Source organism: Malaclemys terrapin, chromosome 3, assembly GCF_027887155.1.
Source record: "Malaclemys terrapin pileata isolate rMalTer1 chromosome 3, rMalTer1.hap1, whole genome shotgun sequence".
Lineage (NCBI taxonomy): Eukaryota > Metazoa > Chordata > Testudines > Emydidae > Malaclemys > Malaclemys terrapin.
In genome coordinates this window covers 197,348,889-197,493,067 of record NC_071507.1, presented here as the reverse complement: position 1 = coordinate 197,493,067, position 144,179 = coordinate 197,348,889, and the positions used below count along the sequence as shown (strand labels likewise).

The window sequence follows — 144,179 nt, the reverse complement described above, 5'->3', positions numbered from 1 at the left end:
CTTGAGCTGTTTTTTGTAATAAAGAAACCTGAAAAGTTGTCCCATTCATAGGGTTCTGTATTTCTTCATGACACAGGTGACACAGCCTTGGAAGTAACACCTGTTCAACTCAAAGGTCATGTGTTCCCCATCAGTGATGGTATAACTATCTAGAAATTGGGGTCCTAACTGTAATTCTCCTGTAACACATGCCATATCTTAATATTTTCTTTGTATGCAGTATACCCACAGCCATAGAAGAAGGGATGTTGAATATCAGTTTTTTTGTCTGTGATAGTTGTCTGGAAGGAGAAATGCTACGGTGCTCGAATGTAAAAACATAAATATGGTGTGATGTTATATGATTAAAATATGATCAAGTAGATCATTGTTGCTACCACTATTATATAATGACAGCAAATCTTGTACAAAGTATGTTGTGTAAGGTGTCTATGGAAAAGTTATGATTTGCTTAATATGATTATCCTATTTGTAAGCACGTATCATTTGTATTTGGAATTATGCATATTAACTATGTACCTGTATTTCAAATGTGTTTGCTCCTGGGTAACACCCACAAGGTACTTACATATAGTCTAGCCAGCACATTGTGAAGGAACTATTCAAGTTGAATGGCCCATTGAAGAACACTTAACTCATAATGGGCCATAAAAGAAGCCTATCCACACCTGATGGACTTTCTTGAGGATGTTCTAGCTAGAGTATGGGTAATGGCTGCCCTGATTCGTCAAAGTATGCAAGGGCATGTGACTAGAGCATATGGTGCTAAACTCCATCTTGTGTGCTTGTAATTTTCCACAAACTATGCTAAGGGCTTTGTTTGGGACACTGAAATTTCCATCCGCATGGCAAAAGCTATAAAAGGACCTGGAAACATTTCCATTTTGCCTCTTTCCTGGATAGGCGTCTCTGGACTATGGACTTATACTAATGAGAGCATTCTAACCAACAGACCAAGGACCTTCCAATTATTTAGGAGCAACCAGAGACATAACCAGTTAGCAGACATAACCAGTTAGCCATCACTGCTTCAAGGCTGAGCCAAGAACTTTGCAATTATTGTATGTATTTGATTCCTTTAACCAATTTTAACTCTCACCTCTTTCTTTCTTTTTATAAATAAACCTTTAGATATTAGATACTAAAAGACTGGCTGCAAGCATTTATTTGGATAAGATCTGAAATATTCATTAACTTGGTTTGTAATGTGTCCGATCCTTTGGGATTGGTAGAACTTTTTATACGATGAACAAGATTTTCAATAATCCTCATCATATTTGACTTGGCTGTCTGGGTGGAAACCCAAGGTTGGGTTGCTTTAAGGGAACTGTGTTTTGGGCTTCTCAGTAACCACTAAGGTATTATAGAATCTGTTTTGTTGATAGCTTGGTGGATCTAAGTATTGGAATAACCACCAGTTTTGGGGATTGTCTTCCCCATTCTTTGCAGTTTGCCCTAATTAAGCAATCTTAGCGTGGCTCCCCTGGGACCCCAGTCAGAGTGGCATAGTTGGACTAGGATACACATTACCACAGGTTAATTGGGGTTTTGGATCAGAACCACACACTTGTCAAAAATTATTTTTGATATTGGAGAGTTTAAAGGTTAATGATCAATTACAATGCGTGACTTATGATCATATGAAGATCCTGACAGAAAAATCCTTGAATAATTGTTCTTGCAGAGGGGGTTGATTTTTAGGAAAAAAGCCCCAAAGCAAGATTTTGCAAATACTTACAAGTGTTTGCAGATTGGGTGATTGACCTAACCCAATGAAAATACCTTTTGATGTAGGGAATTGTGAACTGGGCTGGGAACCATGAATTGGAATCTAACATCTTTTGCTGATTAGGATGAAATATTTAGGTCTTTTTATGTACTTTATTATTAAATGTTATCTCATGTCTGAATGAGAAAATATACAGTCTGTGAATAGAAACCAGATCTGTCATGTGGCAGATCATTTTAACAATGTCTTAGCCATACTGTTCCCCAGGAATAATCTGCCGTATTTGTGTGTTTGGCTTCATTACTTGAAATGACATTGTGTGGGGTTGGAAAAGTTCCTGCAGAAATGACAGTGCATCTGTATTATTTCTGTTTGTTGTTGTTGTCATTATTATTAATTATTATTATTATTATTTATAATACAGTTAGCGCTCAGGAGCCCCAGTCATGGACTGGGACCCCATTGTCTCAGGTTCTGTTCTACTGTACAGAAAAGGCAAGCTCCCTGCTCCAAAGAATTTACTATCCAAGTATCAGACAAGGGAGGAAACACAGGCAGATAGGTGGAGCACAAGGAGGCAATTAGACACTACTGTTTAGATCTTGGGCTGATATCTGTGAGTAGTGGATACTTTAAGGAACGCATGGCTAAAATCTAGTTTAAAATATTCTAATCTAAATATCGTAAAGGACATTTTGGGCTACATTCTCAAAAGGACCCCGGCCTCTGTGGAATGTCTAAACCTGGCAATTGGTCACCGAGAAAATATTCTCACAGACAATCAGGCATTCAAACTGCAAGGGACTGGTTCAAACCTTCTCTTTCTAAAAGTTCCAGCCACGCAACCCAGTGCTGAGCTGGTTCAACCCTGCTCAGCCAATCAACAATTATGATACTGCCTAGTACATCACTGTTAGGAATCAGAGTGAGTCAAAACCACTGCAGCAGAAAGTATGAGATGTTGGTGATGCAGGCAGCTGCCTTCTTTCAATCAGGTACAGGTGTGGGGCTCTGAAGGATGTCCACGCTCAGTGCTATGGTTCAGAAGCGTGCAGTTGGGGAGCCGGCACATCTACTGAATTAACTCGCTCTGTTCAGTTCTTAGGGATAGCCATTGAATGGACATAGAACTACAGACATTTACATATTATTATCAAAGATATAGTGAAAGGAAGCACAGGAAGATAACTGGGCTGATATGACCCGGTCTTATTGAATGGGAATGTCAGTTAACGAGAAATGCCCATTATGCTGCAATCACAGCTCCTGTGAATGAAAATCAAGACTCTTATTTTTCTGTGCAGGATTCACCCAGGATAAACCCAGTATTCCTAAGCCCACTAATGTCATAGAATGTATACGTGCTGGGGGCATCTGCTTCGGTAGCTGTCTTTCCCCTTTTAGACCGATCAGAACCTGCAATTTTAGGGTCCCTTGCTGTAAGTTCAGTATTCCACAAGGCAGACATTACTGTGTAAACAGAATATTTATGTCTCTAATTGTTATAGCTGCTGTTTAACAACCTTGATGGCTCAGAACACACGGCACCATACTGGGACATGGGAAAAAGGAAAATTTTGTGTTGCCCTCATTCTGGACTATCTGGAGTTCACATATTAGAATGACCTCACAGCTGCTTTACCCCGGCTGCTGTAACCCATGTCTACTGGGTTTGGTGCTCTGGTCCCCTCTAGTGGCAACTATATCACTTAGAAATTGAATCTGCTACAGCTATGGCTTTTAGCTCATGCAGTAGAGGCTCATACACTAAGCTTCAGAGGTCCCAAGTTCGATCCTGCCTGCTAAGGACAGGGGTCTGTTGGCGTTACACTGCTAGGGCTGTCCACAGTCTGAGGCAGCTCAGAGTCTCCACAATGCTCAGTGCTACTGAGATTGCCTCTGTGAGACCTGATAATACCCACCACCACCCCAGGACAGTGCTTGCAAGAAGGGCAGCATAGGGACAATTATGTGAGGCATGTATTGCTGTAACGTTTCCTCAACCTCTTGTAAAGCGCCTCAGTATTGCCAGCATAGCATCATACGAACAGGGTGTGTGGCCAGACTCACCCCTATGCTTACACTGTTGTTTCTTTTTAGAATGTGGAAAACAACAGGGAAGGACAAAAGTAAAGTCCCCAGGAGAGAGCATGGGGATGTGTGTCCTTTGTATCATTGTGCAGCACCTCTGAGTCCAAAATGGCTGCCCTTTACAATTTTAATGCTTAGTTTACCAACAACAACAACAAAGTGTGTACAAGTTTTGAGCTATCTTACACTCTGTGTGTGTGTGTGGAGGGGGGTATGTCTATATAAAATGATCGAATCTATCACAGAAAAACTGGGCTACCTGGCTACATGTTGGCTTCTGATGGATGCTTATATTTTTAAACCTTTCAGGATTTTTATATGTCACTCTCCCAGTCACTGACAGAAGGATCCTATTTTCAGTAACTAGCTTAGGATAGATTCAACTATAGAATTTTCTTGGTATCACTCACCATAATGACAGCTGCCAATCTGATTCCATTAAAATCCTTTCTTCTTCAATGCTTGTTCATTACTGGAAAGGTCTCCTGGGCATCATTTCTGGATATGAAAGCGCTGGTGTCCTTAGACTGAGGGGAGCTGGTGGGACCTGTTGTGAGTCCCTCTGGCAAGAAAGAGAGCATGGAAGACCCCGACAGCTGTTCTTGACAAATAGAAATGACTTAAAAATGAAACCTGCAAAGCAAACTGGGAGGAGCTCAGAGAAGAAGTGGATGGAGGAGAATTAGGGCTTCCCACATGAAAACATCAGATGGGTAGACATGTTCATTCAGCCCCTCAGGAAGCATCTATAGCAGAGAGAGTTTTGATTATTTTTTTCTTTTTTGACTTTCATTTGCCCAAGATGGGGGAGGTTTTGGTTCAGCTGGGGGCTAAATCACTCACCCAACAGGGGAAACTGAGGTACTGGCAAAGGCTGATGATATCGTAAGCTGCTCCCTTACAGCATGGGTATAACTATGATATCCCCATAGTAACACATTATTTTCAAACCACTCCACTCAAAAATGTGAGAACATGGAAACTCAATTTGTGGCCTGGTCCTCACTACCAAGTCCATCCAGAATGACTCAGTGTGAAAAATTGGAAATGATGAACTTGTGAAAGTTGCAGCTCCAGTAGGTTCAGTGCAGCATTCTTGCATCTGTATTGCAGAACATCTGTGTCAAGATCCTGCAAATATGACGAACTGCGTCGAACATAAATTTGTTCCTGTGGGCTTCTGCAGGACGGAGGTGCTTTTGAACACATATGTGATGGCTGCCATGCCTGCTTGGCCAACACTCTGTGGTTTGAACAAGAGCCCTCCAGAGCTAAATGCTCAAGTGTCTTCAGCTTGAACAAAGGAGCCAGCCTCTAGCTGGAGGCTGTAACAGACTCGCAGCCTACACCGAGGGGGTTGTATGATACATACTGACTGTGGGGCATACATGTATATTATCAGATGGGCTCAATCTCCAATGCAATTCAGTAAGCAAGAGTGCACTTTAAGGATTGATACTGTTTACTGTCCTTAAGGTAGCTCAGTACATACTCTGAGCCTTTGCATTTCTCCTTTTAGAATTCCAGAGCAATTACAAACCTTGGTGACTTCAATGCTAGCATTGCTCAGAATTTCTTTTTACTGGTTTAAACATGAAGATTCCTAGAGTAAGGTTAACTTGGTCACATTTCTGATCTGTAGTATATTCTCTCCCTGTTCTTCTTGTTACCTGCCGAATCTCCCTTTAAACTACACAAGATGCCCAGCCTGGACAAATTAATGTTGCAGCAGGGGCAGGACTCAAAGAAGAAAATGGGAGGGGTGAGAGACTTTCCCAGGCAGTATGTGCTTGTCTACACATAAACTGCTACTGTGGCACAGCGGCACCACTGCTGCAGTGCCGAAGTGCTTCAGTGATGATCCTGTGTATGGCAAGCTGAGGGCTTCTCCCACTTGTATAGATACTCCACCTCCCAGAGAGGTGGTAGCTAGGTCAATGGGAGAATGCTCCCATCCACCTTGTGCTGTCCCCTTCAGTGGTTAGGTTGGTTTAATTGTGACATTCAGGAGTGTTGATTTTTTTATACTCCTAAGTGACATAGATTTGCTGACATAATCTCCTGGTGTGGACCAGGCCTAAAACACCAGAGAGGCAGCTTGAGGGCAGGGAATGTGAAGACGGAATCTCCAGGCTAGCAACTGCCATGCCATGCCAGCCTAAAAAATATTTCTGAATGGAATGATAGTCCTGAAACTCAGTACAATTGGTAGAGGGCAATGGGAGGAATTCTTAGAGAAATCACATGCCATAGATGGCTTTCAGTCACATGAACATGTAATACTCTCAGGGAGTGGAGTTTATGGTGGCTGGTAGGTGGGGCCTTGTGGGTTAGGAAGTGGGACCTATGTGTGAGTGACAGTAGATCCCTCGACTACTGTCTTGAAATTCCTTGCCTTCACTAGATAAAATGGGTGTTTTTAATATGGGAAATTACAAGTTAATCTTCTTGTATAGACAAAGCAGTTGTACTTCATGACTACTTGTTAACTGGTTGAACCACAGTCTCCATGGCAAAGAGTGGTAGGAGAAGCTCTTAGACTGGGTCACATGCCAACTCTTGCTTCCAGTTACATGTCAGTCTCCACCCTGGAACTTGCCCTAATTGGTTAAACTCCCTCTTGGGGCAGGCCTATCAGTCACCCAACAGACTAGAGACAGGCATAGAATCCAGGTCTCCTATGTCCCAGTCTGCTGCTATAGCTACAACACTGCACTGCCTTTCCTGTTCCTTTATTAATGCCTTTTCTGACACAATGTCTTTTCCCAGTAAGAACAAGCCCCTCCAGTGCTGGTCCCTGTAGAGGTCATGGTAAGGGCTATGAGGGAGAGCTAGGAGCAGGGCAGGGGGAAGCCAAGGCACTTGCCTGATGCCAGTACTCTTCCCCTGCCGAAGTTCAAGTACTGATACATGCTATGGAGGCATTTATTGAATTCTTTTAAAAAGTGAGAATAAATTATAGAATAATAATAATACATATGGACTAAAATATAAAATACATTATTATAATGTAATGTATTAATTGTCCCTTTTAATTGAGGGTGACAAATATTGCTCGATATTACCCTTCTATTTTATATACCTCTTCCCTGGTGCAATCTGGAGCATGAAGACAAAAACTGCAAAGAGAAGGTAAAATACCTATATGGCTTAAGTTCAGCTGGGCGCTTAGTCTGACTAGAGAGAAGAGGAACTAAGATAGAGAGGAGAAAGAGAGTCCTTGTAGCATAGAGGTGCAGCAGTCCAATTATAGTTAAGGTTACATCATGATTTCTGTTTAAAGGTCAGCCTTTCTAAAGGCTTCTGAAATCAACTTGGTTAGTCAAATTTGGTGTGCATCGTGATGGTGTAGGGTGTTGGGACGGTGCCAAATTATTATGAATTGTTATGATTGATATGAATGCGGTAAACATGAGTTTAGTGTGGCTTGGGATGTCTGAATTGGCTAAAGGATTCTGGGAGCAGGAGTCTCTTAGCATCAGACACTTGGTATGGAAATTTACTAAGAGTAGTGAGATTGCACTTGTAAATTTGTAATATATCAGCTGGAGGTCAGCTCACTAAGTAAAGAAAACGCAAAAACACGCCATCAGTGAGCTTGGTACAGGCTGACCCAGGTCAAAATGACCCCTCTGGATGGCATCACGCTAAGAGTTCAAGTGAATGATTGATGAAAGGGTAAACATCAATTGATCATCATTGATTTTGATCTGTCTCCATTTTACAGTCCCTTCTGAAATATTAATTAAAGAAAACCCATAATGCAACACCTACAGGGCATATTTCTGGGACATGTGACTCTTTGAGAACAAAAGATATAAATGCTAAGCAGAGCAAATTAGTTTGTTAGTTCCCCAATTAACATCTGAAGAAGTCCATGACACTGTGAGACAGAAGGTCTCGGGATAAGCAATAGCCTGCTACAAGGGACTTTTGTGGGACTTTTGAACCAGAGGGCCTCCGGGTAACCAAGACCCTGCTTTGGGGCACATTTGACAGACCAAGTACATGAGAGGGGAGAAGAAGAGAAGAAAAGAAGTCTCCATCTAGGACTGGTAGCTATACCTGCTTCGTTTGCTAATCAGGATATTGTGTAAGGCCAACGGAGTTACTTAGTGTTTATGCTTGGGAATTGAGGCCTGCTAGGGAGATTATATAACCTTTCTGCTTGTGTGATTCTTTCTCAAATAAATTACTGTGCATTGAGCATACTATTTCCAAATTTTCACTGGTACCGATAACAATTTGCCCAGCTGTGGGCCATTAAAGATCCGTTTCAACACAGGGTAAAGTTAGTAACCCAAATGTGGGGTCATTTTGAGTTAGGAGTTCCACAGATGTAACCCCCATGCCCCCCAAAATAGCTATTTAAAAAAAAACATTTCTAGGGATATATTTTTGTGCAGAGCAACAGATAGAACTATTGATGTGATGAGGGTCAAAATGGTCTCACTCTCTTGAGTTTTACAGAAGGAAATTCATGGCCCCTACTACATCTTTGGGAGACCTAAATTGAGAATGGGGAGTGGTGTCTGAGCCCCTCTCGTTTTCCCCTGTGTGTGTGTGTGCCAATATCAAGGAGGCTTGTGTCTGATTTTCAGGCATCTGAGTTTGGCTCAGCATAGTGTTCTGCAGGGGGACGACATACCACCAAGCAACATTAACTCTGCATTAACACAGGTTCTTTACCATTAAATTCATAGGGCTCTGGGGATTGTGATAAGCTGAACAGCAGACATTTGTTTTATGCAAGTGATATTTATCAGACCCATGTGCTGCAATCTGTTCATTACAATTATTTTTATGTGCACGGCACCATCAAAATTCCTGGAACATTTCAGGGAAATACAATTGAAAAGTCCCTGCCTGGAAGAAGTGGCACCTTGTTAAACTCTATTGTGTGGTCCAATGCCCCCCTGAAATCAGCGGTAAAGCTCCCATTGACTTCATTAGGCTTTGGCAGAGAGAGGAATTGCAGGAAACGGGTCTCTGTGGGCAGAGGCTTGGCAGTAAGTTGTGTGCTTGCTGTGAACAAATTGTATCAATTTCCTTTGTGTATTTAGGGTGTTTTCCTATTTTTATGCATCCAAACCTAGGGGAGGGAGGGAGATTGCTGCAAACAGGATTGTAGAGGGATAGGAGGGGGAACAAGGAGAGCTACTGAGACTGGGGTAGGGCCAGCCAGCTCCAGGGCGGGAAATGGGGTCTCAGCAGTTCCTACCTGCTCCCTGGCCTGATCCCAGGCATGGTCAGGCCTATCCACCCCGCCAAGTCCTGCTATTGCTTCCATGGCACCCAGCCCCTTGCACATGTGTGAGTTTTCTTAGGGGCAGTGCTGCCACAGGACTTCTGCTGCAGGGGGATTAGTCCCCCCACCAACCACATGTACCACCACCCTTGTGCAAACCCTTTACAGAGCGGTGTCAGAGCCTTAGAAATGGAAAATAATGATAGTGAAAATACGCTCCCAAGTGCAGAGTTTGTTTGATTTCTGTAAATCTAAACTAATGAATTTTACAATTTTTGCCTGGGAAAAGAAAACAAAATCTCACTCTACTTTTCTTGCGTTTTCTTGCAGTAACAACCAGCAGTGTTAAAATAAAAGGGAAAAGTACAGACTCAAAATGTTGATGCTTTGGACATGTGAGAGCCAATGTCCCCTGCAGATACTAAGCAACTTTTCAGGATTTGTCTCATTCAAAGTATTGAGAGAGGAGAGAATGGGAAGTGACTGGGCTACATCTGCAGGCAGGGACACTGAAGAACCGAAGAACATTTTCCTACACCTCAATGATCCTACCCAAATCCCCCAGTGAGCACGAAGAGGACCAGCTCCTTTATAGAACCCATAAATTACTAATCCTGATAATGGTTAGTTTTTCACTTAGGGTAGGTCTACACTTACCCGGTAGTTCGGCGGCAAGCAAATCAAACTTCTGGGTTCGACTTATCGCGTCTTGTCTGGACGAGATAAGTCGAACCCGGAAGTGCTCGCCGTCGACTGCGGTACTCCAGCTCGGCGAGAGGAGTATGCGAAGTCGACGGGGGAGCCTGCCTGCCGCGTCTGGACCGAGGTAAGTTCGAACTAAGGTACTTTGAACTTCAGCTACGTTATTCACGTAGCTGAAGTTGCGTACCTTAGTTCGAATTGGGGGGTTAGTGTAGACCTGCCCTTAGTGAAGGAGACCTGCTAATTTTTAAGGGCAAGGCTCTGGCCCACTTACATGACGTCATGCCATACCTCAACTACATCCATAAGGATTTCAGTATCACCGTTCACAGAACAAGAACTACTCCGTGTGAGGGAAGGTGGCAGAATCTGGCCGTGTGTCCAGTCACTGTGCACCATGTGCTTCTTGTGCCGCTGTTGGAGCTCTGGGATCAATCCTGGCAAACCTTACCCTGTCCAAGGCAGAGTGGGTGATGTTAACCATTACATTCATCTCCTCCATATCCCAGCTTCTTATGGTATGAGCTTGCAGTGACACTGCCTGGTGCAACTAGCCACTGACTGGTTGTTAGGAATAGAACTGTAATTATCAAATAAAAATAAAAATGAAAAGCATGTAAATAACACATGACAAATAAATACTCACTGCAAGCTGCCTAGAAAGGTATCAGCTTCTTCTCTCGAAAGGCATCATCTTCTTTGTGGATGATCACAGGGCTGGATGCAGGGAAGGGTTTGCAAACCTCTGAAAGTCTGTAATGTGCATTCATTTCTGATGTGTGATGCTTTTCATTTTTATTTGGTAATTACAGGATCAAAATTACAGTTAATTCATGTATGGAAGGAGCTTCCAGCTGCCTTGAGGGAAGATGTTAATGGGTGTCAAGCATTTCCATTATTAACTTATCATAATTATATCAGTCCTATTAGTTGAGAATGTTCAATGTAACTCTAGAGGTGCTGGGTATCTGCCAGTATAATTAAATCTTGGCGTGTCAGGATCTGCCTCTGTGTGGAACTGGAGCTGTGTTGAGAGCTGCTCAGAAGACAGGTGGCTGCTAACTTGAGTAGGTGTGTGTGTGGGGGGAGGGCGTTCTAAACAACGTGCAAGTTTTCTTTACTTAAGTCAAAGTCTAGTATTTTGTTAAGGAAATCCAAATTGGTGTCTGGGGACTCTTTAAAACACAACTAGAGAAACCTGCAACATTCAGGCCAATTAACCCATCTCTCCCTCTCTTTTTTTTATAAACATACATGCCCATGCGCGCGCGCGCGCACACACACACACACACACACACCATAGCCCTCCTCCTCACAAGAGGCCCAGGTACCTTTCTTCCAAATTTCTGCACATACTGTTTCACCCCAGATCATGTAATTTCTATGAACAAAGCCAAGCACAGAGTGTGGCAGATGTTTTCTGTGAAACAGTGTTGCTAAAACACTGAAACAAGGGTAAGCCATATTTAGGCCCTACCAAATTCATGGCTATCAAAAACGCATCATGGACCGTGAAATATGGTCTCCCCCATGAAATCTGCCTATCGTAGGGGAGTCACAGTACTGCTACCCTTACTACTCTGCTGCCTTTAGCGCTGGACAGCCGGAGAACGGCGGCTACTAGGCAGGCACCGAGCTTTGAAAGCAGTGCCACGGCCAGCAGCAAGGCAAAAGTGAGGGAGGCATGGTATGGGGGGGGATGGTCACTTTTGGGGTGGGCAGGGCTGGTTTTATGGGTAGGTGACGTGAGCTACCACCCAGGGCGCTGTGGTCAGGGGGGTGCCATGGTCACCCCACCACACACACATTCAGCCAGCCCAAGGTCCCTTTAACTCCGAGTGCTGGGCCCAGTGCCAGGGAGGGGCAGGGCTGGGGGCACCATGGCTGGAGGCTCCTACCATCTGCCAGGCTCCAGCTGCTAGTCCTGGCCAGGCTGAGGAGGGATGGGGCTTCCTCTTACCCAGCACGGGCTACTCCTGGGGCTGGGAAAGACCCACCTCAGAGAACCTCTTCTGGCTGCATTGTGGCTGCTGGCTGAGAGCCCAGCCGTGAAGGCAACACTGCCACCAGCAGCAGCGTAGAAGTAAGAGTGTCAATCTGGACCCCCACAATAGCCTTGTGACACCCCCCCCCAACTGCCTTTTAAGGTCAGGACCCCCACAGTTACAGCAGCATGAAATTTCAGATTTAGATATCTGAAACCATGACATTTATGATTTTTAACATTCTCTGACTGTTAAATTTACCAAAATGGAGCATACATTTGGTACGGCACTAGCCATATTAGAGGTTTGGGAATTATTTCCAGCTTGAGTAAACTCTCAGCAAAGCATGAAGTGTGGGTTTCCAATGCAGAGTGTGAAGGGAACAGAACTGCTAACACTATTCAGCGGAGGAAGTTAGAATTTAATTCATGATCTCCTGGTTCCCATCTTTCCTGAAAGAAAATATTCTTAAAGGAACAAGGATAGCAATGGAGGTTTCATTTTGTCTGTGGCCCATACAGATTTTCATTTCCGTGTGCTAGGCAGAATCAAGAGCATGCTCAATGTAAAGAGAATGTTGGGGGTTTAGTAGCAAACCTCTAGCAAGAGGAAAAACGGAGGGAAAATGGAAACATTTTGACCAGTCAAAATTCAGTCATGTCTGAACCTTCCCAATCCCAGGACTATTCCCCTGTCAAAGTTCACCAAAATGCTTACTACAGTCAAAGGGATGCTGTCCTTTGACTTCGATAGGCTATGGACCAGACCAGGCGTATTTACAAGGTATATATAACCAGAGTGTAGCTCGCTTAACAACTCACATGGCAAGGACCTGTGAGTTGTAAGGAAGATACAGAAAATGTGGAATTTGTTAGTATTATTAATGCCATATTCATCTATGAATAGGCCGGAATACGGGGCATAACTTAGGCCAAAGCCTTTAAACCTCATCAACTAGCAGTGACTGCTTCTGATTCTATCTTTTTTTTTGGCCATATTATATGCTTTATGCCTATACGTTCATAACGGAGATACAGGCTATGTCTACACTGCCGCGGTAAGTCGACCTACAGTACGCAACTCCAGCTATGTCAATAACGTAGCTGGAGTCGACGTACCTTAGGTCGAGTTACCGCGGGGTCTACACCACAGGGGATTGACGGGAGAAAATCTCCCATTGACTTACCTTACTCTTCTCATCGGGGGTAGAGTAGAAGGGTCGACTGGAAAGCAATCTGCAGTTGATTTGGCAGGTCTCTACAATCGGTAGATCGATCTCAGAGCATCAATCTCTGCTGTAGAGTAGACCGTCTGGCAGTAGATTAAGCTCTTATTTGCTATGGCAGTATAATTTATAATTTTATGAGAGGGAGACGAGACATTTAAAAATTGTCAATTACAATTTAAGAAACAATATAGGCATTTGAAAGCTATGTTGAGGATTCTGTAACAGAGACCTTGATTTATTCATTGATTTATTTTATTAAATTAGAAATCTACAAATAAAGTGTAGAGAATAATCTGTTACCAGCAGAGAGGAATACACAGCTGTTTTGTTGTACTATTCCATTACCTGTTACACACATTATTGGTGGTAAGCCAAGCAAATCAGTTAAATGACTTTATGTTGCTGTATGATGAGCTGTGAAACAAGGACCCAGTCATAAAGGAACGTGAAAAGACCTTGTTCTGTTGACCCAAGATCCTGCAATGATGCAAATTATCATGCTCAATGGCTGATTAAAAGAAAACGTTGGCACAAGAACAAAGGTGTATAACGTAGCTATGAACAAACTCAGGCTGCAAATTAAAGGAAGGTTTGTAACCATGAAAGGAGTGAGGTTCTGGAATAGCTTCCCAATAGGAGTTGTGGGCACAAACAACTTATTTGATTTTAAGAAAGAGCTGGACAAATTTATGAGTGTGATTGTCTGATCTTTTTTTTTTTTTTTTTTTTTTTTTATTGTAGAGAGCAGAATTCAAGATCTCTGGGACTGACTTCTGTTTCATGGCTTACTTTTCTAAAAACTCATGCTTCAAGGTTTCAGCTAGCCACCCACAACAGCCAAAAAGGGATTCCACCCCTCCCCATGGCAGTGTATTTTGAGACTTTTTTTTTTTTTGGTCTCCTTCCTCTGATGCATCAGAAATGACCATGGCTGGAGACGACACATTGGATGGTGTGGGCCAAGACTCTGAGGTGGCACTGAACATTTTCAGGGGCTTGGCTGGCTGATCCCTGCTCACATGCTCAGGCATTTACTGATCACCAAATGTGAGGTTAGGAAGGAATTTTCCCTCAGACCAGACTGGCAGTGATTTTGGGGGTGGTGGGGTTGCCTTCCTCTGCAGTGTGTGCGTGCAGGGTATGGAATGCAGAACATATGGGTGATTGGATTTATTGGGCAGCTGCTGGGCAGTGTTGGTGGCCTGTGATATACAAAAGGTCAGACTAGATTTTTCTTGTATCTGGAACAGTTCACCCATCCCCACCTGTGACACCCACATTCTCCAGCCTCTCCCAAAGCCAGGCATGGATGTCAGTGCGACAATTAGGTGCCAGTTAAAGCAGATCCTTGGGTTCAAGTCAGCATATTTCATACACAGAGAGACAGTTGAAATAGAGGGCATTGACTGGGAGATGAGAGGGACAGCTCACTGCCCTGTCACAGCTCCTCATTCCCCTGTTGATTCCCCTCCTCCCCCTGGATTCTCATTCTTGGTCCCCTCCCTCAACATTTTGTATTTGGTGCCTCCAAGTGGGTGGAAATAGGATGGAGAAAGGAAGAGAAGAAGATGACTTGGAGGGATATTCCAAAGGGATTGTGAAACTTTGTGGGGGGTTGTATTTTGTAGGCTCTGGTCCCTGGTTACAAGGAGTCCACCAGGGAATGCTGAGGTTTCAAACTCCTCAATAGATTCCTTAGAAATGTTCTTACATTTTCCTGACTGCAGTTTAAGCCATTAACCTCTTTGTAATGGGTTATGATGCATTAAATTCAGAAATTTCCCTAAATACGTGTAAAATATTTATAAATATTGTACGAAACAAATACACAAATGCACACACCTTTCTGCCAATGCTTCCTAGGTGTTCTGTAATTTCTATCTGCAGTAGAGTCCTCATTTAAATTTAATAGGAAGCTTTACATTGTTTTCGAAGGGATTTCGACCAGACAACACACATTTGCTAGGTGTAAATATTCATATTGTAACTTCCTCAAAGCAGGAATTTTTCAACTGTATTTCCCTGAAATTCTCTAAGAATTATTATGTACAAATAATAATCATTATTATTAACAGGTTGTATCATAAACTTAACATATGTGACATGCTTCAAAACAAGATTTCAACAGATCCACATTTCACAATTTCCAGCAGACCATAAATAGAGTCTCTCCATCTCCTGTCTATCTTGGAGTCTCTTCTCTCCAGTGACATTGAGTTCCCAACCAAACTTCAGCCATGAAGATACTTTATGTTCTCTTTGCTGTCTTCTTCCTGGTGCTGCAAAGCTCTCCAGGTAAGATCTTAATGAAATGAAGGGAGAATATAGAAGGACATTTGTGAGTCTGTACTAATGTTTTCTCAAACTTTGTATCATAATTTTTTCCAACTTTTTTTCTAAAGAACTCTAGTGTTTACATAATTTGCAGCAGATACTTGACATTTGATTGGAGAAGAGTCCTGGTTTCAGAAAGGTGCCTTTAATGTGCCCTATAAAATCCATTGAGATTTAGCTGAACTATGACCTGTAATTATATCCCCAAAATTTGACCAAGTGAAGTCCCACAGGGATTGATTCTTGACATTACACCAATCAACATTTTTCTCAAGGACCTGAAAGAAAACATAAAATCATCGCCAATAAAGTTTCCAGGTGACAAAAATTAATGGACTGGTCACTGATACAGAGTGATATGGATCACTTGGTTAGCTGTTCGTGAGCAATTGAACAGCTAAACATGAGTGCATGGATCTAGGAACAAAGAAGGTTGGCCACCGTTACAGGATGAGGGACTCGATCCTGGGAAGCAGTAACCCTGAGAAGAGATTTTGGGGTTGTGGGTTGATAATCAGCTGAAAATGAGCTTCCAGTGCAATCCTGTTGCTAAAAGAGTTAATCCAATCCCTGGATGCATTAAGAGGGGAATCTGAAGGAGGAGTGGAGAGGTTATTTTACCTCTGTATTTTGAACCTCCAGTTGTGACCATTTTTGGAATACTCTGTTTAGTTTTGGTGTCCGCTAGTCAAGAATGTGAATCTATCAGCAATGAGAGTGCGGTGAATCTATCAGAACTGAGCATGCATTGCTTGGAATGCTTCAGAATGCCAAACAGAACTGGACGTCTGTATGGGACACATACCAAATGTGTCCTCTTCCTCTGGCCTAACCCAATGAAAAAAATACTTTGGGCTAGGGGATTGTAAACTGGGCTGAGAATTGGAATCTAGTTTTTTCTGCTGATTAGGGTGTTCTATTTAGGTACTTTATTATTAGGCATTGTCTCAGCCCCAGTGACAGAATGCACAGTCTGGGAATAGAAACCAAATCTATGATGTGCCAGACCACTTTCCCAATAATGCCATTTTGGGGGATTCAACACTTTCTGCAGAAATGGAAAAATACATATATTATTGTTGTTTAATCCTCCATGAATTTATCTAGTTCTTTTTTGAACCCTGTTATAGTATTGGCCTTCACAACATCCTCTGGCAATGAGTTCCAAAGGTTGACTGTGCATTGTGTGAAGAAATACTTCCTTTTGTTTGTTTTAAACCTGCTTCTTATTCATTTCATTTGGTGACCCCCTAGTTCTTGTGTAATGAAGGAGGAAGGAGGAAATAGCAATTCCTTATTTACTTTCTCCACACCAGTCATGATTTTATAGACCTCAATCATATCCCCACTTAGTCCTCTCTTGTCCAAGCTGAAAAGCCCCAATATTATTACTCTCCCCTCAGACAGAAGCTGTTCCATATCCCTAATAAATTGCTTTGCCCTTTTCTGAACCTTTTCACATATATATATATACACCTCTACCCTAATGTCACCTATAACATGGTAAGATTGTTTAGCTCCAAAGGACAGTGTTATATCGGGGTAGAGGTGTATATCTATATATATATTTGAGATGGGGCGACCACATCTGCACACAGTATTCAAGATGTGGGTGTACCATGGATTTATATAGAGGCAATATATTTTGTCTTATTACTATCCCTTTCTAAATGATTACCAACATTCTGTTATCTTTTTTGACTGTCACTGCACATTGAGTAGATGTTTTCAGAGAACTATCCACAATGACTCCAAGATCTCCTTCTTGAGTAGTGACAGCTAATTTAGACCCCATCATTGTATATTTATAGTTGGGATTATGCTTTCCAATGTGCATTATTTTGCATTTATCAACATCGAATTTCATCTGCCATTTCGTTGCCCAGTCACTCAATTTTGAGAGATCCCTTTGTAGCTCGTCGCAGTCTGCTTTGGACTTAACTATCTTAAGTAGTTTTGTATCATCGCACATTTTGCCACTTCACTGTTTACCCCTTTTTCCAGATCATTTATGAATATGTTGAATAGGACTGGTAGCAGTACAGACCCCTGGGGGACGCCACTATTTACCTCTCTCCATTCTGAAAACTGACCATTTATTCCTACCCTTTGTTTCCTATCTTTCAACCAGTTACCAATCCATGAGAGGTCCTTCCCTCTTCTCCCATGACAGCTTACTTTGCTTAGGAACCTTTGGTGAGGGACCTTGTCGAAGGCTTTCTGAAAATCTAAATACACTATATCCATTGGATCCCCCTTGTCCACATGCTTGTTGTCAAAGAATTATAGTAGGTTGGTGAGGCATGATTTCCCTTTACAAAAACCATGTTGACTGTTCCCCTACAAATTATGTTCATCTATGTACATCTATCTACCCTTCTGTTTTGAAAAGTTCCATCTATCCTACCCAGTGCTGAGCTGATTTAACCATGCCCAGCCCAATCAGTATTTAGATACTGCCTGGAACATCACTGTTAGCCATCAGAAAGAGTCAAAACCACGGCAGTGGTAATTGTGAGAAATTGGCGATGCAGGCAGGTACCTGCTTTCCATCGTGTACAGGCGTGGGGCTTTGAAGGATACCCATGCTCAGTGCACATCTGCTTAATTAACTCTTTTCAGTTCTTAGGGGCATCTGTTGAATGGGCCCAGAACTACAGACATTTACGTCTGATCAACGATCTAGTGAAAGGGGGCACAGGAAGATAACTGGGCACACTTGGCCTGAGCTCAGTGAATTGGAAATTCAGTTAATGGGAAATGCTGCAATCACAGCTCTTGTTTACCCTGCTGTGTGAATGAAAATAAAGACACTTTTTATCTGTGCAGGATTCACCCAGGATTCTCCCTCATACCCCGAAGCATGTATAGGTGCTGGGGGCTTCTGCCAATTTAATTGTCCCCCACTTTCCACACCAATTGGAATCTGCGGTTTTGTGGAGAGTTGCTGTAAATGGGGGTAATTTCAGACAATGCAGACATTACTGTATAAACAGAATATTTTGGTCTCCAATTTCTATAGCTGCTGTTTAATAATCTTTGAAGCCAGAATACGCGTCACAATCCTGTGACATGGGACAAAGGAAACATTTTGCTGCCCTAATTCTGGACTATCTGGGGTTCATATGTTGGACTAAAATTTCACCTGCTTTACCCAGGCTACCTATGGCCTGTCGACAGCCTGGAGCAGCCCAGAGTCTCCACAATGCTCAGTGCTATGAAGATTGCACCTCTTAGACTCCATAACACCCAGCCCCAATCCAGGACAGTGCTTACAAGGAGAGTAGCACAGGGGAAATTCTGTGAGCCATTTATTGTGCATGTATTGCAGTTGGTCTCCCCCAACCCCTTTTAAAGCATCTCTGTGTTGCCAGCTTGGCATCATATGAGCAGGGTCTATGAACAGACTCAACCCTATGTCTACATTGTTGTTTCATTGAAGACTATGGAAAACAAAAAGGAAGGACAAAAGGAAACCTTCCAGGAGAGAGCATGGGGGATGTGTCTCCTTTGTATCATTGTGCAACTTCTATGAGAACAAAATGGTGGCTCTTTACAAGTTTAACGCTTAGTTTGCTAAAAAGAAATGTGTACACGTTTTGAGCTATTTTACATGGTGTGTGTGTGTGTATGGTCTGTCATATCTCAGTCTAAAATGGTTGCATCTATCACAGAAAAACTAGAATCAGTAGCCACATGTTCTGATTGATGTTTATACTTTTAAGCCTTTCAGGATTTTTATATGTCACTCTCCCAGTCACTGATGAAAGGATCCTATTTTCAACAAGTAGCTGAGGACAGATTCAACTATAGAATTTTCTTGATAGCACTCATCATGATGACAGCTGCCAATCTGATTCCATTATAACCCCTTTTTCTCACATGCTTGTCCATTTCTGGATAGGTCTCCTTTCTGGATATCATTTTTGGATATGAAAGGCCTGATGTCCTCAGACTGAGGGGAATTGGTAGGACCTGTTGTGAGTCTCTCTGGCAAGAAAGAGAGCAGGGAAGAGGAGACAAGCTGTTCTTGACAAAAACAAACCAGGAGGAGATCAGAGAAGAGCTAAGTAGAGGTGAATGTGGGAACCTTATGTGAAAACAGCTGAGGGATAGAAATGTTCACTCAGCCCCTGAGGCAGAGTCTCTAGCCCAGGTAGGGTTTTTTTTTTTTTTTTTTTTTTTTGAGTTTTGAGTTTTGTTTGCCCCAGATGGGGGAAGTTTTGGTTCACCTGGGGGCTAAACCACTCACTGAACAGTGGAAACTGGGGCACTCACCAAGTGTGATGATAGCAAGGTAAGCGGCACCCTTCCAGTAGGATATAAGCATAATTTTCTATAGTAAAAAAGTATTTTGAAATCTCTTCTTGCAAAAATGGCAGAACATTGAAACTCAGTTTGTGGCCTGGTTCTCACTACAGAATCCATCCAGAGTGACCCAGTGTGAAAAATTGGAAATGAACTAAATAATGACCATGTGAGAATTGCAGATTCAGCAAGTGCAGACAAGCATTATTGGAGCTGTCTTACAGAACTTCTGGGTACAGAGCCCTCAAATATGATGAGCTGCATTGAGCATAAAATTGCTCCTATGTGTAGGGTGACCTGACGTCCCGATTTTGTCGGGACTGTCCCGATATTTGCTCGTTTGTCCCACGTCCCGACCAATGTTTGGTCGGGACACTGGACAAACAAGCAATTTTTGCCCTCCGCTCTGGCTCGCGCCCCCTCCCTCGCCCCAACTCCGCCCCCTCCTTCCCCCATTGGATAGCTCCCCAAATCCTCGCCCTGGCCCCACCCCCTCAACTGCCCCATTGGATCCCTCCCCAAATCCCCGCCTCTTTCCGAAGCACGCCGCATTCCTCCTCCCTCCCAGGCAAGCGCTGGAGGGAGGAGGCCCGGGGGACAGCGGGGTGAGTCCGGCCTGGCCCTGGCCCAATCGCAGGCAGGAGGGCGGGGGGTACCTGCAGGGGGGCAGCCCTGGGTCCAGCCTGGGGAACCGGCTCCCTACGCGCCCATGGGTGGGGGGGCAGCAGCTGTCCGCGTGGGGACTCTGGTTCCTCGGGGCTTCACCTCCGCCACGTGCGCCCCGGCCCCGGAGGGGTGTAGTTGGTGCTGGGTACCAGGCACATGCCTCTGCCTGACATGCGGCGAGGGAGAGGCGGAGGAGCGGCTGGAAGGGCCGGTCGGGCGGCGGCTCCGCCGCGGTGCCGGGGGGCAGGGCGGGGGGAGCAGTGCGTGCCTGGCTGGGTGTGCGACCCTAGGTGAGGCGATCCCGTCCCACGATGCTTGGGCGAGTCCCGGCCTGGGGGCCGCGGCAAGGTCCCGCTTCTCCAGCGGGGTGTAGCCCAGTGGCGTGAAGGTCGCTACAGCTTCGCACTCCCGGGCCCGCGGGGAGCTGAAGCCTGCCAGGGAAGTCTCCGCGCAGGGACTTGGCGGGGGTGATCCCCCTGTCCGTGCCCATCTCCGCGGCATCAGACTCCGGGTGGGGGTTGTTGCATCCCGGGACCCGGGGGCCGCTGTTTACATCTGCGTGTGGCCGGCACCAGCCTAGGCGCTTCCCGCTTGTTCGTGCTTTTTTTTTTTTATCTCCCTACCGGCTTTTTTATTTTTTTGGCTCCGCCCCCTCCCCCCACCCCCCCGCGTCCCGATATTTCGCCTCTGTGATCTGGTCACCCTACCTATGTGTGTTTGTGGGATAGAGGCACTTCTGAGCACACGTGTGATGACTGCCATGCCTTCTTGGCCAGCTCTCTGTGGTTTGAACCAGAGCCCTCCAGAGCTAAATGCTCCAGAGTTTGAACTAAAGAGCCAGCCTCTAGCAGGAAACTGTAACAGACTCACAGTCTTCACCGAGGGGGATGTATAACACACACTGATCAGTGGGACACAAATCTATATAGTCAGAAGCGCTCACTCTTTAATGCAATTCAATAAGCACCAGTGCACTTTAAGGATTTATGCAATTTTCAGTCCTTAAGATAGCTGAATATATACTCGGAGCCTTTTCATTTCTCCTTTAGAATTCCAGAGTACTTACAAACCTTTCTGACTTTGGTGTTAATATTGCACAGAATTTTTTTTTACTGGTTTAAACATGAAGTTTCCTAGAGTAAAATTAACTTAGATGCATTGTATATCTGTAGCCCATTCCATCCCTGTTCTTCTTCTTACCTGCTGGATCTCCCCTTAAACTACGCAGGATGTCCAGCATGCTCAAATTAATGTCGCAGCAGGGACAACAGGACTCAGAGAGGAAGTTGGGAGGGGTGAGAAACTTTCCCGGGCGCTATGGGCTTGTCAACATATAAATCGCTACTGGCACAGCAACACCGCTGCAGCTGAGCCAAAGCGCTTCAGTGAAGACGTTACCTGCACCGACGGGAGGGGTTGTCCCATCTATGTAGGCGCTGCAGCTCCCTGAGAGGTGGTAGGTGCGTCAATGGATAATGCACCCATCAACCTAGCGCTGTCTTCACCAGGGGTTAGGTCGGTTTCACTGTGTCACTCCTGAGTGACGTCGTTACATCAACTAAATTTCCTAGTGTAGACCAGGCCTAAAGCATCATAGAGGCAGTTTTGGGGTAGGAGAGGTGAAGGTAGGATCTCCGTGGTAACAACTGCACTGCTACTCACCTGACCGCTTCACTGAGCATGTACAGAGATCATCAGCAGATAGGGAAATGCCATGTGAATAGGATCAGGCTTTAGGCTTACGTGAGCCTGAAGTAGGGTGACCAGATAGCAAGTGTAAAAAATCGGGACGGGGGTGGGGGGTAATAGGTGCCTATTTAAGACAAAGCCCCCAAAATCGGGACTGTCCCTATAAAATCAGGACATCTGGTCACCCTAGCCTGAAGACAGAATAGTCCAGGCATTCTTTAAGAATAACTTATTTATCCTCTAATTAAATATTTATTGTTTTAGTTTTAGCAATGGACAAAAGTGTGTATTAAAGTAACACTGTACATGGATGTGAGTCACGTTGTTCTGCCCCTTACATATGTTTGGTTTTATTTTATATATATCTTGGAGATTGTCAACATTTTTAAAGTTCCCAACTTTGACTAAACCCCCAGTGGAATTTAAAATTTCAACTTTTTTTAAATGTTGATGACCATTTCAATGACATTTTGTATCATATTTTCAGCAGCTTTACTATTTAATTTGATGAGATTCTCGTTTTTGGTGGACTTTATTTTTTGAAGATTAAGAGGAAGGACTTTTATAAGAAAATGAGAATCTGCCTCCTTTACTGGAGAGTTAGGGGTAAAGGGAAGGGAGATCCATGTTCAGATGTCAGGCATATTTACTTGGTAAATCAGGTAGGCACACAGTTCACATGTTTAGCTATATCTGATTATCTTCATTAAAATTCTGTTGAAAGAATATTGCAGCAGGGAAAATGGATCTCTTGCTCTGGAGTTAACCAGGAATATCTGCACTCAGAATTCAGTGAGGGGGAAATTCCTGCTCTGCTTTTGATTTGAAATGCAATGTCACATTTTCCTTGTTTTAATGGCTATAAACATAGAATCTGAGAGTTTCTTCCCTATTTGCAGCCCAGCCCATGAGTGATGGTAGCAGAGACTGTCAATGCAGGATCTCTGGGAATCTGCCAGATGACACCTTGCTTCTAAAATCCTTGGATCCTTTTCATCTGGGCTGTGAAGAATCTCTTGAACTGAAAAAAAAATCCACAAGGGTGTCCTTGTTTCACTCATAATAACTTTTCCTTCCCCTTTTAATAAAAGTAACTGGTTGTGGTGGAGTACTGCAAACGGGCATGTGAGTGTTATGATTGAGGCACACGGGGGTTGTTTTGCTATTTCTTTTCCATAAAAATGCCTTTCTTCGCTTTTTACATTAAACATCAATAAAATAAAAGGTCATCGTGGTATGTTAAATCTACCCAGTGCTGTCCCTTGATGAGGCGACACACATTTGTATGTCTCAGAGAGCTCACATGGATACATTTTTACCTGTTCCTTCCTCCTTTAACAAATCTGTTTGGCTGGTGTTGTCAGAGGAGTTGGGATCAATCACAGCTTGCCTGCCCATTGTGTAAGGCCCCCTTCAGTGCCCCATAGCACTATCCACCGTCTCTCTGTTTCCCTTGTCTGTAAAACCTCCCCACCACCATGAGGTCCCCTTCTCATCTCCCTGAGATTCCAGACATGGCCAGGTGCAGCAGACTCTTGTGCAGGAATCAGAATGGCAGCACAAATCCCAAAGACCCGGCCTTATAGAAACCTGACTGAATTTGCTAGTGTGAGTTTAGTTGAGGCAGCCACATGGGGTCCTCCCATGGAGAGTAGGGTTACCATACTTCAGCGAGCAAAAAAGAGGACGGGAGAAGCCCCGCCCTAGCCCCGCCCCTGCCCCTCCCACTTCCCGCCCCCCCTGACCTCCCAACCCTCCCCCCGTTCCTTGTCCCCTGACTACCCCCTCCTGGGACCCCTGCCCCTAACTGCCCCCCAGGACTATCTAAGCCTCCCTGCCTCTTGTCTCCTGACTGCCCCAACCTTTATCCACACCCCCACCCCCAGACAGACCCCTGGGACTCCCACGCCCCATCCAACCACTCCCCACCCCCTGACAGCCCCCCCCCAGAACTCCCAACCCATCTAAACCCCTCTGCTCCCTGTCCCCTGACTGCTCCGATCCCTCTCCGCACTCCTGCCCCCTGACAGCCCCCCCCAGAACTCCCAACCCATCTAAACCCTTCTGCTCCCTGTCCCCTGACTGCTCCGATCCCTCTCCCCACTCCTGCCCCCTGACAGCTCCCCCCCAGAACTCCCAACCCATCTAAACCCCTCTGCTCCCTGTCCCCTGACTGCTCCGATCCCTCTCCCCACTCCTGCCCCCTGACAGCTCCCCCCCAGAACTCCCAGCCCCCTACCCCCCCGCTCCTTGTCCCCTGACTGCCCCCTCCTGGGACCCCTGCTCCTAACTGCCCTCCAGAACCCCACCCCCTACCTAAGACTCCCTGTTCCTTGTCCCCTAACTGCCCCCTCCTAAGACCCCCCCCCCCAACTGCCCACCAGGACCCTACCCCCTACCTGTACCCTGACTGCCCAAAACTTTCTCCACTCCCCCCAAAAAGCCCCCCCCCGTTTCTTGACTGCCCCCTCCAGAACCTCCCTGCCCCTTCTCCTGCCCCCCTTACCCTGCTGCTCAGAACAGGGCGTTGGGCTCTGTGCGAGCCGGACACGTGGCTGAGCTCCCCAGCACAACAAAACCCGGTCCCTGGCCCTGCACAACAAAACCCGGTCCCTGGCCCGGACCGGGTTGCAGGAGAGAGCTGCCCTTGTATCAGCACAAAGTGCTCTCGCTCCCGTTTTGCTACGCTGCATGGCAGTAACCGCTCCCAGTTGCAAAAGGGGAGGGCTGCACTTTGTGCTGAGACACTTGCTCAGAATGCAGGGCGGAGCTCCTCTCCAGCTGCTCCGGAGTCCAGCCCGGGACTTCCCTGCAGCCCTCCCAGCCGCTCCGGTGGAGGGGGGAAATCCCGGACATTGTGAGTGCTTTACAAATTCCCCCCGGACGCTATTTTTAGCACAAAAAGGAGGACATGTCCGGGTAAATCCGGACGAATGGTAACCCTAATGGAGAGGGAAAAACAATGGAACTCACAGTGCCTTTTCCATTTCTGTGATGCAGCAAAATCTTGTTACATCGAGCTCTTCTCCACAAACAACTCCTTTTTTCAGTGCCCTCTGCCCTGTCCCCAGCTCTCCCTCACAGCCCTTACCATGACCTCTGCAGGGACCAGCATTGGCGGGACTTGTCTTTACTGGGAAAAGGCACTGTGTCAGAAAATGGGTGAATGTATTAATAGGGAAGGCAGTGCACCCTAGTGGCTACACCACTGAACTGCAACGTAGGAGACCTGTATTCTATGCCAGTCTCTGGCCTGTTAGGTGACCCACTGGTCTGCCCCAAGAGGGAGTTTGACCAGTTAGGGTAAATTCCAGGGAAGAGATTGGCATGTAACCAGAAGCAAGATGTGGCATGTGAACCATATAAGAAGTCCTCCCACAATTCTTTGCCAATCACAGTGGGGTTCAGGCAAGTAACACCACCACAAGAGTGGGTTTGACCATTCAGTTGTGGGATGGGTTGACCCATCTGGAAGAGGGTCATGTGACCCCTCTAAGAACTCTTCATCTTTCCTCTATCAATAGGAGGGCTTTCAGGCCTGTAGGGCCACCCCAAGAATGGGTTTGACCAATCAGGGCAAGTTTTGGGGTGGATTAACCCATCTCAAATTGGGGCACATGATCTCTCTAAGACTTGCTCCTGCCTGCCATCCTCTACCAAATGGAGTAGGTTTCAACTCATAGTCCCTTCCAGATGGGAAACATGTACATTTCACAACAGGTATAGCACAACATGAAATTCAACAAAGACAAATGTAAGGTGCTATACTTAGGGAAGAAAAAACAAATGCACAAATACCGAATGGGGGATAACTGGCTTGGCAGCAGCACTGCTGAGAAGGATCTTGGAGTTGGATGGATTGCAACCTCTATATGATTCAACAGTGAGATGCTGTTGCAAAAAAAATTGCAATTTTGGATTGCGTTAATAGAAACATAGCATGCAAGTCATGGGAGGTGATATTACTGCTCTATGCAGCGCTGGTTAGGCTTCACCTTGAGTACGATGTCCAATTTTGGTCACCAATGTATAGAAAGGACATAGGGAAAGTGGCAAGGACACAGAGGCAAGCAACAAGGAGGATCAAAGGGATGGACAAACCATATACACAAAAGTTTAAGGAACTGGGTATGTTTAGTTAGGAAAAGAGGAGATTAAGGCGGGGACATGATAGCAGGCTTCAAATATTTTAAAGGCTGCCATATAAAAGATGAAGAAAAATTGTTCTCTCTTCTTCACAGAGGGTAGGAGAAAAGGCAATGGGGTCAAACTACAGCCTGGCAGGGGACATGGGTTCCAAAGCCCAATGAGTTGAGAGAGGGTGGGGACAGGTGCTTGTACCTGGTGGTGTGGGCCCTATTTAAGGGTCTTAGATACCATTTGACCCTTCCTCTCTCCCCATGGTATAATAAAAGAGCTAATATAGACTCAGTTGAGAGTCTTGTTACATGCTACACAGCTGAAGTCACGGATACCTAGGTCTAAGTAATAGATCTACTTGGGACAGTGTCTCTATTGCAAGAGAGTGCCCAGTGTGCACCAGCTGGAGGCTCCCCCACTAACAATTGAAATCACTGAGAACTGAAATCACAGAGCTGTGTTAAGTATGTGTGGGGGGAGAGGGGGTCTGAAGACATCTTGGTGAGTGGCCAGCCAGGCGGCTGGTGGAGAGGCGTGGCAAGCGGCTAGCAGGACGGCTGGTGGAGGGGCGTGGCAAGCGGCTAGCAGGGTGGTTGGTGCAGAGGCGTGGCAAGCGGCTAGCAGGGCGGCTGGCGGAGAGGTGCGGCAAGCGGCCAGTGGAGAAGCTGGTGGACTGGGCCAGAGCAGAGCCCCGCAGAGGCGTGGCAATCGGCCGTTGGGGCAACTAGAGAGTGCCCGAGCAGTGCAGCATGTAAGGTGCCTCCTTATACACACACACACACACACACACACACACACACACACACACACACACATATACCTTCCACACAGGGTGGGAGGTGAACTCTGCGGATGAACCTCTGAACTCTGGAGCTGCACTGGCCAAGAACAGCAACTGTGAGTGGGGTGCAGAGAAGGGACTGGCACATTAAAGGGACTTTGGGGTTGCTGGACTTAAGACCCTGAGGGGAAAAGGACACTGCCCAACTCACTTGGGGAAGGGTCTTTTGCTCATGGTTTGTGTTTATGAACTCTAGTTGCGGTGTTTTCCCAAATTAATTCTCAGCCAATTCCCTCCTTTTATTAAAAGTTTTTGCTACGCTCAGACTTGCTTGCAAGAGAGGAAGTATTGCCTCTTAGAGGCACCCAGGGGGTGGTGTGTAATTTTCCCAGGTCACTGGGTTGGGGCTCGAGCCGATTTTATGTTGTATTGTTGAAAGGAAACCCTAGATACTGAACCCGGCCCTTGTTGCTGCTGGCTTCACCCTGGCTCCACCTGGCAGAAGAGTTACAATAAAAATAATAATATAAAGTGAGCACTGTACACTTTGTATTCTGGGTTGTAATTGAAATCAATATATTTAAAAATGTGAAAAACATCCTAAATATTTAGTACATTTCACTTGGTGTTCTATTGCTTAACGGTGTGATTAAAACAGTGATTAATCACAATTAATTTTTTTGAGTTAATCGTGAGTTAACTATGATTAATCGACAGCGGTAATAGTTTCACAAACCCAGAGCATGTGCTTTAGGGGTTGTCCATAAAAACAAAGCAAAACAAGGACTGAAAGCTAATGTGATACAGAGGTAGCTCTTTATGAAGTATCTGAAAACTGTTATGAACTATTCTCTTACCTCAGTAAGCTAGGCACAGCTCTTCGGTATTCTAAAAAGATTTGGAAAATACATGATGTTTTGTGTAGAAAACTAATGGTCAGTGTATGCTCCAGGGTTCTGAAAAAAGGGATGTCTGGAAAAGACATCAACAATGCAAAAACTCTTGTGGATGACTTGGAAAAATACTTTATTTTTCCAGAAGGTGGTTCTAGTTCTGGGCATGCCTGACAAGTCATGGAAGGGGGCATGGGTAAAAGGAGCATCCTCAACGGTACAAAGTAGCAGAGAGGTGAAGAAACTGGGGGTCAGCATTTGGGGGATAAACAGACTGCTATCAAAAAGTTATTGGCTAGTGACAGGCTCTCAAACTGTCATGTCTGAGAGTGAGGAGGCTAGATCTGATACTGGGCTCTTGGGGGCGCTGGTGACTCTCACATGGAGTCTGATTCAGAAAATTCCCCAGAAGGCTGTGTAGAGTGGTTCTCATCTACTCCTGATGATTCTTGTGATGGTCCCTTGAAGGCTAACTCTCAAATAGTGTCTGATGTAGAAGACACACCTGATGGTGTTGTAGAAGAATCACCAAGTGGGAAGAAGGCAATGGAAATTATCTAGATTTACAAGAGATATGTATTGTGAGGAATTTTGTTTTGTCAATCTTGATTGAATAAATTCAAGTCAGCAGGTTGTGGAAGCCTTGCATGGGGCGATACAGTTAGTTCCTGATGACATTAATGGTAGGTTAGTCCAACAGGATTTTGTTCACTTCAGAGAACTGTAATTTAACCAGTCCTTTGTTTTCAATAAGAATAACTAGGGCTGACCTACGTGCTGAAAATTTCTTAACTCAGACTGCTAACCTAGTACTGAATAAGAGAGAGATATATTATGATGGGACATTATGCCTCATTGTGACAATTGTAAAAATCTTGAGCGGGGGTGGTATAAAGTTTTAATACTATCCTCAATAGCCTAATCGTCCATAAAAAGAGACAGTATTTAGTAGATCTGGCTTACACCATTACTAACCTGTGTTATGTGGGTGGGGTCTTGGCCATCATGTCAAACAGGAAACCTACAGATGCAGAAGTGTTAAATGTTGACAGCATGATGCCTGCGGAGAGAGCGAAATTTCTATACTGGTATAAGAGACTTGACTTGCAGAAAGTGTTTGCATGTCATTGTCAGCAGCTTGTCAAAATATTGAGACAGACTTGCACCCTCACGGAGAAGAGATCATAAAAATGACAGAGATGGGAGACATTGTACAGAAAATGCCTGATAAATTCAAAGAGGTAAAATTGTCTAGAGATACTTAGTGGTATATAATCTTGGCATGTGTCTGAACAGCTATGTACAGGTTTATGTTATTACAGTCCAACACCATAGCTCTTCTCCCCCCAGACAGCTATCACAGACAGAAAAAGAGACATTCTACCTCAGTTATTCTGTGGCTCTGGTTACACTGCATACAAAGAAAATATTCAGATAGGGAACGTGTTACAAGGTAGGGGATTACAGGAAAGACTATACTTTCTAGCCATCATTGATGGGGAGCACATGACCTTTGAGTTTAACAGGTGTTTTTTCCACGGCCGTATCAGTTGCTGTTGCAAAAAAAATACAGAACCCTATGGGACGGGGACATATTTCAGGTTTCTTTATTACAAGACAAAGCTCAAGACTAATTATCTGAAAAGATGGTGGTATGTATTCAGGACCCTCTGCGACCATGAGAGAAAGGGGATGATAGAACCAGATAGGGAGCTTGACAGTTTCTTAAACAAAGTCCAATTGCCTCAACCTCTGATGCCTAGAGAGGCTCTTTTTGTGGGGGAGGACTAATGCTATTTGCTTCTATTACAAACCTAACCCCAGTGAAGAAATCCACTATTACAATTTTACCAGCCTCTACCCTCAAAGAATATCCTATCGGGCACAACCCGATATTGTTCATGAAAAATGTGGACCCTTCACAACTTATTTTGCAATTGCAAAAGTTAAAGTGTACTCCCCATAAGGCCTCCGGTGTGTCACATGAACTGAGCATTTTTTTAATAGTTCAGATAGTTTATTTGTCAGGGGAGAAAAGAGTTGCATGATTAACCTAAACAACACAAAGTACATGGTTCTGTTGAAAAACCCCAGGGATAAACTACACATGTCTACCATTGCTTGGCTAATGTACTCCGGCCCAGTTCTTTCTAGAAGCTTTTGAGGATGCTAGCAAAAAACCTTATGGGCACCTGGTGGAGGATTTAAATAATTCTAAATCAGAGGCTTATAGATTAAGAACTGGGCTTTTCCCTCCAGACCAGCCAGTGGTTTATACTTTGAAAAGAACAACAGGCTATAAAAAGACATGAATTCCCTTTGGAACAGCGGAGACTACCAACCAAAACCATTTCTAGCTGTGTGCATAGGCGCCAACTTTCCCCAGTGCCGGTGGGGGCTCATGCCCCCCCGGCCCCGGTCCCACCCTGACTCCACCCTTTCCCGCCCCTGCCCCACCCCCATTCCAACCCCTACCCCAAAGTCCCCGCCCCAACTCCATCCCGACCCTGCTCCTATTGGACCCCTTCCCCAAATCCCCGCCCCAGTCCCGTTTCTTCCCCCAGCGCGCCACGTTCCCCCTCCCTCCCAGCGACATGAAACAGCTGTTTTGCAGCACAAGCACTGGGAGCTAGGGGAGAAAAGCTGGCATGCGGTGCACTCAGGGGAGGAGGCGGAGCGGAGGCAGAGGTGAGCGGAGGTGAGCTGATGGTGGGTACTAAGCACCCACCAATTTTTCCCTGTGGGTGCTCTGGGCTGAAGCACCCATAGAGTCTGTGCCTATGGCTGTGTGAAAAGAAACCTGGCCCTTTTAAAATTGCTTAGCAAATCATCCCCACAGCAAAGTAAGGATATACTGTGTTTGGCCTCTGATGATTTAGTAGCGGCCATTTCAGGAACAGCGCTCAATATCTTAAAAAGAATGTCCCTTTGACACAGAATCAAGTGCATTTGCTGAAAAAGGCAAATTTATTTAAAAAAAAAAACCTTTGTGTAAAGAAGGGTCTGTCTTAAAAGAAAAATGCATCTGGTGAAGCAGTTTGGAGGGATTATTGGACCTCTGTTAAGTTTTATCTCTCTGAAAATTGGGATTTTGACTAATCAGTAACGGAGTATGCAGGAAAAAAACCATACCTGTTGCCCAGCCATCAGCTGGAGCAATTAAGGGCTCCCCCACCAGCAGAAGAAAATATCAGAACCACTGCAATTCTCTTACTGCATACTGAAGTGAAGACTATTCTCCAAAGGGCTAATTTAGCTGAATTCAAACTTTACACCTCTGTTCTTCAAAGATACCTAATGTATGTGAGGCAGAATGAGGCGGATAAAGAGAAAATAAGTCTGTTTCTAACATAACGGGAAGAGAGCGTGAGTGCTATAGCCCGATCTATAGATTATGTATTAATTATATGAATTACCATACTTAAGAATTCCCAGTTATCACTTTGAGGGTTGACAGGTTCTTGTCCCAAGATCTATCCCAGTATTATTAAGAATTACTATCTAGTTGGGAACCCCAATGTGCACAGTTGCAACAGTCACACTATATACTCCTAGGGGGAATTCTGCACCACCGCACAATGCAGAATTTTGCAGAAATTAATGTTATGCATGCAGAATTTCCTTTCCCCCCACCCCGCCCCAGAAATGGGCCGCAGAGCTCCTGGTCACCACTGTGACCCACTGTTTCACAGTGACATTGTTGTAAGTAAAATGAAGTAGTACTGCTAAATAAGCTGGGCTAGCGTAAAAAATATTTGTTCATGGAATGATGGGGGTCTAGCTCAGTGGTTTGAGCATCAGTCTGCTAAACCCAGGGTTGTGAGTTTAATCCTTGAGAGGGTCATGTAGGGATCGGGGGCAAAATCAGTACTTGGTCCTACTAGTGAAGGCTGGGGCTGGACTTGATGACCTTTCAAGGTCCTGTCCAGTTCTAGGAGATAGGATATCTCCATTAATTTAATGATAAAAGGGCTTTGTGTACAAAGGCTCATTTGTTAATGGTTGTAACATGCTTGACCTAGTCAGAACTGTTACCCAGATACATTCAGTCCTAGCAGATGCACACTTAAAGGCTGGGACATGTTTATGAATGCCATGGTGGCGTTGAACGTACCATCTTCCATCGTGGGCAAAGAGGCCAAAAGAGATGTTTTGGAACACCTGAAGCTTTTGTCCACAGACACCGGGGTTGATCAAGAAACAACCCTACTGTCCCCGTTTTTGCCTCCTAAAATGTGAAAATTGGCTAAAAGACAGAATGGCTTAGTGTGTAATGTTTTTCATGCTTTACAAAAGTAATTTTAAAAATGGTAATGCTTTGCTTTAAATAAAAATGTCTATTCTTTTCAAAAAAATTTACTATGTGTACTTTCTCTGAATTGACCATTGTAAAAACACACAAAACCCCCACCAGACAACAACTGTCTTTAAATTCCCACCAGGGGGTGCTTTATTGAGAAACACAGTTAAGTAAATCAGTGCAAAATACACATTTGAGACTTGTTGAAATATGTTTTGAGAGTTAGAACACAGTTCTAAAATCTAGTCAGAAATTAAACCTTTGCCACAGTGATGTAAGAAAAAACATGCAGTCATAGCCACAGAGTGGAGTCTTGTAATTGTCAGTGGACTTTTTGTTTAAAACTTCCATAATGCTTATAGGAAAGGACACGTTGTTTAGGGGGGTGTCTGTATGAGTCAAAAAACTCGTAGTGGTCATGCATCACCAAGTACAATGCGAGTCAATGTTCACCTGGTTGGTTGTGTAAGTTTCTGGGTGTCTGGGACAGCTTGCCACGTGTCTGGGTCCGCTGATAAAAAAATGTGATAGTTGAACAGTATCAATATTCACATGTAGTCAAACAGAATATTTCTTCTCTGATTTAACTCTATGACATTGTCCAAAAAAAAACCCTCCATAAACAATCAGATTGACAGTGATTGTCGATGCATTCACAAAATATATTTCTGCTCTCAGGTTCCCGGTTTTAATCAGGGAATAGTGATCAGCGCATTCCTGGTTGGGAGACAGGCTAAGGCAAACGAGGTGTAACCCTGTGAAAACTCATGATTGATTAACAGAGAATGATCTTTCACGGAGTTACCAGCCATTTGTTCCAGGTTCATATACTCTCTCATGCAGTTCCCACCCTTAAAGTCTGGCTGTAAAGGCTTAGCTGGTATCTGTTCACCATCCACATACAAGGCCACAACATTAGAATCATAGAATCATAAAATATTAGGGTTGGAAGAGACCTCAGGAGGTCATCTAGTCCAATCCCCTGCTCCAAACAGGACCAACACCAACTAAATTAATATCCTAGTATTTAAAGTGAAAGGGGTTTTGAGTGAAATTTCCACTAAAGTTGTTATTATCCACAAGACCAAGGACAAGCATTTTGGGTAACTGCCTCAAGAATTGGTTCTCCTGGTTACTGACCCTGCTGCCTGCCGCCATCCTCAAACAGTCCACAGGATATTTAGCATTAGAGGTAAGCAGGGTGTCCACATGCCTCAGATGGACACTCAGGGCCATCCATACGTTCGTCACAGAAAAGGACGCTGATATAACCTGTAGTTCAAAGCCTTTGGTCACACTGCCCATTAAGCAGTGTCAGTTTAATTTTTACTGCGTGTCAGTTTAATTTTTACATCCATAACATTCAACAAAAGTTTTTCTTGGAAAAACAGGCTGCTTTGTAGCTGAATCTTCCTGCTCTGAGTGATCAGGTTTGCCCGTCTCAGGAACCATTGATTCTCACCATCCATCTCGGTTGCTTTGTGTTGTCCAGGAGTGTCTTTGTAACACAGGCCTACGGAAAATTGTGTGGTTAGGGTGTTGTCGCTTTAATTGAGCACTGAGTCTATAAAGGCCCTGTGAGGGGAACAGTTGTTGCTTTGGCTTATGAGGCCGTCTCCCAACGTGGCATCCAACTGACTGAAAACCACCAGGACCACCTTGCCCCACCACTACCGTTGATTCTGTCTTCTTTTAGAACACAGAAACAAAGGTACAGTAGCATATTGTTTAAATCCGTATAATTTACCCCGTTCCCTGCTATAAAAAGTCAAAAGGGGCAGCCTCCATAAGGCTGATAGAGCCAGTACATCGATGGAGGTGCTTTTCTTGATGCTGGTCTGCATTGGGGCTATTTGGAACAAGTCTAGCTCGGATATGGTGTACTCTTCAGACCTGCAATGAACAGAAGCCATGTTGATTAAAATAGATTTCTTTCACCAGGTGGAGAGAGGTTCTCTTCTTCCTCCCAGGCTTCCTTTTGGTCTTTCGCTATGGCTGGCCCTGCATGTCAAAGCCCTGCTTTTAAAGGGTTTTGGGGGACTCATCTGTTGTAGGTATGATGCATTTATTTATTTTTTCTTAAGCTTCCTCTTTTTAAAATACATCAGCCTTGATCCGGCCTGTGTAGATGGACTACCCACCTTCTCCAGAACAGCTCAGGAGAATGGCTCTGTTTTGAGTAGCTGTTTTTATGTTTTCACTAGCCCCCTCCTCAAAAACAGTATGGTTTTTGGAAAGAGGCTACAGAATATTCTGTGCATGTCAGCCCCATACATATCCAGGGGCCCCATGATATCCAGGAAGGACATATTTAGCCTGGGCTTTGTAATAGTTTCAGTACATGGTAGGGGTCCCTGTCATTTTTTAGGGTCACCATAGATTTTTTTAAAAACCCTGCTGTCTCTGGGAGTGCAGGTGCAGTTTGATGTTCACCTTGCTGAAGAGAAATGAGACGGGTTTGTTCTGGTCTTTCTTTACTTCAATGGTAATGTGATGTTTACTGGCAAAGATGTAATCTGGTTTGGTGACAAACTTGTACTTCTTTCCTCAGACGGGGATGCAGTGAAACAGGGATACGGAAAAGTCACCCACAAATTATTCCATGTATCGGTATAAGGATTTGAAACCTTCTTTAATGTCTGCTGAGAAGGGGATTTTTTGGGGGGCCCAAACCCAAAATATTTTCTAGCTCCCCACCAGTAGGAAACACATAAGCAATATCAGAGTATTTAATTTGAACTTTTTTACCCACAGGGTCATAGTTCATGAACACCTCAGGCATTGCCAGATGACTGCCCGTGGTACTGTTCATATGATCCAGTAATTCACGTATGGGCGAGTAATAGCCCTTTCGTGGGGTGAAACTCCATTTCTTAGTTCCAATGATGGTTTCTAAAGGGGTGACTTTGGTGATACTGTTCCAGCTTTGTGGGCATTGTGTTTTCACTAATGCCACCTCCCCGGTCCCCGGAAGATCCCTGGGCTTAAGTAGCTGTATAGTAAAGTTCAAGGTGGTGTTTTGGGGGAAAACCCCACAGCTGGCATTGCTGGGTAAAGTCAGGTAAAAGCTGCCGTTACTCATTTTTTTTCTCTGCAGGAGTAATTGTTTTATTTCATGTCTAAATGCCACAGGTCGAGAAGCTTCCACCCAGCTGTTAAACTTATTGTGCCCCCCAACCATTTTTATCAGCAGCCACTTTTTTTTCTCCCTTTTCCTTTCTCCACTAGAACTTTTTCAATCCTGTAAATCCTGTCCTGTTTGGGGTTAATTTTTTTGTAATTCTTCAGGATAAAAAGATCTCACCCCCATCATCTTTTAATTGGTCTCTCCGTCCCTTGATTAAGGCTTCATCCATGACGAATATCTCATCAGTCAATGTTTGTTCACAACCATTTTCAAAATGGTTTTACATAGTGTCACGTTACCTTTTTTCAAAAGGGGCAACAATCTGGTTTATTTTAAACTGTCTCCATAAACCATTTTCCATATCTTAAGAGAATTTGTGGGGTTAACATCAGCAGGTCTGGTACATGTAGCTCTGCGAAAGCTTTGGTTATAACTCCTTAAAAACTCAGGTAACACGTTGATATAATGAAAGGTGTTGTGGGCTGTAAAATATCTGCACGTCTTTGCTTTTAAAATTCTGTTAAACTGCTTCACAGCCCCAGCTTTGACTTCATTCTTAGTGACAAAAAGGGGAGCATCATGCCACAATTTGCTTAAAAGTTTGCTTAAAAATACTTTTCTCTGATCGGTTTGTAATTTTTGAGGCACGCAACCTTCCCTAAAAATTGTTTTACCGTCCTTGGATACTTCACCCCCGCCATCTTGTCTTTTAGGCCTAACCTTTAGCCCAGGCATATTCGGATCGAATGGCTATCACTGTTAAGGTATCCTTCAAACCACTTTTGTATATGGACCACTGCTGCATATCCACCACATATGCCTGCCATTGTATATCCACATCTGAATCAACAGTCTAGTTTCATTTAAAATGTGTTTATACCAGCCTGAGTAAAGTGTAAGCATCCTGGTCAAAAGCCAAGCTGTTATCTGTCTTCTATTTTTTTAAAAATACTATTTTTTGTGGCTGCTTGAAAAAGAAGGTTCACCCCTGTGAAGCTCCCAAGTTCCCCAGTGGTGTAATATATATATATATTATAACTAAAACAAATATGGAGGGGTTGCATTCACAATGACAAAGTGTTATTAATCATATGGTTTAACACATCCTTGTACAGCTGCCTGTGGAGAATGGAAACATGACCCATGCCATTACAGGGTCTGAGCTGGTTCATTCTTCCATTTTGTTCTTATCCAGTGTCTCCTTTTGAGATCTGTGTCTCAGATATGAGCAAAAAAACAGATGATGCCAGATTCTGATGCACCCCCTACTGAGCTACCATTGTCTAGATTCTTAAATTCCTTGAGGAAGGTGCTGCGGATCTGTTGAAAGATTTTCAGAAAAGATACAGCTGTGGATCCATTTGGTAGAGGGTGATAGGAGGAATTCTTAGAGGGGGCCCGTGACCCCATTTAACATCTATGCATCCCCTGGTCAGTTCTTACCCCATTATAACCCCCATGACCTCCACTTTTTATGTTATATTTAACTGCGCAATGTCTTATCAGTTCGCTTTGTCTAAGGAGCTGTGGTCCCCTGCCTCCATAAGCTCAGACAACCGGCGGGCATTGCGTTCATCTGTCTGACTCACGATCACATGGGTCTTGCTGTCAGATTTCAGCAACAGCTGGGCTAAAGGGCTCTCCTCAGCTGGTCCCTCTCCCTCAGAACTGTTGCTAAGGTAGTGCTTTCTTTACAGGTGGCCGAGCATCCTCAGAGCTAAAACAAATTCCTTATTTTCACTGGGGTAGCGAAGGATGCCCTCTTTCCTTCCAGCTTTTCCATGGTTTCTGAAAACATGCTCTTGAAACAAGATGACCTTTTCAACACAGCAAGGGGCTTCTGGGAGCAGCGCTGCTGACCAGCCAACTGTTAAGCTTCAGAGGGCAATGTTTCCAGCCCGGACATTTGTTCTATACCTAGTCCAATTGGTACACATTTCCCTTCTGGGATGTCCTACATGGCTGGAACCCACTCCATTTGGTAAAGGGTGATGGAGAGGAGTTCTTAGAGGGGGCCCATGTCCCCATTCTGGATGGGGCTTCCCACCCTGGCCCTTGCCCTGATTGGTCAGTCCAGCTCTTGGGGATGACCTACACTGCTGAAAAACCTCTGTAATTGGCAGCAGCCTGCAGGATGGAATTCTTAGAGGGGTCACCTGATAATCAGTGCTTCAGCCCATGTGTTACTGTCTGCCCTGGAAGTAAATCACCAAAATGGGGGATGGAGAGTCTTACGGAACAGGGGAAAGGGCACTGTGGGTTATGGGCAGGATCAAAATTCGAGTGATGGGATACCCTTATACTACTCTCCACCTCCCCAAAAAGTTGATACAAATCATGCTTTTATATATCAAAATATTGAATTTTTAAAAATGTAAGTCAGATTGGTTTATTTACCTGTTGCTAGTAGTTTACTTTCCTTATACTTTAAGTCTAAATTGCTAATGTGAATGTTTCTTTAATTAATTTCTTAATTATTAGTAGAATTTCAGATATTGCATAAAGAAGAACAGGAGTACTTGTGGCACCTTAGAGACTAACAAATTTATTAGAGCATAAGCTTTTGTGGGCTACAGCCCACTTCTTCGGATGCATATAGAATGGAACATATATTGAGGAGATATATATACACACATACAGAGAGCATAAACAGGTGGGAGTTGTCTTACCAACTCTGAGAGGCCAATTAATTAAGAGAAAAAAAATTTTGAAGTGATAATCAAGATAGCCCAGTACAGACAGTTTGATAAGAAGTGTGAGAATACTTACAAGGGGAGATAGATTCAATGTTTGTAATGGCTCAGCCATTCCCAGTCCTTATTCAAACCGGAGTTGATATTGCATACAGATTTTTTCTACTTAATATACTCATTTAGGCCAAATGTCTTCCAGGGTCTTACTAATATACCAAGTAGTTACAACACCACAAACTCAAACAGGAAATAGTTTGTGCTATATTTGCATCCAACACCAACTTCTAATATACTTAAAATCCACAGTGAAGAAGGCTGAAATGTTTCAACCAGTTTCTACTGCAACATCACTATTTGCAGTGGCTGGATGACTCCAGAGAAGTGTTTCAAGAAGACTAAGCTAAGGCCATGTCTATATTGCTGTTATTTTTACCAGTTTTGCTCTAGAGATGTTGCTTGACTGGGGCTTGACTGTATATGTAACACCAATCTTGGTGCTCCATGGTATCTAGACCTTCCTCTCTACCGCTCTGATCTGAAACTTCCCCAACCCCTGGTTCCCTTCCTTGTGCCAAAGCTTCCAGACATGGCCAAGTCCAGCAGGTTGCACATGTAGATATTTAATGACAGAACCAAACCTCAGCAATATTTTGTAATGTCAGAAATTTGGCAGTTCGGTCCACTTCTAGTGAGAATTTCCACAATAAGGTATCCCCCGGGAGCAGGGAAGCTACCCAAGGCAGTGGCCAAGGGCTAAGGGCAAAATGGAAGGCCATTGGCCTTAAGCAAGAATCCAATAAGATCAGGTCTGAACACTAAACAATTCTAGTGGTCTCTGAGGCACATGCTTACATTGCACATTCTTGACTCTGAGAAAGAGCCACCTAAAGAAACCAGATGAGTACGCAGATTTTCAATGGGGTGTTCCAGGATGCAAACCAAATTCAGCTCAACATCACAGAAATATGGCATACAATAGTCCCTCTAAAAACCCTCCTATCTAGCTTGTGAATTGCTGGAAATACAAGAAGCTACCCAAGAAGCCCTAATTGGGACTGATTTCTTCAGCCAGTATGTGGTGCCACATAAGCCTCTCGACATGTCGCTATACTGTCAAGGAGAAGCAGTTTGGTGTGACACCTTGAAGCAGAGGTGTGCAAGGTCACTGTGGAGAGGAATGTGAAACATAGAGCCTGAGACATGAGGCCTGGTAATAGGGCCTGATGTAAGGCCAAAGGCCCAAACTCAAGTCAGGCCCTGCCCTGTTACAAAACAGATGCTTGCAGATTCACTGTCCAATACACGAACTTGGCAAGAACAGGGCTGGCGTTGCAAAAACACAAGCACTCCTAGGCACTAAGTATTCATGTAAACACATTCCAGAAGGATAGTACCAGAATACCCTGATACAAGGTTATAGTGTAAACTCATTCCCCAAAGACAATACAAGGACACACTGACACCCTCTTACAGACAGGGTGATGGGTAGATATGTTTTGATCAAACCAACATGTACAAGATGAAGGGGGGTAACTAACCACGTCAGAGGGGCAATACATAACTTGTTTGTATCAGTGTATAAAGAGGGGTCTCAGAGGGAGTTTCTTTGGCCAGCTGATAGGGGAATGGAAAGTCCCGCCATTCACTGAGCTGAATCCATTGTCTCAGTATCTCCCTAGAGTCTGCCAGGTGCTAATACTATGCTTCATTGACAATAAACTGGGATGGATGCCTTCGTTACTAAACCAAGTCTTTGTGGTTTTATTGGCCAGTTTGATCGGAGACCGCTGTATGGGCTAAATGCCCAGAGCCAGTATAGCGCGCAGAAAGAACACACACCTAGCCAGTGACTCACTACACCCCCAACGAGCACGATGCTCATTCCCAGATGGTTTAAGGGAAACCCGACAGACTGGACTAACTCCCAGTTACATCTCAGACAACACCCAGCAAGATCCCTGCCAGCATATATAAACAACAACCCCAGTTGACTCTGATTTGCATAAATATATAGATATGTGAAGTTGAGAACACATGGCCTGTTTGTCCTGCTGACGCCCTCTCAGTGCATTCATTACACACCCACTCTCACTGCAGCCTGTCTTCCCACCCACCTACTAATTACATCATACTCCCCAAGATAAAGCTTACTGCTTCACCTATCCCCATTCATCCCACAGTTCCCTATCATCTCATTCTGTGTGAACCCACCAGATTAGATAGATAGATAGATTCTTCTGTACATCCATGCCCTCAATCCACACCCACGCGCTTACTGTACACAACCATTCTGCACACGTCACCCCTCTCCACTTCACAAAGCATCTAGCATTTACAGCCAAGCCCAGGTAAGAATGTGGTTGCCCTGTGTTCAGTGGAAATCAGACTTTTCCTAGTAAACACCGCAAGACTACCCTCCCTGCTTACATTTCCGTGTATAGCATATAGAGCAGTATAAATAAGTCATTGTCAGTATGAAATTTTAGTTGGTACTGACTTCGCTAGTGCTTTTTATGTAGCCTGTTGTAAAAGTAGGCAAATATCTAGATGAGATGAGTTACCTCCTGGAAGACGTCTGCATCCTCTCCAGGGGTACGCATACCCCTGTTGAGAACCAATGCTCTAAGGCAGCGTGAGGAGCCAGTTACCCCATTGGAGGTATCTGTAATAACCCAAAATACACAGTGGGTGAGTGGAAGAAGGTCCCAGGGAATAGTTAGTGACTGGGATGGGGAAGGTTTAGGAAAAACCCAGCCTATTGCTCTATGATGGGCCTGGGACCAGGACCTCTGTATGTGGTCTGGTCTCTCTCTGAGCCAGCACAAACAGGTGTTTGGGGTGATTAGACCCACCTATGAAGGGTCCAGGTGTGCTCAGGTGACTGGGGGCAGGTGACTCAAACAGGCGGCTCCAAGCCCAGGCATTGAGAGAGCTGCTGAGGGATGCACTCAGCCAGGAGACAGGCCCAGGAAGGAGGGCAATGAAAACCCTGAGCTAGAGGGGACATTTACATGCCAGGGAGGCCAGGACTGGGAACACACAGGCCTGAGGCAGGAGGGCTGTGCAAACTAGAAACCAGAAGAGTGTAATGCCCAGTGGCCAAAGCAGGCCAGGGGAAGTCCAGAGGTATCAGGTGGTCAGGTAGCGAGGAGATAATCAGTGTCAGTGGCAGTCTGGGACAATGGTCAGAGTTCTCACAGAGGTCAGTAGCTGGCAGATCCAACCCAAAGGGCCAGGTTAAGGATAGGGAGGGAAGGTCAGGCAATGTAGTTTAGGCAGAAGGCGCTGGCCCATTGCTCAGAGAGCTTCCTTAGCCTTTTGGGGATTTTCCATAGTACAGATGCCCAATGAGAATGTTGGATGTCCAGCCAATCAGGGGCTTGAGTGTGGCTGTTATGAGGTTTTAAGCCCTTAACACTAAGTCTCTGGGTCAGGGCTTGTGGTTCAGCATTACTGCCATGGTGTGAAGGCTACAGAAGCAGTCTTGGGACCAGCTGGCTTAGGTTTTGAAATGGGGGCCAGAGAAACGGGAGCTGAATAATTTAAATAAATTAGACCCCCAAACTGGGGGGGGGGCATTGTTTTAAAGTCTCTAGGTGTATGTGAAGGATTTTTGGAATTCAGAGGAAAACCTGGCCACCCCAGACTCCAAGTGGGCAAACTAAAATGGCACTGTAAACAGATGGAATTTCTCTATTGACATGACAGGGGAACCCTGTCACCGTCAAACCTGTACAAAGTGAATGAGACTAACCGTGAGAGCTGCTTGTCACTTGCAGGTGCCACTGGCATCTACAAGTCTGACCCACCGGCATTCAATGTGAGCTCTTTTATGATCATCGCTAAGGCTGGGGGTTTGTCATGACAAAACATATGGGTTCAATCCCAGCTTTGTTATGGCACCGACTGTTACAGACAATTTAGCCCTCCTTGTCACTCAGGGCTCACAATATCCTCAATGTTATTAAGGACATTTTTTTTTTTCATTTTAGAAAGATCTGAAACTTCTCCGATTTCAGAGTAGCAGCCGTGTTAGTCTGTATTCGCAAAAAGAACAGGAGTACTTGTGGCAACTTAGAGACTAACAAATTTATTTGAGCATAAGCTTTCGTCGGCTACAGCCCACTTCTTCAGATGCATAGAATGGAACATATAGTAAGGAGATATATATATACACATACAGAACACGAAAAGGTGGAAGTAGCCATATCAACTCAAAGAGGCTAATTAAGAGTACTGGGTGTGTTAGATGGACTCCAGTGGGTGAGAGTGAATGGGTTGTTATGAGTCAGGCAGACCAGGTGCCAGCTCATTCCAAAGCCCCAGGACATTTTACTTGAGTATTAGTATAGATCAAAGTGATGGTTAAATGTATAAGAATGTATTTGGTATTTAAACTTCATGAAACTAACGGGATGTTACATGCATTGTTTTTACTTATCTGGATCCCGTTATAATGAGTAGTAAACATTTACCTTGTATATACGCCTGCAACTAAATAACCCATCAGACGAGAAAGAAGCCTTGTGGAATGCAAATGAGGAACTTGAACAGAAGAGTGATAATTTCAAAGCAAGTGGTCATTGTGTGTGATGATCAGAGGTCAATGCATTTCTAACTCTCTGTCATCAAAGGAAGAGACTATGTGGGAAGTGACCTGTCAGCTTGTTTTCTGTGAGAAGGAGCTATACGTATGGATTCAAGGAAAGATCCTGCATCTCTGAACAGTTTGGATTCTCACTGGGTGGAATAACTGAACAAGAAGACGCAGATCCCTAGAGATATTCTGGGTAGCCATGAGAGACTTTTGGGAAACTGACAGATTACTGCATTTCTGCTACCATTTGGAATTATAGACTGAGACTCACCTTTGCACATATTTTACCTGCTTTAACCTAACAATAACTCTCATTTTCTTTTCTTAGCTAATAAACCTTCAGTTAGTTTACTATAGATTTGGCCACCAACCTTGTGTTTGGTGTACGATCTAGGTCAACAATTGATCAGGGGTAAGTGACTGGTCTCTTGGGACTGGAAGCAACCTAAATGTGGTGTGATTTTTGGTGTAAGTGACCTTTTATCACAAACTCCAGTTTGTGTGGATGGCAAGACAGACTGGAGGGTCTAAGAGGACTTTCTGTGACTCCATGGTAAGAATGGTATAGTGATCCAGTTCACATTTGTTACTGGCTTAGAGAAATCGAATGATAGAACACACCACCAGTTTGGGGTGTCTGCTCTATTTTCTGACAGTTTGTCCTGAAGAAGGGACTCACAGTGGTGAACCACTCTAGAGAAATGGTTCTCAAACTAGGGCTGCCGCTTGTTCAGGGAAAGCCCCTGGCGGGCCGGGCCGGTTTGTTTACCTGCCGTGTCCGCAGGTTCGGCCGATCGCAGCTCCCACTGGCCGCGGTTTGCCACTCCAGGCCAACGGGGGCTGCTGGAAGTGACGTGGGCCGAGGGATGTGCTGGCCGCCCTTCCTGCAGCCCCCATTGGACCGGAGCAGCAAACCGCGGCCGGTGGGAGCCGCGATCGGCCAAACCTGCTGATGCAGCAGGTAAACAAACCGGCCTGGCCCGCCAGGGGCTTTCCCTGAACAAGCGGTGGCCCTAGTTTGGGAACCACTGCTCTACACAGCACGACACTTGTAAAAGGAGATTAAGAGCTTGTATATTTCAGCAACTGTGGGGTTGACACAGTAAAGGTGTCTGCATTAATGGGACATTTTGGAATATTTCTGAAAGAGGGCTGAGTAAAGTTTGTATGGGAAACTTAACTGTGCATTTTCTGGTTTTCAGAAGTTTAAGTTTTGCTCAATGCAGCATCCTGCAATGGGACAACATACCACCAAGCAACCTTAACTCTGCATTAATGTAGTTTTTCCCATTGAATTTCTTATTGTTTTGAACAAGAAAAAATGTGTGGTTGGTAGGGCTTAGTAGTCATTGGACAGTTGTATATACAATATCCTGCAATTTGCCTACCAAGTCAAATCAGCCTGTTGTCAGTACCCTCCACATGTAGCACTTGGTGTCCCGCAAACTTCTGCCATCTCCTGATCCAGCAAGTGCCCAGAATTCACAGGTTGGCAACATAGGAAACACACATATTTATTTCCTTTAGAAGTCAAAGTATATGGGGTGTTAGTTACAAACCTCTACACTATGTGTCATTGGAAATACCACATTAATCTGCCCCAGGATCAGGAATTAGTAACTTTGTTTCCTCTCTCCTCCACCCCAATCACCTAGTAAAATACTGATTTTCTCTGGAAGGAGAAGATAGCAGCTTGGCAAGGACTTTCAGGTGGATTTGTAATAGCATCTATGGCCAACGGTGGGGGAGTGCGGGTTCTGCCACCCTCCTGTTTGCACCTCTTAGTGCAAAGAGTAGGTGGAAAGTCCCTAAACATATTGGGAATGTGTTTCCATAGAGAAGAAGGAAAGAATCACTCATGGTCTCTCCTACCTTCACTTACCTGACACATATGTTCTCACTCTCCTCCCTGTGTGAACACATGCCTAAACACTCACAAAGGGGACACACACATTCATCCAGTAACTAAACTCCAAACTTCTGGGTTTTTCCTTTCTCTGTGTTACATCTTTGAATTGCTAAAAATGCTGCCAGTATGCAGAGAGCAGCCATTTTGGTCTTGAGTTGCAGCAGATTGATACAGAGGAGATGCCCACTGCACAGTCTCTCCTGGAGACTTTACTTCTATTCTTCATTGTTGTTTTCCCTATTCTAAAGTGAAAAAAGAACCCCCTTCAGAGAGCGGAGCTAGTCACGTATGATGATCTTCCTTGGCAAAGTACCAGGGGAGAATTCCCCCAACCCCCGAAAAGCATAGAACTGATGCAAATGGCCATAGACTGCCTCCCTTGCGCATACTGGCATGGGGCAGTAAGGAGGATGGTGCTGGGGGTTGTCAGGACGGAGAGAGAGATGTATCTGTATGTTTGAGCACTGCATAGATTGTGGGATGCTCCGTGCTGTGCAGCCACCTATAGGCAGTCTGGTAGGACTTTGTAAATTAGAGCAGCCACCACAGTTGTTCAAATGTAGACAGAATCACTTTGGCCCCAGCCAGCCCAGAATCTAGATGGCACAGAAGTGGTTTAAATGTAAACAGTTTTAAAAACAATAAACTCTTCAGGTCTCTTGGTACGTTACAAAGAGGCAAAACAGAGCACAGGCCCCATTTGTTTTCTCCTTTGCTATTAATATGCAATAACCTGGGTTAAATGTTAACAGTGCATTAAAGTATTAGGACATGCCTGACCTGGTTCATAAAGAAGAATTGGTGCATCCCGCTACTAAAGGATGAAGGTGCCTGATGCCCAGAGGATATCAATAACTTCAGTCTTGGCAGAGGGCTGGCCAGAATTATAAGATAACGTGAGGCGAAGCAGGCCACCAACCACCCTCAGGATGGTCAGCAGGGTGATGGCCATCTCCTCAAGATGCTGGAGTGTAGGGGTAAGAGGTGGTTAGGCCTCCCCTCAGGAACAGAGCACAAAGCAAGAGGAAAGCATAGGGCTGTTTGGAGGGAGGTTTCCATCATGAGGGGCCTAGAAAGAGGAGGTTTGATGGGATGCAAGGAGAATATTTACCCACCCACCCACACACACACACACCCCTCACTGAGCGATAGAGATTAGGGATCAGGGTGTGTGAGCGTCACTGAGTAAGTGAACCTTCCTCAAACTTCAGCAAAGTTTCACTTCAACTTCCAGTTGGTCCAGAAAAGAGAACAGGGTGGGATTAATTGACAGAGGAAAGGGAAGAGGAGGCATTTTTTTTATTTGGAGAGTAGGTGGTTTATCTGGAGCAGTACACTCATTCACATCTGTGACACCCACAGTCTCCAGCCTCTCCCAAACCCAGCCTTGGCTATCAGTATGACAGCCAGGTATCAATTAAAGGCAGATCCTTAGGTTCCAGTCAGCAGCTGGAGGGAATCCAACTGGAACATGACCAGCTGTGTGAAAACTGTATTAAAATTGTAATTGTAAATGCTGCATGCAAAATATTGATCAAAATTGCAAAAAACAAATACACAAATGCACACACCCTACTGCCAATCTCTTGCTTGTGAGGATAAATTAGGCCCTAGGAGCTCTAGTGACAGATTAGGAATTTATCTCAGGCTTTCTACTAATGTACAACAAACACACACTCCTTGCACCAAAGAATCTACAATCCCTGTATACGACAAGAGAGAAAACAGAGAGAGAGAGATGGAGCTCAAGGAAGCAATGAAACAATCCTGTTTAGATCTTGGGCTTATGTCTGTGTTGAGTGGATATTTAATGAAAGCCCAGCTAAAATCCAATTCAAAATATTCTAATCTAAATATCCTGAAGGATGAGGTGATGGATATTTGGGCTGTATTCCCAAAGGACTGGCCTTTCTAACATGTCTAACCCTGGCAATTGGTCATTAAGAAAGTATTCCTAAGTGCTGGATCTGCAAAAGCATGTTTACATAAAGTCTCACAGACAATCAGGCATTCAGGCAAGGGACTTACATAAGAACATAAGACTGGCCCTACTGAGTCAGAACAAGGGTCCATCTAGCCCAATATCCTGTCTTCTGACAGTGGCCAGTGCCAGGTGCCCCAGAGGGAATGAACAGAACAGGCAATCATCAAGTGATACATCCCCTGTTGCTCATTCCCAGCTTCTGGAAAACAGAGGCTAGGCTCCCATCTCCTCCAGTCAGTGGAGTCATGTGTTTGGGGTAAATAGAACCACCTGGGATGGATTCAGGTGTGGTCAGGTGACTGGGGTGTGTGTGACTGAAACAGGAGGCTCCAAACTCATGCAGGGAGAGAGCTGCTGGAAGAGATGCTGAGGGAAGCATTCAGCCAGGAGACAGGCCCAGGAAGGAGGGCTGTGAAAACCTCAAGCCTGAGGGAAGGGTCTATAGGCCAGGGAGGCCAGGATTAGGCAGGAGGGCTGTGAATCCCTGAAACTAGAAGGGGAGTTGAGTAATCTGAATACTAGTTCCTGAGAGAGGGAATGTTGTTTCAATGGCTCTGGGTGTATGTCAATCATTTCTGGAATTCAGAGGGAAGGTGAGGCAGGATGCCCACAGGACCACCCCAGGCCATGAAGGGGTATCCTGGGATGGCAACTGTCTATAGATGGAGTTTCCCCACCAACATGATGGGTAAACCCCCTATCACCAGCAAACTTAAACAATGTGAATGAGACTAACCCTGAGAGCTGCTTGTCACCTGCACCTACCTTTGGCTCCTACATGTCTAACACCTCAACTTAAAGCTGTAAAACATAACCAGAAAGGATGCTCTTACAGTTAGTGTCTAAACAGGACTGACAATGATGGGTTTAGTTCCCAGTTCTGCCACAGATTCCTTGTGTGACATTGGGCAAGTCACTTAATCTCCCTGGGCCTTAGCTCCTCATTTTTACAGTGGATTTAATAGCACTTTTTTTTAATGTCCCCTGTTTATTTCAGTGGTAAGCTCTTTGCAGCAGGGACCATCCTTTATTATATTCAGTGCCTAGCACCATAGGGCTCTCGTCTAGGCTGAGACCTCTGGTAATGCCCATAATAATTACTTTTAAGTGGTCTGGTAAAACATCTGTTACTTAACAATCTGTCCCACCTTGTATTTACCTGTGACACTCTGGTTACCTTCTCCAGAGCTGAGGAAGCTAGAAACCTTGTCCCCTGTTGTATTATTTTAGATGGAATATACAGCCCCAAAGATGTTAACATAACCTAGTCACTGTCCAACATTAAACTCTGTTAAACATGGCTTGAGGTAGGTATACAGAGACCGTCAGCCTGCTCAGAACCATGGCAAACACACCATTAAAAATCATCTTCCTACTGTATTTTCCACTGCATGCATCCGATGAAGTGGGTTTTAGCCCACAAAAGCTTATGCTCAAATACATTTGTTAATCTCTAAGGTGCCACAAGTACTCCTCATTCTTTTTGCTGATACAGACTAACACGGCTTCCCCTCTGAAACCTGTCACCAGTAAAAGCTGTATAAACTGGCATTTCTAACCTTCACAGAAAGTCAGGTTTCTAGTCCGATTGGCGCAGGGCCAGCAGACTCCCTACCTGGCTCCACATGGCTCCCCAGAAGCAGCGACATGTCCCTGCTGTATCCAGGTGGAGGAACAGCCATGAGGGTTTGGGGTACATGTGGGGGAGGGGGGGTTGGGAGGGGACTTGGGGCAGGGGGGTTGGGTGCGGGGAGGGTTTCGGGGTGCCGATCCAGTGGGTGTTCACCTCAGGTGGCTCCCCGCAAGCAGTGACCAGTCCCAGCTGCTCCTAGGCAGAGGCATGGCAAGTGGTCCTGAGCACTGCCTTTGCCGACAGGCGCTGCCCCCACAGCTCCCATTGGCCATGCTTCCTGGTGCACGTCAATTCTCCCTCTGCTGCCCTCTCTTCTCCATACTCTGCACTACCACATCACCTTCTCTTGTGCCACATAATCCAGACATGGCCCTATGGAGCATGGTCCCATGCAGAAATTAAAATAACCGCACAAATCCTCTAACCATTTCATTGCGCATAGGGACCTCTAGGGACCAATGAGAGATTCCTGAAAACAAGTCCATATTGAGGAGAATAGAACAGAAGAAAGCAGGCCAGGCCGCTTTAAGGAGTGAGGGCCTGTCAGGAAGCGCGGTCAGAGGGCTATGGAGGGCTAGAGGAAGGTGGAGTGGGATGGGAGGCAGAAGGATGTGGGAGCAGATTGGGGTTGCTGGCACCAGTTACCCGGGGGATTGAGGCCTCATTCTCTGACATGGGCCTCACTGGCGATGAGCAGAGCCCTCTTGTGGGGTGGAGCAGGGAGCTGCTGCCTGAGGGAGCTGGATGTTTGGGCTGAGTGGGGATGTGGGTGCTGGAGACTTGAGGGGAACCAAGCTGAGCTGGCCCCTGGGCTGGTGGATCTAGTGGGCAGTTAGGGCTTTGAAGGGGATTGTTTCTCTGAGTAGGGAAAGTGGAGCTAGGCATTAGAACAAGGAGACCAGTTACTGGAGAGAGCTGATTTCATGGGGATTAGGGCCGTGCCAGTGTCTTGGTCAAGAAATCAGAAGAAGTAATAAAAGGGGTGGGGTGTGGTCCTGGTTTGTTTACGGGGTGAAATGGGAATTTCACTTATTCCCTTGGCTCCCCAACGTTCCCTGGGGTTGGCCATAAATTCTAGATCCTGTGGTTGTGCTCTGCCTGCCCTCATATAGCTTGGCTGCTCCTGTGTGGGAGATCACAGGACCCCAGAATGAGGTATGTAGGCAGAATGAGTGGATAGGAGAGTGTGGGATGTATGGGGGTAGGTGATGTAGGCAGGGCTGCCCAGAGGATTCAGGGGGCCTGGGGCAAAGCAATTTTGGAGGCCCCTTCCATAAAAAAAAAGTTGCAATACTATAGAATACTATATTCTTGTGGGGCCCGGGGCCTGGGGCAAATTGCCCCACTTTCCCCTCCCTCTCCCCCGGGTGGCCCTGGATGTAGTAAGTTCTAACTTAGTCAATATGGTGTAATGAGTCTGTGGGTGGAGAGACAGGTTGAAGTGAGAGTGGGTGTGGGAGGAATGTTAATTGAAATGTATGGAATAAATGCACCAAGTGGGTGTGAGCAGCAGAAACAGGGAAGTGCCACAAATTCATATATATCTTTATGCAAATCAGAGTCTATTGGCTTGTTGTTTCCAAGTGTTGGTAAGTATGCAGTTGGAAGTTGGTAGGTATGCAGTTGGAGGTAATAATATCTGTTGGGATTGAACAAGGATTTTCAGATCAATACTTATTGTCTGAAAGTATCAGAGGGAATTACTTTTTCACCCTTTTTATGGTTTCACAACAATAAAAATACATAGAATTTCCCCTCACTTTCCTACTTTCCTCCCTCCCTTTTCTGATGGAAAAAATAAATTTGTAAAAAGGGAGAAAAGGGAATGTAAAAACAATCTGAAAAGTGAGAATGGAAAACCAAAACTTTTCAAAAAAAGAACAGGAGTACTTGTGGCACCTTAGAGACTAACACATTTGCTCAAATAAATGTGTTAGTCTCTAAGGTGCCACAAGTACTCCTGTTCTTTTTGTGGATACAGACTAACACGGCTGCTACTCTGAAACAAAACTTTTCAGTTTACAAAACCCAAACCAAACTGGAATTTCAACACCTTGAAAGATTGTTTTCAAACACAACAGTTTCATTTAGCAATTTAAAAAAAAATAAAATAATAATTTCTAACTCCTAATTTTTCTAGGAAAACAAACAGCTTTCTGACCAGCTCCACTGAAGGATATTAGTATCAGTGTAGCTATACCAATGTGACAATGATTCAAATCCCCTGTGTTATGTAAGCTCCACCAGTTGAACTACATCTGTATAGCAACACTGGTGAAACAAACAGCAATATGGACATGCTCTTAGTCTTGTCTTCTTGAAACACACCTCTCTGACGACAGACAGCGAATGTCAACGTTGCTCCTGGGAGCAAGCATCCCAGTCTGGGTAGACACATTTGCACTCGCTGGGCTCAACTGACTACCCTAAAAATATTAGTGTGGACATTTTGGTTTGTGCAGCAACTTAGGCACTCAAGCCTGTATGACCCCCAGGGTCTGAGCTCGTGTGACTAGCCCAAGTCTCCACACAATGTCCACAATGCTATTTTGGGTGCATTAGCTCAAGCCAAGCTAATGCAAGTCTGTCTAGCTGAACTGGAACAATCACTCTCAACTGCAGTGTAGACATTCACCCAGCCATTGCCAACACCGATAGTTCAATAAAACCCAGTTGAAGCTTTTCAGCTTTCTTGACTTGTGATGTTCAATACACTGGAAGCTGGTGTCGGATGCGAACATAACATGGGCTATCTGTGGTGTTCTCACCACTGTGAGTGTTTATGAGTCCATGCAACACATTTGGCCTAGATGAAATTTTAAGTAGTAAACACTTCTATACAAAATCTGAAATACATTAATAATTAGACCAGGAATACTTGTGGCACCTTAGAAACTAACAAATTTATTTGAGCATAAGCTTTTGTGGGCTACAGCCCACTTCATCAGATGCAGAGAATGGAACACACAGAAAATCAAGGTTGGATGGTACCTCAGGAAGTCATCTAGTCCAAGCCCCTACCGAAAGCAGGACCAATCCCCGCTTGTTTTTTTTTTTTCACCCCAGATCCCTAAATGGCTCACTCAAGGATGGAGCTCACAATGCTGTACTTAGCAGGCCAATACTCAAACCACTGAGCTACCCCTTCCAGCTGCCCAAATGCCCTTAAAACACCCCCCATACACTTCCGCCTAATGCCAAGTGTCCCTAAGAGGATTTGATAAGTTGTGTACAAAGGGGAAGGGACAGGTCATGGGCACATCATCCGTGATCGATCTACATTTCTAAAGTGTTTTTCACTGGCACTCCTGCTGCTCAGGCAGTAGATGACAGTGGCAGAAAAACGATGCTCCTACTAATTGAGCATCAGTGCTGAAAAAGAAACCAGCTGTTTCACGATGCAGGCTGCTGGACTATAGTGACAGTGCAGTTAAAACGATCCTGGAAAGACAATAACCTCTGCCTAGTTAAGGCTGTGGTAAGTTTTCAAATTCAGATCCCCCACATCGTTCAGATCCCTCACATCATTGCTGGTTGGAAAAAAAAAATCAAAAATTGTAACTGAAATTTCATGCCTCTTGGTTAAAATTCAAAACTCTATTGAAAAATGTAGTTGAAATCTGAAAAAAATAAATTACATAATGATTTTTAAAAATGAAACCTATGCTGTAGAACTATGGCACTTACATCCACATACAGTTGTTTTTATCAAAAACACCTTCATCCAGTGCTGAAATGAAAATGACAAAAAATGTATTTAGGTGATAATTAATTCTGAGAGAATGAAGAGAAATGTCCATTTTGCCTGAAGACTGACCCTGTTCTCTTCTCATAGCCACTACAAGCCAGCAGCCTCACCTGGTGATAGAACAGATCTCTGTGCATACTTAGTGAGCCAGCCAGGAAGCACTGCTGCATCTGCTAGCATGGCCACTCCAGTCTGGGTCCCTCGCTCCCATTTGCCAACCTGAGGGGCTCCCAGCTTCATATTACCTGACTTCAAGCTGCCACTCTAGAGTTACACACACACACACACACACACGCTCCCCTTGAGTTGTAATGTAGCTCAAAACTCTTAGGCTTTTCTTTTTTGTATACTACGGCATCAAAATTGTAAAATAGCTGCTTGTCTGCACAATGCAGCCATTTTGTCTCCAAGTCGCTGCAGACTGAGAAGGAGCAGGCACAGACAGGTATGCGCTGTGTCCTGGACATTTGTTCTTTCCTGTTGTTTTCCCCATTCAGAAATGAAACAACAATGCTCTGGCAACAGATAGGGGCTGGCGGAGAGTTATTCCAATGCATGAACAACCCCTGGCTGAAATAATTGGCCCTCTGCTCCCCTTCTTTCAGGAAATGTCACAATGGAGCTGGTACCAAGCATCCAATCAATGTAGTTGTATGGTGGGGACAGGCCTTGGGGGAACAGCTCCCTCCTGCTTGTCTACATTGCAAGCTGTCTCTGGGCCTCTGGGTGAATCCTGCACAAAGAAAAAGAGTCTTGTTTTCATTCACAATGCAGGGTAAATAAGCATTGTGATTGTAGAATTATCATAGAATCATAGAAGATTAGGGTTGGAAGAGACCTCAGGAGGTCATCTAGTCCAACCCACTGCTCAAAGCAGGACCAATCCCCAAATAAATCATCCCAGCCAGGGCTTTGTCAAACTGGGCCTTAAAAACCTCTAAGGATAGAGATTCCACCACCTCCCTACTGTCAAAGTTAGACTCAGGACTCAGTTTGTCAGACCACTCTGTATTATTAGCACAGCGCTCTGCTAATAACACTCAGATAATGTGAGCCCCCATGCAAGATTCAAACAGTCTTATTTATACAGATAAAAGGGCGCAAACTTAACAAGATAACAAAGGAAGCAGAATCTGATAATTTTACCTGGGCTAGACATGCATATCTTATTTCCTTATTAACTCTTATCATCTAAGGCTAATGCTTCACCAATCACCCTTAAGTAAAGCAATTCATTAACAGTTAATGTCTGCTTTCCTGACACCTGGATTGCAGCATTTCTCATTTAGACTTAAAGGTACATACAGCATTCTTTAATTCATTCTATTTCTTTAATATAATTCATTTCATTTTCACAATCCCTCCTTTTGGTCAAGCTTACGCAAAGACCAACAATTACTTGGTAGTACATATTAATCGTTCTTTATCTCTTCGTTCATCAGTGATATTTAACAACATCATATTAGCACTCTGTTTTGGGGCAGTCACCTGGGTGGCATACCTTATACAATTCTGGATACAACAGGAGATTAATTGAAAACATACAAAAATCATTAGGATTCCAAACAGGATAGTCAGGGCTCCCTGAAACAACCAGTTTCTTATGCCAGAGAAATTGAACAGGTTACTTAGCCATTTCCATAAAGAACTCGGCTCTTCATGGGGAAGATATGCGATTTGTTCTAAGAGGCTAGCGCGATCTATTACCTCATTGGTGTTGTCAGATATAAACACACAACATTTTTTTTTCCAATGAGAGCACAGGTCCCTCCTTTGGCCGCCAGCACTATGTCCAATGCCTGATGGTTTTGGAGGGCCATCTGTCGGATCACCCCCGTTTCTTTGGCCAGGGTTTTTAAACTCTCTCTGGTTTCATTTGCCATTATTTCAACTACTGCTTGTAACCTTAGGAGCCTTTTTTGCATGGTGTATTACTCCCCCAAGTGGGATAAGGGAACCGCCAATGGCCTCTTCCCAGGTCAAGGGGCTTATGTTATTTACATACCATTGGGCATCTGGTAAGTCCCTTCTTCTTTGCCTGAAATTACGAAGGCATTCTCGTGGGAAAGACCCTAGCACTCGGAATTCTGGGAAGAGTCGGGCGGGATAACAGATACCTGACCAGTTAGCTGGTAACACAGTATAAGCTTTGGTCCCACAAACCCAATGATGGCCTATTAAGGCTGGGAAGGGTCAGTTGCACCCATTTGTCACATAGGTGCCTACAAAGGAGGAGTAATATCCTCCAAAGGGCACAGGGTAATTCTCCTTATGAGGAGCGGTGTTATTTGCATGGCATTGAAAGATTGCATTGTTTTCACTAAGATTACTGTAGGGGGAACATGAGATTGATTTTTCTGTTTGATCTCAGGTTGAGAAAAAATTCATATCCCCATACCCGACCCGCCACTCTTTAGTTTTGTTCGAATAATACCATGCACCATTGGCCACAATATGCTGAAGGCAACGGCTTTTTCCCAGATCCAGCCCTGTCCCATTACACACCCAACACCAATGACCTTTTCCCTCCACCACACTTATCCATTTAGATACATTTATTCACACTGCTTCCCAAATGTCATTATTGTTCCATGTGTTGTCAAATGGACGAGGTCCTCCAGTCAGGTCTGGGGAATTGAGTGGGATTGCCAGGACAGGAACACCAGCTTGAGAGTGGGCTGGGATGTGGCTGCAGACCCAGCAATTAGAAATATTAAGGGTCTGAGCTATCCACACTTGCTTCTAGATAAAAGACTTGTCATTGTGGACTCCCCAGACCTTAAGACACCAGCAGCTGAGGAACAGGCGCCACCAGAGGTGCATGTTGGAGGCAAGGCCCTTCTGGTTCTGACAACCTCAACCAAGGGAACTGCAGACACAGTTTTAAGTCCACCAGGCAGCAGGCGCTAGGCTCACTACTACTCCTTCTCGGGCCTTGCTTTAGGTCATCGTCTGCTTCTGGCAACCCTTATGAGAGCATAGATTATAAGGTATTGCAGGCTGTTCCTCTATGTCTTCTTCTGGAGTCAAAATTGACTCTGTGTGATCCTGAGGTGATGATTGGTTCACTGGGGGTGGTGCCTTCTTACACTGCAAAGCATGTATCCACGCTGCGATGCCAGACAGTTTAACAGCCGTCTGGATAGTAAGCAGTACCTGATGATTCTTTGATGTCCTTTAAGTCTCTTTACTTCTTATTCCTTGACTCTGGCTATAACAATGGCCTTCACACCTTATTTTTTTCCTGATGCATACATTCCTCATTCACACAAACAGACTGAGAATACAAACAGTAGTATTTTATATCAAGCAAAAAAGAATTGCAAATTAAACCTTGCTAAGTTTTACAATCAATAACTAATACAATTTACATTGAGACCCAGGCCTTCAATGTTCCTCTATTCTACTTAACATGGACACAATAGAGAATCTTGTTTCTTACTTACTAAATATTAAAACAAAGAAATGTATATTTAACTAGAGTGCCTACATTGTAATACATATAGGAAACCATAGTAGACATTATAACTTATCCTAAAACAAAAGGGTGACCATAATCAGTCATAAGGATTGTTCTGGTCTGTCATTCCTTTCTGCTATTCAAAAAGGGTGGCTGACAGGATGAAATCAAATCATACATTAATTCTCATAGTACATTATAAAATCCAACATTAATTCTCATAGTACATTATAAAATCCAGCTTCTACATATCCCCCTTTTGACACTAAGATTATTAATCACCAGTGTCACTTCTTATTTAGTTCGCGTAATAGAAAATACTGGGAGGTGATTTGGACCTGTGGCTCTAGCTTTACATACATTTGTTTTATCCAACAGCACATTTTAAACGTTACAATTAAACACATACAATTTAAAACCAAAAACAATTAGGGTTAGTAACATTAGTACGCCAGTAGTTGTGGGACACCATTCAGAAAATATGTTATATCAATGGTAAGCTGTTATGTCTTTCTGCAGTGGCAATTCTCAACATGTTGCCATTTGCATGTATAATATGAATGGTTCAGTTTCCCACATTGCCTTTTTGTTTGTTTTAGGAACTATGTTACCTTTTTTACCTTTTGTAAAAACAGTACTTACATTACATTTACATTTGTCTATTGGAAGGTTGCTAACACTTTTATTCTTTTAAAACACTTTTCCCCAAGAAATAACACATACACATAGCCCATTATAGTACTTTGGTCTCATTATTCATTTTATCCCACATACAGGATCCTAGTGAGATGTCTTTACTACAGGGCTTTGGAGCAACAGGCATGGATAAGAATACCTTTATTTGCAGTTTCTTTGTGCTGGCAGTTCTCTCCTTCCTTTATCAGTTAGGTAATTTGCATCAACACAGGCTTGGCTTTTGGATTCAAAGCCATCAGCAGAGCTCAGAAACTCTGTCTTAGAAGGAACACAAGTAACTTTTACCAGAGTTTTGATTACTTTTAACTCTTGCTTCCAAAACACACACAGATCTGAAAAAGAAAACACAATCTATTGTGGCTCCTTTGGAGCCCTAATAGGATTTTAATTAAGTAGCATGTTTCGTTTGCATTTCTTTTACCTCCTCTATAATATACACTGCACATGTTTGCACATTCCTTCTATGCTTTAACTTTTAAAACATTAGCCATATTAATTTTTACATAAGGTGTAACTGTTTCTTTTGGTCTTACAGAGTTTTTATGTACCCTTATCAAAGTGACAGTCTGTCATAACTATAAAGGGAAGGGTAACAGCCCTCCTGTGTACAATGCTATAAAATCCCTCCTGGCCAGAGACTCCAAAATCCTTTTACCTGTAAAGGGTTAAAAAGCTCAGGTAACCTGGGTGACACCTGACCCAAAGGACCAATGAGGGGACAAGATACTTTCAAATCTTGGTGGGGGGGGGCAAGGTTTTTGTTTGTGCTCTTTGTTTTGGGGGGAGTTCGCTCTTGGAACTAAGAGGGACCAGACATCAGTCCATGCTCTCCAGATCTTTTTGAACAAGTCTCTCATATTTCAAACTTGTAAGTACAGCCAGGCAAGGCGTGTTAGTTTTATCTTTGTTTTCTCAACTTGTAAATGTACCTTTTGCTAGGGTGTTTACCTCTGTTTGCTGTAACTTTGAACCTAAGGCTAGAGGGGGTTCCTCTGGGTCTTTAAATTTGATTACCCTGTAAAGGTATTTTCCATCCTGATTTTACAGAGATGATTTTTACCTTTTTCATTAATTAAAAGCCTTCTTTTTAAGAACCTGATTGAATTTTCCTTGTTCTAAAATCCAAGGGGATTGATCTGGACTCACCAGGAATTGGTGGGGGGAAAGAGAAGATGGGGGAAATGATTAATTCCTCCTTGTTTTAAGATCCAAGGGGTTTTGGATCAGTGTTCACAAGGGAGTTGATGGAAGAGTCCCTCAAGACTACCCAGGGAAGGGAGTTAGCCCATTAGGAGTGGTGGCAGTGGACCAGATCTAAGCTGGTAGTTAAGCTTAGAAGTTTTCATGCAGGCCCCCACATCTGTACCCTAAAGTTCAGAGTGGGGAAGGAGCCTTGACATGGTAGGAGAGGTGGGATCATTTTAAACCAAAGGCCAGTAAGATTTTTTTTTCTCCTTTCTAGCTGCTTTCTAGCAGAGCTGAAGGTAGATGCATATCTTATCTCATCCTTGCATAAAGGCAGAGGTGTTAAGTTTTTTTTAACAAGGGTCTTTGTTAAGAGAAGGGTTCACACAGTGAGCAAGCAGCTGGCAAAAGGAATTTACAAGCTGAATTGTTTTTTTTTTCTTTCTACCTCTCAGGTATAGCTACTAAAAAAGTCTCTGTTAACTAAGCCAGCCCTGAGCTGAGTGCATCCCAGTTTCAGTGAACTGCAGAGGGGTGTGGCCCAGCACAAGAAAGCAGGAAAATGACTACCAGTGAAGCAGCTAACAAACTAGAACTGGCTAGACTGGAAGCAACAGAAAAAGAAAACGAACATAAGAGACGGATGGAACTAAAACAATTAGAAATTAAGGCAGAGGAGGCTGCCCACAAGAGAGCTATGGAGGAGAGGGAAAGAGAGAGGAAGCATGAACTGGAATTAGCAAGGGCTAGGCCAGATATACCAGCCAACCCTAGCAATCCCTCTCCAGGTACCGCTTCCCATCCCAGAAAATTCCCCACCTACAAGGCAGGCGATGATATTGAGGCCTTCTTAGAAAATGTTGAAAGGGCCTGCCTTGGGTACAGCATCACTACAGACCAGTACATGGTAGAGCTGAGGCCGCAGCTCAGTGGACCCTTAGCAGAGGTGGCAGCTGAAATGCCTAAGGAACACATGAACAGTTATGAACTTTTTAAAAAAAAGGCCAGAATCAGAACGGGGCTAACACCCAAGCATGCCCATCGGTGGTTCAGAGCCCTAAAGTGGAAACCAGATGTGTCATTTACCCGACATGCCTACCACATTGGGAAAAATTGGGATGCCTGGATATCAGGAGCAAGTGTTAAATCTACAGAAGAGTTGCCCTTCCTAATGCAAATGGAGCAGTTTTTAGAGGGTGTTCCTGAGGAAATAGAAAGGTACATCCTAGATGGGAAGCCCAAAACTGTAACCGAGGTGGGGGAGATTGGAGCCAAATGGATGGAGGTGGCAGAAAAGAAAAAAACTAGTAGCAGTTGGAGCGAATATCAGAAGGGGAACCCGAAACAAAACCTTACTACCGGGGACAAACCAAGGCCCCACCAACATCCCAAGGTAAACCCCAGATGCTTTCTCACCCCACCACACCAGGTGATACCTTAGCAGGGCGATGTTTTAAATGTAATGAAATGGGACATATAAAGGCCCACTGCCCCAAGAACCCTAAGTGATTACAGTTCATTACACCACAATCACACCAAAGATCCCCAGGCCCAGATGCCTCTCAAATACCCTCGGAGCGAAGGGAAACACTGAGAGTGGGCGGAAAGAAGGTTATCGCATGGAGGGACACTGGGGCACAAGTGTCGACTATCCACCAATCCCTAGTGGACCTCAAACTCATCAACCCGGAGGCTCCGGTGACAATTCAACCCTTCATGTCACACTCTGTAACCTTGCCTACAGCTAAGTTACATGTCCAGTACAAGGGCTAGTCAGGAATGTGGACTTTTGCAGTCTATGACAATTATTCCATCCCCATGCTGCTGGGGGAAGACTTGGCCAACCATGTGAAGCTAGCCAAGAGGGTGGGAATGGTCACCCACAGCCAGGCTAAGCAAGCATTCACACCTATCTCTGTTCCTGAGCCCTCCACCAGGGCCCCGTCTGTGTTACCAGAGACCCAGACAGAGGTGGTGGAACCAGATCCCCTGCCAACGACTGCAACAGCCATAGTGGATCCAATCCCAGAGACCCAGCCAAAGCCAGTCCCAGAACCGGAACTTCCAACACAACCAGTGCCAGCACTGAGTCCAGCGTTTGCAAACCCATCTACAACTCCAACGCCAGAGGGCAGCAGCGGGCCTGAACTGGCAGAAACAGTAGATAAACCTACCTAAGAGGCTCAGCCAGAGCCTGAGATACCACATAGTGCACGAGCGGACAGCGGTTCACAGTCAACGGAAACAGCCCCAACACCTGCATCGCTTCCAGAGGGATCAAGACCAAGTCCACAGTCCAAGGAGGAACTGATGTCTCCAGCATCAAGGGAACAGTTCCAGGCCGAGCAGGAAGTAGATGACAGCCTTCAGAAAGCTTGTACGGCGGTACGGAGCACCCGACTGCCTCTCAGCTCTTCTAACCGATTTCGGTTTGTTGTAGAACAAGGACTTTTATACAAGGAGACTCTTTCTGGTGGACACCAGGAAGACTGGCATCCTCAAAGACAGTTGGTAGTTCCCACTAAGTATCGGGTAAAGCTCTTGAGCTTAGTCCATGATCATCCCAGTGGCCATTCTGGGGTGAACAGAACCAAAGACCGGTTAGAGAAGTCCTTCCACTGGTAGGGAATGGGCAAGGACGTTGCTAATTATGTCCGGTCTTGTGAGGTGTGCCAACAAGTGGGAAAGCCCCAAGACCAGGTCAAAGCCCCTCTCCAGCCGCTACCCATAATTGAGGTCCCATTTCAGCGAGTAGCTGTGGATATTCTGGGTCCTTTCCCAAAGAAGACACACAGAGGAAAGCAGAACATACTGACTTTCATGGATTTTGCTACCCGATGGCCGGAAGCAGTACCCTTAAGCAACACCAGGGCTAAAAGTGTGTGCTAGGCATTAGCAGACATTTTTGCCAGGGTAGGTTGGCCCTCCGACATCCTTACAGATTCGGGAACTAATTTCCTGGCAGGGACCATGAAAAACCTGTGGGAAGCTCATGGGGTGAATCACTTGGTTGCCACCCTTTAGCACCATCAAACCAATGGCCTGGTGGAGAGGTTTAATGGAACTTTGGAGGCCATGATACATAAATTCGTAAATGAACACTCCAATGATTGGGACCTAGTGTTGCAGCAGTTGCTTTTTGCTTACAGGGCTCTACCACATCCCAGTTTAGGGTTTTCACCATTTGAACTTGTGTATGGCTGCGAGGTTAAGGGGACGTTACAGTTGGTGAAGCAGCAACGGGAGGGTTTACGCCTTCTCCAGGAACTAACAATCTGGACTTTGTAAGCAACCTACAAAGCACCCTCCGACACTCTTTAGACCTTGCTAGCAACGTGCAGGTCAGACCATAGATTGGCAGCTGTATGCTGTTGCTCTACAAGTGAAATGGACTGTCCCAAATGATCTTGGTGCCAGTGTGATTCCCCTGGGTGTTGTTCACAGCTTGTGTTGTTTTATTGCATGCATTGGGGATTTTGGGGCAGACTCAGGATTACTAGAACTTCTTGTTGGTCCTGATGTGTACACAGCTTATCTGTAGATTGAATGCTTGCTGGTAAGCAATTCAACAAAGCTCTTACATGGCTTGACTCAGCAATCTGAGGCTCTAAGTGCTCTGAAATATTATTTATTTGTTAAACAGTGTCAGCAGAGAGGAGTGCTCATGTAGTGCCAGCGTTTTCCTGGCAAACGTTGGCTGACCTTCAAAAGGCGTTTGAATCTGAATCCTTGCAACATGTAATTAAAGAGCTTGATCATGCTATAATTTAACATATGCTACCACTACAGAAGGAATTTCAGATATAGGGGTATGCCCAGTCTCCTACATCTAAGTTCTGGGGTCATTTTCTCAACATTATGCTGATACTACCTCTAAATGTCCACGCAGAGCGAGAGGCTCATTGGAGTCCTACCTACACACACAACATGCCATGCTTCCATACTTCCTTATGAATAATAGGCCCAGCTATACCAGGTGAAAACCAATCTACATTCTTGATATATTAAATGTCCCTGAAGAAGTGAACAGTGTCTCTGAATCCGTAGAATTTGCTGTGTGAAAGACTCCTGGTTCTTTCAGTGGAATCTGGATTGACATGGGAACAGAGAAAACTGTCATCAAAAGGCTCAAAGGACAGCAGTGGGATTGCAGGACTAACAAAAAAGAAGCCATCGCTTGTCAGATGCACCTTCACAAGACATGTCCTCAGTAAATTTGCAAAAATGATGAGATAAAGAAACGGTCTAAAAAGAAGTAATGAAGACAAATTCCACAAACAAGTCCTTGCCTCTACACTAAAGAGTATGTTACAGCTCTTACCAACCACGTTATAAACAACATGACTAACCCATTTGACCCTGAACCACAGCCAGAGGTACTTATCCACATATCTACTGGACTGCATGTAATATCAAGGTACAAGAATCTCTACTGAAAATAGCAGATGTTGGTGAAGAACAAATGGAGAGATTTGTGAGAGGTGCACTTGACTCTGATAGGACTATTAGCTTCTTCAGACCATTCAAGAAATCTGGCTTCAAACCATTTGCTGGCATGGCCAAGATGACCAAATTTAAGTCTGGTGCAGGAAGAATAATCACTGCAGGTATCAGTCCAGAAATTGTTTTCTGCAGAGCCCTGTCCTTAGCGAGATGCAGAGATGACATTTCAATGGCAACTATTCTTAGTCACCCAAGAGGACCTGTGCCTATGCCCCTCTTCCATGCTGATGGGACCATGAGAAGAACAGACAAATATGAATTAAGGCCTCAGATGGAAGCTCACACTGAAAAATTCCATGAACCATGTCATAACTATAAAGGGAAGGGCAACAGCCCTCCTGTGTACAATACTATAAAATCCCTCCTGGCCAGAGACTCCAAAATCCTTTTACCTGTAAAGGGTTAAGAAGCTCAGGTAACCTGGCTGACACCTGACCCTAAGGACATTGGGAGTGGTGGCAGCAAAACCAGATCTAAGCTGGTAGGTAAGCTTAGAAGTTTTCATGCAGGTCCCCACATCTGTACCCTAAACTTCAGAATTGGGAAGAAACCTTGACAAGCCGAGAGCATGCAACAAAGAAACCACAGTGTCCTTCAGAGATGCCCAGGCTGTCATCAAATGATGGCTGGACACAGATTCCACACATTCAATGAATTGGCTTCCCAGTATCTGAGGCGATCCTAAAAGGATCTGGCAAAGCTTATTCTTTAATCAAAATTTTTGACAGATATGACAACAGTAACTGTGAAAACTGCAGAAAGATAGCACCAGAGAAGATCTAAAGTTGGAAGCAAGAAATACCAAATGATTGGTGCATACCCTGTCCCTCCACGGAAAAAGTTTCTACATGTGGCATCCAACAAGCAATCACTTGTAACATTTCTTCTGTGAATATATGGTTCAAAATGCAACTGAGAGAGTAGGAGCATACCCAAAATAAAAAGTCCTTCTTGCTGGAGGCTTTTCCAATGGTGAAGTAGAAAAGCCCATCTCCAGTAGAGGTTTTGAAGAAGCTCAAGACTTTTACAGTACTCAAGAGGAAGCAGACACAAAGATGCATCTGCATGTTCATGAGCTATTATGGCTTTTGTCACTTGGTGTCAAAGGAACCATAATAACTACGGCATCTGATACAAATGTTTTGGTCCTTGCTGTTCTCTACTTTCCAAAAATGGAACCCGTAGATAACATGTACTGAAACAGAGACCACGACTGACAAGACGTGTGTATGCAATTTGTGATGCACTGATTCCTGAATTCTGCATCATACCGGCAGTGGCACATGCATTAACAGGATGTGACTCTGTCTCACCCCTATTTTGTATGGGGGAAAAAATCTGGGTTTAATGTTGTCAAAACAAAGGGAGTTTACCACTTCTGAGATTGTGCGAAATTAGGAAGAGAGTGTTAGACATGCCGCAACTTCTTCAGCAAGGAATTTGGTAGCTGTGCTGTCTGATCGGAGCAGGAAAGAAAAGGAGACCCACGGAGACCTGAATTGCCTTTACCTCAAGTATGAATCAAAAAGGAAAAGTCAAGATGTTTGTGCCTGTACCAATAGGAGTAGCTGGACAATCAGCTGGGTCTGTAGTCAGAATAATCTTCTCTGCAGAGAACTTTGCACATGCAGTGAAGACTGTAGTAACCTACGCACTCTCAACAGAGATCATAATGACGAGTGAGACAATGATAATGAGACTAAAAATGTCACTACTGCTATTACATTTCAAAATGTATTATTAGATGTCTTGTTTAGATTATTGTTGTGGTGCTTTGAGATCACAAACAAATCCAATTTTAAGTCTTGAAATAATACAAACATTAAACTAACAGAAACAAATGCAATAATCAAAGGGATTATTTTAATATGTTGATGGTGTCACTGTTTAAACTGGTAATGGCACCATCTGACGGCTCCACATCATACCTCTTCTTGAAGTAGACTTAATAAGCTTTCAGATGGCATATGATGTACTTTTGTATAGACAGGGTACATTACATTCACAAAATCAATGGTGTCTGCCATTCCCTTATTATACTTGGGTTGTAAAATTCTTTGGTGCAAGGACTGTCTCATTATTGTACAGCGCTTGGCACAATGGGTTTCAGGTCCATGATTGGGGGTCCAAACTCAAAAGTAATCTAATAATAATAATAATAATAATTAATACACATCTAAGACTTAGAAATACAGTACTAGTTTGGCAACTAACAGGGTATAGCCTGACAATCCAACCCAATACAGAGATTATAGGCAAATCTATAATTATTATGAATGGTATAAACAGGACCTCAGAAGATCTTAGCTGGTCTGCAGGCTCCTGGCCCAGTGTGTTGTATGGAGGTGGGCAACTCCAGATCAAAATCATGCAACTGTCAAACAGCACAAGAAATCTGGAGATCATTGTAAAAAAAACAGTGAAATGGATCATTGAGACACTGAAAATGCACAGCGTTCCAGGGCCGCCCAGAGGATTCAGGGGGCCTGGGGCAAAGCAATTTTGGGGGCCCCCTCCATAAAAAAAGTTACAATACTATAGAATACTATATTCTCGTGGGGGCCCCTGTGGGGCCCGGGGCCTGGGGAAAATTGCCCCACTTGCCCCCGCCCCCTCTGGGCGGCCCTGCAGCGTTCACCCGAAGATCATTTCGTTTCTGCAACAATCTATGATTAACTGGATTAAATGATGTCCAAATTAAAAAAACGAATCTTTCAAGAGGACTCGCTATCACCAGTGTTGTTTGTGGTAGCGATGCTGCCGTTGACATGGATGTTCCGTGAGATGTGGTTATCATATCCGCAAAGAACTATAACCAGTTAACCCTTTATTATATCCGGGCACTGCTGCAGCTGTCCCACCCTCTATGAGTCCTGCTATCACCTCCATGGCCCCTAGCCCCCATACATGTGCAAGTTTTACAGGGCAGAGCCCCCACAATATTGAAATCTCTCCCTTCTCCTTGTGGTTTTGTGGCTGTAGCAATCCTCAGCCAAAACAATAGCAGTGGAAAGTGCAGACATGAAATGTTGATGTGTCGGCCTTGTGAGAGCCAATGGCCCCTGAAGATACTAAGCACCTTTTAAGGATTTCTCTCATTCACGCAATTGAGAGAAGGGAGAATGAGAAATGATTGGGCTACAGCTGCAGCCATGAAAACTTAAGACCATTTCTAAGGCTTCTCTAATGGAGTTGAGAGAGAGCGGCCACACCCCAGACAACAACTAGTTTTTCATGTAGGGAAGGAGATGAGCTAGTTTCGGTGCACTAGCCGGCACACTTATATTTACACAACAAGAGCTACTGCTGTACACTTCAGTGCTTCAGCTGCACCACTGTAGCATTGTATTGTAGACACTTACTACAGTGACAAAGGGAATTTCACTGTTGCTGTAGTAAATCCATCCCCTCAAGTGGTGGTAGATAGGTTGATAGAAGACCTCTTCAACTGACCTAGCAGTGTCTACAACGGGGCTTAGGTTGGCTTAACTTTGTTTCTCAGGGGTGTGAGTTTTTCACACCCTTGAGTGATGTAGCCAGGTCAAACTACGTTGTACATGTAGCCCAGACCTTACATTGTGTCATGCCATGGTCCACATACAGCCCGACTGAAAAAGCAAGAACTACTCCCCGTGAAGGATGATGGCAGAGATGGATGGGCCTCCCCTCAGGAATGGAGCACCAGCCAGGGGGAAGGGTGGAGCTATTCAGAGGTAGGTTCCATTGTGAGTGGTCTACAGGAGAGGATTTTTGATGGGGCACAAGGACAATATTGATCCCCCAGATCCTCCTGAGGGATGAAGATTTGGGTATAGGGTGCATGGGCACCACAGAGAAAGTGAATCTTCCTCAAACTTCAGGAAAGTTTTGCTCCAGTTTCCAGTTGGCTGTGAAAAGAGGCCAACATGAGTTTGTAGGCAGTGGAAGGGAAAGAGGAGGAAGCGATTGCTATTTTTTGTGCAGGAACTGAATATTATTTTATCTAGAACAATTTTGCCCATCCCTATCTCTGACACCCATATCCTGCAGCCTCTCCCAAACCAGGTGTGGTCTTCCGTGTGGCAGCCAGTGCCAGTTAAGGGCAGATGCATGGTTTCCAGTCAGCAGCTGAAGGGAACCCATCTGGAGCATCTGCACCTGGGGGAAAGTGTGGTGTATTGAAAACTGCATTAAAATTGTAAAGTAAAGCGTTAAACAAAATCTCAAGGTTTTGTCCTGGTCATGGTTGCAGCCAAAGGGACTTTGCAGGGAAGCATGCCCTGTAGGCTCACCAGAGTCATTCAGCAGCCAGACAGCCTAGAAGAAGATGTGGTTAATTGTGCCTTTCTGTTTAAGAGAGCAGCCTGCTCTCGCTCTCTCTCGCTCTCATTCTGTTTTGGGGGTTGTGTGTGTTATCGTTCTGAATTCTAAGAAATAAAGAAGTGTAACGTTGCAATTTTCCAGAAAGAGTATTTTTGCTCTATCTAACTTCTCTGTGTGTACGGCATGGTCATAACAGGGAAAGAAGGGGAGTGAGGTGGCCAGACAAGCTGATGTGCCTGCTCCTTGTGACCCCTCTGGGCAGGGAAACATGTACAATCCCTGTTCTGTGTCTGTGGAGAAAGTGGTAGGTGAGGAGAACAGCACCCTCCCTAGAGAGAAAACTGAAATAGAGGGCAATGACTGGGGGACTAAAGAGTCAGGTGTCTTCCACCTCCTTACTGCCCTATGGATGTCCCTCTCTTCCCCCATTTGGTGACTGCAGAACCCAACCTTCAACTTTCTGTATCTGGTGCTTCCTGCTGGGTGGAAATGGGGAAAAAAAAACAAAGTGATGATGGGGAAGGAGGTTTTCAAGGGTGTTGGGAAGATTCACGGAGGTTCATATTTTGTCAGTTCTGGGCCCTGGGTAGAATGAATCCCCCAGAGAATGCCGAGGTGTCAAAGTCCGCTATAGAACACTTACAAATGGTCCTAAATATTTTGACTGCAGTTTAAGCCCTATCACTTTTTGTTCCCTCATCCCTGAAAAATGAGACAAATCCTGAGAGGTGCTTAGCATTGGTGAATACCATTGGCTTTTCACAGGTTGGCTACATCAACACTTTATGTCTGTACTTTAGACTGTTATCATTAAGGCTGATACTTGTTATGGGGGATTCAAAAGGAAAACTCGTGGTTTTCCTGCCCCACTAACTTTAAAATTCCCCATTTTAGATTTACAGGGGTAAAACCCCATAACCATACATTCCTGGTACAAAGTATTTTCAACATGATTCACTTTATTTTTCACTTAAAAGAGGATTTTAACCCTCTTTTTAATGGGTTTTGATGCATGAAATTAGGAAAATTCCAAAATTACACATAAAATATTGATGAAAATTTTACAAAACAACTCCAAAAACCCACCCAGTTGCTTGCCAGGTAAAGCTGTATTCTGGAATTGTGTTGTACACTAGGACCCTCATCTGACATCAACGGGAGGCTTTCCACTGACTTCAAAGGGCTTTAGACCAGGCAGGCGATGTTTCCTAAATGTAAATATTAATATTATAACTTCCCGAATGCAGGGAGCTGTCAACTGTATTTCCTGAAATCCTCCAGGAATTGTTATGGTGCTGTACAAATAAATATCTTTATAATTAACAGATTGCACCAAACACCTTGTAAATGTCACTTGTATCAAAACAAGGTTTCGACAGATCAGCATTCCACAATCCCCAGCACCCTATAAATGGAAAGAGTTTCCCTCTCCTGTCTATCTTGGAGTCTCTTCTGCCAAGTGATATTCAGTTCCTGGCCAAACTACAGCCATGAAGATACTTTATCTTCTTTTTGCTCTCTTCTTCTTGGTGGCACAAAGTAGTGCTCAAGGTAAGGTTTTCATGAAATGTGGAGAGTCTATAGAAAGATATTTGTGAGCATGTATTAAGTTTGACTAAAACTTTGTGTCATTTTTCCCCAAAATGTTTTCTAAAGAGATATGATGCTTACATGGCTTGCAGCAGATACTTCACATTTGGCTGTGAAATAGTCCTGCAGTCAAAAAAGTGCCTTTGCTGTGTCGATGAAAATCCATTCAGATGTGGTGGATCTATGACCTGGAAAAATATCCCCACATTCAATCTAATGGGGTTTCTTCGGGACTGGTTCTTGGTCCTCCAGTATATATCATTTTTATCAGTGATTTGGAAGAAAACATAAACTCTCTGATAAAGTTTGCAGATGACATAGAAATTAGGAGAGTGGTAAATATTGAAGAGCACAGATCATTGATACAGAGTGATGTGGATCGCTTGGTAAACAGGGTGCAAGCAAACAATATTCATTTTAATAAGGCTTAATATAAATGTCCACATCAAAGAACAAAGCATGTAGGCGTTACTTGCAGGATGGGGGCCTCTATCCTTGGAAGCCATGACTCGGAAAAGGATTTGGGGGAAAATGCTGGATAATGAGCTGAACATGAGCTCCCAGTGCGACTCTCTGGCCAAAGGGGCAAATGTGAACTTTGGTTGCCTAAACAGGCGAATCTCAAGTAGGAGTATAGAGGGTATTTTACCTCTGTATTAGGCACAGGTATGATCACTGATGGGACACTGGGTCTCTTTTTGGTGTCCACAACTAAAGAAGGATGCATGTGGACACTATCTAAAGGACATATTGGTGGCAATGCTCTCAATCAAATTTAGTCCAGCCATCCCTCCAACATTTTGGGTGCCTTCCACAAACTTCCCCTTTCATTTCCTCCCCCCATCAAGGTAGCCCTGAGGCCAAGCAGAACTGAACATCTGTGTGGGACACATTCAACATGTGTCCTCTTCCTTTCACCTAACCAGATGAAAATATACCATGTTCTAGGGTATGAGGATCGAGGTTGGGAAACAAGAGACCATGAATTAGATTCTAACTTCGTCTGCTCATTAGTGTTAATTATTCAGAGCTTTCATATCCCTTATTACTAATTGATGTCTCACACCCAAATGGGAGAGTACATAGTCTGGGACTAAAATCTTAATCTTTAAAGTGGCAGGTCATTATCTCAATGCCCTAGCTACACTGTCCCCCAGACCTAATCTGTCATATTTTTTGTGCTTGGCTTCAATATCGGAGATGCAATTATGTCAAGTTGAAGCAGGTTCTACAGCAATAACAATACCTTATTTATTGAGTTACCGCCTAGGAGCCCCGGTCATGGACTGGTACCCGTTGTGCCAGGCTTTATGCTAATGATTAACAGAGACACACTCCCTGCACCAAAGAATTTACTGCGCAGGACACCCAGACTCTGTTTTAATGTTCTGCAATGTGCCGCCAAGAAGCCAGTGCATCTGGTTCATGAATTCACTCTCTTCTGTTCTTAGGGGCAGCCACTGAATGTGCACAGAACTACAGCTGTTGAAGTACTGTTACAGATCTAGTAAAATGGTGTACAGGAGGATAATTGGCCTGATGTGTCGAGGTCTCAGTGAATGGGAAATTCACTGAATGAAAAATGCCCATTATAGCAATCACAATTATTTTTATCCTGCTGTGTGAATGAAAATCAAGCCTCTTTTTTTATTATTTTTGTGCAGCTTATGACCGGGGTATCATTGGAACTGCGGTATGTTTCGCTCGTAGGGGTGGATGCTACATTTTCCGATGTCCTCGCGGGACTAGGCGCATTGGACGTTGCACTAGGTTTAATCCTTGCTGTAGACGGGGGGTAAGTTTAGGATTCTACTAAGGAGACATTACTGTGTGAATAGAACTATTTGTTTCTCTCCTTCATATATGTGAGCTGTCTAATGCTCTTGGAGGCTTGGCACACAAGGCACAGCCCAGAGGCAGAGGCCAAAGGAGGCTCCTGTGGCTACCCTGATTCTGGACTGTCTGGGGGCTGGATTGACCCTTGTAGACTTCTCTTACTTGCAGATGCTTAACTCTGCTGCCTGTGGCCAGTCCTGTAGTAGCGGCATAATGCTCATTGCTATAGAGATTGCCCTCCTGAGACCTGAGAGCCCCTAGCACCATGTCCAGCACCACCCCTAAGGAGTGCTTGCAAGGAGGACCCCATAGGGCCAGTTACGTCAGCCATGTGTTGCTCAAACATTGGGATAACTCTCCTCCAAATGCTTTTACGGCCTCTGTATGTCACCAGAGCATCATAATATGGACAAGGGCTGCAGCCAGACTCACTCCATATGACTACATTATTATTTCATTTTAGAAGAGAGAAAACAACAGGGATGAATAAAAGTAAAGTCTCCAGGAAACAGCCTGCATCATTCTGCAGCGACGGTTTTCCATAGCCCACTATACAATGTTTGAACCTATTATACACCAAGTAATATAACTAGCCACGCATTGGTTTCTGATTGAGGCTTATACTTGGTGAAGCTAGAGAATTTAGACTGGAAATAAGGCTAAAATTATTAACAGTGATGATAATTTACCATTTGAAAAATTTGCTAAGGATTCTGTTGCATTCTCTGTCAGTGACAATTTTTTATTTCAAAATTGGATGATTTACTAAAAAAAACAATACTCTAGAAATTATTTTGGGGAAGCTCTATGGCCTGCATTAGACAGGAGGTCAGACTACATGATGACAATGGTCCCCTTCTGCCCTTGGAATATATGAATCTTGGAAAACGAAAATGCACTACATTAGTACATCAAACAGCTGTTCAAGCTACAGTTTAACCATGAAGGTTCCCACAGTAAAGTTAATTTGGGTGCAGGGCTGGCTCTAGACCAAATGGTGCCCCCGGCAAGGAGCATTTCGATACCACAACTTCTCATTTGTTAAACTTCTGAACACTTAATATTTTATTGCATTTGTAGTCCTTTTCAAGACTTTGATTCATGGTTTGCATGCATGATTTATTCCTCTCATATAAGACAATAGATTTATACTCTAGGATCTGTCAAATATTTTATTGCAAACATTTATTTTCTCTTTTGTGGCTAACACCAAAAACAGCACCCTGAGCCTCGTGCCCGCCAAGTCCAGCACCCCAGGTGGTCACCTGGGCCCAGAGGTGCCAACTTCTAATTTCACGGGGGCTGCTCGATGCCCTCTCTGCCCTGCATCTTCCCGCCTCATTCCCCCCTCCTCCCCTGAGCACGGCCTGCCCTTGGTCTGCCTCTTCCTGCCCCTGCTCTTCCCTCTCCCGTCCCAACACCTCCTGCCCACTGCTGAACAGTTGAATCCCCTGCTCTGCAGTTAACCAAGAATATTTGCACTCACAATTCAGTGAGGGGGAAATTCCTGCTCTGCCTTTGATTTGAAAGTAACAATGCCCTTATTTGAATGGATATAAACACAGAATCTGAATGTTTCTTTTCTTTTTGATTTATGAAAAGTGAGTGATGGCATCAGAGATCGTCAGTGCAGGACCTCTGAGAATCTGGCAGACAATGCCTTGCTGCTAAAATCCTTGGATCCTTTTCATCTGGGCTGTAAATAATCTTGTGAGCTGGAAAAAATCCACAGAGGAGCCCTTGTATTACCCATAATAGCTTGTTCTTCTCCATTTAATAAAAGTAACTGGTTGTGGTGGTGTATTGCAAACACGTGTGAGAGTGTTTTGATTGGTGCACGGGGGATGTTTTGCTATTTCCTTTCAATAAAAATCCCTTTCGGTTTCCTTTTTAAAATTATAAATATATAAAAGGCAAGGCCCTTATCATATATTAAATGCACTTGGGGATGTTCCTAGATCAGGGAAAATATATATTTGTATGTTTCAGTGAGTGCCTATGAATAAATTCTTTCCTGTTCCTTACACCTTATACCATTCTGTTTGGCTTATGTTATTGTCAGAGAAGTTGGGTCCAGTCGCAGTTTACCACCGACCTTTGTACCCCAAAACACCTCCATCCGCCTTCTGTTCCCCTCTGATATGAAACTGTCCCACTGCCAGGTCCTCTTTTCTTGTGCCAGAGCTTCCAGACATGGTTATGTATAGCAGGTTCTCTTGCAAGAATGGAAATGACAGCAGAAAGCCTCCATATATTTAAATGTGCACGGGGAGCCCCAAGAGCTCTGAGAGAGTCCCCAGAACAGGTCCATATTGAGGAGAACAGAGGAAATCATACTAGGCTGCTTTAAGAGAGCTGAGGCCTTAAGTCTAAGGGGTACCTGATTACTATCTAGAATTAATTACATGGGGAACAAATCTTTAACAATGAGCTCTTCAATTGGCAAAGGAAGGTGTAATGCAATCCAATGGCTGGAATTTTAATCTAGACAAATTCAGACAGGAAATAAGGTGTAATTTTTTAACAGTGAGGGTAATTAACCCTTGGAAAAATGTACCAAGGGTTGTGCTGGATTCTCCATCATTGACAATTTTTTAAATCAAGATTGTATGTTTTCCTAGGATTTATGATTTATGAATTATTTTGGGGAAGTTCTAAGGCCCGTGTTAAACAGAAGGTCAGACTACATGATCACTATGATCCTTTCTGGCTTTGCAATCTATGGAAACTGCTGAACATGAAAAACTGACTGGAGGAAATATCCAATCTGAGGAAGCACCTCAGAAAGTTTTCTCGGTTTTCTTTTTGACTATATTGTTTGCCCCAAGTGGGAAGGGTTTTGGTCCAGCCGAGACTAAGTCACCCACCCAACAGGGGAAACTGAGGCACTGACCAAGTCTGATGATAAGAAGGTAAGCTGCTCCCAGAGTAGAAAAGTATTTTCAACCCAATTCAATCAAAAGGCCAAAACACTGAAAGTCAGTGAGTGGACTAGTCCTCACACAAGGGTCCATCCTGAATGACTCAGTGTGAAAAATTGGAAATTAACAAAATGATGCATGTTTGAAAACAGCAGTGCAGCATTCTTGGAGATGTGTTACAGAATACCTGGGTAGAGATCCTGCAAACACGAGGAGCTGCATTGAGCATAAAATTGCTCCTTTGTTTCTGAAGGATGGAGGTGCTGTCAAGCATGCATGTGTGATGACCGCTGTGCCTTTTTGGCCAATACTCTGTGGTTTGAACCAGAGAACCTCAAAACTTAAAGTACAAGTGTCTCCAGCTTGAACAAAAGAGCCAGCTTCTACCTGTATGCTGTAACAGACTCACAGCCTCCGCAGAGAGGGATGCATAATACACACTCACCCGTGAATGACACATGTATATCATCAGAAGTGCTCACTCTTCAATGCAGTTCTAGAAGTACCTGTCTGCTTTTAGGATTTCTGTTATCTTCACACCATAAGGCTGCTTAGTACATACTCTGAGCCATTGCATTTCTCTTTTTAGAATTTCAGGGCAATTGCAAATCTTGGGGACTTCAAAATTAACATTGCTCAGAATTTCTTTGTAATGGTTTAAACATGAAGATTCCTACAGTAAAGTTAACTTGGCCACATTGCAAATCCACAGCCCTTCCTACCTCTGTTCTTCTTGTAACCTGCTGGGTGTATCATAAACTATCCAGGATGCCCAGTGTTCAAATTAATGTTGCAGCAGAGACAGGTCCCAGTGAAGCAGTTGGGAGGGTGAGAGACTTTCCCAACCACTAAAACACCAGCGAAGCAGCTTGAGGGAAAGAGTTGGGAAGCTGGGAGCTCCATGCTAGCAACTGCAAAGCTGCTCTCCTGGCTGGTTCACTGAGCTTGTACGGAGATTATCACCAAGCAGGGCCACTGTCATGGAACTGCCACCAAAATACCATTGAGCTTTGGTCTTACACGACCTGGGGGGCAGAACTGGAGTTCCCATGCATCCTTTAAAACTAACTTAATGAGCATCTAAGTAACTAGTTCTTGTTTTAATTTGCTCTATGGACAAAAGTGGGTTTGACAGAAAAACTGTAAAAAGATTTGAGATACATGTTCTAGACTTTATGTAATTGTTGTGGTATATGTCATAAAGCTAGTCATACTTTTTAAAGTTCACAATTTGGATTAAATCCATTTGCCCTTTTTTTTTTTTTTTGGTAACTCTGACAAACTTTTCAAGGAAAAAATTGTATCATGTTTATAGTAACTCTAATATTCAATTAGCTGTTTTGTTTTTTTAATGTCCCAGTTGAATGAATGTATTTGTTTATTTACTTATTTGGTTGTTGTTTAACTTTGTAGAATGTCAATAAGAAGTACCCTGGAGCTTGCCTGCACTATCACAGACTTTTATGGGCCTACACCAGCCTTGGTTAACAGCTGGTGAAATGAGTTTACATCTTGTCATAACTATAAAGGGAAGGGTAACAGCCCTCCTGTGTACAATGCTATAAAATCCCTCCTGGCCAGAGACTCCAAAATCCTTTTCCCTGTAAAGGGTTAAGAAGCTCAGGTAACCTGGCTGACACCTGACTCAAAGGACCGATAAGGGGACAAGATACTTTCAAATCTTGGTGGGGGAAGGCTTTTGTTTATGCTCTTTGTTTTGGTGGGAGTTCGCTCTTGGGACTAAGAGGGACCAGACATCAATCCAGGCTCTCCAAATCTTTCTGAACAAGTCTCTTATATTTCAAACTTATAAGTACAGCCAGGCAAGGCGTGTTAGTTGTATCTTTGTTTTCTCAACTTGTAAATGTACCTTTTACTAGAGTGTTTACCTCTGTTTGCTGTAACTTTGAACCTAAGGCTAGAGAGGGTTGTCCTCGGGGCTCTTTAAGTTTGATTACCCTGTAATGTTATTTTCCATCCTGATTTTACAGAGATGATTTTTACTTTTTTCTTTAATTAAAAGTCTTCTTTTTAAGAACCTGATTGATTTTCCATGTTTTTTAGATCCAAGGGGGTTGGATCTTGATCCACCAGGAGTTGGTGGGAGAGAGGAGGGGGGGATGGTTAATTTCTCCTTGTTTTAAGATTCAAGGGGTTTGGATCTGTATTCACCAGGGAATTGGTGAAGAGTTTCTCAAGGCTACCCATGGAAGGGAATTAGCACATTGGGAGTGGTGGCAGCAGACCAGATCTAAGCTGGTAGTTAAGCTTAGAAGTTTTCATGCAGGTCCCCACATCTGTACCCTAAAGTTCAGAATTGGGAAGAAACCTTGACAAGCCAAGAGCATGCAAAAAAGAAACCACAGTGTCCTTCAGAGATGCCCTGGCTGTCATCAAAATGATGGCTGGACACAGATTCCACACATTCAATGAATTGGCTTCCCAGTACCTGAGGCGATCCTAAAAGGATTTGGCAAAGCTTATTCTTTAATCAGAGAGGATCTAAAGTTGGATGGAAGAAATACCAAATGATTGGTGCATACCCTGTCCCTCAATGGAAAAAGTTTCTACATGTGGCATCCAACAAGCAATCACTTGTGACGTTTCTTCTGTGAATATATGGTTCAAAATGCAACTGAGAGAGTAGGAGCATACCCAAAACAAAAAGTCCTTCTTGCTGGAGGCTTTTCAAATGGTGAAGTAGAAAAGCCCATCTCCAGTAGAGGTATTGAAGAAGCTCAAGACTTTTACAGCACCCAAGAGGAAGCAGACACAAAGATGCATCTGCATGTTCATGAGCTATTATGGCTTTTGTGTCACTTGGTGCCTGTAGTAGTTCCGGGGTGGGGCTCGTCCCTTCCAGGGGCACCTGGGAGCCAGGCCGCCCCGCTACAAAGCTAATAACAGTTTAGGGCTCAGACCTTTGGGCAGGGATTGAGCACACAATTAACAGTTCAGGGCTCAGGCCCTTAGGCAGGGATTGAGCACACAATTAACAGCACCAGCCCTAGGTCAGGGCGGGGCAACAAACAAATAGATTCATAGATTCATAGATTCTAGGACTGGAAGGGACCTCAAGAGGTCATCGAGTCCAGTCCCGTGCCCGCATGGCAGGACCAAATACTGTCTAGACCATCCCTGATAGACATTTATCTACCCTACTCTTAAATATCTCCAGAGATGGAGATTCCACAACCTCCCTGGGCAATTAATTCCAGTGTTTATCCACCCTGACAGTTAGGAACTTTTTCCTAATGTCCAACCTAGACCTCCCTTTCTGCAGTTGAAACCCATTGCTTCTTGTTCTATCCTTAGAGGCTAAGGTGAACAAGTTTTCTCCCTCCTCCTTATGACACCTTTTTAATAGTCTGTCAGAGGCCCAGGCCCCTTGGACAAGGAGGAGGAGAGACTGCCACCCGGTGCAGGGTGGCAGGGGGGAACACAGGCCCACCCACTCCACTGTGTTCCAGCCTGGGGCCCTATCCGCAGCAATCCGTCTGCCAGGCAGTCAGTGGAGATCCTGACCGCAACACACTGACATGGGTTCGGGGTCTGCTATCCCCGGGCCACTTCCCATCTCCTCCTCCATGGGTACCTGTCCATCCTGAGTCTCGTCTGCCGTGTCCCAGATCATGGGCTCTTCCGGGCCCCGAGCACTAGGTAGGTTTGTCGCTCCCTCTGGCCCCTCGGCGGGGGGAAGCTCAGACCGCTCCTCAGGATACCGGGCTCTCGGCATGCTCGGCCAGTCCTCCTCTGGATACTGGGCTCTCGGCAGGCTGGGCCAGTCCTCCTCTGGATACCGGGCTCTCGGCCGGCTCAGGCCCGCGGGAGATCGTGCACCAGCGTCTGTCCTCTCCCGCTGACGGCCAGCTACTGAGCGCTGTGGCTTGGCCTTTATACTTCCTGTCCTGCCCCTTGACTTCCAGGGGGCGGAGACAGGCGGCAGTGGCTCCGCCCACTCTGGCGGCTGTTCTGGCTCGTCTCTTCCAGGGGCGCCTGGGAGCCAGGCCGCCCCACTACAGTGACAAAGGAGCCATAATAACTACGTCATCTGATAAAAATGTTTTGGTCCTTGCTGTTCTCTACTTTCCAAAAATGGATCCCGTAGATAACATGTACTGAAACAGGCACCACGACTGAGAAGACGTGTGTATGCAATTTGTGATGCAATGATTCCTGAATTCTGCATCATACCTCCTGCAGCACATGCATTAACAGGATGTGACTCTGTCTCACCCCTATTTTGTATGAGGGAAAAAAATCTGGGTTTAATTTTGTCAAAACAAAGGGAGCTTACCACTTCTGAGATTGTGCAAAATTAGGAAGAGAGTGTTAGACATGCCGCAACTTCTTCAGCAAGGAATTTGGTAGCTGTGCTGTATGATCGGAGCAGGAAAGAAAAGGAGACCCACGGAGACCTGAATTGCATTTACCTCAATGTATGCATCAAAAAGGAAAAATCAAGACGTTTGTGCCTGTACCAGTAGGAGTAGCTGGACAATCAGCTAGGTCTGTAGTCAGAACAATCTTCTCTGCAGAGAACTGTGCACATGCAATGAAGACTGTGGTAACCTACGCACTCTCAACAGAGATCATAATGACGAGTGAGACCATGATAATAGGACTAAAAATGTCACTACTGCTATTACATTTCAATGATACTTTCAAAATGTATTATTAGATGTTTTGTTTAGATTGTTGTTGTGGTGCTTTGAGATCACAAACAAATCCAATTTTAAGTCTTGAAATGATACAGTCATTAAACTAACAGAAACAAATGCAATAATCAAAGGGATTATTTTAATATGTTGACGGTGTCACTTTTTATCCTGGTAATGGCACCATCTGACAGCTCCACATCATACCTCTTCTTGAAGTAGACTTAATAAGCTTTCAGATGGCATATGATGTACTTTTGTACAGACAGGGTACATTAAATTGACCGAATCGATGGTGTCTGCCATTGCCTTATTATACTTGTGTTGTAAATTCTCTGGTGGAAGGACTGTCTCATTATTGTGTGTTTGTACGGAGCTTGGCACAATGGGTTTCAGGTCCATGATTGGGGTTCCAAACTCAAAAGTAATCTAATAATAATAATAATTAATAAACATCTAAGACTTTGAAATACAGTACTAGTTTGGCAACTAGCAGGGTATAGCCTGCCAATCCAACCCAATACAGAGATTATAGGCAAATCTATAATTATTATGAATGGTATAAACAGGACCTCAGAAGATCTTAGCTGGTCTGCAGGCTCCTGGCCCAGTGTGTTGTATGGAGGTGAGCAACTCCAGGTCAAAATCATGCAACTGTCAAACAGCGCAAGAAAACTGGAGATCATTGTAAAAAAAAGAGTGAAACGGATCGTTGAGACACTGAAAATGCACAGCATTCCAGGGCCGCCCAGAGGATTCAGGGGGCCTGGGGCAAAGCAATTTTGGGGGCCCCTTCCATAAAAAAAGTTGCAATACTATAGAATACTATATTCTCGTTGGGGCCCCTGTGGGGCCCAGGGCTTGGGGAAAATTGCCCCACTTGCTCCCCTCTCTCTGCAGCGTTCACCCAAAGATCATTTCCTTTCTGCAGCAATCTATGATTAACTGGAACACTCAACTCTCCCTGGAAGGGACTCTCATTAATGATGTCCAAATTAAAAAACGAATCTTTCAAGAGGACTCGCTATCACCAGTGTTGTTTGTGGTAGCGATGCTGCAGTTGACATGGATGTTCCGTGAGATGTGGTTATCATATCCGCAAAGAACTATAACCAGTTAACCCTTTATTATATCCGGGCACTGCTGCAGCTGTTCCACCCTCTATGAGTCCTGCTATCACCTCCATGGCCCCTAGCCCCCATACATGTGCAAGTTTTACAGGGCAGAGCCCCCACAATATTGAAATCTCTCCCTTCTCCTTGTGGTTTTGTGGCTGTAGCAATCATCAGCCAAAACAATAGCAGTGGAAAGTGCAGACATGAAATGTTGATGTGTCGGCCTTGTGAGAGCCAATGGCCCCTGAAGATACTAAGCACCTGTTAAGGATTTCTCTCATTCACGCAATTGAGAGAAGGGAGAATGAGAAATGATTGGGCTACAGCTGCAGCCATGAAAACTTAAGACCATTTCTAAGGCTTCTCTAATGGAGTTGGGCCTCTCAGTGCGACTGAGACCCTACGTGCTCACTGGGGCAGGAAGCGGAAATATTGAGAGAGAGCGGCCACCCCCCTGACAACAATTAGTTTTTCATGTAGGGAAGGAGATGAGCTAGTTTCGGTGCACTAGCCGGCACACTTATATTTACACAACAAGAGCTACTACTGTACACCTCAGTGCTTCAGCTGCACCACTGTAGCATTGTATTGTAGACACTTACTACAGTGACAAAGGGAGTTTCACTGTTGCTGTAGTAAATCCATCCCCTCAAGTGGTGGTAGATAGGTTGATAGAAGACCTCTTCAACTGACCTAGCAGTGTCTACAACGGGGCTTAGGTTGGCTTAACTTTGTTTCTCGGGGGTGTGAGTTTTTCACACCCTTGAGTGATGTAGCCAGGTCAAACTACGTTGTACATGTAGCCCAGACCTTACATTGTGCCATGCCATGGTCCACATACAGCCCGACTGAAAGAGCAAGAACTACTCCCTGTGAAGGATGATGGCAGAGATGGATGGGCCTCCCCTCAGGAATGGAGCACCAGCCAGGGGGAAGGGTGGAGCTATTCAGAGGTAGGTTCCATTGTGAGTGGTCTAAAGGAGAGGATGTTTGATGGGGCACAAGGACAATATTGATCCCCCAAATCCTCCTGAGGGATGGAGATTTGGGTATAGGATGCATGGGCACCACAGAGAAAGTGAATCTTCCTCAAACTTCAGGAAAGTTTTGTTCCAGTTTCCAGTTGGCTGTGAAAAGAGGCCAACATGAGTTTGTAGGCAGTGGAAGGGAAAGAGGAGGACGTGTTTGCTATTTTTTGTGCAGGAACTGAATATTATTTTATCTAGAACAATTTTGCCCATCCCTATCTCTGACACCCACATACTGCAGCCTCTCCCAAACCAGGTGTGGTCCTCCATGTGGCAGCCAGTGCCAATTAAGGGCAGATGCATGGTTTCCAGTCAGCAGCTGAAGGGAACCCATCTGGAGCATCTGCACCTGGGGGAAAGTGTGGTGTTTTGAAAACTGCATTAAAAATGTAAACTAAAGCGTTAAACAAAAACTCAAGGTTTTGTCCTGGTCATGGTTGCAGCCAAAGGGACTTTGCAGGGAAGCATGCCCTGTAGGCTCACCAGAGTCATTCAGCAGCCAGACAGCCTAGAAGAAGATGTGGTTAATTGAGCCTTTCTGTTTTAGGGAGCAGCCTGCTCTCGCTCTCTCTCGCTCTCATTCTGTTTTGGGAGTTGTGTGTGTTATCGTTCTGAATTCTAAGAAATAAAGAAGTGTAATGTTGCAACTTTCCAGAAAGAGTATTTTTGCTCTATCTAACTTCTCTGTGTGTACGGCATGGTCATAACAGGGAAAGAAGGGGAGTGAGGTGGCCAGACAAGCTGATGTGCCTGCTCCTTGTGACCCCTCTGGGCAGGGAAACATGTAGAATCCCTGTTCTGTGTCTGTGGAGAAAGCGGTAGGTGAGGAGACCAGCACCCTCCCTAGAGAGACAACTGAAATAGAGGGCAATGACTGGGGGACTAAAGAGTCAGGTCTCTTCCACCTCCTTACTGCCCTATGGATGTCCCTCTCTTCCCCCATTTTGTGACTGCAGAACACAACCTTCAACTTTCTGTATCTGGTGCTTCCTGCTGGGTGGAAATGGGGAAAAAAAACAAAGTGATGATGGGGAAGGAGGTTTTCAAGGGTGTTGGGAAGATTCACGGAGGTTCATATTTTGTCAGTTCTGGGCCCTGGGTAGAATGAATCCCCCAGAGAATGCCGAGGTGTCAAACTCCTCAATAGAACCCTTAGAAATGGTCCTAAATATTTTGACTGCAGTTTAAGCCCTATCACTTTTTGTTCCCTCATCCCTGAAAAATGAGACAAATCCTGAGAGGTGCTTAGCACTGGTGAATGCCATTGGCTTTTCACAGGTTGGCTACATCAACACTTTATGTCTGTACTTTAGACTGTTATCATTAAGGCTGATACTTGTTATGGGGGATTCAAAAGGAAAAATCATGGTTTTCCTGCAACACTAACTTTAAAATTCCCCAGTTTAGATTTACAGGGGGAAAACCCCATACATTCCTGGTACAAAGTATTTTCAAAGTGATTCACTTTATTTTTCACTTAAACGAGGATTTTAACCCTCTTTTTAGTGGGTTTTGATGCATGAAATTAGGAAAATTCCAAAATTACACATAATATATTGATGAAAATTTTACAAAACAACTCCAAAAACCCACCCAGTTGCTTGCCAGGTAAAGCTGTATTCTGGAATTGTGTTGTACACTAGGACCCTCATCTGACATCAATGGGAGGCTTTCCACTGACTTCAAAGGGCTTTAGACCAGGCAGGCGATGTTTCCTAAATGTAAATATTAATATTATAATTTCCCGAATGCAGGGAGTTGTCAACTGTATTTCCTGAAATCCTCCAGGAATTATTATGGTGCTGTACAAATAAATATCTTTATAATTAACAGATTGCACCAAACACCTTGTAAATGTCACTTGTATCAAAACAAGGTTTCGACAGATCAGCATTTCACAATCCCCAGCACCCTATAAATTGAAAGAGTTTCCCTCTCCTGTCTATCTTGGAGTCTCTTCTGCCAAGTGATATTCAGTTCCTGGCCAAACAACAGCCATGAAGATACTTTATCTTCTTTTTGCTCTCTTCTTCTTGGTGGCACAAAGTAGTGCTCAAGGTAAGGTTTTAATGAAATGTGGGGAGTTTATGGAAAGATATTTGTGAGGATGTACTAAGTTTGACTAAAATTTTGTGTCATTTTTTCCCAAAATGTTTTCTAAAGAGATGCACTGCTTACATGGCTTGCAGTAGATACTTCACATTTGGCTGTGAAATAGTCCTGCAGTCAAAAAAGTGCCTTTGCTGTGCCGATGAAAATCCATTCAGATGTGGTGGATCTATGATCTGGAAAAATATCCCCACATTCTATCTAATGGGGTTCCTTCGGGACTGGTTCTTGGTCCTCCAGTATATATCATTTTTATCAGTGACCTGGAAGAAAACATAAACTCTCTGATAAAGTTTGCAGATGACATAGAAATTGGGAGAGTGGTAAATATTGAAGAGGACAGATCACTGATACAGAGTGATGTGGATCGCTTGGTAAACAGGGTGCAAGCAAACAATATTCATTTTAATAAGGCTTAATATAAATGTCCACTTCAAAGAACAAAGAGTGTAGGCCTTACTTGCAGGATGGGGACCTCTATCCTTGGAAGCCATGACTCGGAAAAGGATTTGGGGGAAAATGCTGGATAATGAGTTGAACATGAGCTCCCAGTGCGACTCTGTGGCCAAAGGGGCAAATGTGAACTTTGGTTGCCTAAACAGGGGAATCTCAAGAAGGAGTAGAGAAGGTATTTTACCTCTGTATTAGGCACAGGTATGATCACTGATGGGACACTGGATCTCGTTTTGGTGTCCACAAGTAAAGAAGGATGCCCTGAGGCCAAGCAGAACTGAACATCTGTGTGGGACACATTCAAGATGTGTCCTCTTCCTTTCACCTAACCAGATGAAAATATATCTTGTTCTAGGGCATGAAGATCCAGGTTGGGAAACAAGAGACCATGAATTAGATTCTAACTTCTTCTGCTCACTAGTGTTAATTATTCAGAGCTTTTATATCCCTTATTACTAATTGATGTCTCACACACAAATGGGAGAGTACACAGTCTGGGACTAAAACCTTAATCTTTAAAGTGGCAGGTCATTATCTTAATGCCTTAGCTACACTGTCCCCCAGACCTAATCTGTCATATTGTTTGTGCTTGGCTTCAATATCGGAGATGCCATTATGTCAAGTTGAAGCAGGTTCTGCAGCAATGACCATACCTCTGCATTATTTATTTATTTATTTATTGAGTTACCGCCTAGGAGCCCCAGTCATGGACTGGTACCCGTTGTGCCAGGCTCTATGCTAATGATCAGTCACACATCCTGCACCAAAGAATTTACTGCGCAGGACACCCAGACTCTGTTTTAATGTTCTGCAGTGTGCCGCCAAGAAGCCAGTGCATCTGGTTCATGAATTCACTCTCTTCTGTTCTTAGGGGCAGCCACTGAATGTGCAGAGAACTACAGCCGTTGAAGTACTGTTACAGATCTAGTAAAATGGTGTACAGGAGGACAATTGGGCTGATGTGTCGAGGTCTCAGTGAATGGGAAATTCACTGAATGAAAAATGCCCATTATAGCAATCACAATTTTTTTATCCTGCTGTGTGAATGAAAATCAAGCCTCTTCTTTTATTATTTTTGTGCAGCTTATGACCGGGGTATCATTGGAACTGCGGCATGTTTCGCTCGTAGGGGTCGATGCTACTTTTTCCGATGTCCTCCCAGGACTAGACGCATTGGACTCTGCACATGGATTAATCCTTGTTGTAGACGGGGGGTAAGTTTAGGATTCTACTAAGGAGACATTACTGTGTGAATAGAACTATTTGTTTCTCTCATTCATATATGTGAGCTGTCTAATGCTCTTGGAGGCTTGGCACACAAGGCACAGCCCAGAGGCAGAGGCCAAAAGAGGCTCCTGTGGCTACCCTGATTCTGGACTGTCTGGGGGATGGATTGACCCTTGTAGACTTCTCTTATTTGCAGATGCTTTACTCTGCTGTCTGTGGCCAGTCCTGTAGTAGCGGCATAATGCTCATTGCTACACAGATTGCCCTCCTGAGACCTGAGAGTCCCTAGCACCATGTCCAGCACCACCCCTAAGACAGTGCTTGCAAGGAGGACAGCATAGGGCCAGTTACGTCAGCCACGTGTTGTTCAAACATTAGGATAACTCTCCTCCAAACGCTTTTACGGCCCCTGTATGTCACCAGAGCATCATAATAGGACAAGGGCTGCAGCCAGACTCACTCCATATGACTACATTATTGTTTCATTTTAGAAGAGAGAAAACAACAGGGATGAATAAAAGCGACGGTTTTCATTCTGCAGCGACGGTTTTCCATAGCCCACTATACAATGTTTGAACCTATTACACACCAAGTAATATAACTAGCCACCCGTTGGTTTCTGATTGAGGCTTATACTTGTTGAAGCTAGAGAATTTAGACTGGAAAGAAGGCTAAAACTACTAACAGTGATGATAATTTACCATTTGAAAATATTTGCCAAGGATTCTGTTGCATTCTCTGTCAGTGACAATTTTTAAATCAAAACAGGATGATTTACTAAAAAAAAAATACTCTAGAAATTATTTTGGGGAAGCTCTATGGCCTGCATTAGACTGGAGGTCAGACTACAAGATCAGAGTGGTCCCCTTCTGCCCTTGGAATATATGAATCTTGGAAAACGAAAGTGCACTACATTAGTACATCAAACAGCTGTTCAAGCTACAGTTTAACCATGAAGGTTCCCACAGTAAAGTTAATTTGGGTGCAGGGCTGGCTCTAGACCAAATGGTGCCCCCGGCAAGGAGCATTTCGATACCACCCCTTCTCATTTGTTAAACTTCTGAACACTTAATATTTTATTGCATTTGTAGTCCTTTTCAAGACTTTGATTCATGGTTTGCATGTACGATTTATTCCTCTCATATAAGACAATAGATTTGTACTCTAGGATCTGTCAAATATTTTATTGCAAACATTCTATTTTCTCTTTTGTTGCTAACACCAAAAACAGCACCCTGAGCCTCGTGCCCGCCAAGTCCAGCACCCCAGGTGGTCACCTGGGCCCAGAGGTGCCAACTTCTGATTTCACGGGGGGGTGCTCGATGCCCTCTCTGCCCTGCATCTTCCCGCCTCATTCCCCCCTCCTCCCCTGAGCATGGCCTGCCCTTGGTCTGCCTCTTCCTGCCCCTGCTCTTCCCTCTCCCATCCCAACACCTCCTGCCCACTGCTGAACAGTTGAATCCCCTGCTCTGCAGTTAACCAAGAATATTTGCACTCACAATCCAGTGAGGGGGAAATTCCTGCTCTGCCTTTGATTTGAAAGTAACAATGCCCTTATTTGAATGGATATAAACACAGAATCTGAGTGTTTCTTTTCTTTTTGATTTATGAAAAGTGAGTGATGGCATCAGAGATCGTCAGTCCAGGACCTCTGAGAATCTGGCACACGACGCCTTGCTTCTAAAATCCTTGGATCCTTTTCATCTGGGCTGTGAAGAATCTTGTGAGCTGGAAAAAATCCACAGAGGAGCCCTTGTATTACCCATAATAGCTTGTTCTTCTCCATTTAATAAAAGTAACTGGTTGTGGTGGTGTATTGCAAACACGTGTGAGAGTGTTTTGATTGGTGCACGGGGGATGTTTTGCTATTTCCTTTCAATAAAAATCCCTTTCGGTTTCCTTTTTAAAATTATAAATATATAAAAGACAAGGCCCTTATCATATATTAAATGCACTTGGGGATGTTCCTAGATCAGGGAAAATATATATTTGTATGTTTCAGTGAGTGCCTATGAATAAATTCTTTCCTGTTCCTTACACCTTATACCATTCTGTTTGGCTTATGTTATTGTCAGAGAAGTTGGGTCCAGTCGCAGTTTACCACCGACCTTGGTACCCCAAAACACCTCCATCCTCCTTCTGTTCCCCTCTGCTATGAAACTGTCCCACTGCCAGGTCCTCTTTTCTTGTGCCAGAGCTTCCAGACATGGCTATGTATAGCAGGTTCTCTTGCAAGAATGGAAATGACAGCAGAAAGCCTCCATATATTTAAATGTGCACAGGGAGCCCCAAGAGCTCTGAGAGATTCCCCAGAACAGGTCCATATTGAGGAGAACAGAGGAAATCATACTAGGCTGCTTTAAAAGAGCTGAGGCCTTAAGTCTAAGGGGTACCTGATTACTATCTAGAATTAATTACATGGGGAACAAATCTTTAACAATGAGCTCTTCAATTGGCAAAGGAAGGTGTAATGCAATCCAATGGCTGGAATTTTAATCTAGACAAATTCAGACAGGAAATAAGGTGTAATTTTTTAACAGTGAGGGTAATTTACCCTTGGAAATATGTACCAAGAGTTGTGCTGGATTCTCCATCATTGACAATTTTTAAATCAAGATTGTATGTTTTCCTAGGATTTATGATTTATGAATTATTTTGGAGAAGTTCTAAGGCCTGTGTTAAACAGGAGGTCAGACTACATGATCACTATGACCCTTTCTGGCTTTGCAATCTATGGAAACTGTTGCATATGAAAAACTGACTGGAAGAAATATCCAATCTGAGGAAGCACCTCAGAAAGTTTTCTTGATTTTCTTTTTGACTATATTGTTTGCCCCAAGTGGCAAGGGTTTTGCTTCAGCCGAGACTAAATCACCCACCCAACAGGGGAAACTGAGGCACTGACCAAGTCTGATGATGAGAAGGTAAGCTGCTCCCAGAGTAGAAAAGTATTTTCAACCCAATTCAATCAAAAGGCCAGAACACTGAAAGTCAGTGAGTGGACTAATCCTCACACCAGGGTCCATCCTGAATGACTCAGTGTGAAAAATTGGAAATTAACAAAATGATGCATGTTTGAAAACAGCAGTGCAGCATTCTTGGAGATGTGTTACAGAATACCTGGGTAGAGATCCTGCAAACACGAGGAGCCGCATTGAGCATAAAATTGCTCCTTTGTTTCTGAAGGATGGAGGTGCTGTCAAGCATGCACGTGTGATGACCGCTGTGCCTCTTTGGCCAATACTCTGTGGTTTGAACCAGAGAACCTCAAAACTTAAAGTACAAGTGTCTCCAGCTTGAACAAAAGAGCCAGCTTCTACCTGTATGCTGTAACAGACTCACAGCCTCCGCAGAGGGGGATGTATAATACACACTGACCAGTGGGTGACACATACATATCATCAGAAGTGCTCACTCTTCAATGCAGTTCTAGAAGTACCTGTCTGCTTTTAGGATTTCTGTTATCTTCACACCACAAGGCTGCTTAGTACATACTCTGAGCCTTTGCATTTCCCTTTTTAGAATTCCAGGGCAATTGTAAATCTTGGGGACTTCAAAATTAACATTGCTCAGAATTTCTTTGTAATGGTTTAAACATGAGTAAAGTTACTGTAAAGTTAACTTGGCCAGATTGCAGATCTGCAGCCCTTCCTACCTCTGTTCTTCTTGTAACCTGCTGGGTATATCATACACTATACAGGATGCCCAGCGTCTTCAAATTAATGTTGCAGCAGAGACAGGTCCCAGTGAAGCAGTTGGGAGGGGTGAGAGACTTTCCCAACCACTAAAACACCAGCGAAGCAGCTTGAGGGAAAGAGATGGGAAGCTGGGAGCTCCGTGCTAGCAACTGCAAAGCGGCTCTCCTGGCTGGTTCACTGAGCTTGTACAGAGATTATCACCAAGCAGGGCCACTGTCATGGAACTGCCACCAAAATACCATTGAGCTTTGGTCTTACACGACCTGGGGGGCAGAACTGGAGTTCCCATGCATCCTTTAAAAGTAACTTAATGATCATGTAAGCAACTAGTTCTTGTTTTAATTTGCTCTATGGACAAAAGTGGGTTTGACAGAAAAACTGTAAATAGATTTGAGATACATGTTCTAGACTTTATGTAATTGTTGTGGTATGTGTCATAAAGCTAATCATACTTTTTAAAGTTCACAATTTGGATTAAATCCATTTGGCCTTTTTTTTTTTTTTTTGGTAACTCTGACAAGCATTTCAAGGAAAAAATTGTATCATGTTTATAGTAACTCTAATATTCAATTAGCTGTTTTGTTTTTTTATTGTCCCAGTTGAATTAATGTATTTGTTTATTTACTTATTTGGTTGTTGTTTAACTTTGTAGAATGTCAATAAGAAGGACCCTGGAGCTTGCCTGCACTATCACAGACTTTCATGGGCCTCCACCAGCCTTGTTTAACAGCTGGTGAAATGAGTTTACATCTTGTCATAACTATAAAGGGAAAGGTAACACCCCTCCTGTGTACAATGCTATAAAATCCCTCCTGGCCAGAGACTCCAAAATCATTTTACCTGTAAAGGGTTAAGAAGCTCAGGTAACCTGGCTGACACCTGACTCAAAGAACCGATAAGGGGACAAGATACTTTCAAATCTTGGTGGGGGAAGGCTTTTGTTTGTGCTCTTTGTTTTGGTGGGAGTTCTCTCTTGGGACTAAGAGGGACCAGACATCAATCCAGACTCTCCAAATCTTTCTGAAGAAGTCTCTTATATTTCAGAGTTGTAAGTACAGCCAGGCAAGGCATGTTAGTTTTATCTTTGTTTTCTCAACTTGTAAATGTACCTTTTACTAGGGTGTTTACCTCTGTTTGCTGTAACTTTGAACCTAAGGCTAGAGGGGGGATCCTCAGGGCTCTTTAAGTTTGATTACCCTGTAAAGTTATTTTCCATCCTTATTTTACAGAGATGATTTTTACTTTTTTCTGTATTTAAAAGCCTTATTTTAAGAACCTGATTGATTTTCCATGTTTTTTAGATTCAAGGGGGTTGGATCTTGATCCACCAGGAGTTGGTGGGAGAGAGGAGGGGGGGATGGTTAATTTCTCCTTGTTTTAAGATCCAAGGGGTTTGGATCAGTATTCACCAGGGAACTGGTGAAGAGTTTCTCAAGGCTACCCAGGGAAGGAAATTAGCACATTGGGAGTGGTGGCAGCGGACCAGATCTAAGGTGGTAGTTAAGCTTAGAAGTTTTCATGCAGGTCCCCACATCTGTACCCTAAAGTTCAGAATTGGGAAGAAACCTTGACAAGCCAAGAGCATGCAACAAAGAAACCACAGTGTCCTTCAGAGATGCCCTGGCTGTCATCAAAATGATGGTTGGACACAGATTCCATACATTCAATGAATTGGCTTCCCATTACCTGAGGCGATCCTAAAAGGATTTGGCAAAGCTTATTCTTTAATCAGAGAGGCTCTAAAGTTGGATGCAAGAAATACCAAATGATTGGTGCACACCCTGTCCCTCCATGGAAAAAGTTTCTACATGTGGCATCCAACAAGCAATCACTTGTGACATTTCTTCTGTGAATATATGCTTCAAAATGCAACTGAGAGAGTAGGAGCATACCCAAAACAAAAAGTCCTTCTTGCTGGAGGCTTTTCAAATGGTGAAGTAGAAAAGCCCATCTCCAGTAGAGGTATTGAAGAAGCTCAAGACTTTTACAGCACCCAAGAGGAAGCAGACACAAAGATGCATCTGCATGTTCATGAGCTATTATGGCTTTTGTGTCACTTGGTGCCTGTAGTAGTTCCGGGGTGGGGCTCGTCCCTTCCAGGGGCGCCTGGGAGCCAGGCCGCCCTGCTACAAAGCTAATAACAGTTTAGGGCTCAGACTTTGGGGCAGGGATTGAGCACACAATTAACAGTTCAGGGCTCAGGCCCTTAGGCAGGGATTGAGCGCACAATTAACAGTTCAGGGCTCAGGCCCTTAGGCAGGGATTGAGTACACAATTAACAGCCCCGGCCCTAGATCAGGGCGGGGCAGCAAACCAATAGTCATTCAGCGGCCCAGGCCTTGTAGCAGGGGCTGGGTAAGTTTGTGATAGCCTAAGCCCTAGGTCAGGGCGGGGCAGCAAACACATAAATTCATAGATTCATAGATTCTAGGACTGGAAGGGACCTCAGGAGGTCATCGAGTCCAGTCCCCTGCCCGCATGGCAGGACCAAATACTGTCTAGACCATCCCTGATAGACATTTATCTAACCTACTCTTAAATATCTCCAGAGATGGAGATTCCACAACCTCCCTAGGCAATTTATTCCAGTGTTTAACCACCCTGACAGTTAGGAACTTTTTCCTAATGTCCAACCTAGACCTCCCTTGCTGCAGTTTAAACCCATTGCTTCTTGTTCTATCCTTAGAGGCTAAGGTGAACAAGTTTTCTCCCTCCTCCTTATGACACCCTTTTAATAGTTTGTCAGAGGCCCAGGCCCCTTAGACAAGGAGGAGGAGAGACTGCCACCCAGCGCGGGGTGGCGGGGGGAACACAGGCCCACCCACTCCACTGTGTTCCAGCCCGGGGCCCGACCCGCAGCAGCCCGTCTGCCAGGCAGTCAGTGGGGATCCTGACCGCAACACACTGACATGGGTTCGGGGTCTGCTATCCCCAGGCCACTTCCCATCTCCTCCTCCATGGGTACCTGTTCATCCTGAGTCTCGTCTGCCATGTCCCAGATCATGGGCTCTTCCAGGCCCCGAGCACTGGGTAGGTTTGTCACTCCCTCTGGGCCCTCGGCGGGGGGAAGCTCAGACCACTCCTCAGGATACCGGGCTCTCGGCAGGCTGGGCCAGTTCTCCTCAGGATACCGGGCTCTCGGCAGGCTCGGCCAGTCCTTCTCTGGATACCGGGCTCTCGGCCGGCTCAGGCCCGTGGGAGCTCGGGCACCAGCGTCTGTCCTCTCCCGCTGCCGGCCAGCTACTGAGCGCTGAGGTTTGGCCTTTATACTTCCTGTCCCGCCCCTTGACTTCTGGGGGGCAGAGACAGATGGCAGTGGCTCCGCCCACTCTGGCGGCCGTTCTGGCTCGTCCCTTCCAGGGGCGCCTGGGAGCCAGGCCACCCCGCTACAGTGACAAAGGAGCCATAATAACTACGTCATCTGATACAAAGGTTTTGGTCCTTGCTGTTCTCTACTTTCCAAAAATGGAACCCGTAGATAACATGTACTGAAACAGGCACCACGACTGACAAGACATGTGTATGCAATTTATGATGCACTGATTCCTGAATTCTGCATCATACCTCCTGCAGCACATGCATTAACAGGATGTGACTCTGTCACACCCCTATTTTGTATGAGGGAAAAAAATCTGGGTTTAATATTGACAAAACAAAGGGAGCTTACCACTTCTGAGACTGTGCGAAATTAGAAAGAGAGTGTTAGACATGCCGCAACTTCTTCAGCAAGGAATTTGGTAGCTGTGCTGTATGATCGGAGCAGGAAAGAAAAGGAGTCCCACGGAGACCTGAATTGCCTTTACCTCAATGTATGCATCAAAAAGGAAAAGTCAAGACGTTTGTGCCTGTACCAGTAGGAGTAGCTGGACAATCAGCTGGGTCTGTAGTCAGAACAATCTTCTCTGCAGAGAACTGTGCACATGCAATGAAGACTGTGGTAACCTACGCACTCTCAACAGAGATCATAATGACGAGTGAGACCATGATAATAAGACTAAAAATGTCAGTACTGCTATTACATTTCAATGATACTTTCAAAATGTATTATTAGATGTTTTGTTTAGATTGTTGTTGTGGTGCTTTGAGATCACAAACAAATCCAATTTTAAGTCTTGAAATGATACAGTCATTAAACTAACAGAAACAAAAGCAATAATCAAAGGGATTATTTTAATATGTTGATGGTGTCACTTTTTATCCTGCTAATGGCACCATCTGACAGCTCCACATCATACCTCTTCTTGAAGTAGACTTAATAAGCTTTCAGATGGCATATGATGTACTTTTGTACAGACAGGGTACATTAAATTGACCGAATCGATGGTGTCTGCCATTGCCTTATTATACTTGTGTTGTAAATTCTCTGGTGCAAGGACTGTCTCATTATTGTATTTTTGTACAGAGCTTGGCACAATGGGTTTCAGGTCCATGATTGGGGTTCCAAACTCAAAAGTAATCTAATAATAATAATAATTAATAAACATCTAAGACTTTGAAATACAGTACTAGTTTGGCAACTAGCAGGGTATAGCCTGCCAATCCAACCCAATACAGAGATTAAAGGCAAATCTATAATTATTATGAATGGTATAAACAGGACCTCAGAAGATCTTAGCTGGTCTGCAGGCTCCTGGCCCGGTGTGTTGTATGGAGGTGGGCAACTCCAGGTCAAAAATCATGCAACTGTCCAAACAGTGCAAGAAATCTGAAGAACATTGTAAAAAAAAGAGTGAAACGGATCATTGAGACACTGAAAATGCACAGCATTCCAGGGCCGCCCAGAGGATTCAGGGGGCCTGGGGCAAAGCAATTTTGGGGGCCCCTTCCATAAAAAAAGTTGCAATACTATAGAATACTATATTCTCGTTGGGGCCCCTGTGGGGCCCAGGGCTTGGGGAAAATTGCCCCACTTGCTCCCCTCTCTCTGCAGCGTTCACCCAAAGATCATTTCCTTTCTGCAGCAATCTATGATTAACTGGAACACTCAACTCTCCCTGGAAGGGACTCTCATTAATGATGTCCAAATTAAAAAACGAATCTTTCAAGAGGACTCGCTATCACCAGTGTTGTTTGTGGTAGCGATGCTGCCGTTGACATGGATGTTCCGTGAGATGTGGTTATCATATCCGCAAAGAACTATAACCAGTTAACCCTTTATTATATCCGGGCACTGCTGCAGCTGTTCCACCCTCTATGAGTCCTGCTATCACCTCCATGGCCCCTAGCCCCCATACATGTGCAAGTTTTACAGGGCAGAGCCCCCACAATATTGAAATCTCTCCCTTCGCCTTGTGGTTTTGTGGCTGTAGCAATCATCAGCCAAAACAATAGCAGTGGAAAGTGCAGACATGAAATGTTGATGTGTCGGCCTTGTGAGAGCCAATGGCCCCTGAAGATACTAAGCACCTGTTAAGGATTTCTCTCATTCACGCAATTGAGAGAAGGGAGAATGAGAAATGATTGGGCTACAGCTGCAGCCATGAAAACTTAAGACCATTTCTAAGGCTTCTCTAATGGAGTTGGGCCTCTCAGTGCGACTGAGACCCTACGTGCTCACTGGGGCAGGAAGCGGAAACATTGAGAGAGAGCGGCCACCCCCCTGACAACAATTAGTTTTTCATGTAGGGAAGGAGATGAGCTAGTTTCGGTGCACTAGCCGGCACACTTATATTTACACAACAAGAGCTACTACTGTACACCTCAGTGCTTCAGCTGCACCACTGTAGCATTGTATTGTAGACACTTACTACAGTGACAAAGGGAGTTTCACTGTTGCTGTAGTAAATCCATCCCCTCAAGTGGTGGTAGATAGGTTGATAGAAGACCTCTTCAACTGACCTAGCAGTGTCTACAACGGGGCTTAGGTTGGCTTAACTTTGTTTCTCGGGGGTGTGAGTTTTTCACACCCTTGAGTGATGTAGCCAGGTCAAACTATGTTGTACATGTAGCCCAGACCTTACATTGTGCCATGCCATGGTCCACATACAGCCCGACTGAAAGAGCAAGAACTACTCCCTGTGAAGGATGATGGCAGAGATGGATGGGCCTCCCCTCAGGAATGGAGCACCAGCCAGGGGGAAGGGTGGAGCTATTCAGAGGTAGGTTCCATTGTGAGTGGTCTAAAGGAGAGGATGTTTGATGGGGCACAAGGACAATATTGATCCCCCAAATCCTCCTGAGGGATGGAGATTTGGGTATAGGATGCATGGGCACCACAGAGAAAGTGAATCTTCCTCAAACTTCAGGAAAGTTTTGTTCCAGTTTCCAGTTGGCTGTGAAAAGAGGCCAACATGAGTTTGTAGGCAGTGGAAGGGAAAGAGGAGGACGTGTTTGCTATTTTTTGTGCAGGAACTGAATATTATTTTATCTAGAACAATTTTGCCCATCCCTATCTCTGACACCCACATACTGCAGCCTCTCCCAAACCAGGTGTGGTCCTCCATGTGGCAGCCAGTGCCAATTAAGGGCAGATGCATGGTTTCCAGTCAGCAGCTGAAGGGAACCCATCTGGAGCATCTGCACCTGGGGGAAAGTGTGGTGTATTGAAAACTGCATTAAAAATGTAAACTAAAGCGTTAAACAAAAACTCAAGGTTTTGTCCTGGTCATGGTTGCAGCCAAAGGGACTTTGCAGGGAAGCATGCCCTGTAGGCTCACCAGAGTCATTCAGCAGCCAGACAGCCTAGAAGAAGATGTGGTTAATTGAGCCTTTCTGTTTTAGGGAGCAGCCTGCTCTCGCTCTCTCTCGCTCTCATTCTGTTTTGGGAGTTGTGTGTGTTATCGTTCTGAATTCTAAGAAATAAAGAAGTGTAATGTTGCAACTTTCCAGAAAGAGTATTTTTGCTCTATCTAACTTCTCTGTGTGTACGGCATGGTCATAACAGGGAAAGAAGGGGAGTGAGGTGGCCAGACAAGCTGATGTGCCTGCTCCTTGTGACCCCTCTGGGCAGGGAAACATGTAGAATCCCTGTTCTGTGTCTGTGGAGAAAGCGGTAGGTGAGGAGACCAGCACCCTCCCTAGAGAGACAACTGAAATAGAGGGCAATGACTGGGGGACTAAAGAGTCAGGTCTCTTCCACCTCCTTACTGCCCTATGGATGTCCCTCTCTTCCCCCATTTTGTGACTGCAGAACACAACCTTCAACTTTCTGTATCTGGTGCTTCCTGCTGGGTGGAAATGGGGAAAAAAAACAAAGTGATGATGGGGAAGGAGGTTTTCAAGGGTGTTGGGAAGATTCACGGAGGTTCATATTTTGTCAGTTCTGGGCCCTGGGTAGAATGAATCCCCCAGAGAATGCCGAGGTGTCAAACTCCTCAATAGAACCCTTAGAAATGGTCCTAAATATTTTGACTGCAGTTTAAGCCCTATCACTTTTTGTTCCCTCATCCCTGAAAAATGAGACAAATCCTGAGAGGTGCTTAGCACTGGTGAATGCCATTGGCTTTTCACAGGTTGGCTACATCAACACTTTATGTCTGTACTTTAGACTGTTATCATTAAGGCTGATACTTGTTATGGGGGATTCAAAAGGAAAAATCATGGTTTTCCTGCAACACTAACTTTAAAATTCCCCAGTTTAGATTTACAGGGGGAAAACCCCATACATTCCTGGTACAAAGTATTTTCAAAGTGATTCACTTTATTTTTCACTTAAACGAGGATTTTAACCCTCTTTTTAGTGGGTTTTGATGCATGAAATTAGGAAAATTCCAAAATTACACATAATATATTGATGAAAATTTTACAAAACAACTCCAAAAACCCACCCAGTTGCTTGCCAGGTAAAGCTGTATTCTGGAATTGTGTTGTACACTAGGACCCTCATCTGAAATCAATGGGAGGCTTTCCACTGACTTCAAAGGGCTTTAGACCAGGCAGGCGATGTTTCCTAAATGTAAATATTAATATTATAACTTCCCGAATGCAGGGAGTTGTCAACTGTATTTCCTGAAATCCTCCAGGAATTATTATGGTGCTGTACAAATAAATATCTTTATAATTAACAGATTGCACCAAACACCTTGTAAATGTCACTTGTATCAAAACAAGGTTTCGACAGATCAGCATTTCACAATCCCCAGCACCCTATAAATTGAAAGAGTTTCCCTCTCCTGTCTATCTTGGAGTCTCTTCTGCCAAGTGATATTCAGTTCCTGGCCAAACAACAGCCATGAAGATACTTTATCTTCTTTTTGCTCTCTTCTTCTTGGTGGCACAAAGTAGTGCTCAAGGTAAGGTTTTCATGAAATGTGGGGAGTCTATGGAAAGATATTTGTGAGGATGTACTAAGTTTGACTAAAACTTTGTGTCATTTTTTCCCAAAATGTTTTCTAAAGAGATGCACTGCTTACATGGCTTGCAGTAGATACTTCACATTTGGCTGTGAAATAGTCCTGCAGTCAAAAAAGTGCCTTTGCTGTGCCGATGAAAATCCATTCAGATGTGGTGGATCTATGATCTGGAAAAATATCCCCACATTCTATCTAATGGGGTTCCTTCGGGACTGGTTCTTGGTCCTCCAGTATATATCATTTTTATCAGTGACCTGGAAGAAAACATAAACTCTCTGATAAAGTTTGCAGATGACATAGAAATTGGGAGAGTGGTAAATATTGAAGAGGACAGATCACTGATACAGAGTGATGTGGATCGCTTGGTAAACAGGGTGCAAGCAAACAATATTCATTTTAATAAGGCTTAATATAAATGTCCACTTCAAAGAACAAAGAGTGTAGGCCTTACTTGCAGGATGTGGACCTCTATCCTTGGAAGCCATGACTCGGAAAAGGATTTGGGGGAAAATGCTGGATAATGAGTTGAACATGAGCTCCCAGTGCGACTCTGTGGCCAAAGGGGCAAATGTGAACTTTGGTTGCCTAAACAGGGGAATCTCAAGAAGGAGTAGAGAAGGTATTTTACCTCTGTATTAGGCACAGGTATGATCACTGATGGGACACTGGATCTCGTTTTGGTGTCCACAAGTAAAGAAGGATGCCCTGAGGCCAAGCAGAACTGAACATCTGTGTGGGACACATTCAAGATGTGTCCTCTTCCTTTCACCTAACCAGATGAAAATATATCTTGTTCTAGGGCATGAAGATCCAGGTTGGGAAACAAGAGACCATGAATTAGATTCTAACTTCTTCTGCTCACTAGTGTTAATTATTCAGAGCTTTTATATCCCTTATTACTAATTGATGTCTCACACCCAAATGGGAGAGTACACAGTCTGGGACTAAAACCTTAATCTTTAAAGTGGCAGGTCATTATCTGAATGCCTTAGCTACACTGTCCCCCAGACCTAATCTGTCATATTTTTTGTGCTTGGCTTCAATATCGGAGATGCCATTATGTCAAGTTGAAGCAGGTTCTGCAGCAATGACCATACCTCTGCATTATTTATTTATTTATTTATTGAGTTACCTCCTAGGAGCCCCAGTCATGGACTGGTACCCGTTGTGCCAGGCTCTATGCTAATGATCAGTCACACATCCTGCACCAAAGAATTTACTGCGCAGGACACCCAGACTCTGTTTTAATGTTCTGCAGTGTGCCGCCAAGAAGCCAGTGCATCTGGTTCATGAATTCACTCTCTTCTGTTCTTAGGGGCAGCCACTGAATGTGCAGAGAACTACAGCCGTTGAAGTACTGTTACAGATCTAGTAAAATGGTGTACAGGAGGACAATTGGGCTGATGTGTCGAGGTCTCAGTGAATGGGAAATTCACTGAATGAAAAATGCCCATTATAGCAATCACAATTTTTTTATCCTGCTGTGTGAATGAAAATCAAGCCTCTTCTTTTATTATTTTTGTGCAGCTTATGACCGGGGTATCATTGGAACTGCGGCATGTTTCGCTCGTAGGGGTCGATGCTACTTTTTCCGATGTCCTCCCAGGACTAGACGCATTGGACTCTGCACATGGATTAATCCTTGTTGTAGACGGGGGGTAAGTTTAGGATTCTACTAAGGAGACATTACTGTGTGAATAGAACTATTTGTTTCTCTCATTCATATATGTGAGCTGTCTAATGCTCTTGGAGGCTTGGCACACAAGGCACAGCCCAGAGGCAGAGGCCAAAAGAGGCTCCTGTGGCTACCCTGATTCTGGACTGTCTGGGGGATGGATTGACCCTTGTAGACTTCTCTTATTTGCAGATGCTTTACTCTGCTGTCTGTGGCCAGTCCTGTAGTAGCGGCATAATGCTCATTGCTACACAGATTGCCCTCCTGAGACCTGAGAGTCCCTAGCACCATGTCCAGCACCACCCCTAAGACAGTGCTTGCAAGGAGGACAGCATAGGGCCAGTTACGTCAGCCACGTGTTGTTCAAACATTAGGATAACTCTCCTCCAAACGCTTTTACAGCCCCTGTATGTCACCAGAGCATCATAATAGGACAAGGGCTGCAGCCAGACTCACTCCATATGACTACATTATTGTTTCATTTTAGAAGAGAGAAAACAACAGGGATGAATAAAAGCGACGGTTTTCATTCTGCAGCGACGGTTTTCCATAGCCCACTATACAATGTTTGAACCTATTACACACCAAGTAATATAACTAGCCACCCGTTGGTTTCTGATTGAGGCTTATACTTGTTGAAGCTAGAGAATTTAGACTGGAAAGAAGGCTAAAACTACTAACAGTGATGATAATTTACCATTTGAAAATATTTGCCAAGGATTCTGTTGCATTCTCTGTCAGTGACAATTTTTAAATCAAAACAGGATGATTTACTAAAAAAAAAAATACTCTAGAAATTATTTTGAGGAAGCTCTATGGCCTGCATTAGACAGGAGGTCAGACTACAAGATCAGAGTGGTCCCCTTCTGCCCTTGGAATATATGAATCTTGGAAAACGAAAGTGCACTACATTAGTACATCAAACAGCTGTTCAAGCTACAGTTTAACCATGAAGGTTCCCACAGTAAAGTTAATTTGGGTGCAGGGCTGGCTCTAGACCAAATGGTGCCCCCGGCAAGGAGCATTTCGATACCACCCCTTCTCATTTGTTAAACTTCTGAACACTTAATATTTTATTGCATTTGTAGTCCTTTTCAAGACTTTGATTCATGGTTTGCATGTACGATTTATTCCTCTCAGATAAGACAATAGATTTGTACTCTAGGATCTGTCAAATATTTTATTGCAAACATTCTATTTTCTCTTTTGTTGCTAACACCAAAAACAGCACCCTGAGCCTCGTGCCCGCCAAGTCCAGCACCCCAGGTGGTCACCTGGGCCCAGAGGTGCCAACTTCTGATTTCACGGGGGGGTGCTCGATGCCCTCTCTGCCCTGCATCTTCCCGCCTCATTCCCCCCTCCTCCCCTGAGCATGGCCTGCCCTTGGTCTGCCTCTTCCTGCCCCTGCTCTTCCCTCTCCCATCCCAACACCTCCTGCCCACTGCTGAACAGTTGAATCCCCTGCTCTGCAGTTAACCAAGAATATTTGCACTCACAATCCAGTGAGGGGGAAATTCCTGCTCTGCCTTTGATTTGAAAGTAACAATGCCCTTATTTGAATGGATATAAACACAGAATCTGAGTGTTTCTTTTCTTTTTGATTTATGAAAAGTGAGTGATGGCATCAGAGATCGTCAGTCCAGGACCTCTGAGAATCTGGCACACGACGCCTTGCTTCTAAAATCCTTGGATCCTTTTCATCTGGGCTGTGAAGAATCTTGTGAGCTGGAAAAAATCCACAGAGGAGCCCTTGTATCACCCATAATAGCTTGTTCTTCTCCATTTAATAAAAGTAACTGGTTGTGGTGGTGTATTGCAAACACGTGTGAGAGTGTTTTGATTGGTGCACGGGGGATGTTTTGCTATTTCCTTTCAATAAAAATCCCTTTCGGTTTCCTTTTTAAAATTATAAATATATAAAAGACAAGGCCCTTATCATATATAAAATGCACTTGGGGATGTTCCTAGATCAGGGAAAATATATATTTGTATGTTTCAGTGAGTGCCTATGAATAAATCCTTTCCTGTTCCTTACACCTTATACCATTCTGTTTGGCTTATGTTATTGTCAGAGAAGTTGGGTCCAGTCGCAGTTTACCACCGACCTTGGTACCCCAAAACACCTCCATCCTCCTTCTGTTCCCCTCTGCTATGAAACTGTCCCACTGCCAGGTCGTCTTTTCTTGTGCCAGAGCTTCCAGACATGGCTATGTATAGCAGGTTCTCTTGCAAGAATGGAAATGACAGCAGAAAGCCTCCATATATTTAAATGTGCACAGGGAGCCCCAAGAGCTCTGAGAGATTCCCCAGAACAGGTCCATATTGAGGAGAACAGAGGAAATCATACTAGGCTGCTTTAAAAGAGCTGAGGCCTTAAGTCTAAGGGGTACCTGATTACTATCTAGAATTAATTACATGGGGAACAAATCTTTAACAATGAGCTCTTCAATTGGCAAAGGAAGGTGTAATGCAATCCAATGGCTGGAATTTTAATCTAGACAAATTCAGACAGGAAATAAGGTGTAATTTTTTAACAGTGAGGGTAATTTACCCTTGGAAATATGTACCAAGAGTTGTGCTGGATTCTCCATCATTGACAATTTTTAAATCAAGATTGTATGTTTTCCTAGGATTTATGATTTATGAATTATTTTGGAGAAGTTCTAAGGCCTGTGTTAAACAGGAGGTCAGACTACATGATCACTATGACCCTTTCTGGCTTTGCAATCTATGGAAACTGTTGCATATGAAAAACTGACTGGAAGAAATATCCAATCTGAGGAAGCACCTCAGAAAGTTTTCTTGATTTTCTTTTTGACTATATTGTTTGCCCCAAGTGGCAAGGGTTTTGCTTCAGCCGAGACTAAATCACCCACCCAACAGGGGAAACTGAGGCACTGACCAAGTCTGATGATGAGAAGGTAAGCTGCTCCCAGAGTAGAAAAGTATTTTCAACCCAATTCAATCAAAAGGCCAGAACACTGAAAGTCAGTGAGTGGACTAATCCTCACACCAGGGTCCATCCTGAATGACTCAGTGTGAAAAATTGGAAATTAACAAAATGATGCATGTTTGAAAACAGCAGTGCAGCATTCTTGGAGATGTGTTACAGAATACCTGGGTAGAGATCCTGCAAACACGAGGAGCCGCATTGAGCATAAAATTGCTCCTTTGTTTCTGAAGGATGGAGGTGCTGTCAAGCATGCACGTGTGATGACCGCTGTGCCTCTTTGGCCAATACTCTGTGGTTTGAACCAGAGAACCTCAAAACTTAAAGTATAAGTGTCTCCAGCTTGAACAAAAGAGCCAGCTTCTACCTGTATGCTGTAACAGACTCACAGCCTCCGCAGAGGGGGATGTATAATACACACTGACCAGTGGGTGACACATACATATCATCAGAAGTGCTCACTCTTCAATGCAGTTCTAGAAGTACCTGTCTGCTTTTAGGATTTCTGTTATCTTCACACCACAAGGCTGCTTAGTACATACTCTGAGCCTTTGCATTTCCCTTTTTAGAATTCCAGGGCAATTGTAAATCTTGGGGACTTCAAAATTAACATTGCTCAGAATTTCTTTGTAATGGTTTAAACATGAGTAAAGTTACTGTAAAGTTAACTTGGCCAGATTGCAGATCTGCAGCCCTTCCTACCTCTGTTCTTCTTGTAACCTGCTGGGTATATCATACACTATACAGGATGCCCAGAGTCTTCAAATTAATGTTGCAGCAGAGACAGGTCCCAGTGAAGCAGTTGGGAGGGGTGAGAGACTTTCCCAACCACTAAAACACCAGCGAAGCAGCTTGAGGGAAAGAGATGGGAAGCTGGGAGCTCCGTGCTAGCAACTGCAAAGCGGCTCTCCTGGCTGGTTCACTGAGCTTGTACAGAGATTATCACCAAGCAGGGCCACTGTCATGGAACTGCCACCAAAATACCATTGAGCTTTGGTCTTACACGACCTGGGGGGCAGAACTGGAGTTCCCATGCATCCTTTAAAAGTAACTTAATGATCATGTAAGCAACTAGTTCTTGTTTTAATTTGCTCTATGGACAAAAGTGGGTTTGACAGAAAAACTGTAAATAGATTTGAGATACATGTTCTAGACTTTATGTAATTGTTGTGGTATGTGTCATAAAGCTAATCATACTTTTTAAAGTTCACAATTTGGATTAAATCCATTTGGCCTTTTTTTTTTTTTTTGGTAACTCTGACAAGCATTTCAAGGAAAAAATTGTATCATGTTTATAGTAACTCTAATATTCAATTAGCTGTTTTGTTTTTTTATTGTCCCAGTTGAATTAATGTATTTGTTTATTTACTTATTTGGTTGTTGTTTAACTTTGTAGAATGTCAATAAGAAGGACCCTGGAGCTTGCCTGCACTATCACAGACTTTCATGGGCCTCCACCAGCCTTGTTTAACAGCTGGTGAAATGAGTTTACATCTTGTCATAACTATAAAGGGAAAGGTAACACCCCTCCTGTGTACAATGCTATAAAATCCCTCCTGGCCAGAGACTCCAAAATCATTTTACCTGTAAAGGGTTAAGAAGCTCAGGTAACCTGGCTGACACCTGACTCAAAGAACCGATAAGGGGACAAGATACTTTCAAATCTTGGTGGGGGAAGGCTTTTGTTTGTGCTCTTTGTTTTGGTGGGAGTTCTCTCTTGGGACTAAGAGGGACCAGACATCAATCCAGACTCTCCAAATCTTTCTGAAGAAGTCTCTTATATTTCAGAGTTGTAAGTACAGCCAGGCAAGGCATGTTAATTTTATCTTTGTTTTCTCAACTTGTAAATGTACCTTTTACTAGGGTGTTTACCTCTGTTTGCTGTAACTTTGAACCTAAGGCTAGAGGGGGGATCCTCAGGGCTCTTTAAGTTTGATTACCCTGTAAAGTTATTTTCCATCCTTATTTTACAGAGATGATTTTTACTTTTTTCTTTATTTAAAAGCCTTATTTTAAGAACCTGATTGATTTTCCATGTTTTTTAGATTCAAGGGGGTTGGATCTTGATCCACCAGGAGTTGGTGGGAGAGAGGAGGGGGGGATGGTTAATTTCTCCTTGTTTTAAGATCCAAGGGGTTTGGATCAGTATTCACCAGGGAACTGGTGAAGAGTTTCTCAAGGCTACCCAGGGAAGGAAATTAGCACATTGGGAGTGGTGGCAGCGGACCAGATCTAAGGTGGTAGTTAAGCTTAGAAGTTTTCATGCAGGTCCCCACATCTGTACCCTAAAGTTCAGAATTGGGAAGAAACCTTGACAAGCCAAGAGCATGCAACAAAGAAACCACAGTGTCCTTCAGAGATGCCCTGGCTGTCATCAAAATGATGGTTGGACACAGATTCCATACATTCAATGAATTGGCTTCCCATTACCTGAGGCGATCCTAAAAGGATTTGGCAAAGCTTATTCTTTAATCAGAGAGGCTCTAAAGTTGGATGCAAGAAATACCAAATGATTGGTGCACACCCTGTCCCTCCATGGAAAAAGTTTCTACATGTGGCATCCAACAAGCAATCACTTGTGACATTTCTTCTGTGAATATATGCTTCAAAATGCAACTGAGAGAGTAGGAGCATACCCAAAACAAAAAGTCCTTCTTGCTGGAGGCTTTTCAAATGGTGAAGTAGAAAAGCCCATCTCCAGTAGAGGTATTGAAGAAGCTCAAGACTTTTACAGCACCCAAGAGGAAGCAGACACAAAGATGCATCTGCATGTTCATGAGCTATTATGGCTTTTGTGTCACTTGGTGCCTGTAGTAGTTCCGGGGTGGGGCTCGTCCCTTCCAGGGGCGCCTGGGAGCCAGGCCGCCCTGCTACAAAGCTAATAACAGTTTAGGGCTCAGACTTTGGGGCAGGGATTGAGCACACAATTAACAGTTCAGGGCTCAGGCCCTTAGGCAGGGATTGAGCGCACAATTAACAGTTCAGGGCTCAGGCCCTTAGGCAGGGATTGAGTACACAATTAACAGCCCCGGCCCTAGATCAGGGCGGGGCAGCAAACCAATAGTCATTCAGCGGCCCAGGCCTTGTAGCAGGGGCTGGGTAAGTTTGTGATAGCCTAAGCCCTAGGTCAGGGCGGGGCAGCAAACAAATAAATTCATAGATTCATAGATTCTAGGACTGGAAGGGACCTCAGGAGGTCATCGAGTCCAGTCCCCTGCCCGCATGGCAGGACCAAATACTGTCTAGACCATCCCTGATAGACATTTATCTAACCTACTCTTAAATATCTCCAGAGATGGAGATTCCACAACCTCCCTAGGCAATTTATTCCAGTGCTTAACCACCCTGACAGTTAGGAACTTTTTCCTAATGTCCAACCTAGACCTCCCTTGCTGCAGTTTAAACCCATTGCTTCTTGTTCTATCCTTAGAGGCTAAGGTGAACAAGTTTTCTCCCTCCTCCTTATGACACCCTTTTAATAGTTTGTCAGAGGCCCAGGCCCCTTAGACAAGGAGGAGGAGAGACTGCCACCCAGCGCGGGGTGGCGGGGGGAACACAGGCCCACCCACTCCACTGTGTTCCAGCCCGGGGCCCGACCCGCAGCAGCCCGTCTGCCAGGCAGTCAGTGGGGATCCTGACCGCAACACACTGACATGGGTTCGGGGTCTGCTATCCCCAGGCCACTTCCCATCTCCTCCTCCATGGGTACCTGTTCATCCTGAGTCTCGTCTGCCATGTCCCAGATCATGGGCTCTTCCAGGCCCCGAGCACTGGGTAGGTTTGTCACTCCCTCTGGGCCCTCGGCGGGGGGAAGCTCAGACCACTCCTCAGGATACCGGGCTCTCGGCAGGCTGGGCCAGTTCTCCTCAGGATACCGGGCTCTCGGCAGGCTCGGCCAGTCCTTCTCTGGATACCGGGCTCTCGGCCGGCTCAGGCCCGTGGGAGCTCGGGCACCAGCGTCTGTCCTCTCCCGCTGCCGGCCAGCTACTGAGCGCTGAGGTTTGGCCTTTATACTTCCTGTCCCGCCCCTTGACTTCTGGGGGGCGGAGACAGATGGCAGAGGCTCCGCCCACTCTGGCGGCTGTTCTGGCTCGTCCCTTCCAGGGGCGCCTGGGAGCCAGGCCACCCCGCTACAGTGACAAAGGAGCCATAATAACTACGTCATCTGATACAAAGGTTTTGGTCCTTGCTGTTCTCTACTTTCCAAAAATGGAACCCGTAGATAACATGTACTGAAACAGGCACCACGACTGACAAGACATGTGTATGCAATTTATGATGCACTGATTCCTGAATTCTGCATCATACCTCCTGCAGCACATGCATTAACAGGATGTGACTCTGTCACACCCCTATTTTGTATGAGGGAAAAAAATCTGGGTTTAATATTGACAAAACAAAGGGAGCTTACCACTTCTGAGACTGTGCGAAATTAGAAAGAGAGTGTTAGACATGCCGCAACTTCTTCAGCAAGGAATTTGGTAGCTGTGCTGTATGATCGGAGCAGGAAAGAAAAGGAGTCCCACGGAGACCTGAATTGCCTTTACCTCAATGTATGCATCAAAAAGGAAAAGTCAAGACGTTTGTGCCTGTACCAGTAGGAGTAGCTGGACAATCAGCTGGGTCTGTAGTCAGAACAATCTTCTCTGCAGAGAACTGTGCACATACAATGAAGACTGTGGTAACCTACGCACTCTCAACAGAGATCATAATGACGAGTGAGACCATGATAATAAGACTAAAAATGTCAGTACTGCTATTACATTTCAATGATACTTTCAAAATGTATTATTAGATGTTTTGTTTAGATTGTTGTTGTGGTGCTTTGAGATCACAAACAAATCCAATTTTAAGTCTTGAAATGATACAGTCATTAAACTAACAGAAACAAAAGCAATAATCAAAGGGATTATTTTAATATGTTGATGGTGTCACTTTTTATCCTGCTAATGGCACCATCTGACAGCTCCACATCATACCTCTTCTTGAAGTAGACTTAATAAGCTTTCAGATGGCATATGATGTACTTTTGTACAGACAGGGTACATTAAATTGACCGAATCGATGGTGTCTGCCATTGCCTTATTATACTTGTGTTGTAAATTCTCTGGTGCAAGGACTGTCTCATTATTGTATTTTTGTACAGAGCTTGGCACAATGGGTTTCAGGTCCATGATTGGGGTTCCAAACTCAAAAGTAATCTAATAATAATAATAATTAATAAACATCTAAGACTTTGAAATACAGTACTAGTTTGGCAACTAGCAGGGTATAGCCTGCCAATCCAACCCAATACAGAGATTATAGGCAAATCTATAATTATTATGAATGGTATAAACAGGACCTCAGAAGATCTTAGCTGGTCTGCAGGCTCCTGGCCCGGTGTGTTGTATGGAGGTGGGCAACTCCAGGTCAAAAATCATGCAACTGTCCAAACAGTGCAAGAAATCTGAAGAACATTGTAAAAAAAAGAGTGAAACGGATCATTGAGACACTGAAAATGCACAGCATTCCAGGGCCGCCCAGAGGATTCAGGGGGCCTGGGGCAAAGCAATTTTGGGGGCCCCTTCCATAAAAAAAGTTGCAATACTATAGAATACTATATTCTCGTTGGGGCCCCTGTGGGGCCCAGGGCTTGGGGAAAATTGCCCCACTTGCTCCCCTCTCTCTGCAGCGTTCACCCAAAGATCATTTCCTTTCTGCAGCAATCTATGATTAACTGGAACACTCAACTCTCCCTGGAAGGGACTCTCATTAATGATGTCCAAATTAAAAAACGAATCTTTCAAGAGGACTCGCTATCACCAGTGTTGTTTGTGGTAGCGATGCTGCCGTTGACATGGATGTTCCGTGAGATGTGGTTATCATATCCGCAAAGAACTATAACCAGTTAACCCTTTATTATATCCGGGCACTGCTGCAGCTGTTCCACCCTCTATGAGTCCTGCTATCACCTCCATGGCCCCTAGCCCCCATACATGTGCAAGTTTTACAGGGCAGAGCCCCCACAATATTGAAATCTCTCCCTTCGCCTTGTGGTTTTGTGGCTGTAGCAATCATCAGCCAAAACAATAGCAGTGGAAAGTGCAGACATGAAATGTTGATGTGTCGGCCTTGTGAGAGCCAATGGCCCCTGAAGATACTAAGCACCTGTTAAGGATTTCTCTCATTCACGCAATTGAGAGAAGGGAGAATGAGAAATGATTGGGCTACAGCTGCAGCCATGAAAACTTAAGACCATTTCTAAGGCTTCTCTAATGGAGTTGGGCCTCTCAGTGCGACTGAGACCCTACGTGCTCACTGGGGCAGGAAGCGGAAACATTGAGAGAGAGCGGCCACCCCCCTGACAACAATTAGTTTTTCATGTAGGGAAGGAGATGAGCTAGTTTCGGTGCACTAGCCGGCACACTTATATTTACACAACAAGAGCTACTACTGTACACCTCAGTTCTTCAGCTGCACCACTGTAGCATTGTATTGTAGACACTTACTACAGTGACAAAGGGAGTTTCACTGTTGCTGTAGTAAATCCATCCCCTCAAGTGGTGGTAGATAGGTTGATAGAAGACCTCTTCAACTGACCTAGCAGTGTCTACAACGGGGCTTAGGTTGGCTTAACTTTGTTTCTCGGGGGTGTGAGTTTTTCACACCCTTGAGTGATGTAGCCAGGTCAAACTACGTTGTACATGTAGCCCAGACCTTACATTGTGCCATGCCATGGTCCACATACAGCCCGACTGAAAGAGCAAGAACTACTCTCTGTGAAGGATGATGGCAGAGATGGATGGGCCTCCCCTCAGGAATGGAGCACCAGCCAGGGGGAAGGGTGGAGCTATTCAGAGGTAGGTTCCATTGTGAGTGGTCTAAAGGAGAGGATGTTTGATGGGGCACAAGGACAATATTGATCCCCCAAATCCTCCTGAGGGATGGAGATTTGGGTATAGGATGCATGGGCACCACAGAGAAAGTGAATCTTCCTCAAACTTCAGGAAAGTTTTGTTCCAGTTTCCAGTTGGCTGTGAAAAGAGGCCAACGTGAGTTTGTAGGCAGTGGAAGGGAAAGAGGAGGACGTGTTTGCTATTTTTTGTGCAGGAACTGAATATTATTTTATCTAGAACAATTTTGCCCATCCCTATCTCTGACACCCACATACTGCAGCCTCTCCCAAACCAGGTGTGGTCCTCCATGTGGCAGCCAGTGCCAATTAAGGGCAGATGCATGGTTTCCAGTCAGCAGCTGAAGGGAACCCATCTGGAGCATCTGCACCTGGGGGAAAGTGTGGTGTATTGAAAACTGCATTAAAAATGTAAACTAAAGCGTTAAACAAAAACTCAAGGTTTTGTCCTGGTCATGGTTGCAGCCAAAGGGACTTTGCAGGGAAGCATGCCCTGTAGGCTCACCAGAGTCATTCAGCAGCCAGACAGCCTAGAAGAAGATGTGGTTAATTGAGCCTTTCTGTTTTAGGGAGCAGCCTGCTCTCGCTCTCTCTCGCTCTCATTCTGTTTTGGGAGTTGTGTGTGTTATCGTTCTGAATTCTAAGAAATAAAGAAGTGTAATGTTGCAACTTTCCAGAAAGAGTATTTTTGCTCTATCTAACTTCTCTGTGTGTACGGCATGGTCATAACAGGGAAAGAAGGGGAGTGAGGTGGCCAGACAAGCTGATGTGCCTGCTCCTTGTGACCCCTCTGGGCAGGGAAACATGTAGAATCCCTGTTCTGTGTCTGTGGAGAAAGCGGTAGGTGAGGAGACCAGCACCCTCCCTAGAGAGACAACTGAAATAGAGGGCAATGACTGGGGGACTAAAGAGTCAGGTCTCTTCCACCTCCTTACTGCCCTATGGATGTCCCTCTCTTCCCGCATTTTGTGACTGCAGAACACAACCTTCAACTTTCTGTATCTGGTGCTTCCTGCTGGGTGGAAATGGGGAAAAAAAACAAAGTGATGATGGGGAAGGAGGTTTTCAAGGGTGTTGGGAAGATTCACGGAGGTTCATATTTTGTCAGTTCTGGGCCCTGGGTAGAATGAATCCCCCAGAGAATGCCGAGGTGTCAAACTCCTCAATAGAACCCTTAGAAATGGTCCTAAATATTTTGACTGCAGTTTAAGCCCTATCACTTTTTGTTCCCTCATCCCTGAAAAATGAGACAAATCCTGAGAGGTGCTTAGCACTGGTGAATGCCATTGGCTTTTCACAGGTTGGCTACATCAACACTTTATGTCTGTACTTTAGACTGTTATCATTATGGCTGATACTTGTTATGGGGGATTCAAAAGGAAAAATCATGGTTTTCCTGCAACACTAACTTTAAAATTCCCCAGTTTAGATTTACAGGGGGAAAACCCCATACATTCCTGGTACAAAGTATTTTCAAAGTGATTCACTTTATTTTTCACTTAAACGAGGATTTTAACCCTCTTTTTAGTGGGTTTTGATGCATGAAATTAGGAAAATTCCAAAATTACACATAATATATTGATGAAAATTTTACAAAACAACTCCAAAAACCCACCCAGTTGCTTGCCAGGTAAAGCTGTATTCTGGAATTGTGTTGTACACTAGGACCCTCATCTGACATCAATGGGAGGCTTTCCACTGACTTCAAAGGGCTTTAGACCAGGCAGGCGATGTTTCCTAAATGTAAATATTAATATTATAACTTCCCGAATGCAGGGAGTTGTCAACTGTATTTCCTGAAATCCTCCAGGAATTATTATGGTGCTGTACAAATAAATATCTTTATAATTAACAGATTGCACCAAACACCTTGTAAATGTCACTTGTATCAAAACAAGGTTTCGACAGATCAGCATTTCACAATCCCCAGCACCCTATAAATTGAAAGAGTTTCCCTCTCCTGTCTATCTTGGAGTCTCTTCTGCCAAGTGATATTCAGTTCCTGGCCAAACAACAGCCATGAAGATACTTTATCTTCTTTTTGCTCTCTTCTTCTTGGTGGCACAAAGTAGTGCTCAAGGTAAGGTTTTAATGAAATGTGGGGAGTCTATGGAAAGATATTTGTGAGGATGTACTAAGTTTGACTAAAACTTTGTGTTATTTTTTCCCAAAATGTTTTCTAAAGAGATGCACTGCTTACATGGCTTGCAGTAGATACTTCACATTTGGCTGTGAAATAGTCCTGCAGTCAAAAAAGTGCCTTTGCTGTGCCGATGAAAATCCATTCAGATGTGGTGGATCTATGATCTGGAAAAATATCCCCACATTCTATCTAATGGGGTTCCTTCGGGACTGGTTCTTGGTCCTCCAGTATATATCATTTTTATCAGTGACCTGGAAGAAAACATAAACTCTCTGATAAAGTTTGCGGATGACATAGAAATTGGGAGAGTGGTAAATATTGAAGAGGACAGATCACTGATACAGAGTGATGTGGATCGCTTGGTAAACAGGGTGCAAGCAAAAAATATTCATTTTAATAAGGCTTAATATAAATGTCCACATCAAAGAACAAAGCGTGTAGGCCTTACTTGCAGGATGGGGGCCTCTATCCTTGGAAGCCGTGACTCGGAAAAGGATTTGGGAGAAAATGCTGGATAATGAGTTGAACATGAGCTCCCAGTGCGACTCTGTGGCCAAAGGGGCAAATGTGAACTTTGGTTGCCTAAACAGGGGAATCTCAAGTAGGAGTAGAGAGGGTATTTTACCTCTGTATTAGGCACAGGTATGATCACTGATGGGACAACTGGGTCTCGTTTTGGTGTCCACAAGTAAAGAAGGATGCATGTGGACACTATCTAAAGGACATATTGGTGGCAATGCTCTCAATCAAATTTAGCCCACCCATCCCTCCAACATTTTGGGTGCCTTCCACAAACTTCCCCTTTCATTTCCTCCCCCCCATCAAGGTAGCCCTGAGGCCAAGCAGAACTGAACATCTGTGTGGGACACATTCAAGATGTGTCCTCTTCTTTTCACCTAACCAGATGAAAATATACCTTGTTCTAGGGGATGAGGATCCAGGTTGGGAAACAAGAGACCATGAATTAGATTCTAACTTCTTCTGCTCATTAGTGTTAATTATTCAGAGCTTTCATATCCCTTATTACTAATTGATGTCTCACACCCAAACGGGAGAGTACACAGTCTGGGACTAAAACCTTAATCTTTAAAGTGGCAGGTCATTATCTCAATGCCCTAGCTACACTGTCCCCCAGACCTAATCTGTCGTATATTTTGTGCTTGGCTTCAATATCGGAGATGCCGTTATGTCAAGTTGAAGCAGGTTCTGCAGCAATGACAATACCTCTGCATTATTTATTTATTTATTTATTGAGTTACCGCCTAGGAGCCCCAGTCATGGACTGGTACCTGTTGTGCCAGGCTCTATGCTAATGATTAACAGAGACACACACCCTGCACCAAAGAATTTACTGCGCAGGACACCCAGACTCTGTTTTAATGTTCTGCAGTGTGCCGCCAAGAAGCCAGTGCATCTGGTTCATGAATTCACTCCGTTCTCTTCTTAGGGGCAGCCACTGAATGTGCAGAGAACTACAGCCGTTGAAGTACTGTTACAGATCTAGTAAAATGGTGTACAGGAGGATAATTGGGCTGATGTGTCGAGGTCTCAGTGAATGGGAAATTCACTGAATGAAAAATGCCCATTATAGCAATCACAATTCTTTTATCCTGCCGTGTGAATGAAAATCAAGCCTCTTTTTTTATTATTTTTGTGCAGCTTATGACCGGGGTATCATTGGAACTGCGGCATGTTTCGCTCGTAGGGGTGGATGCTACATTTTCCGATGTCCTCGCGGGACTAGGCGCATTGGACGTTGCACTAGGTTTCATCCTTGCTGTAGATGGTGGGTAAGTTTAGGATTCTACTAAGGAGACATTACTGTGTGAATAGAACTATTTGTTTCTCTCCTTCATATATGTGAGCTGTCTAATGCTCTTGGAGGCTTGGCACACAAGGCACAGCCCAGAGGCAGAGGACAAAGGAGGCTCCTGTGGCTACCCTGATTCTGGACTGTCTTGGGGCTGGATTGACCCTTGTAGACTTCTCTTACTTGCAGATGCTTAACTCTGCTGCCTGTGGCCAGTCCTGTAGTAGCAGCATAATGCTCATTGCTATAGAGATTGCCCTCCTGAGACCTGAGAGCCCCTAGCACCAGGTCCAGCACCACCCCTAAGACAGTGCTTGCAAGGAGGACAGCATAGGGCCAGTTACGTCAGCCATGTTTTGTTCAAAGATTAGGATAACTCTCCTCCAACCGCTTTTACGGCCCCTGTATGTCACCAGAGCATCATAATACGGACAAGGACTGCAGCCAGACTCACCGCATATGACTACATTATTGTTTCATTTTAGAAGAGAGAAAACAACAGGGATGAATAAAAGTAAAGTCTCCAGGAAACAGCCTGCATCATTCTGCAGCGACGGTTTGCCATAGCCCACTGTACAATGTTTGAACCTATTACACACCAAGTAATATAACTAGCCACGCATTGGTTTCTGATTGAGGCTTATACTTGGTGAAGCTAGAGAATTTAGACTGGAAATAAGGCTAAAATTATTAACAGTGATGATAATTTACCATTTGAAAAATTTGCCAAGGATTGTGTTGCATTCTCTGTCAGTGACAATTTTTAAATCAAAACTGGATGATTTACTAAAAAAAAAAAATACTCTAGAAATTATTTTGGGGAAGCTCTATGGCCTGCATTATACAGGAGGTCAGACTACATGATCACGATGGTCCCCTTCTGCCCTTGGAATATATGAATCTCGGAAAACGAAAGTGCACTACATGAGTACATTAAACAGCTGTTCAAGCTACAGTTTAACCATGAAGGTTCCCACAGTAAAGTTAATTTGGGTGCAGAGCTGGCTCTAGACCAAATGGTGCCCCTGGCAAGGAGCATCTTTGGTACCACCCCTTCTCATTTGTTAAACTTCTGAACACCTAATATTTTATTGCATTTGTAGTCCTTTTCAAGACTTTGATTCATGGTTTGCATGCACGATTTATTCCTCTCATATAAGACAATAGATTTATACTCTAGGATCTGTCAAATATTTTATTGCAAACATTCTATTTTCTCTTTTGTCGCTAACACCAAAAACAGCACCCTGAGCCTCGTGCCCGCCAAGTCCAGCACCCCAGGTGGTCACCTGGGCCCAGAGGTGCCAACTTCTGATTTCACAGGGGGGGGTGCTCGATGCCCTCTCTGCCCTGCATTTTCCCGCCTCATTCTCCCCTCCTCCCCTGAGCACGCCCTGCCCTCGGTCTGCCTCTTCCTGCCCCTGCTCTTCCCTCTCCCATCCCAACACCTCCTGCCCACTGCTGAACAGTTGAATCCCCTGCTCTGCAGTTAACCAAGAATATTTGCACTCACAATCCAGTGAGGGGGAAATTCCTGCTCTGCCTTTGATTTGAAAGTAACAATGCCCTTATTTGAATGGATATAAACACAGAATCTGAGTGTTTCTTTTCTTTTTGATTTATGAAAAGTGAGTGATGGCATCAGAGATCGTCAGTCCAGGACCTCTGAGAATCTGGCACACGACGCCTTGCTTCTAAAATCCTTGGATCCTTTTCATCTGGGCTGTGAAGAATCTTGTGAGCTGGTAAAAATCCACAGAGGAGCCCTTGTATCACCCATAATAGCTTGTTCTTCTCCATTTAATAAAAGTAACTGGTTGTGGTGGTGTATTGCAAACACGTGTGAGAGTGTTTTGATTGGTGCACGGGGGATGTTTTGCTATTTCCTTTCAATAAAAATCCCTTTCGGTTTCCTTTTTAAAATTATAAATATATAAAAGACAAGGCCCTTATCATATATTAAATGCACTTGGGGATGTTCCTAGATCAGGGAAAATATATATTTGTATGTTTCAGTGAGTGCCTATGAATAAATTCTTTCCTGTTCCTTACACCTTATACCATTCTGTTTGGCTTATGTTATTGTCAGAGAAGTTGGGTCCAGTCGCAGTTTACCACCGACCTTGGTACCCCAAAACACCTCCATCCTCCTTCTGTTCCCCTCTGCTATGAAACTGTCCCACTGCCAGGTCGTCTTTTCTTGTGCCAGAGCTTCCAGACATGGCTATGTATAGCAGGTTCTCTTGCAAGAATGGAAATTACTGCAGAAAGTCTCCATATATTTAAATGTGCACGGGGAGCCCCAAGAGCTCTGAGAGAGTCCCCAAAACAGGTCCATATTGAGGAGAACAGAGGAAATCATACTAGGCTGCTTTAAAAGAGCTGAGGCCTTAAGTCTAAGGGGTACCTGATTACTATCTAGAATTAATTACATGGGGAACAAATCTTTAACAATGAGCTCTTCAATCGGCAAAGGAAGGTGTAATGCAATCCAATGGCTGGAATTTTAATCTAGACAAATTCAGACAGGAAATAAGGTGTAATTTTTTAACAGTGAGGGTAATTTACCCTTGGAAATATGTACCAAGAGTTGTGCTGGATTCTCCATCATTGACAATTTTTAAATCAAGATTGTATGTTTTCCTAGGATTTATGATTTATGAATTATTTTGGGGAAGTTCTAAGGCCCATGTTAAACAGAAGGTCAGACTACATGATCACTATGATCGTTTCTGGCTTTGCAATCTATGGAAATTGTTGAACATGAAAAACTGACTGGAAGAAATATCCAATCTGAGGAAGCACCTCAGAAATTTTTCTTGATTTTCTTTTTGACTATATTGTTTGCCCCAAGTGGGAAGGGTTCAGCCGAGACTAAATCACCCACCCAACAGGGGAAACTGAGGCACTGACCAAGTCTGATGATAAGAAGGTAAGCTGCTCCCAGAGTAGAAAAGTATTTTCAACCCAATTCAATCAAAAGGCCGAAACACTGAAAGTCAGTGAGTGGACTAGTCCTCACACCAGGGTCCATCCTGAATGACGCAGTGTGAAAAATTGGAAATTAACAAAATGATGCATGTTTGAAAACAGCAGTGCAGCATTCTTGGAGATGTGTTACAGAATACCTGGGTAGAGATCCTGCAAACACGAGGAGCCGCATTGAGCATAAAATTGCTCCTTTGTTTCTGAAGGATGGAGGTGCTGTCAAGCATGCACGTGTGATGACCGCTGTGCCTTCTTGGCCAATACTCTGTATTTTGAACCAGAGAACCTCAAAACTTAAAGTACAAGTGTCTCCAGCTTGAACAAAAGAGCCAGCTTCTACCTGTATGCTGTAACAGACTCACAGCCTCTGCAGAGGGGGATGCATAATACACACTGACCAGTGGGTGACACATGTATATCATCAGAAGTGCTCACTCTTCAATGCAACTGTAGAAGTACCTGTCTGCTTTTAGGATTTCTGTTATCTTCACACCATAAGGCTGCTTAGTACATACTCTGAGCCATTGCATTTCTCTTTTTAGAATTCCAGGGCAATTGCAAATCTTGGGGACTTCAAAATTAACATTGTTCAGAATTTCTTTGTAATGGTTTAAACATGAAGATTCCTACAGTAAAGTTAACTTGGCCACATTGCAAATCCACAGCCCTTCCTATTTCTGTTTTTCTTGTAACCTGCTGGATGTATCATAAACTATACAGGATGCCCAGTGTTCAAATTAATGTTGCAGCAGAGACAGGTCCCAGTGAAGCAGTTGGGAGGGGTGAGAGACTTTCCCAACCACTAAAACACCAGCGAAGCAGCTTGAGGGAAAGAGATGGGAAGCTGGGAGCTCCATGCTAGCAACTGCAAAGCTGCTCTCCTGGCTGGTTCACTGAGCTTGTACAGAGATTATCACCAAGCAGGGCCACTGTCATGGAACTGCCACCAAAATACCATTGAGCTTTGGTCTTACACGACCTGTGGGGCAGAACTGGAGTTTCCATGCATCCTTTAAAACTAACTTAATGAGCATCTAAGTAACTAGTTCTTGTTTTAATTTGCTCTATGGACAAAAGTGGTTTTGACAGAAAAACTGTAAATAGATTTGAGATACATGTTCTAGACTTTATGTAATTGTTGTGGTATATGTCATAAAGCTAGTCATAATTTTTAATGTTCACAATTTGGATTAAATCCATCAATCGAATTTCAAATTTGGCCTTTTCTTTTTTTTCTTTTTTCTTTTTTTTTTTTGGTAACTCTGACAAACATTTCAAGGAAACATTTGTATCATGTTTATAGTAACTCTAATATTCAATTAGCTGTTTTGTTTTTTTTTAATGTCCCAGTTGAATTAATGTGTTTGTTTATTTACTTATTTGGTTGTTGTTTAACTTTGTAGAATGTCAATAAGAAGGACTTAAAGAATGAGAATCTACCTTCTTTGCTAGAGAGTTTGGAGGAAAGCGGGGGAAATTTATATTCTAAAGTCTGGTTGTCACACTCAGGGGTGCAATCCAGACTAGTGAAGAGTTGTGTCACCTCTCACCCTGTAACCCTTTGTGCCTCACAGTATCTTGCCATGTGGCTCTGTGCCTGAGAGGCCCACATTCAACAACAAACATGTACTTTGTCTATATACCAGACAACCCTGGTCCAATGCATTGGACCCTGGAGCTTGCCTGCAATATCTCAGACTTTCACGGGCCTCCACCAGCCTTGGTTAACAGCTGGTGATGTGACTTTACACCTTAACCATGAGTTTTCCCCAAAACTGTGTTCTGAAATATCCAGCCCTGTCCTGAAACAATCTGATAAATGTTAAGTTTCATTGCCCTGTTAAGAAGTAAATATTCAACTGCGTGTTACTTTAACTGGAGTTCTAAAACACTTGAGTTTAAACATAGCACTGAATTGGTTTAGATTAAAAATAACACAACTTAATTTAATTGCAAAGAGATAGATTTTAAGTGAGTACTGTTATCAGATGTTTGGCTGCATGTGTGTTCTCTCTGTGCCGTCCCAGCTCTGTGCAGACAACTGGCCTTGATCGAACTGCCCAATGACCACAAGATCTGTTAAGGTACGAAAGCACTAGGTCAGGTTTATTGCCAACGAAGCTCGGTAATAGCACAGGCAGACTCTACAGGGATACTCAGACATGTATGCTGGTGACAATGGTCACAGCTGTCAGTGGTGGGACTTTCCATTTTCACCTAGGCCGGCCAAAGACACTCCCTCTGAGACTTCATTTTATATACCAGTACAAACAAGTTACATATTGCCCCTCTGACATGGTTAGTTGTCACACTCTGACATGGCTAGCTACTACCCATTACCTCATACCTGTTGGCTTGATCAAAACATTTCTATCCATCATACTGTCATCCTGACCTTTCTTTAAGAGAGGTCAGCGTGTTCCTGTTATCTTTGTGGAATGTGTTTGTATTGAGGTGTTCTGGTATCACCCTTCTGGAATGTGTTTGTATGCATGCCCTGTGCCTAGCACTTCTTAGGAATGTGTGTGTTTTTGCCATACCAGCCCTGTTCTTGCCGGGTTCTGTGAGCTTGCATGCAGGCAGAGCCTGACTTCTGCTCATGGCCTGTTTTTTGCTAATTTTGCTTTATATTAGCAAGGCTTGACCACTACTTTAGTTTAGGCCTCACACCAGGCCTCTGATACAAAGACTTATGTCTGAGGCTCTCTTCCTTCTACATTCCCCCACTTTTTGTCTTTTTCTGGGGAGGATATTTCTTCCTGGATAAGCATAGTCCATGGACTGAACATGACCCAGTGGGCTAAACACTGTTATGTGGTCACCTTACTTTACCATCCAAACATTCATGCCCCATCTGTCCCTTAGTTTGCATGTTCCCTCGTCTGACTGATGGACAAATTTTATTTTCCAATTGATTTTAGTCCCTTATGGTGGGTCTAGGAATGTTAGTCTCGGGACTTTGATTGAGGAATGAAGTTTTTATGATTGAGCCTTAGAGTTACTTCCAAATAATTATTATATATTAATAATATGGATATGTTGGCAGTATATATGGGTATATATGTTGTCAAGGCTGATTCCTCAATCTGGCACTTCAAGTGCAGAAGGTGGAGGTCTGCAAGGATTCTAAAAATTAATACTGGCCACTCCAGACTTGTATTAAACTCTCAAGGTTACAGCTTCTCTCTGACCTTCGATGAGTAGATGCTGCCACTACCCAAGTGCAAAAAAATCCAAACCGTTTTTGAGAACCCAGGAAGGAACACTTGGGAATTCCTTCCTGTGGGGTACCCTCAAGCCCTTTCACCCCCTTTCAGGGAAGAACTGAGAAAGAAAACAAAGGAAATCAGCTGTTGCCACCAGCTAATTAAACAACATGCACAAACCTTTTAGGACACAAAACCCCAATCCTGGTCTTAAAAAAGGTAAATATTATTAAAAACAAAAAGAAAGAAAATACATCTGGAACTTAGGCTATTGCTAGATTTAAAAAGAGCAAATAAGCATTGTGGAAGTAGAGCAGGAACTGACAGGGATTTGAAGGGGATTTCAATGCAAACAGTCCCCTCTATGAGCAAGAGTCAGGCTAGCCGTAACCCTAATAACGCGAGACTTGTAGAAGCAAGGTGTGTGTGAGCAAGTGGAAAAAAACTGTGAGAGTTCTTGTTTTGATCTTGTGTTAAGATAAAAATGGAATGCAGACAATAGCAGAAATTGTTAAGAGAAATAAGATATCAGGGTGACCTATGTATAAACAAAATGCAGCTGTTGCTCATTATTGTATGTAACAAAAGGTATAAATGCTTGCTGTAATTGTTTACCTGTAGAGAGACCTGACTAGGTGGGGGAAACCCTGTGTCCTAGTGCACTCTCTCCTGCCATGCAATTGCTAGAGAATAAAGTGTATCTCTTGCTGCACCCAACCTTAGAGTGAGAACTCTGTTTTTCTCCGACAGCATCAAGAATGGTTTTCTTGAGGTCCATCTAAATGGTTACAAGCAAAACAAGAGCATTTGGGGGTTAGCACAGAGGAGTCCACAAGCCAATTAGAAATAAAAGAAATAACCCTAATCACGGCTTCCTAGACATTCCCTGATCTACTTACATATCTGGGGTTTCAGATAAGTAATTCCTAGGTATGATTTGATGGTTTTTCATATTGGTTTAGCTTCTTACAGCATTGCTGCTCTGTGTCTCCTCTCTCCGCAGAACAACAACAGACAGACAAAGGGAAAGGTTTTTCCCCAATTTTAAAAAGTTCTAGCCCTCCCATTGTCTTTTTTTGGTCAGGTGCCCACTCCCTTCCTTTTACCTATGGGCTTTTTTAACCCTTTACAAGTAAAGCAAGTAGAGAATAGCTACTAACAGGGATTTTGTAGCTAACTGGCTGGCTGGGTGTCCATAAAAGGGAGCTAGCCCCGCCCCCTTCATGTATTACATATGTATAGTATGTATGCGTACATATGACACTACCTTATATTTAAGCATAACAATCCTTTTATAATCTGGTGTTGTAGTCTGGCCCCCCTTTTGTGCCACAGATAGCAACACACTCCCATTAGGCAACTACAGTTACCATCTGTATCATCATTAGTAGTAGGCTGAGTGCATTAAAACACGGGGATAGGCACTATCACAGTGTGTCCCACACTGCCATGTCTATGAGAAGTAAAACAAAAAATTTGAGTAGTGACATTACAAATGAGGCCTTTACACACACATTTTTATAATCAGTTACTACACAGTACTATCCATCCATGTTAAAGGTTACCCTTATTGCCGGTTGTCACCCTCTAGTAAACTTTGCTGGGCGGGAAACAGGTACGGTTAGCTTCTCTGTTCCATTGGTTGCATCGCTCTGTGATACACCAGTAGTTGACGTAGATCCAGTTGTTGTGGTTTTTTTGTAGAAGCTGTCTTCCAGATAACCTACTGAATGAACAGTAACCAATGTATCAAATGTTGCTGTGTCAGGATTTAATATTGGTACCCAGACACTGAACAAGATTATTTTGAATAACCTGTGCCTACTTAGGATGCAGTGTCACTGACCAAATTATGACTGATACTAACAGGGGATTTGTTTACCCAATTAATAGCTACTATGCAACTTAATTTCTTTAACCATTTTTTCTTGCCTTCATGTTGTTTGCTGCCATTCATTTGTTGATTTTTACCTGTGTGTTAGTAAAACAGATCAGAAATCTAATGCGCATTGTAAATAATATACAGCAATAATACCACAATACAGTAATACAACAATAATACAGTTGCTTTTACACAGTAACCAAATTCAAATTAAATGATAGTTTAACCTGGTCCCACTAGTGATATCGTAGTGTGAGGGGCAGTTGACCAGTCTCTTATTTATAAAGCACTTCATTTTTCTTTTCTTGATGCTTGGGGGTTTCTTCACTGTGTACTGATATTTTCTTGTGTTTGGGGCTGTGATGTCTTCTGATGTCTTTGGTCTGTGGGATGCAATCTTAAACAGCTTAACTTAGTTAACATAATCAAGTTTTTTGTTTGTTTTACATTTATCTTTTCTGTAACACAAATTTAATAAACAGATTTACTTAGTATGTTTACAACGCAAGGGACTAAGTCTTTTATATTACAAACTATACTTTTGCAATTGTTAGTTGTGACATTCCCCTCTGGTGTTATCCGAACTGGTGATCTGCTAGGTCACTCCAATTCTTGACTCTGGGAGGCAGCTTTACCCTGCTCTGCTGTGAGAACCCGACTCCTGGGCTGTTCATGCACAGCCTCTAGCATGTAAGCTGCTCCCAGCTACTTGCAAGCGAATGACACTAACCCATATCTCTGGTCCCAGACACAACCCTAGGAACCTCCGTCTTGCAGTGTCCAGTTATGCCCGCTGGATGTTGCAAACTTAGATGAGTTCATCAGTTTAACAAAGAAATGCATATGTACCAGGCTTGTTATCCCACGGGGAGTCTCTGACACGCTTCAAACCAAATGCACTGCTTCAGGTAGAAGAAACAATCAAATTTATTAACTATGAAGATAGATGTTAAGTGATTATATGTCAAAACATAAAAGTCAGATTTGATCAAATGAAATAATAGCAACATGCATTCTAAGCTGTTCTTAACACTTTCTATGCCCTTACAAACTTAGATGCTTCTCACCACAGGCTGGCTGTTTGCTCTTCAGACAGACTTTCCCCTTTGATCAGCGCCTCAGTCGCTTGGTTTGGTGTCTGTAGATGGAGATGGAAGAGAGAGAGAGAGAGCATGGGAAATGTCTCTCCCTTTTATCATGTTCATTCTTTTCTCTTGGCTTTGCCCTGCTCCCTTTCCCCCGCATTCTTCAGAGTTCCAAACTGACCAAAGGAAGGGGGGTGATTCCCTCGAGAGTACAACAGATTCTTTTGTTGCTGCCTAGGCCAGCGTCCTTTGTTCCTGTGAGGTTGGGCTGGGTTTGTCCCAAAGCTGCCCTGATGAGGTGTGAACTGCTCCTCCCAGCTCTGTGCAGGCAGCTGGCACAGCAGACCTCAAGTGAACCGTCCAATGACCACAAGATCATTAAGGTACGAGGGCACTAAGTTAGGTTTATTGCCAACGAAGCACGATCCTAGCTTCCCGGATCAATATCTACAGTTACACTAGCACATATATGCCCGTGACAATGGAGCAGCTCAGTCACTGGTGGGACTTTCCACTGTCCCCTAGGCTGGCCAAAGACACCCCCTTTGAGACTCCATTTTATACACCAATACAAACAAGTTACACATTGCCCCTCTGAAGGTGTTAGTTGCTTCCCCCGATGTGGTTTGTTACCACCCATTACCTTGTACATGTTGGTTCAACCAAAACACCTCAATCCATCGTATTGTCATCCTGCCCTTATCATTAAGAGGGGTCAGTGTGTTCTCGATATCTTGGCGGGGGATGTTTGTACCATATTTGGTATGGGATGTTCTGGTACCACCTTTCTGCAATGTGTTTGGGTGAATATCCTGTGACTAACACTTCTTAGGAATATGGGTTTTTTTTGCAATACCAGCCCCATTCTTGCCCAGTTATGTGGGCTTGAATGCAGGCAGGGCCTGATTTCTGCTAGCTTTTCTTCTTTGCTTTTTATCAGCAAAGCTTGACCACTACTTTAGTTGAGGCCTTAGGCCTCACACCAGGCTTCTGATACAATGACTTATGTCTCAGGCTCTCTTTCTTCTATAAATGGTAAGACTCTATTGACTTTATTAGGTTTTGGATGAGGGACCTATTGCAGAAAGGAATTCCAGGAATCAGGTTTACTTGGGGAGAAGCTTGGCTGCAAGGTGTGTGTTTGCTTTGAATAAACAGTATCAAAATGTTATGTATATTCATGCTGTTTTCCTATTTGTATGCATCCAAACCCAGGGAAAGAGGGAACTCACTGGAAATAGGGGTGTGGAGGTTTAGGGATTATGGAGGGAGCTACTGAGACTAAGGGAGAGTCAGCTAGCTCGAGGGTGGAAAATGGGGTCATGCTGGTTCTTACCTGCTCCCTGGCTTGATCCCAGGCATTCCCATGGCCACTCCACCCCTCCAACTCCTGCCATTGTCTCCATGGTAAACAACCTTCTGCACATGTGTGAGTTTACATGGGGGCAGAGACTACACAGGATTTCCATTGTGGGGGTGTTATCTCCCCTGCCATCCTCCACAGTACCACCACCCCTGTGCAAACCAAGTACAGAATGGTGTCAGAGCCTTAGACATGGAAAATAATTATATTGAAAATCCTGTCAAGAGTGTAGCTTGTTTGTTTTCTGGAGACAGAGAGACAGACAGAGAGACAAAGATGGTTAGAACACCACGGGTACTAAGGAAGAATTTAGAACTCTTTGTTTATTGTTTGTTTTTTTATTACTATTAACATTTTGTTCAAATGATTTGTAGGCAGTTCAGAGAAAAACTTTCCTTGTTAAAGATTCAACAGTCCCTCACCCATCAGTACAGGGTTGAGAAACCTCACAGACATTTCTCTGGGGCCTCCAAAGAGCCTTCCAGCAAAAGAGGGACGACGAGACTTGACTTTCCTCATATTTCTATGGCATAGAACAGAAGGAAAAAACAACAACCCCCACCAAAATAAAATAAAATAAAATAAAATAAAATAAAAACACTTTAATAAATACTCCACTTTTGGTCTTCTCCTAACTGTAAAGAGACAGAAAAGAGCACAGGCCCAATGCTATGTTCTCCTCTACAATTATCCTGCACTAACCTGAGTTAAATATCTACAGTGTGTTAGAAAATGCCTGACCTTGTGTGTAAAGAAGAAATGACATGTCCTGCTACTAAAGAAAGGGGATTCCTATTTTTCGGAAGATAGAGGAGGCTTTTGTCTCAAAGGGGAAGTGACTAGACTTCTAAGATAATGGGAGGAGGAGTGGGCCACCAACCACGCTCCGGAAAGTCAGCCAAGCAATGGGCCATCTCCTCAAGATACTGGGGGGTAAGGGAGGGAGGTGGATGGGTCTCCTCAAGAGCAGAGCACAAAACAAGGAGGAAGCATAGGGGTGTTGGGAAGGAGGGTTCCATCCTGAGAAGTCTATGGGAGACAATGTCTGATGGGACACAATAGACCCCCATCTCCCTGACAGATGGAGATTTGGGGGCAGGATAGCTGGGTGCCAGTGTTTAAGTGAATCTTCCTCAAATTTCAGCCAAGATTCACTCCAACTTCGAGCTGGTTCTGAAAAGAGGCCAAGGTGAGGTTAATTGGTAGAAGAAGGGGAAGAGGAGGCATTTTTAATTTTTTGTGTAGTGGCACATTTCTCATTTTATCTGGAGCAGTTCATCCATTCCCACCGTGTTGAAACAAATGTTTAATGGCCCACAGATAATACCAATCAGCTCTGTGTTCTTGGGAAACCAGGGTGTAGCCTCTCTGACTCATGAAAGATACCCCACCACCACCACCACCACCAGCCTCTGATTAAGCCAAAACACATCAGAGAAAAGACTTGCAGAGACCAATGAAGGGTGAATGGGAGACACACCTAGACCCCTCCTAACAAGGGTAACAAGATTAAGACATCTCTATTAGCATACAGAATGAAGAAGAGAGACAACTCCCCTAGCCTCATCTCCATGAAAGATGGGACAGGGATTAACATAAAGAATGAAGAACAGAGAACCACACTGAACTCTGGGATCAGAAAAAGCAGGGAAGCACTGCATCATGGGATTCTCTGCTCCAGATGTTAATGAACCTACACCTGCACACACCCAGCTCAGCAGTTATCAGACCAATTCTAGTAATGAATCCTTGATTGATATCCAAAATACTGAAGCAGCCTAGTTGCATTGTGAACTCCCTGGAAGGAAACACCACCTATAGCCGAGAGCAATGAGCTCCTATTGTCTAGCCTAAAGAAAACCCTTGAGTCATCAGTTTACCCATAAACAAATTTAGTGTTCTCCCCTGAATCATTGTATTTTCTCTACAAAAATCCCTACTCACCCTCCAGTCAGGGTTCTGATGCATAGACCCAAACTCTGCATCAGTTCCACTGGGATTCCATCTTCTCCTGACTGATCGTGCTGGGGGCTCTGCCTGTCTCCAGCATTCAGGACCCTGAGCTACCACCATCACCTGGGAACCCTGACCAGTTCAAGCCTCATGGAGTGGGTGAGATCCCCTTCTTTCTCTCTCTCTCTGTTGTCCTTTCTACCTTAGGTATTAACCTTTAATAATGTATGTTATGTTGGTTTAGCTCTCCTTGTGTAGTTATCACTATTATTCAATAAATAACTTGTATGGTTAAGCTGGTTGCTTCTCTCTCTCTTGCTGAACTTTACTCTTTTGTGTTTTTAGCTTCCCCCATTTACTCTAAAGCAACACTTCTTTTACCTAAGTTAAAGATCCCTGCAGAGCCCAAAGTACTGTGTGGTTTGCTCATCAAGTAGTTACTACCAGTACAATTGTGATGTGAGAGTGGGGATACGGACATGCTGAATCTGGGACACATAAGGGTGACAGCTTGAAAGTGCTGCTTGACCCAGTCCATTGACCCCACGGGCATATAAGGGGGACGGGGGGCAGCTTGAAAGTGCTGATTGACCTGGTCCGCTCAGACTTGCTCTGTTAATGTATGTTTGGGTGTGTGTATGTTCATCTGGCTCTGGGGCTGGAGTAACAGGCAAATCTGATAAATTGGTGGAGATACACAGGCAGCATGTGACCCTAATCATGTAGTAATTGTTGAGTAGTTGCTGTGGAGTAGGTAAGCAGAGGCACAGACCTGAGTAAGCTTTCTTTCTTTTCCTTTTTCAGCCCAAGCTTCTTTAGCAAGATCTCTCTCTCATAGACTCTTTGGTAACCTTCTGTTAGGAATCATGCTTAGAATACCTATAGAACTGTGATATAAAGAGTTAAGAGTAGTGCCTTAAAAATAAAGGTTTTAGAAAGAGCTGTTGGTGGGGATCATTAGTGAAATAAGGAAATAGAGATGACTGAAAAAGACTTTTTTGCTGCTCGCTTGAGACAGGAGAAAACCAACAGGTTAGAGAGATGGGTAATGAAGAAGGGGAAATGACCCTGGGAAAGGGGGTGTTTTAAGGGTGAGAATCCCCTGACTGAAGCTAGTCTGAGCTTTGAACAGTATTGCACAACCTTTAAGCCACGTGGTAGGGCAAAGGATGCAGCTGCTGCATGGGCATTATTTTATGCATGTCTGGACATGGTTGAAATGGTAAAGAGAGGGCAGGAACTAGAGCTGGAGAAAAAGCAGTTACAACAGCGTTTGAAGAAATGTGAGACAGACGGGTGTGAATTGATAGTGGAAAAGCTCAGAATGGTGACTGTACTTAGCGATATACAAGAGGAGAGAGACAAGGCCAGCAGGAATGCAGAACGGTATAGAAAAGGGTGAACACACACAAAAGTTCTGTTAGAAGAAGCAAGAGCAGCAACTCGCTTCTTGGCAGATGAGAACAGGGCAGCAAAGGCAGGAGCAGACCACCAGGAGGGTGAAGCAAAGATTAGTAAATTGCTTGCCCAACTTAGTGCGCATAAGGGGGTGGGAGCAGCTGTAAGGTTAAGAGAGGAGTGTGATTTGGAGCCCCCTGGGAAAATAAAGATACCCCCGGATGCTGTCCCCCAAAACCCATTTAACCCCGATTGGCCACACATGCATCATGTTGCCCCTGTTTCCACAAGGGAGGTTAAACACATAGTTGCAGGAGCCAATCTTCCCACAAACGAGCTGGTTGCAAGGCTATTGCTGAGAGACTGGGGACACTGAACCGTGACACAGCTGTGGAAGCAGAGAAAGAACTGACAGAAAGGAACTGCAATACATGACAGTTCGTTAGCAAGAGTCAGGCTAACTGTAACCCTGATAACGCGAGATTTGTAGAAGCGAGGATTGTGTGAGGCGGGTGAGAAAGAACTGTGTAAGAAGTCATTATGACCTGGTATAGATAAGGTGTAGAAGACCTTGTGTAGATAAGGTATAGAAAATATTGTATGTTGGCAAGAGTCAAAACAAGTGAGGAAATGAGATATCAAGATGGCCTATGTATAAACAAAATGCAACTGTTGCTCATTATTGTCTGTAACAAAAGGTATAAATGCTTGCTGTAATTGTTTACCTGTTGAGAGACCTGCTTAGCTCTCTCCCTCTGCGCAATTGTGAGAGTTAATAAAGCATCTGACTTGCTATACCTAAACAAATAGTGAGAACTCTGTTTTTCTCCGACACAGCCGTTGCATGGTTGGCCTGTGTTTGGCAAATGTACCCCTCTGCTGATGGCATGGACTTATCCCAATTGGCTCAGTTATGCGCCTCTCCTTGTAATAAGAACAGGAGTACTTGTGGCACCTTCGAGACTAACAAATTTATTCGAGCATAAGCTTTCGCGGGCTACAGCCCACTTCTTCGGATGCATAGAATGGAACATATAATAAGGAGATATATATTTGATTGATTAAGATGAGGTATTATCAGCAGGAGAAAAAAACGTTTGTAGTGATAATCAAGATGGCCCATTTCAGACAGTTTGACAAGAAGGTGTGAGGATACCTAACATGGGGAAATAGATGCTCTAGACATAGGCATTGGTTCTTGGGAGCGGACTGACACTGGACCCCAGGAATTGATGATAAGTGCTCTTAAAATATTACTGCCTGCGTCTTCCCTTAAGAAACTGTATATAATGGAAGAGCAGAAACCAGGAGAGGCCCCAGAAGCTTACCTAACTTGAAAGAAAATGCTGGCAGCTCTCGCTGATTTATTACCCCGGACAGAAGAGATCGCCAGCCCCTCAGCATCCTGATTAATGCTTTGTCTCAGGTCATATGGAAAATGGAGTTAATGCAGGGAGCTCCCCCACAACCCCCTGCCCTGGTACGGAGTCCATCCCCCACGCCCACTCCCTGTCAAAGCCAAATCCCTGCCCCGTCTTCTGAGTGGAGGCTTTGGGAGTCTGACGATCAGTAGGGGTGCCCGGTTCCCCACGGGCCTCCCCAGCTGATCGCAAGACATCAGTGCGACGTATGCAGGAGACCCACCGTGAGGGCTACAGTGGGGAACCCAGGGATGTTAGCCCAATTGCTAGCGGACAGGATCTCCGAAGGGAGACGCACCACTAAACAGGTTCAGCTCAATGGGTATGAGGGAGAAACTGTCTCCCATGGTTTGCCCCACCCTGCCACCATCCACTCCCTCCAACTGCCCCCCACAGAAATCCCAACCCATCCGACCCTTGCCCCAACTGCCCCCCAGGACCCCACCCCCTAATCTAAGCCCCACTGATCCTTGTCCCCTGATTGCCCCCTCCCAGGACCCTACCCCCTATCTAAGCCTCCCTTCTCCTTGTCCCCAACTGCCCCCTCCTGAGACCCCCCCCAACTTCCCCCCTAGGACCCCACCCCCTACCTGTCCCCTGACAAACCCCTGGGACTCCCATGCCTATCCAACTGCTGCCTGTCCCCTGACTGCCCCCCAAACCCCTGACCCATCTAACCCCCCCTTCTCCCTGCCCCTGACTGCCCCCCCGAACCTCCACCCCATCCAAACCCCCCTGCTCCCTGTCCCTTGACTGCCCCCCCCGGAACTCCCTACCCCTTCTCCAACCCCCCTAGCCCCCTTACCGTGCCACTCAGACCAGCGTGTCTGGCTTCGTGCAGCGCCAGACACGCTGCTGCATACATGCTGCCGTGCTCCCCTGCGGCGCTACAGCGCCCCGCCCCCCCAGCACCTGCCTTCCAGATTTGAACACTTCAAAATTCAGGAGTGCTCACGCTCAGTTTGGGCAGCTGTTACTTCATTTCTCCCAAATCAAATATACTGATCCACTGTAACTTGCTGTAGAAAAAGTAGGATAAAATTGAGCAAGAAATGCTTCCCAGTGGTTATTAGGACTGGAATTGCTATTTTCAACAGCCATTGCCTTTTGTTTGTTTGTTTGTTTGTTTGTTTGTTTGTTTGTTTGTTTGTTTGTTTGTTTAAAAGGAAGACAGTGATATTGCATTGGCAAATTCCCCATAGAAAGAAAGAATGGAACAAAAGAATAATAAAGGCACCTCAACTTTTCCTCATTTATGTAGGACAGTCTTATAATCTGCATCCAGATATCCTCCAATCACAAAAGCTGAAAATTGTTCCACTTCACTGCAGTTCTGTAACCATATGGCAACCAATCCTGTCTGTGTTCTGTGCACATCTAAAATTCCTGCTGAATGACCTGCCCTGGGAGCGAGTTACCAGTGACCCAGGGCTGCGGTGGAAGGAGGGTGCAGGAGTGGGGGGGGGGAGCCCAGGGCTGGGGCAGCAGGAAGTGTGTGTGGGGGGCAATGGTGTGGGGATAGGGGGGAGCCCAGAGCTGGGGCGGCAGAGTGTGTGTGTAGGGGGGAGAGCCCAGGGCTGGGGCGGCAGGGGGGTGCGGCAAGGAGCCCAGGGCTGGGACGGGGGGCAGCCAAAAATTTTTTTGCTTGGGGCGGCAAAAAACCTAGAGCCGGCCCTGCCTGGGAGCCGCTCCAGGTAAGCACTGCTGGGCTCACCTGGCCCCCTGGCAGGTCCCTCTGGGGGGGCTCCCCTCAGACCCACTTCCTTCAACCCCCACCCTGACCCTGTTCCCTCAGTCTCTCCCGCAGTCCCCCCTGTGCTTCCCACCCTCAATCCACTGCCCTCAGGCCCCCGCCCGTGTTCCCTCTGCCTCCCCCAAAGTCCCTCCCCTCCCCCCAATTATCTCATCCGACTCACTGCCCTCAGCCCCCACCCTGACCCTGTTCCCTCAGCCTCCCCCGCAGTTCACCCTGTATCTCCCACCCCAAACCCACTGCCCTCAGCCCCCGCACTGACCCTGTTCCCTCAGCCTCCCCCGCAGTGCCCCCTGTACCTCCCACCCCGAACCCACTGCCCTCAGTCCCCGCACTGACCCTGTTCCCTCAGCCTCCCCCGCAGTTCCCCCTGTACCTCCCACCCCGAACCCACTGCCCTCAGCCCCCGCACTGACCCTGTTCCCTCAGCCTTCCCTGCAGTGCCCCCTGTACCTCCCACCCCGAACCCACTGCCCTCAGCCCCCGCCCTGACCCTGTTCCCTCAGCCTCCCCCGCAGTGCCCCCTGTACCTCCCACCCCAAACCCACTGCCCTCAGCCCCCGCCCTGACCCTGTTCCCTCAGCCTCCTCCGCAGTGTCCCCCCCGTGCCTCCTACCCTCAATCCACTGCCCTCAGTACCTGCCCCTGTTCCAACAGCCTCCCCCACAGTCCCTCCCCTCTCCTCCCCTCCCCCTGATCATCTCACCCTGAATGGATGTGGAAATCTGTCCCGGATTCCAGGCTGTCATTAGCCCCTGGGGCAAAAGATCAGCAGAGGTTTCCAAAGGGAAGTTTGCAGACTTTGCTCAGACCCAAACATTTTCACTTAAATAAATAAGTAAATAAATAAATACCCAAACCCATCCTGACACCCATCTGCTCTGTCCAGATTTGCTGTTATCCCTGTTGAGGCCAAAGTGGTTTGAAAAATTAAAAATCCTTGACACCATAGTGTTGCTTCCCCCTGTGTTGCTCATTAATCTGATGGACCTGCCGATAATGAATAAAGATGAATGCCCTGGGAGCAATGTGTCAGGCAGACAATTTGTCAGGTAGGAATGTGAATGCTGAAGCCCTCACAAAATGCAGAGGCTTTTCTTAACCTGAGAACTGAAAAAGAGCCAGATACCCTGCATGGGTTTGAAAGTGACAAGAGGCTAGCGACTGACCAGAGCAGCATCAGGTTTGAAGTGACGAGGAGGGTCTGTGTCATGAAGTCTGCATTTCCACTGAGGACTCTTCCATTGCCAGGGTAGCGCTGGTGCAGGTCTGCCGCCCAGCACAGCAATGCTGAGAGGTGCCAGTGTAGACCCGACCCACTGCCCTCAGCCCCCACCCTGACCCTGTTCCTTCAGCCTCCCCCGCAGTCCCCCCTGTACCTCCCACCCCGAACCCACCGCCCTCAGTCCCTGCCCTACCCCAAATCTCTTCTTCAGCCTCTCCCATCATCCCACCCGCATTGCTCCCCCTGCTGTCCCAGCCCCTCAACTTCCCCCCATTCCAGTCCTGCTCCCCTCTGTCTCATCCCCTCCAGACCCTTTCCCTCTCCCCAACCCCCCAACCCTCCCCAGCCCAGCCCCATTGTCTCACCCACCCCTCCCCACTCTACACAGCTCTCTACCCTGTCCCATTCATGCTCCCCTCAGCCCCTACCCTACTCCCCCCCATCCCAGTCCTGTCCCATCCCCCTCAGCTCCCCCGACTCCACCAGTCCCAGTCCTGTCCCCCTCAGTTCCTCCACCCTGCTTCCCCTGGTCCATCCCCACACACCCACCGACTTCCTCGACCTCCCTCCTCCCAATCCCACTGCCTGGACCCACCCCTGTCCCACTCAGGACATGCAGGAAAAAGAAGCAATGGGGTTAAATTGTAGCAAGGGAGATTTAGGTTAGACATTAGGAAAAACTTCCTAACTGTAAAGGTAGTTAAGCACTGGACAAATTACCTAGAGAGGTTATGGAATAGCAGTCATTGGAGTTTATTAAGAGGTTAGACAAACACCTGTCAAGGATGGTCTAGTTGTTATTACTCAGTCCTGCCTCAGTGCAGGGGTTTGACTAGATGACCTGTTGATGTCCCTTCCAGTCCTACATTTCTGTGATTCACACTGAATTGCCTTGTGCCACCGTCTAGTAGTAGCGGCACACAGTTCTCTGACATGCAGGTTTATAAAATTGTAGTTAATATACAGTTTAGAGCATAGCAGTTTTAAAGCTCTGCATGTTCAGACCAACTGAGCTGAAAATTGTGATCTATAGTATTCAAAACTATTAAGATGTGGGCTGAAATAAAATCAGCATGAATTGCTCAACAATATCAATGGAATCAGCATTGCGCTGCTATATATTGTAAAACATTACAGTGAAATCTTGCAAGTATTACATAGCACGCCACCTTGCCCAAGTGGTAACTAAGCATAACATCTTCCTGTTTCAACATTCTTAACTTGTATCCCAGAGCTCCTAGAAGTTGTTTTTTTTCAAACACTGAATACTACTAAGTTATGAGTTTTAACAGGTTTTTTTTTCTTTTAAACCACAGCACTGAATGTTATTCTAAAATTGTTTTCCAAATATTCTTAAATTCCCAGTTTATCCCCCGCTGATGTTCATCGTGAAAAGTATTGCAGGTCTAATAATAATATTTGGCACTTTTGTAATTCACTGTCCAACATGCGTTTTGTGCCCTCCTCTGGTGGATTTTTAGAGGATAACTGTATAGCTACCAGCTAAGGGAGTTATATCTTGAACTCAAGTAGTAGAAGCTCATGCTTTTAAGTCCGGATGGCTCGGGTTCAATCTTTGGTGACTAGCTATGATGGAGGTTGCTACACTTATAATCCCTTTAATCAGAGGTTCTGAATATGCTTTGTTGTAGGCAGAGCTAGCCTATAGTTAAGCAATTGAAAATTTAGAATGGGAAGTGTTGAAATGTTGGGAAGCCTTATAATTTTGCCAGTTTGGAACGAACATCCCATGTGACGAATGGGGACGGGGAGAGAGGAGAGTGAGACAGGACCAGGAAACTGGGACAAGGAATCCAGAGCGGTAGTGGGGGGCAGTTGAAATCAGATGAGGAGCTGGGGTGGGTTAGACAGCAATAAGATAAACATAGACTGGAGGGGATGGGGAAGAAGGGTCTTTGACTACTAGAGACCACTCCGTTCAGGAGCCTGGAATAGACCCAGGATTCCTAAGTTTCACAGTTCCTCTTCTGTCAGCAGATATCTGTGAAACCCAGTGGCAAAAAAAGTGTCTCATCCCCCATAGAGCTGATCTATCACATATAGGATGACAACCTACTGCCTCTGCCATCACTTACTCCATTAGCTCAAGTGGCAGAAGTCTGTGCAGTGGATCTAAAGGTTCATCAGCAGGGTTGGAACCATGTGAGTTTCATGATGATTCCACATGCCAGAATTTCTGGGGCAGTTCAGTTTTGATTTTTACAAAAAAACCTGGGGAAATGCATACAGAAATAGGGTGACCAGATGCCTAAATAGGGGAATCTCAAGCAGGAGTAGAGAGGTTATTTTATCTCTGTATTTGGCATTGGTGCAACCACTGCTGGAATACTGTGTCCAGTTCTGTTGTGTACAATTTAAGAAGGATATTGATAAATTGGAGAGTGTTCAGAGAAGAGTCACAAGACTGATTAAAGGATTATAAAACATGCCTTATAGTGATCGACTCAAGGACCTCAATCTATTTAGCTTAACAAAAAGAAGGTTAAGAAGTGACTTGGTTATAGACTGTAAGTATCTACATAGGGAACAAATAGTTAATAATGGGCACTTCAGTCTAGCAGAGAAAGGTAGAGCATGATCCAATGGTTGGAAGTTGCAGCTAGACAAATTCAGACTGGATATAAGGCATACCTTTTCAATGGTAAGAGTAATTAACAATTAACAATATACTAAGGGTCATGGTGTTTTTCTAAAAGCTATCCTCTAGGAATTATTTTGGGAAAGTTCTATGTCTGTGCTATACAGGCGGTGAGACCAAGTGATCACTGGATCCCTTCTGGCTTTATAATATCAGAACTAGGTACATCAATTCACATGCAAAATTCTCATTGAATTCAATAGGTGTCCTTGCCCTGTGGCTTGTGGTGCGGGCTGCAGCAGGGGCCGTACAACTCCTCTCGCAGCTTCCTAGGGCCCCCTCTCATGGCTCTGTGCACCTGTCTGTCATTGTCGTCCTCTTCCCTCCCCCCACCCCGCTCACCCAATGTGTCCTGATATTTCACTCTTGCGATCTGGTCACCCTAAGTTTAACTGCTGGGGGAGAAAATGTCTCGTGTTCTGTCTGTGGAGCAGGCAGAAAGTATCTCTCAGTTTATGCTGACTGAGGATTTGTCAATTGTGCCAGATGTGGTTCTGGACTCAACTAAAACCCAGGAAGGAAGTGTTCCTAAGCCTGTGTCTGCTGAGGGTAATGACTCGCCCATGGAGGGAGCTACCCCAATTTCCAAAGCTTGTCTGGGAACAAAGGGGAAGAAATTCCAAACTTTGTGACTGTTAAGAATGATAGTTTATCTGTTGGGGGAGAGTTTGTCTCCAATCTTCTGTCTGAGGAGCAGACAAAATGTGCCTCTCAGCTTATGCTGATTGAGGATATGTCAGTTGTCTCGGAAGTCATTCTGGATTCAACTGAAACCCAGAAAGATGCTCAGGAAGATGTTTCTGTAGAGCAACCCCTAGCTGAAAAGGGAAAGGACAAAATTTCTGGGGAAAATGAATTGTTGCCTAAAAGTGCTCCTGAAGGAATAAAACCTCGTGCTAGCTTTTGCAAGCAGTTTGCTGCAACTGAAGGGTGTGGAAGTGAGTTGATTGAGTTAGCTCACAATGAATCATTGCCTGTAGCAAGCAACAATTTAGGTGCTGAGAAATTTGGTTCAGTTTCTAGCTGCCAAAGTTTCTCAACTGTGTATAAATCCACTGACTTTGTTTTAGAAAGATCCAGGGTGGAAACCATCCCTACTAAAATCGACACTGCCTCTGTCACTGCCTAGCAGCTCTTTACATGCACCTGGGATGGCCGCTGCTCTATTGTGAATCAGGCCAGCCCCAGTGTTTGTTAGGCAGAAATCCTGAATGGGAAAAATGGAAAACCCTGGCGAAAATGGTTTCATTCTTCACAGCCCAAGAAATGGAAGGATAAACCACCTGATCCTCAAGACTGTCTTCTCCATCCTGTCGGCCACCCTTCTTGGCCAGCATGAAGGAATGGCTTTGAGATGTTGGAAAATAGGCATCGAGTGGGCTGGTCAGTGTCTAGCCTGATGTTAAGACAGGGAAAGATAACTCACATGACTGGAGTACTGTCATGGATGGATATAAACTGTTCAGGAAGGACAGGCAGGGCAGAAAAGGTGGGGGAGTTGCGTTGTAAGTAAGAGAGGAGTATGATTGCTCAGAGCTCCGGTATGAAACTGCAGAAAAACCTGAGAGTCTCTGGATAAAGTTGAGAAGTGTGAGCAACAAGCATGATGTCGTGGTTGGAGTCTGCTATAGACCACCAGACCAGGGGGATGAGGTGGACGAGGCTTTCTTCTGGCAACTAGCAGAAGTTGCTAGATCGCAGGCCCTGGTTCTCATGGGAGACTTTAATCACCCTGATATCTGCTGGGAGAGCAATACAGCGGTGCACAGACAATCCAGGAAGTTTTTGGAAAGTGTAGGGGACAATTTCCTGGTGCAAGTGCTGGAGGAACCAACTAGGGGCAGAGCTTTTCTTGACCTGCTGCTCACAAACAGGGAAGAATTAGTAGGGGAAGCAAAAGTGGATGGGAACCTGGGAGGCAGTGACCATGAGATGGTCGAGTTCAGGATCCTGACACAAGGAAGAAAGGAGAGCAGCAGAATACGGACCCTGGACTTCAGAAAAGCAGACTTTGACTCCCTCAGGGAACAGATGGGCAGGATCCCCTGGGAGAATAACATGAAGGGCAAAGGGGTCCAGGAGAGCTGGCTGTATTTTAAAGAATCCTTATTGCGGTTGCAGGAACAAACCATCCCGATGTGTAGAAAGAATAGTAAATATGGCAGGCGACCAGCTTGGCTAAACAGTGAAATCCTTGCTGATCTTAAACACAAAAAACAAGCTTACAAGAAGTGGAAGATTGGACAAATGACCAGGGAGGAGTATAAAAATATTGCTCAGGCATGCAGGAGTGAAATCAGGAAGGCCAAATCACACTTGGAGTTGCAGTTAGCAAGAGATGTTAAGAGTAACAAGAAGGGTTTCTTCAGGTATGTTAGCAACAAGAAGAAAATCAAGGAAAGTGTGGGCCCCTTACTGAATGAGGGAGGCAACCTAGTGACCGAGGATGTGGAAAAAGCTAATGTACTCAATGATTTTTTTGCCTCTGTCTTCACGCACAAGGTCAGCTCCCAGATTGCTGCACTGGGCAGTACAGCATGGGGAGAAGGTGACCAACCCTCTGTGGAGAAAGAAGTGGTTCAGGACTACTTAGAGAAACTGGACGTGCACAAGTCCATGGGGCTGGATGCGCTGCATCCGAGGGTGCTAAAGGAGTTGGCGGGTGAGATTGCAGAGCCATTAGCCATTATTTTTGAAAACTCATGGCGATCGGGGGAGGTCCCAGATGACTGGAAAAAGGCTAATGTAGTGCCCATCTTTAAAAAAGGGAAGAAGGAGGATCAGGGGAACTACAGGCCAGTCAGCCTCACCTCAGTCCCTGGAAAAATCAGGGAGCAGGTCCTCAAGGAATCAATTATGAAACATTTAGAGGAGACGAAAGTGATCAGGAACAGTCAGCATGGATTCACGAAGGGGAAGTCGTGCCTGACTAACCTAATTGCCTTCTATGATGAGATAACTGGCTCTGTGGATGAGGGGAAAGCAGTGGATGTGTTATTCCTTGACTTTAGCAAAGCTTTTGATACGGTCTCCCACAGTATTCTTGCCGCCAAGTTAAAGAAGTATGGGCTGGATGAATGGACTGTAAGGTGGATAGAAAGCTGGCTAGATCATCGGGCTCAACGGGTAGTGATCAATGGCTCCATGTCTAGTTGGCAGCCGGTTTCAAGTGGAGTGCCCCAAGGGTCGGTCCTGGGGCCGGTTTTGTTTAATATCTTTATTAATGATCTGGAGGATGGTGTGGACTGCACTCTCAGCAAGTTTGCAGATGACACTAAACTAGGAGGCGTGGTAGATACACTAGAGGGTAGGGATCGGATACAGAGGGACCTAGACAAATTAGAGGATTGGGCCGAAAAAAACCTGATGAGGTTCAACAAGGACAAGTGCAGAGTCCTGCACTTAGGACGGAAGAATCCCATGCACTGCTACAGACTAGGGACCGAATGGCTACGTAGCAGTTCTGCAGAAAAGGACCTAGGGGTCACAGTGGACGAGAAGCTGGATATGAGTCAACAGTGTGCTCTTGTTGCCAAGAAGGCTAACGGCATTTTGGGCTGTATAAGATGGGGCATTGCCAGCAGATCGAGGAACGTGATCGTTCCCCTTTATTCAACATTGGTGAGGCCTCATCTGGAATACTGTGTCTAGTTTTGGGCCCCACACTACAAGAAGGATGTGGAAAAATTGGAAAGAGTCCAGCGGAGGGCAACAAAAATGATTAGGGGTCTGGAGCACATGACTTATGAGGAGAGGCTGAAGGAACTGGGATTGTTTAGTCTCCAGAAGAGAAGAATGAGGGGGGATTTGATAGCAGCCTTCAACTACCTGAAGGGGGGTTCCAAAGAGGATGGAGCTCGGCTGTTCTCAGTGGTGGCAGATGACAGAACAAGGAGCAATGGTCTCAAGTTGCAGTGGGGGAGGTCCAGGTTGGATATCAGGAAAAACTATTTCACTAGGAGGGTGGTGAAACACTGGAATGCGTTACCTAGGGAGGTGGTGGAGTCTCCTTCCTTGGAGGTTTTTAAGGCCCGGCTTGACAAAGCCCTGGCTGGGATGATTTAGCTGGGAATTGGTCCTGCTTTGAGCAGGGGGTTGGACTAGATGACCTCTTGAGGTCCCTTCCAACTCTGATATTCTATGATTCTATGATACCAGTCAGCTTGGGGAACCAGGGTGCAGTATTCAGCCTGTCTGACTCATGAAAGATGCCCCTCTCCCTCACCAGCCTCTGCTTAAACCAAAACCCGTCAGAGAAAAGGCTTGCAGAGAGCAATGAAGGGCGGATGGGAGACACACCTAGACCCCTCCTGACAAGGGTACAAGATTAAGACATCTCCATTAGCATACAGAATGAAGAACAGAGACAACTCCCCTAGCCTCATCTCCATGAAAGATGGGACAGGGATTAATATAAAGAATGGAGAACAGAGAACCACACTGAACTCTGGGATCAGAAAAAGCAGGGAAGCACTGCATCATGGGAATCTCTGCTCCTGATGATAATGAACCTATGCCTGCACACACACCCAGCTCAGCAGTTATCAGACCAATTCTAGTAATGAATCCTTGATTGATATCCAAAATACTGAAGCAGCCTAGTTGCATTGTGAGCTCCCTGGAAGAAAACACCACCCATAGCCAAGAGCGATCAGCTCCTATTGTCTAGTCTAAAGAAAACCCTTGAGTCATCAGTTTAACCATAAACAAATCTAGTGTTCTCCCTTGAACCATTGTATTTTCTCTACAAAAATTCCTACTCACCCTCCAGTAGGTGTTCAGATGCATAGACCCAAACTCTGCATCAGTTCCACTGGGACTCCATCTTCTCCTGACTGATCGTGCTGGGGGCTCTGCCTGTCTCCAGCATTCAGGACCCTGAGCTACCACCATCACCTGGGAACCCCGACCAGTTCAAGCCTCATGGAGTGGGTGAGATTCCCTTCTTTCTCTCTCTCTGTTGTCCTTTCTACCTTAGGTATTAACCTTTAATAATGTATGTTATGTTGGTTTAGCCCTCCTTGTGTAGTTATCACTATTCTTCAATAAATAACCTGTATGGTTAAGCTGGTTGCTTCTCTCTCTTGCTGAACTTTACTCTTTTGTGGTTTTAGCTTCCCCCATTTACTCCACAGCAACACTTATTTTACCTAAGCTAAAGATCCCTGCAGCGTCCAAAATACTGTGGGGTTTGCTCATCAAGTAGGTTACTACCAGTACAATTGTGATGTGAGAGTGGGGATAGGGACGTGCTGAATCTGGGACACATAAGGGTGGCAGCTTGAAAGTGCTGCTTGACCCAGTCCATTGAGCCCAGGGGCATTGTAGCTGGATGGTTACCCCGCTCCTGCCCTGAAGGGCTTAAAATAGCCCTGGGGGAAGGTTGTGGCTGGGAGCTGCTAAGCTGGGCTGATTGGGAAGCAACTGCAGGTGGGCCACACCCCAATCAGGCCTCAGCTGGCCCAATATAAAAAGGCTGTGAGCCAGAGGCCAAGCAGTTTCTCACTGCCTTCAGAGGGAGAAGGGCCTGGCTGTAGGGAGCTAGAGACAGGGTACCTGAGTGGAGCAAGGCTGGGGAGCTCCAGCCTGGAAAGCCCCAGGCTGTGGCCTAGTAGAGGGCTAAGGGGTACTGGGGGTTGCAGAGGGCAGCCCAGGGGTAGGCCAAGGCAGCAGGTCCAAACCTAACCTTGCCTGTGACGAGTGGCCTATGCTGCAGTCTGCCCCAGGGGGCGGGGACTAGTTGGTGACTGGCAGTGGCCTTATTCGGAGGCAAGGTAGGGATAGTGGGTGGGGGATCCCTATGGAGGGGAGACCCTAGTACTGAGGGATGTACTGCCAGGGGGCAACACCCCAGATAAAAGGGCACTGGGGTCTGGGAGGGACATGGGGGCTGAAGGACAGGCGGACCACCGGCCTGCAGGGGGCGCTCCAACGATGAAATGAGCTAATTCCCAGAAATGACCAGCAGGAGGTGCCGCAGGGGTGAGTCCACTTCTCTACAGGCATATAACGTGGGGCAGCTTGAAAGGGCTGATTAACATTTGCTCTGTTAATATATGTGTGGGTGTGTTCATCCAGCTCTGGGGCTGGAGGAACCCAGCCCTAGGGAACCTAGGTCCTGCAGGATAGCTCCATTGGGAGGGGACTTGCATAAGGGAGAAGTAGAGTTCCATATGAAAACACATGTGACGCAAGCAGTACATCGATAGAATTACAAAACCCTTCCTTCCCCCCCACAAGAGTAACCTGAATAAATGAGCATACCCCAAAGTAACAGGTAAATCTGGTAACATAGCTGGGCAGATAATTACCAGCACGAGTGAAGAATTGGGTGCAATATGCTTAATACACAATCATTTATTTGAGTAAGAAACACACAAGCAGTGAAAGTTACATAATACACATTTCCTTAATAAGCCTCAATTTCCCCAAGCATAAATCCTCAGTAACTATGTTAGCTTTAAACAGTATCCTGATTGGCAAACAAAGCAGGTATAGCTCCCAATTCTAGACGGGGACTTCCTTTCTTCTCTTATTTTTCCTCTAAGTTACTTGGTTTGTCAAATGTCCCCCGAAGAAGCGTCTAGATTACCCAGAGGCCCTCTGGTTCAAAAGTCCCACAATAGTCCCTCATAGCAGGGTATTGGTTACCCCAAGGCCTTCTGTCTCACAGTATCATGGACCTCTTCAGTTCCTTGGGGAACAAATTGGCAATTTCGATACTAACATATAGATCTAATTTAGCACAAGTCTGTATCCGCGTACAAAATGGAATATGGTGACAGTAATGGTAACAACATACTACTATCTCGTGATGTCCTACCAGTACCAAACTCTGTTCATATTGTTCACACTCGGTTTGGACTGGTTTCCTCCACAAGCTTGCAATGGAGAAGAGCACCTGCACAGCAGTTTCTTATGCACCTATTGTGGGTGTTTCTTGTGTTGCTGTTGTTGCTGTGGAAGCAATCCTACCAAATCCCAACCTCTCCCAAACAGAGTGGGTTCTAGTAGCCACCAAATTCATATTTCTCATGACCCAGCTTATTTTTCCTTATGTCAGCTTAACTTCTGTAACCAGAAAGATAATGGAGCAAATAATTAAGAATCCATTTGCAAACATCTAGAAGATAATGTGATAAGGAACAGTCAGCATGGATTTGTCAAGAACAAATCATGTCAAACCAAACCTGACAGCTTTCTTTGACAGGGTAACAAGCCTTGTGGATGGGGGGAAGCAGTAGATGTGGCATATCTTGACTTTAGTAAAGCTTTTGATACTGTCTCGCATGACCTCATAAACAAACTAGGGAAATGCAACCTAGATGGAGCTACTATAAGGTGGGTGCATAACTAGTTATCAGTGGTTCACTGTCATGCTGGAAGGGCATAACGAGTGGGGTCCTGCAGAGATCAGTTCTGTGTCTGGTTCTGTTCAATATCTGTATCAATGATTTAGATAATGGCATAGAAAGTACACACACAAAGTTTGTGGATGATACCAAGCTGGGAGGGGTTGCAAGTGCTTTGGAGAATAGGATTATAATTCAAAATGATCTGGACAAACTGGAGAAATTATCTGAAGTAAATAGGATGAAATTCAATAAGGACAAATGCAAAGTACTCCACTTAGGAAGGAAAAATCAGTTGCACACATAAAAAATGAGAAATGGCTGCCTATGAAGGAGTACTGCAGAAAGGGATCTGGGAAGTCATAGTGGATCACAAGCTAAATATGAGTCAACAGTGTAACACTGTTGCAAAAAAAACAAACATCATTCTCCGATGTATTAGCAGGAATGTTGTAAGCAAGATACAAGAAGTAATTCTTCCACTCTGATTAGGCCTCAGCTGGAGTATTGTGTCCAGTTCTAGGCAGCACATTTCAGGAAAGATGTGGACAAATTGGAGACAGTCCAGAGAAAAGCAATACAAATGGTTAAAGGTCAAGAAAATGTGACCTATGAGTGAGGAGAGAGAAAATTGTGTTTGTTTAGTCCAGAAAAGAGAAGACTGAGAGGGGACATGATAACAGTTTTCAAGTACATAAAGGTTATTAGAAGGAGGAGGGAGAAGAATTGTTCTTCTGGACCTCTGAGGATAGGACAAGAAGCAATGAGCTTAAATTGCAGCAACGGAGATTTAGGTTGGACATTAGGAAAAACGTCCCAACTGTAAGGGTGCTTAGGCACTGGAATAAATTGCCTAGGGAGGTTGTGGAATCTCCATCACTGGAAATTTTTAACAGCAGGTTAGACAAGAACCTGTCAGGGATGGTCTAGATAATATTTAGTCCTGCCATAAGTGCAGGCGACTGGATTAGATGATCTCTCAAGGTCCCTTCCAGTCCTATTATTCTATGATTCTATGTCTGCAGTGACACTACTTGGTGCAGTAATATGGGCCAGTGGGCTCTTATCCATTCTAATATCTTCAGGTAAACAGAGATTTTCATAAAATGGGACCAGATAGATACAGACATACGGGGATGGGGGAGAGGACCAGAGATGGGGGGTGGGGGGGTGGGAAGGGAGAGAGAGAGAGAGAACACCAGTAAGATCTAGACAGGATATCTACTAAGGAAGAGTTTAAAACTATTTGTTTATTGTTTATTTTATAGTTAAGTGTTTCATTCAAATGCTTTTTAAGCACTTAGTAGAAAAACTGTGGTTTAAAGATTCAAGAACTCCACCTCTTCAGCTGAGGTTTAGTGAACATCACAGACATACTCCTGAGAATTACAAAGATATCTGCAGCAAAAGAGGGAAGACTAGACTTGATTTTCTTGATATTTCTAAGCTAAATAACAAGCAGAGAGAAAAACAACAATAACCCTTCAGATATTAAACACTTTATAAGGAGACAAAAAAGAGCACAGACCCAATGCTATTTTCTTCTTTGTACTTAATTTGAAATAACCTGGGCTAAATATCATCAGTTCGTTCGAGTATCAGGACATACCTGACCTGGTGCATAAAGAAAAATTACCATGTCCTGCTATGAAAGGATGAGGGAGGGCATCTCTTCCTCAGAAGATATTGGTAGCTTCTATCTGTGAGGGGGGATGTGAGAGGAGGAGTGGGCCACCAACCAACCTCTGGAAAGTCAGAAGGGTGATGGGCATCTCCACAAGATGCTGAGGGGGAGAGGTGGGAGATGGATGGGCCTGCCCTCTGGAACAGAGCACCAGCCAGGGGAAAGGGTTGAGCTATTCAGAGGTAGGTTCCATTGTGAGGGGTCTACAGGAGAGGACGTTTGATGATTGAGGACGACTGAACCCCCATAGCCTCCTGAGGGATGGAGATTTGGGTGCAGGGCACGTGGACACCAATGAGAAAGTGAATATTCCTCAAACTTCAGCAAAGTTTTGCTCCAGTTTCCAGTTGGCTGTGAAAAGAGGCCAAGATGGAGTTTCTAGGCAGTGGAAGGGGAGGAGGAAGAGGTTTTTCTTATTTTTTGTGCAGGGACTGAATGCTATTTTATCTAGAACAATTTTGCCCATCCCTACCTTTGACACCCACATGCTGCAGCCTCTCCCAAAGCCAGGTGTGGTCATCCATGTGGCAGCCAGTGCCAATTAAGGGCAGATGCGTGGTTTCCAGTCAGCAGCTGAAAGGGAACCATCTGGAGCAGGGGTCGACAACGTTCGGCACGCGGCTCGCCAGGGTAAGCACCCTGGCGGGCCGGGCCAGTTTTATTTACCTGCTGACGCGGCAGCTTCGGCCGATCGCGGCCCCCACTGGCCGCGGTTCACCGTCCCGGGCCAATGGGGGCGGTGAGAAGTGGCACGGGCGAGCGATGTGCTGGCCGCGGCATCGACGGGGGAGCCTTCCTGCCGCGTCTGGACCCGTGGTATGTTCGGACTAAGGTACTTCGAATTCAGCTACGTTATTAACGTAGCTGAATTTGCGTACCTTAGTCCGAAGTGGGGGCTTAGTGGGGACCAGGATTTTAACCTTCTTTTTAATGGGGTTTGATGCATGAAATTAGGAAAATTTCAAAATTACAAATAAAATATTGATGAAAATTGTAGTACACTAGGACCCTCATCTGACATCAACGGGAAGCTTTCCACTGACTTCAAAGGGCTTTAGACCAGGCAGGCGATGTTTGCTAGATGTAAATATTAATATTATAACTTCCTGAATGCAGGGAGTTGTCAACTGTAATTCCCTGAAATCCTTCAGGAATTTTTGTGGTGCGGTACAAATACATATCTTTATAATTAACAGATTGCAACACACACATTGTAAATGTCACTTGTATCAAAACAAGGATTCAGATCAGCATTTCACAATCCCCAGCACCCTATAAATTGAAAGAGTGTCCCTCTCCTGTCTATCTTGGAGTCTCTTCTGCCAAGTGACATTCAGTTCCTGGCCAAACTACAGCCATGAAAAGAAGAACAGGAGTACTTGTGGCACCTTAGAGACTAACAAATTTATTAGAGCATAAGCTTTCGTGGACTACAGCCCACTTCTTCGGATGCATATAGAATGGAACATATAATGAGGAGATATATATACACACATACAGAGAGCATAAACAGGTGGGAGTTGTCTTACCAACTCTGAGAGGCCAATTAATTAAGAGAAAAAAAACTTTTGAAGTGATAATCAAGCTAGCCGAGTACAGACAGTGTGATAAGAAGTGTGAGAGTACTTACAAGGGGAGATAGAGTCAACGTTTGTAATGGCTCAGCCATTCCCAGTCCTTATTCAAACCGGAGTTGATTGTGTCTAGTTTGCATATCAATTCTAGCTCTGCAGTCTCTCTTTGGAGCCATGAAGATACTTTACCTTCTTTTTGCTCTCTTCTTCTTGGTGGCACAAAGTAGTGCTCAAGGTAAGATTTTATTGAAATGAATGGAGTCTATAGAAGGATATTTGTGAGCATGCACTATGTTTCCCTAAAACACTGTGTCATTTTATTTCCAAATCTTTTTCTAAAGAGTGCTAGTGTTTACAGCAGACACTTGAAAATTGGCTGTGAAATAGTCCTGCGGTCAAAAAGGTGCCTCCGCTGTGCTGACGAAAATCCATTCACATGTGATTGAACTATAATACAGCAGTGCACACACAATCCAGGATGTTTTTGGAGAGTGTTGGGGACAAATTCCTGGTTCAAGTGCTGGAGGAACCAACTAGGGGCCATGCTCCTCTTGAACTGCTGCTCACAAACAGGGAAGAATTGGTAGGGGAAGTAGAAGTGGGTGGCAACCTGGGCAGCAGTAACCATGAGATGGTCGAGTTCAGGATGCTGACAAAAGGAAGAAAGAAGAGCATCAGAATATGGACCCTGGCCTCAGAAAAGTAGATGTTGACACCCTCAGGAAACTAATAGGCAGTATCCCCTGGGAGGCTAATATGAGAGGGAAAGGAGTCCAGGACAACTGGCTGTATTTTAAAGAAGCCTTATTTGGGCGCAGGAACAAACCATGCTGATGTGCAAAAAGAATAGCAAATATGGCAGGTGACCAGCTTGGTTTAACAGAGAAATCTTTGGTGAACTTAAGCACAAAAAGGAAGCTTACAAAAAGTGGAAACTTGGACAGATGACTAGGGAGGAGTATACAAATATTCCTTGAGCATGCAAGGGTGTAATCATCTATGCCAAAGCACAATTGGAGTTGCAGCTAGCAAGGGATGTGAAAGGTAACAAGAAAGGTTTCTACAAGTATGTTAGCAACAAGAAGAAGGTCAGGGAAAGTGTGGGATCCTTACTGAATGGGGGAGACAACCTAGTGACAGATGATGTGGAAAAAGCTGAAATACTCAATGCTTTTTTTTGTCTCGGTCTTCACAGACAAGGTCAGCTCCCAGACTGCTGCACTGGGGAGCACAGTATGGGGAGGAGGTGAGCAGCCCTCAGTGGTGAAAGAACAGGTTATGCACTGGAAATGCACTAGTCCATGGTGCTGGATGCAATGCATCCGAGAGTGCTGAGGGAGTTGGCTGAGGTGATTGCAGAGCCATTGGCCGTTATCTTTGAAAACTTGTGGTGATCAGGGGAGGTCTCAGACAATTGAAAAAAGGCAAATATAGTGCCTATCTTTAAAAAAAAGGGAAGAAGGATAATATGGGGAACTACAGACTGGTCAGCCTCACCACAGTGCCCAGAAAAATCATGAAGCAGATCTTGGAGGAGAGGAAGGTGATCAGGAACAGTCAGCATGGATTCACCAAGGGCAAGTTATGCCTGACCAACCTGATTGCCTTCTATGATGAGATAACTGGCTCTGTGGATATGGGGAAAGCAGTGGACATAATATACCTTGAAATTAGCAAAGTTGTTGATATGGTCTTCCACAGTATTCTTGCCAGCAAGTTAAAGAAGTATAGGTTGGATGAATGGACTACAAGGTGGATAGAAAGCTGGCTAGATCGTCGGGCTCAATGGGTAGTGATTAATGGTTCCATGTCAGTTGGCAGCCAGAATCCAGCGGAGTGCCCCAGGAGTCGGTCCTGGGCAGGTTTTGTTCAACATCTTTATTAATGATCTGGATGATGGAATGGATTGCACCCTCAGCAAGTTCACGGATGACAGTAAGCTTGGGGGAGAGGTAGATACACTGGAGGGTAGGGATAGGGTTCAGAGTGACCCAGACAAATTGGAAAGAAATCTGATGAGGTTCAACAAGGACAAGTGCAGAGTCCTGCACTTAGGATGGAAGAATCCCATGCACTGCTACAGGCTGGGGACCGACTGGATAAGCTGCATTATGTTGAGTCTTCCTCTGGAGGGGATCTAGTTCTTAAAAGTGAAAAAGCCTTCCAGCTGGCCAGACCTATTAGCACAACATTGAAACTGTTAAAGATCCATTCAAGGGGTAATGAAGCCATTTAACAGGCATTTTCCAACTCCCAGGTATAAACTGTCAGTTTCTGTATTTTCTGACAAAAACAGTTGTGCATGA

General features: G+C 44.6%; 3 long non-coding RNA genes across 3 annotated transcripts; 2 read left to right on the top strand and 1 right to left on the bottom strand.

The window, feature by feature from the left end:
• Nucleotides 1-81,046: 81,046 nt before the first annotated feature.
• Nucleotides 81,047-84,626, top strand: LOC128833527 (uncharacterized). Its single transcript, XR_008444259.1, has 3 exons — nt 81,047-81,137; nt 82,725-82,855; nt 84,484-84,626. It is a non-coding gene; the product is annotated as an uncharacterized LOC128833527 (long non-coding RNA).
• A 10,080-nt stretch (nt 84,627-94,706) lies between these two features.
• LOC128833491 (uncharacterized) lies at nt 94,707-98,352 on the top strand. The gene is made up of 3 exons (XR_008444253.1): nt 94,707-94,797; nt 96,385-96,515; nt 98,145-98,352. It is a non-coding gene; the product is annotated as an uncharacterized LOC128833491 (long non-coding RNA).
• A 13,487-nt stretch (nt 98,353-111,839) lies between these two features.
• Nucleotides 111,840-117,295, bottom strand: LOC128833461 (uncharacterized). The gene is made up of 3 exons (XR_008444241.1): nt 117,140-117,295; nt 115,298-115,394; nt 111,840-112,072 (listed from the first exon to the last, which is right to left on the bottom strand). It is a non-coding gene; the product is annotated as an uncharacterized LOC128833461 (long non-coding RNA).
• Between the last annotated feature and the right edge of the window lie 26,884 nt (nt 117,296-144,179).